Here is a 144,179-nt window from a genome sequence, read left to right on the forward strand (position 1 = left end):
TGGTAAGTACCAAGACCCTCAAAGGCAGAACAAGACCCTTAAAAAAAGCTGTATTGGATTACTTCCAAGCAATTTCTGCTGTGGTTAATCTAAAATAGAATTTAATACAACCAGATATCCATGCAGACCAATCACTAGATGAACTGTCACTTCCTTCCAATATATATTGTTTAATACCTGCAACATACGCTTTTTTGACATGTAGATGTGTCTTATCATCATCTTGTGAGTTCGCAATTCTTAGATAGCTCCCAGAAGATCACACATCATTTAAATTTGTAATGGACCAAGCTATTAAAAATCATTTTGGGTGTATTTATACTTGTAGTTGGGTCCCCTCGGTCCGGACCAAGCAAGGAACTTATACAATGTTATATTTTACTCCTGGTTTGCTTTGAGTTCATACTGACATTTTTGCAATAGACCCAAAAGGGGAAATAGGTGAAGTATGACTCTTCTATGACAGAAGGCTGCACATCACAGTCTGCTTAAGGAATTCAAGTGAATCCAATAACCTAGCAAAAATGAATCTTGTCACTTTTGCTTTGCTTTAGCAAGGATTGATATTTATGGCTTAAACTGAAGGCTGGGTTCTCATAGTTACTGAATTTCAGTAATGGCTGTGAAATAAATGTCAAAAAATCTGTTTAATGAGGTAGTAATCTTTTCAGCCATATTACTTTTTTTTTTTTTACAGCTTTAGCTTTGAGGGCAAATATGCTAATTGTAAACCCTAAGCAATACAGGATTTCTTATTAGAAGAAATTCTTGCTTGTAACATTATAAGGTTTCAAAATGTAGTTGCTTTGATTCCATGTGAAGCTTCCTTTGAGGAATAGTTAAAGTCCCATTTGGACGTGTCTGGCTTACGCAGTCATGGCCATAATCATAGAGCTTTCAAGGTGTTAGCTAAAGGCCAATGCTCTGGGGGTCCGTGCAGAGCTTTAATAGAAAAGGCCAAAAAAAGTCGTTCAATTCATAAAACCCGGAGCCTTTTTTCCCTTTCCCACCAGAGACCGTCAAAGACGTGGCTGTGTAAACGGGCCCACGAGACTTCGTAACAATGGAGCAAAGTGCACTGCCGTATAAAAATGCACTGAGGACATCTAGGTCTAGTACAATTACTCTTACATGAAGGTCATTACATAACACCTCATTCAAAGCGCTACATTTAGAGTTCTTCAGTGCGCTGCTTTCAAAAATGTAATTTTTGTTGATTTGCCTGCTTGTATAGTCATCTGTCTTTAAATGTGTAAAATTATTTCTTAGTAAGTGGAAAGCATTAGCGGTTCTAAAAATATGGTATTTTTTAGGACATACAATGGTTTATAAGTGTGGACGACCATTTAGTGTACACGTTACCATAGAAACAAGCGTCAGGTGAGTTCAGTCAGAATAAGAGAGCAGCAGTGTGTTAGTTGGTGTTTTTAATAAAGGTTTTTTTTTTTTTTTTTTGCTTTAAAATGATGACAGACCCGGGACCCGGGACCGGATTACTTCTCAAAGAAGGGACGCAAGGAGAACATCATGTCTGGCATTATTCCATGGTACATGAGATATGCAGTCCCACCACCAATGACTAGAAATGTCATCCTTGAGGAATTTAGTGGAAGCAAAATTCCTGTACGACACAGCAGTCATTCATGACTTTATGCAACTTGATGAAAAATGGTCTCGTCCCCAGTACATGTCCACTGCCCCCGGTGTGGAATTCTCTGTTTGCTGCAAACGGCAAGGTGCTGGTAAAGGAAGCAGATGCAGAATTCCACACCATGTTTAGTAGATGCATATCCTGAGATCTCCTATTCCAGTATTAACGCATGTTGCTATTGCCTTGCACATGCAGAGAACACATGTAAATGTTCGGATTGAGAATGTAATCGTACACAGGAGTTTACATGGCTATTATTCCTCTATGCATCAGATTTTTAAAGGATGTTGCTATTCACACCGAATGGATTTTGGAATTGTGGCCTGTGTTTTTACTTTTGTGCTGGATAGTCACATAGAGAAACTGGCTAATTGAAGAGGAGCAAGATTAGATTTTCTGATTTAGACTCATTAAAGTAAGTAAGGACTTAAAGAAATTAATTTTTCATGGGATAGGGAGGATGGGAAGGCTGTTATGTGTCAAATGAGGGTTTTCTATACACCTATTTCATGCCTTAAAATTTTTAAATCTGTACAGAAAACAGAAATTCTTAAAAAAAGTAATGTGTGGATGTAGGCCTGTCACGATAGTTGTACTGCTGACTTACTGACTTCAAGAAGAGAGCACATTAATGTGAATTAATGAACACATTTGCTGACTTTTCATTTCATTTGTTTTATTTATTTTGAATATTTAATAATAAAAAATAATGAATTTTTGCATAGATTGTATTTGATACCATTAAGGCCATTTTAAATGCACCTTACCTAATCTCCAATATGTAATTTGTGTTCCTCAGGGGAACTTGGCACTTTCTTTCTTTTTTTTTTTTTACATTTCATTTACTATTCATTCTGTCCCAAGGTTCATCATTTTTGGCATCAGATTGCCACCAATCTCAAGGCCCTAATAGACCATATCCTTCCATGCTCAGCACCTGTTTTTTATTGTAAATGACTTCTCCTCACTTACATTCTCAGTCCAGCAAGATGACTCTTGCTCTGTACTTTCACAGCTGCAAAAAGACAAAGTTGGTCAGTGGATTCCTCCTCACTGCATCTCAAGACAGCAATGGATTTTATTGATGCTTAGTATCATTCTGTTGGAAAATTCAGTTGCTCGTATGCATGGTGCTCAGTTGAGAACTGTTTCTATGCATGCTAATATAAATATCAACCAATAAAACAACTGTTCACAACAAAATATATTTACTTTTTTGTATTTTCCAACATCTAAACATTTGTAATAACGAAATGTTTATTGTTCGTTAATTCTATAATGATTGCATTATTATGCTGTTGTATTATCCCTGTATCAGTGGCATAAATTGTCTTAAAATGACAATAATATTATCCATCTCAATTATTTTTGGGACAATATATAGTCCAAAAACTAGTTACTGTGACAGGCCTATGTGGATGAGGTGGAAGGTTTACTAAAACTGAAGAAGTGCAAAAAAAAAAAAAATGGCATGAAAACTGATTTTTCAAAACTAATGGCACTTATTTGGTTCCACATTCTCTTAGAAATGCCCAGGTGGTCTCCACACCCACCATCTCCCAAGCGCTACAGCCAAGGATAGCTAGGAGAATGCTGTTGAAGCTGCCTTACTAACATCAGATTAAAGGTCTAAAACCTCCCATTGCATATACTACATAGGATGTTCAGGATTTTGTACATAGCAGCAGTTGAAACCAGAAGAGAAACTCTGGACATAACACTTTATAACCCTCTGCATATATCAGTTAGATCTCTTACAGAGTTTAAATACTCTGAATGGGGATATTTTAACCCTCACCCAGCTGATTATATCTTGCTGATGAGAATTCCAAGAAAAACTCTTAACTTGAGAGTAGCTGCCTTCACTTAGGACAGTACATTTAATTAACTAAACCAGCTCCTGCCTGTTAATACTATTAACAGGCCCTACTGGCCCTATTTTAGTGACAGCAATGAGAAAAGTATGCATAATGTGTAACGTAACGTGCAATAAACCAATCAGCGTGTCACTTGCCATTCCCTTTAAGAGCCAGGTGCGGACTGACTTTGCGGATTGCTATTTCCATGGCACAAAGCAATTGACAATTTTAATAATTGCGCAAAGCAATTATTGACAATTCACTGCCAAGATAGCAATGAATGTCTGACTGTTAACATCTGTCTAGGTTGTTTTCAGTCAGTGGCCCACTTGTGTTTTCCGTTGCCATGATAGCAATACGGCAGAAATGTACCTGAACACACCTCATTTTGACACTACCGCGCCCATCGGCCTAGATATATTCACAAGCACCATCACTATTTAAACATCGCAGGTGGAAGGCATGAAAAAAGACGGGGGGTAAGATAGCAACAAGCATCGCGACGCGCCTTGCGCAGGGTATAAGACAGGGCCCTATCAGTGTTGGGAACATTTTGAGCAGCTCTAAAATCGATACTACACACATCTAGAGTAGCTAACACTGGAAATTCTGCACTGGATTTTCGCTGTAAATGAAGGATGAAGACTTTACACTTTTGCTGTTAAACACTCAACCAAACTCAATAAGACATTTATGACCAACTACAGTGTTGTCTGCCTACAAACATACTCTGTTGACAGAGGTTTTATCAAACAATTGCAGTAGGAAATGTCACCACCTCTGGGGTCAGGTCATCAATCTGTTGGCACTTCATTACAAAGCTGTCTGACAAAGCTATGGCCGGTGTCATCCTGTCTTAAATCCTCCACAATGTGTCAATTACAGCCGTCCTGGCAGCAACTAATCGGTTTAACCTGTGGCCGACTGTCAACACATAGGATTCTGTCGCACGTCGTATCACCGAACTCACAGTTAGATCCAGCAGAATGCTTTTCTCATTGTTCTGCCCTGAGATTATGAGACGAGGTACAGATTCGTCAGGCTTCCATATCTCATCAAAGCTAATTAATTACACATCCAGGAGAACATGCAGTCATTGCCCTTTAAAAGGCAATTGTGGTGTTCAAACCCACAGGAAATAGACAGGGAGGAGGACATTTCCTAGCACAGAGCTCATAAAGGAAGATGATTTGATGGCTCTTATTAAGAGACTGTGTATGCATGTTCAAGACCACCCAGAGAATGGTTCTGTCAAATATTTGATTTCATTACAGAATGTGTAATGGGCTTTTGGCTGGCTTTACAGAGCATCTGGCCTGTATTTTACATCGGTGTTCAGAGGGTGGTGGGATGATTGATGTGAGCCGGTCGCTGGCATACCTATGGCCTGTACGACAGCACCATTGTATATCATTGTACGCTTTTATAGTGTTATGTTTTTGGTGTTTTTCTATATAAGCATATTTATATCTGAGGCCTTGTATTAATGTCTCTCCGCAACTGCAATTTAGCTCTTTAATAAGCCATTATATAGAACCATTATTCCCAGCACAGGTGCTATGAATCTGTGGAGAGATGTTTATAGGATCACCTGGAGAACTTCCACAACTTCCACCACTTCCACAAGCAGAAATAAGAATAAAAAACAAATGGAAAATTGGATTCATTCAAAATGCGGAAAGGTTTACCACTTTTTTTTACTGTACCTATTATGATGTATTATTGCTAATACACCCTTTACAAAATGGGGTACATGAAATTATAGAACTAATTATTATGTAATATTATAAAGGTAAAGATGAATTCATTCATGCACATCATGAGTCATCCTGAATATGCTTAATGTACCCATGTGCTTGTAGGCCTTAATATAGGCACAGCATACTAATCAAATGTAATAAACAGGGTACTCACCAGTTTACACAAATTATTGGTACAGTTTCTGTCATAATAATCCACATCCGAAATTGAGCTATTTTTCACATTTAGACCTTCAAAGTCAAGTCAACTAATTGCAAATCTCTAAAGCCATGAGATTTATCTCTATTATTTTATTAAAAAGGCCAATGTAATTTACAGCATATAAATGGAAAATGAATCCACCCACTATGCTAATTTGTCTTTGGGCAAGGATCAGTACTGCCTATTAGTCACCACACTACACACCACCTGCTAACATTTTCCTTATGACTGATTGCTTAGCAAACTGGCTACTTATGTAGGGGTCTGGCATGATCAGCTTGTGGCTAGCACGGCTGAGGAAGATGAGGGGCAGGAGTGCAGCAGATTTCTGCAGCACAGAAACAAGAGCTAGAAATAATGTAATGCATAATGTGATGCAACGGTTAGAACTTACAGGCATTTAATGTCCGTCCTTATTGTCCTTTAGCTTGTGAGTGTGGTTGAATTTTTAAATGTCTGTTAAAAAGATGTATGTAAACACATGTATACTCAATAGTCTGGTTGACATAGAGCTTGTGTAAAGGTGTATGTAAACACATGTATACTCAATAGTCTGGCTGACTTTTTTCACATTGAAAAAAGTGAAACGACCATGTCATGTGTTTAAAGTGTGTTATCAAATTTGAGGAATTTTTTTTGGCCCAAACAGCTGAAAAAAAAAAACCTCTTAATTTGTTACTCCTAAGTACAGTTTTATATAGCTTTTCTTAATTTATATGTATGATTTAGTATTAAATCAGCCATCATCTGATTTAATATCAATTAAATTATGTATTTACCTAAAGACAAAAATATAATTTAAAGTAAAAAGAGAATTTATTATAAAGAATATAAACTTAATTTTCATTAACATTTTTATTTACAACCTAAATTTGTACTTCATAGCTTTTCCCTGTTTCGGGCCATCAGCTGCTCTCATTTTTAGATCTTTAGACTGTTGCTAAGAGGAGCACTATTTTGATGAGTGTGTCCTCCGATACATAAAGCCAGCCACCGCCTCATTTCGAACTGTTGCCGCTGCGGCATTGCCATGCAGCCGACACGCTCAGAGAAATGTGCCGGGTCCCAAGCTCTACCACACCAGCTAACAGACGACTGTGCCAGCCAACACTGCTTAAGAGTGATGAGGGGACAGAGAGCGCCATCTACCCACCCAGAGAGAGCACAGACAGTTGTGCTCTCTAGGAATCTGGATGCTGATGGCAAAGTAATTTGCTTTTTTTTTTTGGTTCAGTTTTTCTTTGCCTTTCTCTCTTAAATATCCTTGACGGTGAATGCTCTGCTTTTTCGAACCTCGTTAACATCGTTTAACAAAAAAAGGCACAGGCGAATGTGATTTTAGAAGTATTAAAATTCAAATCTTCATTATTACATAACTTAATATGGTGCTCCTTTATTACAGCACACATGAGACATGATTAACTTATTCATATAGATGATGACTCATGATGCATTACATGCATTAATTAATACCTCTCCCATGACATGTAATGCACCCTTATTGTAAAATGCTACCAGATTATTAACTACAACCTCTCAAGAAAATGGCTTTTAGTGGACTCCCATAAAGTGTGATGAGGTGGAATGGATCTGAGAGGCATTTGAGGCGATATGAACCCGTTATTTATCCTAACCACATCTCCCACCACATCACACATCGCAGTGATACAGCACCTCACAAGATTAGTCTAGTTTCACTATTGAGGCCTGTTGCAATCCAGTGGCATTTTTGCAAGCAGTGGTTTCTGGTCCCAAAATGCAACCATCAACTGTAATTTTCCAATTTCAATCCTAGGAGATGGATTTTTGCCTTGGCAACCTGGTTTTGAATCATGGCCTTGTGCACGTCCCTTAGGTATTTTCAGATGTGTAGCGTTTTCTTCCATGGCTATTGTCTGATTTTTGAAGGTCAACAGCTTTTTGTCTTCTTTGTGTGTTCATTGTCCTTCACCATGGTGATAGACATGTACAGATGCCTGGGCTGGTAAAATTACTGTTACAGTCTCCTCAAATAGTCGTAAAATAGTCATAAAGTCACGGGTGAGCTCAAGTCCATAAAAATGATTGAATATAAATGAGATGTTGAATTGTTAGCCGTGCCAGTAACTGTGTGCATATGTTTAAAGAAGAACAATGCTTAACTCATGGTCCACACTATAGGGTACCATAGGCAATTTTTTACAGACAATATTGATTTTTGCTCTGATCTAAAATGATTATCTTGGATAATATGTTCCTAACAGCTCAGATTTAATCACAGTCCAGTTGTGGCCATTTAGATTTCATATTGATCATTTATGACTCAACACCTTGTTGTGTTTGGTAAACGCCAACTGGCTCACATGAAACACAATGTTGACGTCACGCACAAAAGGCCGATAACTGCTAAGAGCTGAGCTGAATGCAGAGCCAGGCTGAATGGAAAGCTGAGCTTAATGGAAGGATACAATTACTGACACTGACTTTTGAGTATAATCTGAAAGTGTGAAGTGTTTTGCTCTGGGCAAATCTTGTACTTTTGGGCCTTTGATGACTGAAGGACGAGCAAGGATCAAAAAATCTGTGAGAAATACGTCATTATGCAAAGGGTGTCTCAAATTTTCAACATCACTGAGAATTATTATTATAAATCCTGTAGTTTGAGCCAGGTATAAGCTGTCACTTTAAAAATGTTAAAAGAGTGGTTCAGTGTCAAATTGCATTTACCGCAGATGCAGCCCAACACATTTCATAACTGCCTTTTGCTTCCTTCTCAATGGAAGCAAAATAGCCCAGTTCACACCAACAATGGGAGCATGTGTTTTACTGGAAATGTAGAAATCGATAGTCAGAAATGAATGCACTTATCCATAGCATGAAAGCTTAATAGCTGCATAATTTTTGAATTACACTATTTTAGCGATATAGGGCGTGTCAGTGTGTCTTAGCAATCGTAACCATGAGAAAAGACTTGAAACACACAAAAGGCATATACTAAGTCTCTTAACTAATCATGGGTCTGTTTTGGGCATAACGTGCAATAAACCAATCAGTGTGTCACTTGCCATTCCCTTTAAAAGCCAGGTGCGGTCTGACTTTGGCGGATTGCTATTTCAAGCGAGTGTGTACACGTGTTCAGCGCATGCCTGTGTTGAAAATGCACTGCCAAGATAGCAACGAAAGTCTGACTGTTGACGTCTGCCTAGGTTGTTTTCAGTAAGTGGCGATCCTGTGTTTTCCGTTGCCAAGATAGCAATACGAGATCACCACGTCCATTCGAGTAGAAATATTCTCAAGCACCTATTTAAACTATTTTGCTATTTGCTATTTAAATTACGTGGATGGAAGGCGTGAAAAGAGACTGCTGGTGTGAGCAGGCAGCGTGTACTGTCAGCCACCAGCAGGGGGCCTGGCCAGCAAAGTATGGAAGCTGGTGGAGCTGGAGCAAAGAACTTCAAGCCCCAGAATCCCCAGCGGTAATCAACGCTGACCAGACCCACCTGTGTGGCATGGTATAAATACACCCAGCCAAACACAATTCCCAGTCGCACCTTTGTAGAGGGGCGAACGGTAACAGTGGGTTTAAGTTATGAGCATTGAAGAAAAGCTGAAGTTTAAAAAGAGAGAAGAGTTCATGTTGTGAACAGTGAGGAAAAGCTGAAGTTAAAAGGGAAGAGTTCATGTTGTGAACAGTGAAGAAAAGCTGAAGTTTAAAAAGAGAGAAGAGTTCATGTGAACAGTGAGGAAAAGCTGAAGTTAAAAGGGAAGAGTTCATGTTGTGAACAGTGAAGAAAAGCTGAAGTTTAAAAAGAGAGAAGAGTTCATGTTGTGAACAGTGAGGAAAAGCTGAAGTTTAAAAAGAGAGAAGAGTTCATGTTGTGAACAGTGAAGAAAAGCTGAAGTTAAAAGGGAACAGTTCATGTTGTGAACAGTGAAGAAAAGCTGAAGTTTAAAAAGGGAACAGTTCATGTTGTGAACAGTGAAGAAAAGCTGAAGTTTAAAAAGAGAGAAGAGTTCATGTTGTGAACAGTGGCTGGATGAATTGAGTTGTTGTCTTTTGTTTGAGTAAACACCACTTCCTTTGTTTGTTTTCCCGCCCTTTTTCTATGTTGCTTATAAACAGTGTTTATATTGCCACCTCTCACAGCTGTGGTGGTGCAGTGGAAGTTTAACGAAGTTTAACTGCACTTGAGTCCAAACCCCACGCCACACCATAACAGTTGGTTGGGTGTAAGATGGGGCCCATCACACCAGAGTGAACTTGAACATCCCATTCCCAATGCTTTCATCTTCTATTCACACACAAGCCACCCTGGTAATAACCTGCCTATTGTACTGGATAAGTCTTATGGTGGGAAATTGCTGAATCAACTTCAGTGGGATTTTGACTCTGTGAAGAAGTCTCCTTTATGGCTAACAGTATTCCTAATCATGTGTGAATGCCATCACATTCAAGAGGGGGGAGAAGCTGAAAAACAGCTGATTGGAGGAGATGCACTGGTTTAAATACACTGGTTCATTTAGCAAAAGATTGTGTTTCAGATGAGTATTTGCCAAATATCAGTATCATATTGTAAATAACACTTTTTTTTTTTTTTGTAACCAAAATATCACTGCTAACACACAAATGTTGCCTCAAAAATGACAGCTGTAAAGGAGAAGAAAGAAAAATCAATGGAAGTAAAAAAAAAAAAAAATTTATGTAATAGTTTTATTTCATAGTTTATAATTATTTTATATATAATTTTAATTTATATTGGGCCATTTATCAAGACATTTGACACAACTGCCAGATTCACAGCAAAAAACAAAAAGATGTTTTTACACAGTGATGAGAGAATCTACTTTTTTTTTTGACTCACCTTCAGCATAAATAATCACGGAGGATTATTATAAATTCTGTAGTTTGAGCCAGGTATAAGCTGTCACTTTTAATAATATTAATATGACTAATCTTAGCAAAATATCTACTGTGTCTTTTTAAAACGTTCATATTTTGTCAAGATCATCAACAGTGTTTGTTTTTATAAATTCTGCAGCTGTTTGGTCTGTATGCTAGTTTAGCTAATGTGAGCAAACTTCCAAGGTAAATCAATGCACAGATAGGCTTGCCAGTAAAAACAGCAACATGATACAGTCACAAGTGTCTTCCATTCTTGGGTATATACCTTCTTATATGTATATGTGTGTATGTATATATGTGTATGTATATGTATGTATGTATGTATAGCTCCAGTAAAAAACAAAAGAATCCCACTTTGGCAACCAAATGTTAACAGCACTTCCCTACAGTGCCTTTTTTAAATGATTATAACTATATTAATCTTAATGTTGCCAGTGGGTCAGTTCTTTCTTTTTAGTCCTTTTAAGCATGAGACTTTTTAGAGTTGTCAGTATTTTTGAATAAAAATGTGCAGAATAACAAGTGTCTGATTTACAGCGTTATTTATTTAATAAAATAAAACGGACTGAATAGTCCACCAGGTGACCTGAAGGTTGCACTGCCTCAGGCTACAACCCTGTGACACGTTCACTCTGTAGAGAGTGTATTCAACAGACCCATTTACTTGACATCAGCATAGAGACAGAATCTCTACACTCTTAAAAATAAAGATGTTACAAAACATGGTTCCATAAAACCATGAGCTTTAAAACATTGTTTTAGAGATGAAGGACCTTTAAATTGGACCAAAAGTGGAACCCAAAGTTCCAAGAGAAGTACTGCCAATAGAATAGGACTCTCCAGAGCAGATAAACATAAACTTATTGGCACCATGCCTAATGCCAGGTGTGGGCTAGATGGGTGTTTTCTGGAATGATGGTTGGTGCTCCATCCAATAATTTTGGAATGACATGGAAATTGAGGATGCTATCAAATCCTCACAGCAATCTGCACTCCAAAATCTAGAGGAAAGCCTTCTTCCCTGAACAGTAGAGATAGTTACTCCAACAAAAGCAGGATCAGCTTGTTTTAATACCATTGATTTCGGAAGAAGCAATGAATGAGCAGGTGTCCAAATACTTTTGTAAATATTTATGGATCGATTTATTTATTTTTATTTTTATTTTTTTTTTTTAAATGTGATCTGCAATCTTTCATTTCTTCATCATTTGCATGTTTGGTAGTTCTCAGGCAGCTTCACAGCTTTGGCCTTTGCCACATTTCACATCCACTGTAAGAAAATGTCAGAGATTTCCCCTCAAACCTTGTTCCGTACTGCTTGTGCATTAAAAGCTTGATTGTGAAACAAGACCATGTTCGGTGTGCTCACGAAAACAAATCATTCTAAGGGGCTTTCATCACTCAAAGCCAATTTCTGTATCTCATGAGCACAGGCATCCCCAGAGAATTCGATGCAAACATGTATTTTGCTCTGTAAGTGGAACATGCCTTGATGCCCCTGTCATTCTGTAAACTCTGAGTCTGAGATTTATTCACCTGTCATTGTTCAGTGACTCCTGGTTCACTTTACTCATGGTAACATGTTCCTACATACATTTTTTATATATAGGACCCTTGTCAAGGAGCCTTGTGTGGGGGGTGGATGGGCTAGTTGTATCGATTGGGTAAGTGCATTGCATTGATTACCACTATGTGGACTTGCCTTAAAGAGAGATGTCCCTGACCTCAACCTGTCTTTAGACCCCATGTTATGGTAAGCTGCATAGAAGTCTACATATGACTTTGGAATATCTTTGGAGAGATGGTGACAGCAGAAGTCTCGTTGAATGACTTGGGGGAGAGAAGGCCATATAGTAAATTGTAGATAATTACATAAACATGATGACTTGCAGTATAGAACACTGAGGAGGGCTAACTGTTAGCATCAGTTGGATGGACCTGCTTGCACTAGTTTTTAATAGATGACTAGAGATGGAGGAATAAAAAGTGGAAAGGAGGGTAAACAAGAGCCATTGTTTTCTCATTTCTAATGCAGAACACTACCATGCAAAATAATAGGGCCTCCTTCTTTTTTTTTTTTTTTGTTTTGTTTTCTCCAATTAAAACACAAAGATTGTCATGTACTTGACACTTGTATAAAAATAGTGTCCGGCTGAAGAGCCTAATGCTAATTATCAAGACCTCAGCCTTGGTAAATGGACCTTTTCAGAGTTTGTGAAGTTCTTAAGAAACAAGTCCGCAAGTAAATGAATGGATGAAATAATGAACGAGTGAATAAACAAACAGAGTTGACCCCACCTAATCAAAGCTCTTTAGAAGCTAATTACCCCCATAATAATTGCATTTATTGTTAATTAGAAGCTAATCCCTCTTTTTTATTAACTGATGACCTTCACTGAGCGCTTTCCAGATCAGTTTGTGTTTGGAAATAAGTCATTAAAGTGTGAAATATCCAACACATGGAAGCAAAGTTTTTTTTTCAGTTATGGCTGACTGGAATACTACACTTAAAAAAATAAATAAATAAATGTTATAATAAATAAAAGTTTTTTGTGGTGTGGATCTTGACTTTGATAAAAATAGAACATTTATGCAATGATGAGGCTAACTGCCCTTTAAAAGGTTCTCCATATGTATGTTTACAGTTGGACATCGATTCCTTATGCACATGAAGGCATTATTGGGCTTTTAGTGTGTTCTTTGAGCTGTTTCTGGACCCTTCTCTGGGGCAGCATAAGTTACTACAGATGTACATTCCATCTTTGATAGAACATTAAACAAACAAGAATTTGCTACACAGGTTTCTGCATAAGTTGGGGGTGATTATGAAATCTACACAGGTCAAATTTATATATACAGCACACTTAATATTTGGCTAAATGTCTTGATGACCAGACTTTGATGGGTCTTTGTTGCAATCTACAAGCTTCCAGCAGTATTCTGGCTGGATGTTTGACCATTCTTCTTGTCAGAATTGGTCCGGTTAAATGATTTGGTTTTCTGGAGAAGACCTGACATATTTTCAAGAGGTTTGGAAGAAGCACCTGCTAGCCGTCTCCATCAATATCCATAGCATCAGGTAATGGGGGGGGGGGGGGGGGGGGGACTAACTAGTGGGTGGGAATTTTAAAGGGTGTCTTAGGGAACCAAAAGTGGCATCTCTCCAATGAACCCTTATTGGCTGGGATAGTAATGGGGACAGGCATGTGTCCTCGGTGGTTAGGATGTTTGGGACATTTGAGGTTTGAGATCAAGTTTTTTTTGTTGTTTATCCATTTTACACCTGATTTAGTGTTTGAAAGTTAAGCCTAAACTAATTAAACTCACCAGCAAAACCATCTTCTGTCATTTTTAAACAATATCAGTGTTGAGAATGTTTAGAGCTCTTTAGAGTGAAGATCACTTTCACATATCATAGGTTTTTTTTTGTACTGCTGATTTGTGTTTTGTGTACATTTTATTTAAGCATTTTTAGATGCTGGTCAATCGTTTTCGTGCATTTGATAAACAATCTCCTGTTCTCTCATTTGTATGGGGCACAGTTTGACTAATGCTTGCATGTAGATGCAGCAGTACATTTAGACCAGGTGTGGTGGTGAGAAAGCAAGTCTTAATAAGCTTATTTAAAGCTCTAATAATTTGTACATATAAAGTATGTGTACCATACAATCAGTGCTACATCCTGGGATTTTTTTTTTATATCCCAAAAAATAAGACCCGGTCTGGAAAAATAGTACATATTGCTACCCTATTTATTTATTATTGACACCTTGTGTTCTTTAATTTTTTTTTTTTTTTTTTTGTGATCAGTAAATGTCTTATCTTCTGACCACAGATCTAACATCTCCAGACAGACTGTATATCTGTCTCTGTTAAGCATGAGTGGATTGCTTTCCCCTTTCCCCTAAAGCAAAACTAGAAGAACCAGCGTTTAAGAATCTGATAAGCAAGTTCATCCTCCACTGAAATGACCCTGAGTTGGACGAGCTGTTATTGAAACAACTTCCTGTCAACCAAGCTTAACCGATAAGCCATCCTGGAGACAGCATTCACAGTGACACAACTTGCTGAGTTAACGCCGGTGGCTAAATATGTCACTGGCCTCAACTTTTAGGTCAATTTTAACACTATGAAGTGGCATTGAAGAGACATTTTTAGAGTTGTCCAAGATTAGCTTTTTATTTTTAGGATTCATGACATTGTTTTAATGCTACATTATTTCACATTACAAAAAACTGGTCAGTTGAAACTTGACACTTGTGTCAGGGCAGTCAAGGACGCGACGGAGCTCAGCGATATTACCCCCGACGGTTCCTTTATGAAAGCAGACATTGAGGTTATCAATTTTTCCGTTCCGTGTCTGATGAGAACACCTTGAACACATTCTCGGTTCGCGCTTCATTTTGCCTTTTATCTATTGTTGTTGTGCTTTTATCATTGGGGGCCTGCGACACTATCGAAGCCGTACAGCTCAGCAGATTCAACAATGAACCTGAGAAGCAAGGCCCATTTGTCACTTGACCCGCCGTGTTGCTGGATAATAGAGCCATTGAGGCGGTGCACTGGCAATATCGCCGCGTTTCAGAGAGCCAAACAGTGACGCAGCAATTGAGTGATGACAAGCATAATGGTAGAGGCTTGTAGTAAATTTCAAGCCACACGCCATTGTGACTTTGGTGCTGTTCTGCTGAGGTCTGATGTTGAATCTGCAGTGCAGTGTCAGTAGATCTGCTGAAATGGTAGCCTTTTCTCACAATGGTCAAGGCAGTACAGTACATATGCAGGAACATGGGCACCAATTCTGGCCACTTCCCAACTGTAGTTTTGAGGAAATAGCTCCTTAATTCCAGCACAAATGCATTTTCCCCAAGATTTATTTTCTTTAAATAGCACAGACACAGCACAAATCCTGAGAGTACGGGTCAATAAGCACATTAATATTCACAATTTCATGCATTAGAAATAAAGTGAGGACTGCTCCTCTCTTCTCACCAGCACACCTCACAGCAGGAATACCTGAGGTGCACCGAATCTCTGAGAATGAAATCCCTGACAATGTCAGACCATGCTGGATTAAGCAAATACATCTGTGCGCCAGTCCCTTCGGTCCCTCCAGCTCTCCTGTCTGACATAAGCATGCGCTAAAGTGCGTTCAAACTCAAATAAAGAACTGTGCTCGCATCCTGAATTAGACCATGGAACTGTATTGGCCTGATAATTAAGTGTTTGTTAGTGGATGAAATGTTACTCGTGCCCCAAGCAGATGGACAGGCTAATTGCTTGAGTGCATCACAGTCTGGACGCTCTCGCTCTTTTAGCCCCCTTTTGTCAAAGAGAGCTCTGGGAATACTTTCCACATTTCAAGCGGCCGTGGTTTAATTGTGGGCTTGACATCCACACTTAGCGTGGAGCTCTATACAGAGGTATGTGTATGTGTGTGACAGAAAGAATGATGTTTCATGCTGTAAAGCCAGGCATACACTGTACACTTTTAGAAGTATTGTTCTTCGGTGACAACTCACACTGCCCATCTGAACTATCCATTGTGTGTGTATGGCCAAAGCCTATGATTTATGTGCTCACACTGTACAATGTGACTGACATATTGCAATGTGGGCACTCTTACCGTACGTGAAACACAACCACTATGGACAGTTATGCCCAGGGACAATGTCTGTAAAGCTGTTTCTTTCAAAACAATAAATGGAAACCCTTGGGTCTTTTTTGTAGAAGTAGTAAACACAGCCTCTGTAGATAATCAGATATACAGCCCAATATTTTATACAGTCAGAATTATCAATATAGCCTGTGCCAAAGTTTGGAGACAGTACAGTGTCAGAAATCACAGCTTGAAATCTTTCGGAGCAGTTCAAAGTTTTTCAGGTCTTGTATACTGTAATGGCTCCTCAATCCCAACACAAAGCTCAAAAAAGACATGGCAGTGAAACTGCCGATTACTGTCTAAACTAATGTGTTTCCATGACCTATTTGAATCCCTGGTGTGTATAAATATAAAGCCAGATACATTATACAGTCCGTCTGCCTTTCACTGAACTCTTTCATTGAATTGTTAGGCAACATGATGCACTAAGATTGGCCAGTTATCTCAACAACTGCATTGGTATCATTCTTAAGAAAAACCATAGGCTTGACCAACTTAAATGTTCTTTTTCAAACAAAACTGAATATTCTACTCAGGTTACAAACTTTACATTTTCACAATAACAAAACTTATGTTCAACAATTGATCTTTTTCTAATGTCTACTTGCGACATTAACTATATGTCCAAAAATTGACAGCATAGCAAGTAATAACATAAGACTGAGCAACACTGAAACGAACCATTTACTCCTGCAGCATTCAACTCAATGGACGAGCAAACACCCATCACACAAGACACAACTGCATGGCTATAGGATAAGAAGGTAGCCTTTGGGAAATGGCTACATGCCAACAGTGAGTGAAAGGGTGCAGAGACACACCCAATATGCAAATAGATGATGTCAGGAGCCGATTGGAAAGTTTCAGAAACTACAGAAGTAGTTTAAACTCAAATTAATTATGTTCGTATTATCATATTCTCACACATTCCTGAACTATTGTGAGTTAGGTGAACATTTGTGGTCACTTTGTACATTCTACTGGCCTCCTTAGTTGAGTCAACTTTTATAATAATTCAGTTTAGACTGTTATAAAAGTTATAAAAACGGTATGTAGTTTTTAGAGTCTTTAGAGTACAGTGACCCTTATTTGCAATTGCAGTTCTGATATATTCTTGGTTTGAATTGCATGCACATTTTGCTTAAGTGCCTCTTTAGGTAATCAATGATTCTGAGGTACTATATGGATTTATATAGTTATAGCTTATATAGTTAAAAATATTAGATAAAATGATTTATCTGACAGCTTCTAACTGTCTTTTGATTTGCTGCGAGACAATGTTGGAAAAAAAGTATAGAAAACGTCAGTGCTGTGATCTAATAGGTGGACAATTTAAATAACTCCTCAGACGTAGCTTAGCTCTGTCCTAGGGTTGATTGTAGGTCCTTAGAAGGTTTAATAAGCATCAAAATATGTAAATGAATGAAAATGAGACTATCTAGGCCAACATGGGTCAATTTTACAATTTTATAGACCCTTCTTTTTCAAAACAACCGTGCCAGGTTGAGGGGATTTAGCAAGACGAGTGTATTTTGCAGCATCTCCAGAGAAGTTGGGATTAAGTGACTTGCTCAAGGCAACAATAGCAGTAGAAAAAAGAGAGAAGAACACTTGTACCCAGAGCTCCACTGGCACTAGGTCAGCATCCCCAGTGCCCTCTCAAGGATCAAACCAGCAGCCCTCCAGCTCCAATTCCTGGTGTGAAGCCGTAACACACTTAGCTAATGCCTGAAGCAGAGTAGACTCATGCTGGCAGTTTGACTATTATGTCTAAGCTTCCTTCTAAATGCAACAATTACTGAGAACAAAAGTAGGCCTTATTTATTACATCTTATAAGCAGACAAAGAACTGTGTTTATCAAGCCGTTTAGTGTCTTATCTTCTGTAAAACACCTACACTTTAAGCCCACCGTTCTAAACAATCCAAATAAAATCCTTTTACTGAAGCTTCTGTTTTTTATAACGTTCATAATAACAATGCAGATATTAACATCTGTTTTTCTAACCTCAGAATCAGATCAGATTTGTATCAGATTCTAAAACTTGTTGTGAATATCAGCCCAGCCCATCTCTTCCTGTCGTCTCGTTCACATGTTCTCCATCTGTTTACCAAAGATAAAAGAACAAGCTATTGATGGAATGCCTCAGGGTTAACAATCTCCTCTCCCTGGAACACAAAGATTGGTCCTATCATACTAAATGATCCAGAAAGGCTGCCTGAACATTTGTCAATCCTCAGAACAGATATTCTATGGTATCTTGTTTGAAAATACTGATTAAATCATCTCACAGCAAATAACCTCTAACAGACCATGGTTTTCTCTTATTTTTATTTCCCCTTTTTTATTTTTCCCTTCATATTTGAAATGACAAGTTATCCCTGATTCAGGCAAGTGTGAGAGGCTGTCAAAGGCCACAAATCAACAGCATACAGTGTGGAATTAATTTAACGTCCAGTGGACATAAGCCCCTGTCCGAGATTAGCCAGTCACAAGGTTCGTGTTTCTAATTTACGATTAGTAGGTAGGTCAAAGTTCCATGGGACCGTGCCCCGGCCTATTTAATAAGAAATCTTATCTTGTAAAGTAGAACAGAGCATGCCCTGAAGGCTACCCCACTGCTGACTTTAAAAACCCAAGTGGTGCAACTTAATATATGCCAGCTCCACCCTCCCTCCACCCCCTCCTTTATCAAATAATTCTCTGTTGGCCGCATGCAGTATTTGACTAAAGCTACTGGGTGTAGTGCACTGTATTAAGCAGGGTCTTCACAAGGGAGTCAGGATAAATTTAGCTTAAATTTCATTCATTTTAAATGCAAACCGCAGTACATATTTGTTCACTTTTATTTTAATATGTAATCTATATAATGAATATGATATTTATTTACTTTTTTAATTCCTCTTAATGTTATGACCATGACTCATGACCAAGCCATCTCTATAATATGTCATTATTATTATTATTATTATTATTTTGTACATGTAGCATAAGTACAAGTGTTGGTTTTGTGGTGTTTTTCTATGAGCATTTCATTACATCAAATAAGGCTATCAGTGACCTCTACACTTGTAGGTCAGCTCAAAGATGACAAAGAATTCATTTATTTAGTGATTTAGTATATTATTGAATTATTATATTATTTATTCAAGTTGTTTTTTGAAGTATAAATAGTATGCATGTGATTTTGGATGGAAAAATGCTTTAACAAGCCTATTTACAACCCTGTTATTTGGCCTCACAATGGATCATGCTGATTTTTCTTTTACCACATGTTTTTAACATAGTTTTAACACTGTAACAAAAAAACAATGTAATAATTCCATAAGTCTTACCAGTGTTGCTTTCCTCTCATTTTTGCTTCCTTTAAATTGGCCTTTAAATCTAGTCTTACCGCTAAATCTAGTCTTAGCTCCAGTTTGGTGCAACAGAAGAAGTCCAGTTTGTTTTTGAGGGAGCTGACATGGTAAAAGTAATTCAGCAATTCAGTAATTTTGTTAGCTTTAAGTCTAGCACAGTTCCCAGTTGCGAGGCCTGCTTCACATAGCAGTTCCTGTGTTTCCATAACTACTACAGTCTGGAGGTGATATGCTGTTCTATCAACAGTAGTATCAACAACACCAGGCTGTCTAGGGCCTTTACTAGTAGCCTGGGTATATAGTATATACATTTTATGGGCATAAATTTGAATGAGTGATGATCGTTCTGAAACAGTTCTGGGGTTTTGGGAATTTTCCAGCCCTGATTTGGTTCTGCCAGATTATGTTCTGGATGTTTACAGTCTGCATTTCATTCACTGAACTTTCAATATTCAACTATGCCAAGAACAAAAATACAGTTTGACATTTCGTCTGACGGAGCTCATCAGAACCAACTTGAGTCACTTTGCTTACAAATCTGACTGTTGGAATGAAGTATTTCAGTTATCACTGTGCCAAGTTCAATTAAGATCTCCTCGTTTGTCCGGCTAGATCTCACACTGAGGGCCATAAAAAGCCTATGAAACATGACAATGAGGGAAGCTTTAAATTGATAGAATATAATTAACTGAAATGTCTTGCAATCTAAGCCTGTGATTAAATCAAAGGGTCAGCGGGAAGTAATTCTAACGTCAATAACTTGGAGGTAATAAAAAATGAATGCGAACGACACAAATTTCTCATTATAAAGCATGAAATTGGCAATGCATTATTCAAATGAAGAGATTAGCTGGAAATGAATTAGGGCATGCAAGCTACATCTGTATGCCAATATACATTTGACATGCTGTGACAGACCATTGGGTTCTATTCCTTAGAGTGTCCTTCTCCTGGCTTAAAACCCTTGTAAAAGTTCACAGGGGCCCATTCACCGCATTTATGAGGCGGAATAAATTGCAGCTCGGAAGAGGCTGTATTTAAAGCTGTAAATACGTCAGCTTTAATATTAGGACTAATGACTACTGTCTACTTGGATATATGCCAATGCAGTATTATAATGCAGTATAATATGGACATATGCACATTACTACATGAAACGGAAAGGATGCATTTATTGAGTGTTTGTTGTTAGATATACAAATAGTAAATATGTTACTTTGGTTGGGGCAAAAAAGCTCAGATGCAGTTTAACAAGCATTTTTGCAACTTGCGACCAGTTAGCTTTTAGCCTTGCACCTGCTCACTTTCCAAGGTCTGCCTTCTCATTTCTAATCAAAAAGAAAAAATAAGCCAGTGTTTTCCTTTCTGAAGTGTGTTTAGCTCCTGTTTGGTTCAGCTGAGGTAATCCAGTCTGTTTTCGAGGGAGCAGACAATGGAGAGAAGAGATGAAAAAATGCTAAGGTTAGCTTTTAGCCTAGGGCGATTCTCTGTTTGCCCACCTTGGCTTTCACTTTGTTACCTGCCGAGTATGAGCTCCCCTTCTGAGGAACACTGACACCGGAAAAGCTACATAGCAATTCATATTTCCATAACTTGCTGTCTGGAGGTGATGAGTTGATCTCCTCCAGTATCAGAAACACCCTGTTCTCCCAATGTTGCCATTTCACCGACTTTGACTAGGGCTTTTAGTAATGGGCTGGGTGTATGTAAATTTTGGGGCATACTGTAAATTACATGAGTAAGGTGGACCCCATTAACCCCTTAAAAAGCCTATGGACTGCCAGAGGGCAGTTTGTACAGAAGTCTCTGTAGTTTTTGAGTAATGCACCTTAGTGCATAATAAGCCCTTCTGCATTAATGTCATTAATAAAAACTATATACATATATAATTTATTTTATACTGGATATACTGAAAGATACTGAATATTTTTCTACAGTAACACATCAGAGCACCTGCCAAAGTGGCAGGTGTCAGTCAGGAATAAAAACCATCTCTTGTTAAGCTAAAAATGAGCATTAGAACATGTTATGATTTAGCATATGCTACAGACTACTACTTATTTAGCAGAGCTGTTGACAGCAACAGATGGAACTCCACCCCAGGGTAACATGTGGCGTAGCTCAAAAAAGCTCATTTAAATACCAGTGCTCTGTGCAGAATTAATTCAAGCAAGTGAAGTGGATACACTTAAAGTTCTCGCTCACAACACCAGCACAGGTATACCAAGAAAAAAGGAGAGAAAAACTTGAGATATTAATAACTTGACAAACTACACTCTTAAAAATAAAGATGCCAAAGGGTCCTTTTTTGTAGTACCACAGAAGAACCAATAATTGGGTTTTAAGGGAAGTTTTAGTGGCTGCTTTGAGCTACAGTACTGTGTACTCAGAGACCATCCTTTTTTATTATTGTTTCAGTCTCAAGGGCCATAAACTAGTTATCTAATTTCCTTTTAGGAGATATTTTTGAGAAGATTAGATGTAGAATAGATGGCAGGGGTTTCCAAAACTGGAAAAGAGATGCACCACCAGAGTGACCACCAAAACTTGTACCAAGAAAAGCAAGAAGCTCTTACTGCGAAAAAGAAAAACAGAATATTTGATGAAACTGCTGAAGCTGCTGGTGGTCTTACAGCAGTCAAGGCCTCAACATCATTCAATGTGTTTGGGTAAGTTGTGTAATCAGTAAATATAAATTCTGCGCTGCTCAAAATCCAAATGTAACAAAACATTTAAATAACTATTTTTAACACATTGGCTGAGCCAAAAGCCTTAACAATGTACTTTAGGTTTCTTGAACCTATTTAAGGATTTATCTCATAAAACAAAGACAATAAGCTTGATGAACGATTTCCAAGGATTCATCTGACAACTAAACATCCTAAGTTAAATCGATTGTTTATACGTTTCTAAAGGCAAATTCTAAAAACCAATGTCAGCGCATGGGAAATTGCCTGGCAGTATGCCCACACTGTAAGCCATAATAAGTTAAGTTTACTTAAATTATTTGAGGTATTTACTTTTTCTTTAATTAATTAAGCTCTTAAAACTTATGTATTTCCAGCCATTTGTAATACATACAATACATAACATAACATATAACTTAAAATCTGCTGTAAAATTGAAGCGCAGGTGAGTTCACTTAACTTAAGCATAAGATGTAGAAAAATTGAGTTGAATATATAAAGGAACTAAACATTGCATATTAGAAAAACTGTCCTAATGCCTTACCTGAGTGATTTCAGTTAACCCCTTAACACAGAAAGGCTCATTACACACTAAGGTGTATTACTCTAGTAACTACAGGTACTCCTGTACAAACTGGTGGGGCTATTCATTTGCATCAGAAGTTTGTAATAACACTGTCAGCACATCAGCAGGACTTACATGCTTTAAGAAATGAAATCAACAAAAGCTTAGATTCATATAACACACAAAACTGACCCTGTAACCCTGTAGCATCACAGGATCAACACGGAGTTACTCATCACCAATACTGTAAGAGCAGGTTGCCTGGGGAAAATGACAACACATTGACAGTGAGTGTCAGTGACTGGAGGACACAGCCAGTATGCAAATAGATTGTGCCAGAAGACAATGGGAAAACAAACCCTACAGGTCAGTGTATATTTTTAAAGCATTACATTGTCATGTGCCAATCACTATGCAGTTGCCAATGGAAACCATACTAGGCTTGAGTATTATAAGCTGATTCAACTCAGATATCGCAGTTGAATGTACAAAATGACCACAGATGTTTACCTAACTCAAAATAGTTGAGTAATGTGCTGAAATACCGGTTGTAAAGCAACAGGCTTTATTTTATTAAGTTATTTGGGTTGAAACAACTTGTGGGTTTACAGCTCTGTATAACGGCAACTACATACATCTACTGAGGTAAAGAAATCTGAATTACTCTGCATGAACAAGCAAAAACATGTCAGGCCAACGGATTCTCTGTACTACCTAAACAAACAATGTTGTGTTACACAGCATGGCTGGTTGATTTAAGCTTTTGCACATGCGTACTAAGGCACATGGAACACTACAGGGCTTCTCAGTTTTGTACCCCAGGGGCTTTAAACAGTGGGCCCACATGCAGTTCCTGTTTTTTTGTTTGTTTGTTTTTTCTCCATTGGCTCCTGGCATCCTCTGTTTGCATACTGGCTGGTGCCCTCCCCCTTCACTCACATTCAGTGTGTAGTCGTTCCCCCCAGGCTAGCTTCTTTATGGTTGTTGCTGTCTGTATGATTGTTTGGCTTCCCTGTTGACAATTATTCTGTCAGATATGGAAGTATTCATGTTTGCCCTTATACTAATCATGCTGTTAATGTTTTGGGCAGATGATTAATGTTAGTCAATTAAGGAACTTAAAGTTTTAAGTTAAGGGAGCTTCTCTGGGTTTATAGGGAGACTGGAATAAGAAAATATATTTTATCAGCATATTGCTTTTGAGATTTCTTTATGAATTTTGTAATGAATCTTCTTGTTTTAAGATGAGCAACCAATTTAAGTTGGCTGAACAAAGTGAATTTAGTAAGGGCAATAAAAAAGAACATGAAAATAATTATTACAACATGTTGTAACATTCTCATGTTAGCTTACACTAAATATTTCTTTTAGAATTGACAATAACTTATTGGCGGAAGTTGAATAACAGGAAAATATTTGGAGAAAATATATACCCTTTTTGTGCAATAAATTATTCTGACAGTGTGTGTAATAAAAAAAAAAGACAATAACCTGTACTTAATGTCTATTTCTATGACTAACACTGTATGTTATGGAGGGTCTTAAAAGTTCAAAGAACCTCCAGGAAGCATAAATCCACATCAAGACCAACCTTTACTTTTCCAAGTGCACACAGCACAAAGCAACAACTCACAAAAGCTAGTATACCCTATCTCGCATTACCATGACTCAAGAGGGCAAGACCTATTGCAGCTTGCTTCGGTACGAGTGGGCAACAAAGACAACAAAATGGGCCATGAAGACGAGCCGCTCACAAACAGATACATAAATTAGCTCAAGAAAATGCAATTCAATTTCCAGAGGCTAGTCAATGCACCGTCTTTTCCCTTACCCTGCTTAATTAAAAAGCAGTCAGCTGGAGAGCAGCCGTGGAGGCAGAACAGCCCCCCCCCCTTTTCATCATCTCCGTGGTGAGCAGTGGCAAAAACTCCACCGAGAACGTGGGCCCGGCTAACAAGGCTGAAGGAAGCTTCTCTTCCACATCTCCGCTCCCTGTCTCTCCAAACGCAGGGCTTAAGCCCCTAATAAGACGACTGCGAGCGAACCAAAGGCAAAAGTGCTGCTCAGGCAGGCCGACGTCTGTTCTGGCCACTAAGCTTGCCTCCTTTCATCCGTTGTGGCTGAGCATGTGTAAACAAATGGGTGTCAGACACAACTTCAGCAGCAGAGTCAGAAAAACTAAATCCCTCGCGACTCTCAGTCCCTAATGACTCAGTATTATTCTGCCACTCGTTTGCTTTTCTGTTGTTTTTTTGTTTTTTTAAGAATTCTAGCTGGAGCACTTGAGCACTGAAACCATTTAAACATGGAAAAATATATTTTTCTGCCTTATATGGGATTATTTTTATTTTATTTTTAATTTTTTAACACAGAATGGTGGCACAGCATAAAGTACAAAAGCTATATATATATATATATATATATATATATATATATATATATATATATATATATATATATACTCCTTGTAAAACAACAAAATCCAATTAAAGCTGATGAATGATTACTGGAAAAGCATGTTTGCTGTGCCAACCCTGGCTAGGAGGTTGGAAATACCCCACCCAGCTACAGACATCATATGGAAATGGAAGTATTTTGGGCTAAATCTAATGCACTGTATTTAGCCCAAAAAGATTGTTCTGTGTTAAGTCCGTCTAATGTAATCCGAATTTTGCCCAAAGTGGACAGTGGACAGTATTTTTTTGGATCACATATAGCCTTAATATAGCCCTGAAAATAATTTGATAAAAATGTGTATTCTTTCAGAACATAATCACTGCTGTTCAAAAACTTTAATACAATGTCATCTTCACACGGATTCCATCAAAAACACATTTTATATTAAATTACTTTGCATTTTTAAGTAGTTTTCTTTGTAAAATCTACAGACATTTTTGTGAATTAAATTTATTTGTTATTTTTTTACAACGGAAATACTATATTTTTTATAGAGTACTTCTCTGCTTTCACAAATTAGACTTGATTTATAGGCTAGTGTATGCATCTAATGTGGACATCTTTTGTATCTAGGTATCCATGCTGACTTTTTATTTGTCAGTATTCAAGCTTACACTATGTGTCCAAATGTTTGGGGACATTTGGCTGTCTTGTAATGAATGCATTCAGCTACTTTAAGTTGCACCCATTGCTGACATTGACGTGCAAATGCCCACACAGACAGCTTGTCTAGTCCCTGTACAGCAGTATTGCCGGTCGGACGAAGCTGATAAAAAATGAATCTATTGGCACCATGCCTAATGCCAGGTGTTCTGTGGAATGATGGATGGTGCTCTATCCAATACATTTGGGGTAAGTAAGGGATGAGGTGGGGTGGTGATCTCTTGTTGCTGGGTACATTGAAATCCTCTCAGCAATGATCCAAAATCAAGTAGAAAGGAGGACAGGAGGGGCAGTTACTCCAACAAAAAACTGGCAAATATTTTACACCAGATTTTGGATAAAACGATGACAATGAATTGGTCCGGTGTCCCTAGACTTTTTACCATGTAGCTGAAATCATAATCATAATTCTTTTATTTCATAAAAGCCACTACAAATCTTGATAAACGGGCCATTTGAAATGGTTCAGAAGCTAAGAATGATTTGTGCATCTCCTGAAAAAGTTGCAGTTTCACAGATACAAGTTTTTGTTTTTATCAAGGATGATGTAATTAATAGTTCATCCAAGAAACAATCTCATCTAGACGTCATTCGCTGGGCATTCACAAAAGAGATGGCAATAGGCCTAGACAAAACTATTCTGTTTCTCTGAGGACATCATCACACCATGGCCAGCAGGTGTTCCAAACCTCTGAAGATCTGCCAAACAAGGGTGTTAGACCTGACTGTGTGAACGGCATGGTCCCAAGGTGCCCAGCTGAGAAACCATTCTCCTAAAACATGGCTCTGGGCCTGATAGTTGCTGTGGTGGACTTGCTGTAGTGCAATTTCTGCTGGCCTCTCCAGCAGGGGGAGGGCCACAGCCTATGGGATCGGAGTTGTCAGACCGACCCAGTCAGACTGTTTATATGCAGGCTGGGGTTCAACTTGAAGCTGTCTGCTAAAATAGAAGAGGGCCATGGGGCCAGGGCGGAGGAGCTGCTGCAAGGTAATGAGAGCCCCACAGGTTCAATCCTGCAGGTCAGAAGGGGGTTAGCCAGGGATGGCTGTAATTACATGGAGTTGCTGCTAGAAGTCTACACACACAGCAATGGGATAGCCTTTGTGTCAGGTGACTCACAAAGGGGGCTCACAAAGCATGGAAATAGTACCCAATTATTTCCTTTATTTCCATTAACAGTAATGGCTTGTTAAAGCACTGATTGAAATGAATACCCATGTGCTAATGTCCAAAACCCTTTGACACAGGTTCATGCTATGCATTACTATGCAGTGATGAAAATAACATCTTTTTGAATGATTAGAAAGAGTTATCCACTTAAATTTAGGGCTTGTCATTAATGTTTCAGGTGTCATTATATACTGTTGTATATATGTTATTGTATTTTGCTTATATCATTATTCTTAATGTTTTTCACCAAGTAACTAAATTGAATTACTCAGTAAGTAAGGTCCCGCTCACAAGATACAGTAAAAAAACTGCCTTAACAAGTACAAGTTATTGATTTTTAAGCTTTGGGAAAGAGCCACAACTACAGTTCATATGATAATAAACATTTCTGCATTTACTGCATCCACTCATCAACCTTATTACACCCTCCAGTGCTAAATGATCATCAGTGCTAAAAAGGAACAATTGTTTTGTAGTTATTATATTTTAGTTTTACAAAAATAGAACAAAAGCATAACTTATATTGTGTTGTGTACTTAACTGTCCTAAAATTAAACTATATTAATATAGTAAATGTATTTAAATCCATATTTTACATAAACCTAAAGTGTAATCAAAGCAGATTTAATTAGTATAACAATTGCATTACTATTATACACTGACAGTATTAGTAATGTACTAAAACTTACAATAAATATATTTGCATTAAGATGATTCCAGATTTAGTTTTGGCTAGAACAAGTTAATAGAACTGAGTGACCATATAACATCACACCTACCAACAATTGCAAAGCCCAGAACTGGAAAACCAATTCAAGGGCTAGATTTGAAGACCTCAGTCAGACTTGATGCTTAATGGTCAATACAGCAGTCAGCCAACATGAGGCCACACATAGCAACAGAAAACGTGCCAAGTTGCTTTTACTGTCTTCAATACTGAAGCCAGACAGTCTCATCACAATGTAGGTTTAACTTGAACACATAGGGGACGGTAGCCTGGGGGGAATGGCTACATACATAACTCATAGTAATGGATTTATAAAAAATATGCTAGATGTTTTTACATATTTTAAATAAGTACATACATTTGCTAGTATATTTACAACACACACAGAGGTAACTATTGTATATTCTCTTTTAATGCATTCAATCTCAGTCAGAAGAGTCTTTACTTAAATATTTATGAAAAGGCAGCTGGGTCATATAGGAATATATGGGGGAAAATCCATCAGAATCCTAGTAAATGTCTAGTTGTAAAGCTCGTAAGCACTAATGCAACATTATAAAGATAATGAATTCTAAAGGTTGCAATGAAATGCCAACTATATACTGCATTCAAATACCAAGACATCTTGTTTTATCTTTTAGAGGATGTCATTTAAGGTAGTATTAACTTCCACAGAACTTTGTGTTTCAGAAAAGGAGCTCTGAGTGAAATTTCAGTCTTGAAAGCATAGCATGTTACCAATAATCAGGTCATTTTGACATCAGAAGAAGTATTTAAGAAACATTTTGCATGTTAAAATAATTACACGTTGGCTAATAAGGAAAGAACCTACAAAGGTTCTTCTTTAAGAAATACATTTCGAGGAATCCTGCAATGGTGTTACTAGAGAACTACTGAGCCGAACACAGTTTGTTAGGCCTCTCCGTTCAGTGCCCTAGGTCACAATTCAATCAAACCATTCAGACGAAACAAAACAAGCAGGGCAGGAGGAACATTCCCGACTGAGATGGTTACCCAACTTGATTGACTGCCTGAGGAGACATATGACTAAACTTGTCAATATGTAGCCAGATCCTGATTGATGGGTAAGCATATGGGAGTGGTGAGAGAGTCCATGGTTAGCGTGCTTGTTTGCACTGGGCTGTCAGTGGATCAGTGGACGGCTATAGATAGAGGACTTGCTCTGGTGCTGTAAGATACAAGGAGGTTCCTTTTTCCAAGAAATCAGGATTTTTAAATTATTTATTTTGCTAGTAAATAAAAAAGCCTATATGTGTGGTGAAAATATAAATATGTATACTTCTTACTCCCTTGGAGAAGATTCAAGTGCTTGTGCCAGACTTAATGTTACCTAGCCTATAATAACACAGACTCCACTGTGGGAACAGTCCTTTTAGATTTCTTCAGAACCAATGACCTTTCATGCCAAGTTCACAGTTTTCAGTAACGTCTTTCTCAAGTTTTGACAGATTTCCTGCTCACTGTATTTCATGCTCTCCGTGTTAACATTGACCTTTCAGTTTTGGGTCAAAATGTGTTCTTACGTATGTTCTTATAATGCAGTCAGACACTTGAAAACAAAGAATTTGAAACATGGCATTACATACAACAATCAGCCATAGAATTAAAACCACTGACAGGTGATGTGAATAACATTGGTCATCTCATTACAATGACTTCTATCAAGGGGTGGGATATATGTATTAGACAGTTCTTGAAGGTAATGTGTTGAAAACTGGACCAATGGACAGGTTTCAAGTATGTAGTATGTGGTATGTAGTGATACATAGTAGTACCTGTAGTAACTACCAAAGTTGCTCCAAGGAAGGAGAACTGGTGAATCTGTAGTCCATCTACAGGACTTCTAAAGGATCTGGTACTAACAAACTCCAACACTTGGGGCCAGATATCTTATACACACCAATCAGCCATAAAATTAAACCAACTGCCTAATATTGTCTAGGTCCCTCTTGGCTGCCAAACCAATGCTAATCTGTCAAGACATCTTTAGAGGTCTTGTGAAGTCCATGTCTCGATGGGTCATAGCTGGTCTGGCAGGACAAGGGGGACTTTAGAATATTAGGCAGGTGCCTTTACTGTTGTGGCTGATTGGTGTATTGGTATAAAAGTGAAGATATATCCAAAATTAAAGTAACAAAAATTATCAAAATACCACCAACACTGTCCCTATCAGCTTAACCGCCCTTGCAGCTTTGATTTGAAAGTCGAACTTCACTTTTGAAAACATTCACAGGTGTTTCTGTCCAGCCTTCCATTGTGAAGAAAACTCAAGGCTGCATGTCTGAAAAGATAAAAGATGTATAACTTACCAAAGAAGCCCTTAGTGAGAAAGTGAAGTCGCTAAAGCTGGCATTTTCAGAACAATGGCCTGGCCACCCCAGAGTCCAGACCTCAACATAATTAGTGTTTGGGATTGGTTAGATTGTGAGCAGTAGAAAATGCAACCAGCTCTGGAGAAGCATACCAATAATTACCAATAAAAAAAAAAAAAAAATTAGCTATAATTAGTGAAACAGGTTAACATGTCAAATATCTGACACACTATATGGGCAAAATTGTTGGGACACCTTCTCATTCACAAATTCTTCCAAAATCAAGGGTATTAAAAAAATGACCCTCCATCTGTTGGGGTAACTGTGTCTACTGTCCAGGAAGGCTTTCTACAATGAGATTGCATTCAGCAACAAAAGCATTAGTGAGGTCAGGAAACTGGATGATTTTCATGCCACCTCATCCCTAACTCCCAAACTCATCCCAAAAGTACTGGATCGAGCACCATCCATCATTCCAGAGAACACATTTTTTCCACTGCTCCACAGCTCTAGTCCACGCTTGGCATTACACATGGTGCCCATAGCTTCATGTTTATCTGCTCCAGAGAGTCCTATTATGTTGCTTCTGTTACTTCTATACAGGGACTGGATAAGGTGTGTGCATTTTCACATCTGTGTCAGCAATAGGTACAACTTAAAATAGCTGAATGCATTCATTAGTAGGGGTGTCCACAAACATTTGGACACACAGTGTGTTATATTTAGCTGTTGAGGCTTCATTGTTATTGTTTGCCAAATGTAGGCTTTCTGCTGTTTATCCGGATACTGGATGTACCTTGTACTTTTATATTGGTTTTAACTGGAAAAGAAAAGAATTGAAGGGTGGTCTCTGATTTTTGCACAGTATGGTGATAGCTGTAGTGTCCAATATAGAAGCCCATTTAAATAAAACTTATCAAAGCCTATTAAATTACATTTTAATCACTCACATATTCATACAGTAATATGACTATGCAATATACTGTATAATTTAACTATAGAGTTGCTTCAGGGGGGGCTGTCATTGTGCTGTGCGCTCAGATATATTGTTTACAATGCTTTTAATATAGATTTCCTTACCTGTCTCCAAACCTCTCTGAAGAGTTCTGTTTGACAGGACATCATTAAACGTCCTGGAACAGAACCTCGCTGCCCTTTTTGAACAAGAGAGAGAGAGAGAGAGAGAGAGAATTAAAACAGTTTCATTAGTATGTTTATAGTCCTTGACAACAAAGCTCAAATCAACAACCCAAAATACATCGACTTAGATATTTTGGGCGAGGCCTGGTTTATTAGCATAACAAAGACGACGGCTGTGGCATTGCAGGCTGTGGGGATTGCTTGCGGGAACATAGCCAAACTGTTTTCTGTGGGGAAATTAGCTGCTCTCAGACCTGTTTTTAAGGGGAGGGAACAACAGTCAAAGTCCTGAAGACCGTGGTGTCTCTGAGGGTCAAATCCATTATTAAATCTCTTTTGCCTTAGGGTGTTCTTCACTTTCAGACTCGTCAAGAAATCAAGATGTACTTGCTTATGCTAATATGAAAAGATCAGTTTCTTTGTAATATAATCTTTTGGCACCGTGGCACAGTAGTTAAGGAATCCATGGACCTCACCAAACCAAGCACTGCTGGTGAATGGACATTTCCTAAGGAACTTTAATGACTTTAATGAATAGGTGCGCAAGATCCCTTTTCTTAAATTGTCTCAATTTAAGGTTTGGAATATTATCGCTGTCATACATCATATCATGAAGAGTGGAGCTAGAGAATAATGAGGTATCACTTTACTTGGATGGTCCATTGTAGATGCCTCATAGACGCTCACCTGATATTCAACTTACATTCAACTGAATGCAACTGAACTGAACTAAGATGAATGTAAAAGATTGTCTATTGAACGAAAGCCTGTACCTAACCCTAGCCTTAAACTTAACCTTTTAGGGTTAGATTTAAGGTTTATGTTAAGGTTAGGAGTTAGGGTTGATTCAGTGGTGAGGTTAGGGTTAGGTTTAGATTTAAGGTTTAGATTAAGGTTAGGATTTAGGGTTGATTCAGTGGTGGGGTTAGGGTTAAATTTAAGATTTGATTAGAGTTAGGATTTATGGTTGACTCAAGGGTAAGGTTAAGGTTAGATTTAAGGTTTATGTTAATGTTAGGATTAAGGGTTGATTCAATGGTAAGGTTAGGGTTAGGTTTAGGGTTAGATTATGGTTAGGATTTAGGGTTGATTCAGTGGTAAGGTTGGGGTTAGATTTAAGGTTTATGTTAAGGTTAGGATTAAGGGTTGATGCAGTGGTGAGGTTAGGGTTAGGTTTAGGATTAGATTTAAGGTTTATGTTAAGGTTAGGATTAAGGGTTGATGCAGTGGTGAGGTTAGGGTTAGGTTTAGGGTTAGATTATGGCTAGGATTTAGGGTTGATTCAGTGGTAAGGTTGGGATTAGATTTAAGATTTGATTAGGGTTAGGATTTATGGTTGACTCAAGGGTAAGGTTAAGGTTAGATTTAAGGTTTATGTTAAGGTTAGGATTTAGGGTTGATTCAGTGGTGAGGTTAGGGTTAGGGTTAGATTTAAGGTTTATGTTAAGGTTAGGATTAAGGGTTGATTCAAGGGTAAGGTTACGGTTAGATTTGTGGGCGTGGTCCCCTTAAGCTTAAATCCAGTTCCTCCATCCCCAAATCCCATTCTATTGGCAATGATTTTGAGATTATACAAGCTGTGCGTACATTTGTAGCTAAATTCAAGAATAAGAAGGAATGTCCACAAAGTCTTGGACATGTACTTTTGGACGAAGCCAGTTGAATGGGTTATGTAGGCTTCATGTAGCCTAATGAGTTCTGCCCTTCAGCAAAGTGGAACTGCATGTTTTGTTTTTGTTTTGTTTTGTTTTTTCCCTATTGCAATAATGTTAGTGTTTCTTAAGATGTTGGTGGTACTCTGTTTACTGCTGTGCTATTTCTACATGACTATTCAATAATGAAGCTAATGCATATTGAACCAACACTCAGAGCTCATCTGGGTGCCAACATAAACATGTTAAGTCAAGGAAAATAAAATAAAAATTGGTAAATCAGACCTATTGGTTCTAATAAAAGAAACAAATGTACTGTTTGTGTTTAGTGACCATGTGTAAGGAACTGTTAACTGTTACCATCATGGTAAATCTAGCGGTGTGTTTTACGAATCTGGTCAATGAGGGTTTATCATGACAGCACTGCTTTCAATTACAGTACCTGTTATTTTGACAGTTACTACAAGTTGAACAAATTTAATACTTACATTACATACTTCTGCTTTTTATAAAGTTGGAGCATCCCAACTTTTTTGAAAAACAGTGTACAAGACCTTAGACATCCATTGTTGGAGAAGTTGTGGATGAAAACGATGGCGCACCACCGAGATGCAAGTAGCTGGGTATGATGCTACGAACAGCGTCTTGTTGAAAGTGAAATGTGAGTGTTCAAAGTGTTTATTAGCCCACAGCAACAGGGTTCTACTGGTAGTTATCCACGATCTGGTGGGAATAGCGGAGGAGGAGGGGGGGGGGCGATCAATGTCATCACTATGTGAACACCCTGGTTGCATTTCTCACTGCCCCCACTGGCAAGACAGAAGCTAGATGTGTCACAAGCTGACTGATTCCTTGGGTTTGTGGCTTGTGCTGTGATGTGAAATTGTGTGCTTGTAAGTATGCATGCAGGTTCTTTTTAAAAACAGAAGTGCCCTCTCTTTCTGAGGAAGAGCACTCTCCATCAAAAGCACTACATTTTACATTCCCACATAAACCTTCCAACCTCTTTATTCTCTAGAATACAGCAGACTGGTTTTGCTACTGTGTTTTTTTGAGACTAATATATTGTACGTAAGTGACCTCTGTTCTGATTGATTGCCCCGTTTCCCTTCATCCACCTTATTCCGCCACGCCCACTTTCAAGAGTTTGTTTCTTCCATCTTTGTCTTATAGTTTCTGGTCATTTGGTATCAGGTTGGCATGGTCGTATCATGCTTACAGTGAGTGTAGTCTAAAGAAGGCTACCCCTACCTCTACCTCTAAGCTAACCTCCGTTTATGGTTGAAGGCTAACTTTAAATGTACATTTTGTGAAGGAGAAGCTCTGTTATGAAGCTCAGGAGAAGTGAACATGTCTGGTGCTTGTAAGGCTGTCAGGTAAGATGTTAGCTTGAGAATTAACCTAGAGTTCTCAGAGCTAGCTGAGAGCTTCACATGCACCCAAAATGTTTGCTTCATCTGAGCTTTATAACTGACCAATTTCTCTAGAAAAGGTTGTTCTGGGGTTGGTTCACCTCCACAATCGGCCTCCAGCCATGGACATAGGTCCTCTTCTTTTGGTGGTGCTCTACAACAATCTTTTTGTGTTGTGTTCATAACGGTTGTCTTCTTCCAGTTATTGCGAATAACTAAATCTGAATGAGCAGATTCTACTACGTACTTACTGTATGTTTATTAGCACTGAGGCTGTAATCGATCTAGATCTAACACAAAGTAAACAAAGATGGACGTCTGCCTTTGTTTAATATAAAAAATAAGGTGGATAGCTTTACCGTGAATAGGCAGAGCTGAACTGCTATAAGCTATACAGTAGGCCTATGTAATTGGACTGTATGCGATGTATGTTTTTTGTGATGTCATAAACTTAATTAATTCAGAACAGGCTTTGTTCTGTAGCATTGTTTTTATGTGGAGAGATACAAGCAAAAAAAAGTTTTGGTTTTTAATGGTTTTCCAATAATAGCCATTAATTGTAGTCCTCAAAACCTTTTTCCATTAGTTCTATACTTTTGAAAATAAAGGTACTATGAAGAGTTCTTCGGGGGATTTCTTCGAGGGAAAAGAAACACTTTTGGTTCAATAAGGAATCATATTTGGAACAGAGATCAAGAATTGTGACCTTTGAATTTTTGATCTCTTGATCTCCAAACATGGTTTCAACCACAGAAGAACCAAAAGTGGAAACAAAATAACCCTTGGTAGCACCTTTATTTTTTAAGAGTGTGTTTGATGACTCTGCTCTCATGGATTTAATAAGATACTGTTTTTGAGCATAGATTTATATACGTGTAATCGCCTTGGGGGAATATTTATTTTTAAACGACAGCTAAGTGGATTTAAATATGGCTCATATCGCTTACTTTCAAGAAAAAGGCATCCATTTCCACCGTTTCACAGGGGAAATAACGTCTGCAGATGAATTGGTGGTGCAGAGCCCTGGAAGCCGCATCAGTGGATTATCAAATACAACCCCTGAGTTCCTGCTATCAACCATTGTGGGCAATTACATTACTGTAGCCCTAATGCGATTTTAATATGACGGATATCAGTTAGCGGCCCAATCAATTAGAACCTGAGAGGGGACACATCTGCAGAGCAGTTCCGGCTCTGATTAGCACCAGGAGCTGGGATGCGAGGGAGCCTCAGCCCCTGTGGACCAAACTTCAGCCGGTGGAGTGGTGCGGCTGTAGACTATAGACTCAGCACTGGCAACGGCGGACAGCTCCTGCCCCTGACTGGCCAAATTGCTTTTGAGATGTGGCCTCTTTAGTGAAGGGCAGCCGATGCACGGACATCTATCACTCTGTTCCACTCAAGCAGTTGAGGCTTAGAGAATAACCAGACTGAGAAATGGAGATAGAGAGTAAAGGGGACAAAAAAATCCTCACCTCAAACGGAAAAGTAAAGCTGTGTCTTGAGAGTGAAAGCGAGCGAGATACTGACAGTCGAGACTGTAGAACGACTCGAAAATAAATGCATGGACACCCGATATGATAAATGATGCGGTGGCGAGTGATAGGTCGCTGGGTGAGCAGTGTCTCAGGGGAAAGCCTTTCACAGCAACATGACTAGTGAGCAGTCTAATTTAGCCCTGCTACTGCGAAGCTACCGGGTTTCTGGGCTCTGGTGACGGGAGTTCTCCATGAATGCAAATAAAGGGCCACTGCATAGGCTAAACTTGACATACTTGATTGCGCTATTATATACTGTATTTTTTCCTTTCTTCTCCCCCTCACACGCACTATCCTTCAGCTGCAGAATACATTATTGGCATTGCCTGTTGCCATGACAACACAATCTCCTTTATACTTAATGTTCTGGCAAGGCTGCAGAGCCAGTTTGATGATGTTAGTAATTAAAACTCCTCTTTGTGTGAAATGGTGTCGCATGAAAGAGGCACATTTTCGAAGACGACAAGGTAAACAGCTTATGTAACGCCCCGCTCTTCGGACATAGTACCAACGTCTGCATGTTGCAAATGCATTGCAGGCGTTCCAGCGCATTTCCCTCTTTGGTCTTCCCTCATACTGCCCAGCAAGAGTAAAGCAATTGGCACACATGTTAATACAACAATACTGCACTGTAATGTCTTGAAAGCAGAGGGTCTCAGTTGAGGAGGGACTCACTTTGTGTCAGGTGGCAATGTGCTGAGCACAATCTGTTTTGGTGTCTGCTACTAATGGTAAAGAGTCTAAGGCAGGGTGATGTGGATTGTGGAGGCAGCAGGAAACTATTCTTAAATGTATAAATGGCAAGGATGGGGGTTTTTGTTGGGGTGAAAATGGCTTGATGTGGTTTCACATGACTATTTACCACCCTGTTATTTTCCCTTAGAATGAATGATGGTAATTTTCCTTTAATGGTAAAAAAATAATAAGCTCAGCATTTTTTGGGGGGGTTGGTTGGTTTACAGCACCACAAGTGGAGTCATGACATAACTGAAGTTTTGGAGAAGGACCACCCTCAAGCCCCTTATACATACACACCCACTTCTCAGTTCAACTCTGTATCAAACGAACTTCCAACCCGTCTTCTCCCAGTCATTACACCAATGGGGAGGGGCCCGACTTCATTGCACAGAACACAGGAAAAGCCAAAAAGCTGGATTCCAAGCTGGAGTCTGCTCTTGCGTTCCATCTCCGGGTGTGGTTCACACTAGTAAATGGCTCACAGAAGCCCTGTAGAATAGCAAAGCATAAAATACCAAAGCATAGCTTTGTTTTTAGCGCTGTAACAAGAACATTGTAACCATGTTCTGTAAGTTGTCCCCAATCAGATAGCTGGCTGGCGTGTTTTCTAGCCCAGTGCCGTACCCGCAGACATCCCTGAGTTTGGCTTCCTCGCTCTATACTTTTGAGTTCCCCTTTGGATGTGTGGTTAGCTCTAGTCTGAGGTAGTCATGTTCGTTTTTGAGGGAGAGATGGGAAAATGCGGTCGGATAGTGTTTAGATTTTGCTTACAAACTCACTGAGTTTAAGTTACCTATAATTTTGTTTTGGATTTCCATACATTTCCTACATAGACGTGAGTGGAAAGAGGCACATCCTTGGCTGGACAGCATCAGTGGAAATGATTACAAGGCAAATTGTAAAATCGACATAGCTTGTTTTAGTAGGCTATTGAGGTTTAATTGATTGTTTAGTATGTTGAGTTTTTGCAGTGGAATGAATGATCATTTATTTAATTTATTTTATCAGTAGTATTAGCCAATATAATATTATATATGGTGGTTTAAAGACAAATTTTACTAATGGAATAATATTTTATAAATAACTGTGTTTATTCCAAACACAAAATTTATACCAAATTGCCCCTCAGTCTCAGTGAATGGCTGTGTGTGTGTGTTACCCTGTGCTAGACTGGCATCCTGTCCAGGGAGTATTTCTGTATTGTGCCCAATAATTATAGGTAGGCTCTGGACCCACCATGACCCTGACCTAGAAGAAGTAGCTATGCTGGATAAATGAACAAATATTTGAACATGTTTAACTGCATTTCTTGACCCTGTTACCAGGAGGTTGCAGGTCCAATCTCAGATGATGCCATAAGTGCCAACTGTCCTCACTCTCACTGGGTGTCGATTAAATTATGATGACCATCACTCAGCATGATGCTCGCACGGGCCTCTTTTAGCTGATGTGGGAGAATTGGCCATTAGTATTCTCCTCCAAGTGTGTTCAGCTGGTTAATGATTGCAGCTGTTTCATTCTCAACAGTTTGAAAGGATGCAGTGACTAGCTTTGACATGTCTGGGAGGAAGCACATGTTGGTCTAGCTAGAGGGTGTGAATTGGTTGTATGAGACTTCAACCAATGAATAACTGGGCACTTGTTGTGTGGTGCTTTGTTTTGCTACTGGTGCTGACCATCGACTGGCCTTTTATTATTTTCAGTACTGTAACCCATGTACAGAGTTCACATACAGTATACTCAGTTCACATACAGTTTATCTCCCTAAGATTAAAGGACTTAAAGGAAGCATCAAAAATAAAAACAACAGTCATTTTCTTGCAGTGCGATGCAGTCCCTCCTTACAGGATTTGGTGTTGAGGCAGGCTGGGCAAACCAATTTGATGGGAGACAGCTACAGCAATGCAGCGCGATGTGATAACAACCTAAAGCAATATTCCTCTGTCTAGCACTCTCTCCATAATTTAAGCAATGGCAAGGTGAGCACAATGGCAAGGTGTTGAACACAGGTTATTTGCTCGTTTTGTTTGTTTTGCTTTTTGCATTTCCCTCTTGGACTGATTCAGAGCACAAGAAGGCCTTTAGCTGCTGTTTGCCTAATGCTTTGAAGAGAAAAAGAATGTCACCATGAAAGCACTAGTGTTTCGGCCCATTAAGAACTTTCCTCCCTTTTGTAGTAACAAGGAAAAGGCGGCTTTTGGAGTCTGTGGCTCCATATTGGACGATTAGTTATGCCCTGGCTGTTGCCAAGCTGTCACTGCAACGTCGAGCTGAACAGAGGAGAAAGTGAAGACGGGGAAAAAGAAAGAGGTTCACATACATCCCTTTTTTTTGTTCTCTTCTCAAGCCTCAGAAATCACAAGCCTCAGAGTGAGCGTGTGCAGATGAGAGATGTTATAATGCTAATTGTAGCTAACATGCACCCAGTCTTTTAAAATAGAGCAAAGGAAGCAGGTGGTGACCATGGAAACAAGTCAAGTTGAAGAAATCTGGAGGGTCTCAGTACTTGGTGTCTCTTGAAGCTGGGGACATTTTTATTTTATTTTTTTTTGTAGTCCCCCCTTCGTCTGTCAGAACACAAAAACATCATAAAACACCATAAAACCAGAACAACGGAGAACATTAGAAGCATCGCAAGTGTAATCTATAATCTGCAATGCATCCTAAGCACATTAAGCTTATTCGTCTCTCCAGAATGAAAGGAAGGAGACGGATATCATGGAGCGGAGAGGAATGAGTGTCGATTCGCCTGCTTAACCGTACCCGCAAGCTCTGTTCGAACAATAACATTAACACAGACAAAAGCCCGGCGTCAGGAGCTGCCTACTGAGCAAGCAGATTTAAAATTATGACTAAGCTGTAATGGTGGGATGCCCCGAGCTGTAAATTCCCTGCTCCAGAACTGCTTGCCTTTCATTTCCTTGTTATTTAGTGTCGTAAAAGGGATAAAGCAGTTGATATGAAAGCATGATACAGGGCACTGTGCACCTAAATCACTAAATGACTTGTGGATGCATGGAGGCTGAAGTGGGAGCCAGATTGATCTCACTGCAGTGTGGGGACTTAGCTATTTGAAAAGCAACACTGACCCCTTGTGTTGCACATGCTGCATCTTCGTAGCAGAAGCCTGTCTGATGAAATATGGGCTGTGTGGGTTTTTTTTTTTACAGGTCACTGCTGCAGCTTTGGTTGATGCAGCAGTTTGTCTTGTTTGGCTATTGCGAAGTGCACCATCATAAAGAGGCTGGAGAGATTAGAACTGCTGTTACTGTAATGCTAATGCAATGGAAAGATGCTAGATACAATTGCTGTTGGAGGCCATGAATTCCTGCTGGACGTTAACAGTGCTCCATATGATTAAACAGATGGCCAATGAAATTTACAGAGTACTGTATAATCGGAAAGTATTCATAACAAAAGATTCTGTGTTTTATGCCAAGCCTACCAACACATGTAGGGGTAGTTAGTTACATGCATAATTTCAACCCTAATTATTAGTTAGGTGTCCTCAGGGATTGCACCAGTTCCTGTCCATTCTAGAGTTTTGGAAGTGCCTATTTTGGTATTTATGCAGCTTCAAATTGGGAATTGGGATTGAGGTCAGGTGACCTGCTGGTCAGCCAATGTTCTTTTATTGGACACTTTGAATTTGAAATGCTTATTTAACCTGCAGCTGTTTGTAGAGAAGTGGGCTAAAGAGGTGGCTCGGAGTGGCTCAGCTGTATTATGCGCTGTCACTATGGCCTGGGGGTCACCAATTTCAAATCCATGCCACTTTTCCATCAGCAGCCACAGTCTGAGATAGCACGATACTCTTTGCTTTCTCAGGGTGGATAGATGATGCTCTCTAAGCAATGTTGGCCGGCACAGGTGTCTGTTAGCTGGTGTGGTGTAGCTGGGGACCACATCACCAGCAGTATAAAAAAAAGAGGCGGTGGCTGGCTTTGCATGAATGGGAGGGGACATGTGCTAAATCCTTACCCTCCTAGTTTTGGGAGCATTCCTAGTGCTAGGGGGAGGTATGAACGAGTTGGTAAACTGGCAGTTTCAAACTAGGAAACAAAGGGAAGTAGCTAAAATTGGACTTAAAAGTGGGCTAACATGGACATGAACTCTCAAGAGTCTGAACAGGGAGATCCTAACCTGTCAGGATTGACTAACACCTAAAGAAGAAATCATAAATGTGATTCCTGAGAGCTTTCTAACTTAGAACAGTACTGTCCAAATAGTTTTCCCAGCTAATCAAATGAATCCTTACTCAAACATGGGAGAAAACTGAACTGTCATATTGTATTTGTAAGACAACTGTACACAGGACTGATTTGCACAGCTAAATGATTCTGTTGCTGAGAATTCAGCGTCTGTACCCATTCCTTTCATACGATCTCACAGCCTTGTTTCACTTTGAAACACGATTGCCATTTGTAGATGGCAGCTGAGCCTTTAAAGCAACTGTCACCAAGAGACAGCTGGCATAGATGCAAATCAATCAGCATGTTTTTAGAGTATGGAGGGGTTTTGTGGAGCAGAAAACAGGTGGTAAAAGTACATCAAAAACCACTTTTGCAAAATGCCACCAGCTCCCCAAGGCAGTTGTCTGTCACCACTTACTCCCAGTACGCAGCTGATTGTGTATCTCGCCGTGAGCTTGTGAAATTAATCATGTCTGCAGATGATACAACCCTGGCAGGGCCAATAACAATGAAGTGATGAATCTTTTTTTTTTTTTTTTTTTTTTTTTTTTTTTACAACAATGAGGTCAGTTCTGGCACAGACGCAACAATTCCCAGCTCAATATCAGCTAAACTGAAGAGATAGTCTTCGATATTAGACAGGAGAAAACTGAATTACCACCGCTAGATTAACAGCCAGGTGTTGGGCAGGGTAGATAGCTTTAAAGTGACCTAACAGGAATTGCTGAAGCAGCACTGCAGCCACTTACAGACTAGTGCCAGATTTACCAACAGATAATGTGGCAAATGCATCCCCTCTGCATTGTAACTGGATACTCCATTATTAGTCGAATGCCTCTGGTGTTCCAGCTTTTAAAACTGGCTTGCCAAGTTCGTCAACACAACAACCTGCTTCTACCTGGAAAGGGAAACCTCAGCCCATTGGGAAAAGTAAGCTCCAACTGGGATTTACTTGGCGGAACGTTCCGAGTACCTAAGGAATCCCTGGTCCATTTTGACCGGCCAGTAATTGAGAGCCTTTTAACCTTCTCTGTGATTGCTTGGGAACATAACTTCTCATCTGGGATCATTGGTCTGCACAGCTTCTAAAATAATGGTTGTGTTGCTTCTACATTTGCCGAGTGCTTAAATCGAACCTCTTTTTTTGCCAGCTTGCTGTTGCTGGAGCCACTTCCTTTGGGAAGGAGGTTAAAATCAAATCTTGACCTGGGCAGTTCTGGGTGAGCACCTATCCTGAGGCTGTTCTATATTAAAACCTTCACTGAGGTTAAACAACAGTTTGGCCCATTTTGCGCTTTTCTGGCATTTCTGCAGCATCTACACCATTTGCAACTGAAAAAGTGTCTTGTAGGTTCTGTTCTGTAGATAAGTATCTTCAGCTAAACAACAAAGACTTATTTCCCCTATTTCAGTTATAACCCAGGTTCTTTGATGTTTAGTCTAGACAATGCAGTACAATCTCATTTTGCAAAATGGTGAATTTCCATACAGTACCACATTAATCAAAGCTGATTCATATTTTTATCAGAACCCAAATACAACACGAGAACTTTCTGTCCAAGCCTGACCTGCACTAAGAAATCTACTGTTCTCTGGAGCTTATATTAATTATATTAGTTATGGAAAGTTTAGGTTATGGATAAGGTTAAGAATTAGATTAAGTTTAGTGCTGTACTTTTCCAATCCAATACTTTTGGGTGGTGATCATCTAAGATCCTGACTTCACTAATGCTCTTGTCACTGAATGCAATCAAAATCTAGTACAAAGCTGTGTCTGGACAGTAGAGGCAGTTACTCCAGCAAAAGCAGACTCTGTGTCCCAATACTTTTGTCCATGTAGCGTAAGTACCAGAGGCAGATTATATCTGCCCAATATCATGTATTTTTCTGTATACCGAGTATATAATTACAATATTATTAATATTGTGGCATGTTGGATCACTGACCTCTGGTGACCTTTAATGGGAATTCACAATATATATTTATTAATTAAAAAAATTGCAATATCAGTCTTTTCCAATATTGTACAGCTCTAATTATGTTTCATGTTACATATTGAACATTTTAGGCCAAATAAATTAAATATGAACCTCCTTGTGGGCCTCCTGGACAGTCCTGCTAAATTCTGCCCATGCGAATGGGCTACTCTAGTTAAGCTACTCTATTTAAAATAAGGAGCATTTTATAAATTAAGGAGCAATATATTATCAAATCTGTTCAAAGTTGAAGTGGACTGTGAGAACAAGACATCTGAACCCCAAAGTATTTGTAAAATGACATTCGGACCTGACCGCACCTGTCGCAGATGGGTTTAAGCTCTACCATGCATGTATGCCTCAACTAGGCCTCTCCTAATTCAATATATTCAAATGAGGCCTTACGGATGTTCTAGCCACCATTGCTCCAGGTCTAAGGCTGCTCAGATCCACTAGATGGTGATAAAGTAGTTGATATGTTGCTGGCCACGTGCTGGAGGTGTACGAGCGAGACTAAGCGAGTACCACAGCTCCTGTTACAGCCCTGCACCTGCTGCAGGAGAGTATATTTAGCTTCCAGACTCCGAGGCTCGAACACCGCGTCAGCACACAGCGCTGTAAATGGGTTACGAGCCTTCCACCACGAAGAGCTGTGGGACAGAGCTATTGAAATAATAACAGATTTACTAGATCACTGTAGGCCATTAGACACTGAGAAAGGCCTCGATGCTTATGACTTTACTGTAAGTCTAGTGCAGCATATTTTATGTGTCACTTTGTAACAGAAGGACGAGAGATAACTCATGGCTAAGCATGCAGGGGAGATGATGATGAGGAGGAGCAAATTGCACTGTGGGATGCTGGCTTTATTTTAACACACTCAACAGATCATTTCATTGCTCTCCTCCGTTACTCCCATCATCCAGGGGCGTGCATATTATAGTCATATGAGGATGAGCTATTTGCGCTCCGCCTACCTATGAATCTACACAGCAACTGTTTATTTTAGGTTGGACAAGCTTTATAGAATTTTATCATATTGAGATATTTGATGCCTACATAAAAGATTTGTGTACTGTTGTGCATTTGAGGGATAAGACTTATGTTAAAGGAAAATTACACCTAATTTTTTTAATTTTCTAAAAAAAAATTCTAGAATACTTGAGATGTAAACCAAGTGATTCACTGTAAACAAGTATAGTTTATACAAGCTTGACGTGCTTCTGCATATTCCTGTCATTTGGTGAGAATTCCAGACGCATAGTCTGCTGTTTTTCCACACAAAACCTCTCTGTTTTCACACCACGTTCAAAACGTCTTCCTTCATTCTGCAGCTAAGAAATCTGATGACCAGCGTATGCCCCGTTGGAAAGCTGTGGGTTCAGGGTGCGGTGAGCTCGTTCTACCTGAATGTCCGTGGTGGGTGGTATTTCAAGGTTTTCTCTAAGCAAGTTTTCAACAAAAGCAATCGTGGATCCAGCCTCCTCCTCAGATCCTTCTGGAACCCTGTACACCCTCACAGTCTTGAACGGATCTCATGGTCCATTAGCTTACCTTAGCTTACCCTAGCTGTATCTGAAAGTTTAGCAACTTCGCCAGAACATTTTCTGTGCCCTGTATTATTATGTTTTGCTCTGTATAAGTTGTGTGTCTGCAACATCCAGCCTAGAAATAACTTTTGAGATATTTCCTAAAGGGGTTTGGAGTTGGCTTCTGCAGTCTGGTCAGAAATCCTGTATCAACTCCATATTCCCTGTTTCTACTGTTTCTTGTGCTCGACCACCATCTGGGCCTAAAGCGCTGGCTGGAGTCAGATTTGTTGCCACGCTTTTCTGGTTGCTGGGTTGTGTTTCTGCCCTTAAACTTGGTCGCCATACCTACCCCTTCTTCCATGTGGAAATTCTGTCCAGTTTTTGGTAATATCTTCGAGGTTCTGGGGCATTGAAGTAGACACACTAATGCTTTTGCTGGCTGGTGATGTAGCCAGAACCCCTCAGAATATATATATAAATGATAAATGATGTCAAAACAAATGGGTTACTCTAAAGTAAAGCAAGGAAAACTATAGCATCAAATCTGTTGATGTTGATAATGATAAAGTGTTAAATTCCAAAAAAGGTTTCCAGTGTACACACATTATTAATGCATTATTATATTCAGACGTCTCATATGGAAGCACACAGCAAACCATTAGACTGAATGAGCTTTTGGCCAATGTTTGCTAAAGCTTTTCCAAGCATTTATGAAAGAAAGCATTTGTAGGAGAAGCATGAACAGATAGACCAGTGTTATTTTTATGGATTTTACTTCTTTTTACCATTTTAAAATACCTCCTTCCCTAAAAATGGTTTAAAAAGGCTTCTCATTACAGTGACTCTCACTAAAGTTCCTCCTTCTTCCTTCTTCCCAGATAAAAACACAAAGATCCCCAAAAAGCCAGACTGTTGAATCTTTTCATATTTACTTGAGAATTGCTCACGTCCTTGACACAGAGTCATGGTGCGTGTTCCATTTACTTGCTCTTCCCAACAGAACATGATGGATTTCACACACTGGAGCACTGAAGGGTCCCCGAGTGGGACTTGGCCCTTGCTGGATTTGCCTTTGAATGGTAAGGAGGGGGGCTGCCTGGCAGGGCCATAAAGGGCCTCGTTATTGGGGGTGCGAGGGCAGAGGCGGGTCGGGGGAGTACCTGCGATAGTGCCAGACAGAGTGGGGATTGTGAGTGCCGCAGGGGCCAGCTGGGGAGGGACAGAAGGCGCTCAGTGGTGGGCAGGAAGTGGCAGTGAGGGGGCTGTCACAATGCCACACTCAGCGCAGCTCGCAGCCAAAAAACTGCAAGGTCATCATGGCTGCCCGCTCTTAAAGGCGAGTTCTGCTTATTTTTCAAAAGTGTGATGAATGCACTTTGTACGAGATTAGAGGGCAAAAGCCCCGGAACACAGTGCAGAGTTTCAGCAAGGTCGAAGGATGAGGGGGAAACTTTGCACTGAAAGTTATTAAAGCGTTTCCAGGCTGCCATATTTTACACGACACGGCACAACCGCTCCTTTGACATTTATGGAGTGGCATATAATGGATCACTGCATAGATTACCACACTCAGAGCCAGAATAGGGAAGATGTTTGATAGCGGCTTCTGCCATCTTTCAAGGCATGGCCCGTAAGAGCCACGAGCTGGGAGGAGACTAATGATGAAATGTTACTTATTAAATGTTAGCACTAGACGGTCAGCATTTGTCTAGGCTACTGATGTAGATGAATGAGTCGTTCTTCAGTTAACCTTTATTCCAGGCTTAGAGTTGACTCAAACACTCATCAAATGCACACAGTGTGCTGTGTGGATTTGCCTTCCTTAGTGCCATTTACTTTGTGCATGTGCAGGCCTGCATATTCATAAGCACTACATGCAGGAACAACATGTGTGGTTTTAGTAGAATCACCAGTTTACAGCATTTTTTTATTTAGTTAAATCAATTTGAAATCCAAAAGTTCACATTTTTACGTTCTGCATCTCAGTTAAGTCACCAGTAACCTCATCTGTAAATGAGCTGCAGCTGAAATTGATTAAACATTATGTAAGATGTTTAGTCTGTGGCTCCTCCCCCTCAATTAGTTTCCATCTGCAGCTTAGAACCCCCCCATCCCATGACGTCCCAGGCGTGGCGCTTGTGACACTGAGCCCTTGCTGGGATCTGAACTTCTGATCTCCTCACACCATTGGGCCATTCTACAGCTGTGAAATTACATTACATAAAAACCACAATTATATATGTCCAAATGTTTGTGGACACTACTTCCTTCTAATGCTTCTACTTTAAGTGGCAGCAAACAATGTATGTGTAACACAAGTATGTAAATGAGCACTTGCAGCTTGTCTATAGATAGAACAGGACTGTCAGGGGCAGATAAACAGGAAGCTTTTGGTCCCATGCCTAATGTCAGGCGTGGACTAGAGGGGTATAAAGCCCCCCAGCATTAAGCTGTAGAGCAATGGAACTGTATACTCTGAAATAATAAAAGGTGCTCCAGCCAGTACTTTTGGGATGAGTTGGGGAGTTGGGATGAGAGAGGGTCATCCACGATCCTGACCCTGATCCTGATCAAGTAGAAAGCCTTCTTGCCTGGAGTAGAGTAGAAGAAGTAAAATCCATAAAAACAAACATTGGTCTATTTCTTTATGCTTCTCATACAAGTGCTGATCAAAAGACTGAGAATTGAAAGGCCTCCCTCCATGTGAGGGTGGGGGTCCGAATCTGCAGATGGGAATAAACAGTAAACAAGTTGAGGGGGAGGAGCCACAGCTTCAATCAATTTTAGCTACAGCTCATTTAGTAATGTTAACTGTATTGAACGCCTGAACTTTGCTTAGCAAACTTTTGAATAACCTGTTTTTTTAAGAATGCCCTGTTTAATGTGCACTAATATGATTTGGAACATGACCACGCTCTTGATGCTTGTCTTGCATGCATTTTGAAGGATGCCTAATCAAGCTGAGTTGTACTTAAAACTCAAAGTGTTCTTGCATAGAAAAATCCATGCAGTTCTTTCAGAGGACACTCAATAAAATTTCAAAGATCAGACATGTAGTGCTCCCAAGTCTCAAAAACCATGACGTCACCTTTTGAAAGCCCTTTATATGACCCAGAAGACGAGGAGGAGGAGGCTTGATGGAACCATTACTGATAATGAATTCCCTGGACCGAACTGCAGAGATGCGCTCTGATCTCAGACAATGTGATGTCCCTTTCACATCATTCCAGAGGTGTAAAATTCCCTGTTTTATAGTGCACTCAAATGCACTTACCTTAGTGCAGCTTAAGAAGCCCACAAGCGAGAAGACTGACTATGGGATGCATTTGTTCTGAGGAGATCACTGTTGAAGGGATGCTTCCTCCAAACCCATATCCTCCGGTGAGACTCTTTCCTTGCACCCCATGGGGCCTGAAGACCCCCACACCCATCTGCATCTGTCAGGTTGGAGGCTCTGGCACAGGCCGCTGAACAGCCATCATGCTCCCAACGGGGATTTGCTCTTTTATGTGAGACCTCTCCTCAAGTGATGGGGAAAGCTTCTTATTTTTCTTTTCCACAAAGCTGCTTTTAATGTGCACTATACAGTGTGCCCTCGGCACACAATGAATAATTCAGTTAGTCATGACCCTCAGTCTCTTAGTGTGTAGTGGATGGGGCTATGTGTATATGTTAATAGTACAAGAAATGTATGTTTGAGAATCATAATTCTAATATAGGGAAATAAGCTGTTCTTTATGTAATCTTTATTCCAGGCTTAAGCTGATTTAAATTCTCATCATGAGCACACAGCATGCAACGTAGATATGCCCCTATGTGTCATTTACTTTGTGTGGGCTTGCATATTCATAGTCTCCTTGCGTGTAACACATTATGGACAGTATGTACAATATTAGGAGGATACTATAAGGTCTCTATTCTTGATCAGTCCAATAGTGGTGGAATAATAATAATAATAATAATAATAATAATAATAATAAATATTATTCTGCACATGGCATTACACAGCTATACTGTATTACTCTGCACGTGGCATTACCCCCTATACTGTATTAATCTGCATGTGGCATTACACCGCTATACTGTATTACTCTGTACGTGGCATTCCACAGCTATACTGTTTTCCTCTGCACATGGCATTACCCCCCTATACTGTTTTCCTCTGCACATGGCATTACCCCCCTATACTGTATTACTCTGTACATGGCATTACACAGCTATACTGTATTACTCTGCACATGGCATTACACCGCTATACTGTATTACTCTGTACATGGCATTACACAGCTATACTGTATTACTCTGCACATGGCATTACACCGCTATACTGTATTCTTCTGTACATGGCATTACCCCCCTATACTGTATTAATCTGCACATGGCATTACACTGCTATACTGTATTACTTTGTACATGGCATTACCCCCATATACTGTATTAATCTGCATGTGGCATTACCCCCCTATACTGTATTACTCTGCATGTGGCATTACCCCCCTATACTGTATTACTCTGCATGTGGCATTAACCCCTATACTGTATTACTCTGCATGTGGCATTACACCGCTATACTATATTCCTCTGAACATGTCATTACACAGCTATACTGTATTATTCTGCACATGTCATTACACCGCTATACTGTATTACTCTGTACGTGGCATTACACAGCTATACTGTATTACTCTGTACGTGGCATTACACCGCTATAGTGTATTACTCTGCAAGTGGCATTACACAGCTATACTGTATTACTCTGCACATGGCATTACACCGCTATAGTGTATTACTCTGCACGTGGCATTACACCGCTATACTGTATTACTCTGCACGTGGCATTACACCGCTATACTGTATTACTCTGCACGTGGCATTACACCGCTATACTGTATTACTCTGCACGTGGCATTACACAGCTATACTGTATTACTCTGTACGTGGCATTACACCGCTATAGTGTATTACTCTGTACGTGGCATTACACCGCTATACTGTATTACTCTGCAAGTGGCATTACACCGCTATACTGTATTACTCTGCACGTGGCATTACACCGCTATACTGTATTACTCTGCACGTGGCATTACACCGCTATACTGTATTACTCTGTACGTGGCATTACACAGCTATAGTGTATTACTCTGCACGTGGCATTACACCCCTATACTGTATTAACTTGCATTGGGCATTACACCGCTATACTGTATTACTCTGTACATGGCATTACACCGCTATACTGTATTCCTGTAATTCCTATACTGTATTTCAAACCACCCACTAGAGATCGAGACAGTGTTTTTGAGGCAAACAGCGACTGAAACACACGGTCAATAGGAAACTATTTCCAGTTATTATTCTTATCCTGCTTATTCCTGGGGTTGGAGGAGTTTGCTGTTGCCCAGCTTGGTCTTGATTAGTCAGGTGCTATTTTCAACTTCTGACTTTGAGTTTGATTGCTAATTGGTGTCCTTGCTGCGTGATCAAGAAGTGGCCGTCAAGCAGCCGTGTAGACCTGCAGGGCTGACTAATCTCCCCAGAGACTCATTTCCCTCACAAGAGGCAACACAGTATGACAGAACATCTAGTGTATGAAACCCAAAGAAAAATAACGCTGCCTGTATTGGCTTACGATGATGCACAGACCTGAGCTTGCAGAGGAGGACACTGAGAAGCTGCTGACAGTTGAAAGAAGCAGACAAAGCAGACAGATCATGCATTTGTTTATAGAGGATAAGAGGCTCACCGTACTCTGGCTCGCCGATACCTTCTCCCGCAAAATTCCGCCATTAGCTTGCAGTCCTTGTCCCTCTCTCCAGCACCCTTGACTTTTCCTCCCTCTGCTAAGGAGAGCTGGGCAAGATGCTGGCACTTTGATTGACAAGCCCAGATAATGAAACTGACAAATGCTATCTGTGTATATCTATTGAGGATAATGTGGGGAGGAGAGCACGGTGTGACTCACTTTTGGATTGTTTACCTTCTTCATTTCCATTATCCAAGTGTGACTATGCATACACACACTCAGGATCAAAGGCTCCTCAACAGTTTTTGCACACACACACTGCACTTTCATCCAAAAGTGGATCTTCTGTGGCTTCACTCCAAGGCACCAAAACAAGAGTGTAGTGTAAGTAAAAAGGCAAGATTTGGCCTGATGTCATTAACATTAACAAAGACTGTTAATCCATTTCCCTTGAAGGTGCTGTGTAAGTGTACTTTCCTAGGCCTACACCCCCTCCCCCCGAAACTGACATACACTCAGCCCCCTAGCTAACGCCCTCAAGTCAAAGCTTGAGAAAAAAACAGTAAAGTGAGATGGCTACTTCAAGAGAACATGGTGTTGTTCATACTTGGTCCAGACTTGTTTTTTTATCAGAATACTTGTTGCTACCTGAACCAGGCCTTGAGACCACAGCTTCTCCTATGCCAGGGTCCAAGGTGGTGGAGTTAAAGCATGGCATGCAATGAAGTGAAAGCTGATGTAAGCAAACATGGATCAGCGCTAGTTTAAAAGCTAATGCTATGCAACCAGCTTATACCATCTCTTTTCCCTAATGTTCACTCCCTTGAACAAACTAGACTACCTCAGCTGGCTATTAAACTATGACTTAAGCACCGGCACATTTCTTTTTGGTACGACTCAAGAAAGCCAACCTGGGGAAAATGAGTTGGGGCAAGGCTAAAAGCTAACCAGCTACAGTCTCTTCAGTTTGCTAACACCACATCATGCTAAGAGGACACAATGAGAGGACATTGCGTTATATCCCATGTGTCAAAAGCAAGGCCTCATCAGGCCCACTGCACAGTCTAATCCAGGAGAGTTGTTTTGATTTCGTATTAATATTAGCCTGTCACAATACACTGCATTACATTTTCCCAGTATGGAAAAAAGTTTTTTGGATGCTGCTGTGCATCGCATTTAGTCCCAGAGCAACGTATCAGAGCTCCACTGGAGGGTATTAATTGCTTCCCCATCCCTAAATCTCTAAATAAAAACTGTAAAACGAATAGGGCTTTAGGTGCATTTAGAAGACTTATCTCCTGAGGACATTTAGAGAGGTTTAACAGTTGTCTATAGCTCTGAGGCTCAGAGTGGCCCCATAGTGGCTCAGCAACCAAATGTGCTACCACTAAAGCCCAGGGGGCATGTTGCTTTGCCATCAGTGGCCAGAGTCTTAGAGAGCACAACTAGTCATGCTCTCTCCTGCTGGGTAGATCTTCCCTCATGTCCCCTTAGGGGACCAGGCACTATCCTCAGAGTGTGTCGGCGGCCTGGCAATGCCGCATCAGTGGCAGTTAGAAAAGAGATGATGGCTGGCTTCACATGCAAATAAATAAACAAACAAACAAAATGTTACCTGTATCTAATATTAATAAGTATTAATATAATATTTCAAGGTCTACTATATCTTGTTCTTGCAGTTTTTGGCATTGGTCCCTGGTTTTGTTGAGATTTCTTAATATAGCCGTTTAAGGGGTTAGGTTTGACACCCAAGCCCTTTGTAGAGGTTAAGATTAACAATGGCCTTTTTTACAGCCGTGTGTACAAATGAATTAAACTCAATAAAGACGGCCCATGAAAAAAATGCATTGTTGACAGATTTATCTTAATAACCCTCTAAAGCAAATTATAACAGCATAGTATATGATTATACCACTGGCTCAGGAGTTTGCTTTAATTGATTTGAACCCCTTCCAAGAGAAGACAGATTAGGAATGTAAGCCATGTCTTTTGTTGGCAGCTTTTTCAGGTGCATCAGGTTGTATCTCAGAGGGAGGGCTTGTCAGTGTGTACACACAGATAAGCTAGGAAGGGGGGAAAAAAGCTTTGCTAAATTTGCTTACACATGTCTATAATCTGGGGGTTCACTTCCCCAGTGAGTTGCAGCACTGACTGATGTGATAAACAATACAACAAAATGAAGCTTATCGCAGGGACATGGAGAGGAAATGGAAGTGTAAACAAGTACTTTCCCCACCCCTTTAATTTAGCAGAGTGCATGTTGGAGACTACTTTAGCACAGCAGAAGTTCATTTGAGGTTTGTGTGAAGCAGTGTTTGATTACCCAGTTAATTTTTCCCTTTGGTTGATCTGTCATCTGGTTTCGGAGTGTTCCCAATAAATCGACATCGAGACAGCCTTGTTCCTGATCTAGAACCCTGATTACCCTTCTTAAGAGAAGAGGGTTAGAACGATAAAATGAAAATTAAAATTTGAAATGAGCAGATCTGCAATGACATGTTCTGTACCGAAGATTTCACAGAAGATTTGAGTCACAGTCCTATAATTTCGGTGTATACACTCACTAAATTTATAGGGAGATCTGCACACTTACTCATTAATGCAATTATCTAACCAGTCAGTCATGATCTCAGTGATTTTGAGTGTGGTATAAATGCTGATGCCAGAATGCTGAGCTCATTTAAGTATTCCTAGAACTGCTGATCTCCTGGGATTTTCAGCACAACCGTCTCTAGAGATCACTTAGAATGGCCAAAGTAGATTAAGCTGCTGGTTTGAGCTACACTAACTCAAATAACCAGTCTGTATAATGGTGGTGAGCAGAAAAGCATCTTAGGTGGATGGGCTACAGCAGCAGAAGATCGTGTCAGGTTCCACTTCTGTCAACCAAGAACAGAAAGCTGAGGCTGCCGTGGCTCAGCACAGGCTCACCAAAACTGGATGCCACCGCCTATTTGAGTATAGAACATTAAAGTCGTGTGCCATTCTGTAGTCCTCAGTATGCCCATATTTTGCACACTGGGTTTAAGCTTGATTTTCATTGGGAGTAATGTATGAAAAATCACCTCTATCATGTTTTATGGTAAATTCCCTATATGTTACATCACTGGATCCTCTGAGTTATAAGCCCATGTTAAAGAGCCAATATATGAATATTGCTACATGTAAGCTAATGCTTCAACACACTGATTTGATGTCATTAGACTGGCAGACTTCTAAAAAAACACACACAAACACACATACAAACTAGGACGCTTTGCAAGTGTAGTCGAGTGGTATTAGCAAGTTCAGTTTGAATTGTTTACCATGTTACCATGTCCATTCATATGATCAGCTACCTTGGTCACACTGATAGAGCAGCGAATCCATCAAATCCTGCGCTGATCGAGAGCTAAGCTGCTCAAGCAGCTTGCTTACTAGCATAGGGTATGTTTTTACCTGGGTGGATAGCTTTTCAACCACCTTGACCATCAAGGACCAGCTTAGATCATTTCCTTTGATCATTTCCTGACATCTAACTGATGCACAGTAGCATTAGCTTGCATTATGCAATATTAGTATCACAAGGATCTCGTAATTCAGAGGATCCATTGATATTGATATTGATATCCATTGATAAGGAAAAAAAAATACACAGAACAAAAGATTTACAAGGTTCTAGACATATTTATTTACCTCGGGATGTGATGAAGGCAATTTTTTGAAAACCCCATCAGTTCTGACATTGATAATCCATCTGACCCAGGGTGCTGGATATGAACATAACAACGTGGTGTTGGCTTCAAAATGACCTGACTTCAGGGGTCTATTATTGCTGACCATGTGCATCCTTTCATGCCCATAATTTGACCCATCTTCTAACGGCTACTTCCAACATGATTGATGAGTGCACCACAACACAAAGCACAAATCGCCACAAACTGGTTTCATGGACATGGCAATGAGTTTACTGGATCCTCTGAATTACAAGGCCATTAAAGAGTCAAAATATGAATACTGCACTGCACTGGCGACTGGCAGACTGGCAGACTTCTATGACAGACCATATTCAATATTATGTTCCTAATAAATTGCTTTAATAAATTCTACACTTTGGCCTATCTGGTCATGACTTAAGTTTTGAAGGTACATAACCTTCTTGAATTTTCCAAGACACTGCAAAATGCTTGGTGATTTGAACAGATTTACACAAACACCTTTTCCAAGGAACACTTTAGGTAAATTGCTGCCGTTTGAAAGGTCAGAATGTTGCCTGTTTCTTCAAGTGTGTTTTTGTTCAATAGCTTAACAAGTGGCACATACTCACAATGCATTTCCTGAGACACTTAGACGGGAAAGTAGGAGAAAAACATGATCAAAGCATTGAAAATAAAAGGGGAAGAACTTTGTTCTGTTATTCGAGGCAGACGCCTGTCCCCAGAGCTTTCTTGACTAACTCTGCCACTGAGACAAATCAGATGTACGGTACATGAGATAATGTAAGCAAACCACTGTACCCATTTGTCATTTTAGTCGGGTGTTTTAGGGTCACAGGCATGCTGCTTGCCATCGGCAGCTGGAGACTGAGAGAGCACAATTGGCCTTGTGCTTTCAGGGGTGGGTTGATGGTGGGTAAGATGTTTAGTCTGTGGCTCCTCTCCCTCAGTTTACTTACTATTTATTCCTATTCTGCTGCCTAAGACTCTTCCTATCACATGGGGGGAAACCTTCCTATAGAGGGTATGCATTGACATCACATCCCGCTGGAACATGTCCCCTTTAGTCGGACTGAGTGGCAAAACATTCACATTCAGGGAAAAACAGGCAAACTGGGAATGACACAAGCGATGATCTGCTCAAGTTAAAGGCAGTTTACCATCCAAATGATCAAAGAACCAATGTTTCATAGACATTGATGTGTAGCCAGAGGGTCCAGCTAACTGAGGCTCAAATCACACCTGTTTAGAGGATTCAGCCTCATATCTGAGAGCACAAAGTCGAGTAAATGGTCTTTGAAGTGTTTTCTACTGTTTTCAGGCGCAATTAGGTGACTGTAGTTTGTGTGGTTTGTTTGCTTTTTCTTTTTAATCAAACTTAGCATGTCGCTAAATATGCAGCAGTAAAGTAGTTAGTTTCTCTTCTCTTTAGATTTCATCAGAGCTCTGAATTCCTGCTGAGTGTTTATACAGTCGGTTGCACAACAGCTCTTTTCCAGAATTCACACTGAATGCAACCACTGCCAATCAGTCTGTTTTGTTTTTTTTTGTCTCAGTGGGCATGGCCACAGTGACTCCCACCACCTGTGACGTCACATGTGTACCCTCTATTCTCAGACACTTGATCCTGGAGGGCTGTGGTGTTGATAAGATTCAAGCTTATGATCTCCTGTCTCTTGACAAGCAGACAGTTGGGCCACCACTCTATCTAGAGCTGTGAAGCCATGTAGAGTTCCAAAAAAAAGCTACATTTACTCAGAATTGAGTCATTTCACAGCTGTAGAGTGGCCCTACGATCTAACCGTCTGCTCACAAGTGTGAGGAGATCATAAGTTCAAATCCCACATATATGGAATAGTGGGTAAGCCATAGTCAGTCCAGTCCGCTTAGTGTAGAATCAAAGAAAGAAATAATGTAATATAAAAAATCATATAGTTCTGCATATAATAATAAAAAAACAAAACATTTCACTGTTAGTTCTTATTAGGAAGTCATAAATCATAAAACCGATTAATTAGAAATTAAAATCTTCCTCTGCTCAAATTCAGCAGCCAATTGTTTGACCATCTGGGTGGAGGACTGGGCATAAGAAAGCTCTTCAGAGGCTGTTTGGCTCTTATGACTGGACAGCACCACAGCTGGGTTAATATTGGTCAGAGCAACAGGCAGCCAGGTTCAGTCTCATATCATTTCTGTCACATAAGACATTGGCCTTTGTTACACAATACGCTTTGACCATGGCTCAGAAACGGGCTTCCGGCTTTTTTTTTTTTTTTGTCCTTAAGGTAAAAAAGGGAAAATCAGTGATTGTTGAAGAGGGCTAGTGAGGATCGCAGTGTTTTCCAAGGCTGAGCTTCCCTTTCTACATGACACCTATTTAAGAACACAGACACACTACTGTCTTCTACAATAAAAGTAATGATGAAGTAAAATTAATAAATGAATTGGTCATAACAGTTGGATCAAGAAATGATATATTGTAAGACCATGAGGTGTAAACATGGAAGGGTTTTACAATAAAAGCAGAAAGCTGGTAGTGGTTGTTTTTTTTTCTGGCAGTTGGTGAAAAAAAAAAAAAAAAAGAGAAACCCACACACACTACAGCACATCTAATATTATGTAACACAGCAGCACAGATAGCACAGCTCTGCTGTTTTTTATTATAATAAAGTATTTATAGCACCTTTTGCTGGAGTCAAGGTTATAGGGGAACTTTAGATGCTTAAGGAAGACGCATTATCTAATAATGTCCTTGCTGAGTCAGCTATGAAAGAGTTTGTTTCTTTCCAGTGTTCCATTGCAGATAAAAGGCCCCTCAAAAGAAAAAAAACACAAAAAAACCCAAGTCAAAGTAATTAAAATGGAAAGCAAAGCCGTCTCTGCCATAAACGTATTGTTCTTTTTTATTTTATTTTATTTTTGTCTTCGCTGGCACGAGATCAAAGTGCAGTCCTTGCAAAGAGTTTCTGCTGAGAGTGACTCTTAAGGACAAACACGACTATATAACTAAACACTTTATGATGACAAGCAAAGATGCAGCGAAAAAATGAATGTTGTGTTTGTTAAAAATAAACAATACTAAATATTATATTCAAATAATGACAGAAATGTATTTGAATAACATCAAATAAAAAATATATATGCCTGTGAATATGGCTACACAGATGCTACACACCTTCGGGGCCCCAGATTCTAGTAGACCAAGACGCTGTCACTATGATTAGAGGATTAGAGGCTGGTTCGAATCCTGATCATGCTGCTAGCCATCAGCAGCCGGGCCCTGAGAGAGCACAATTGGTCTAGCTCTCTCCGGGGTGGGTAGATGGCGCTTTCTCCCCACGCCAATTTCCCAGTGCCTCCCAATGTCAGTAGAACCAGTGGTTAAATTTACATATTTCAAGCAAAGTTGTCTTATTCAGCTCTTGGTAGCTGAATGGGTCACAAGACCTTTGAGTATGTGACCCATATACATCATTAGAGCCTTAATATCTTAGGTGTTACTCTACTTAGCCTGTAATACCGCTATTGTTTCATGGATAGGGGAAAAAAAACTGTTCATAATCATTAATTAATTTATATATAAGACAGATTTGAAACCAAGACATGCAGAAGGAAGATCAGCTAAAGGAAAGCACCTGTTTTATTTCACCACCTTGTTATTTATGGAGGTAGATTAATACAGTTTTCTGTTATTGATTTAGTTTTTTTTTTTTTTTCTAGATTTAGACATTTTATAAAAATATTATTTGTACATGGCATACTGCTGTTTGTCAGCCTGTAATAGAAATTGTATCTGGAAACATAAAAAGTAAGTAAAGTAATACTACACAGTATCAATTTGACTGTGCACTTATTAAGTATTGGATATGCATTATGCTTAACCTAGTCTATTTAAAAGTCAGAAATTAGTTTCGACTTTAAATTAGACTTTAATTAGAAAATGAATGTGTTTGTGATCATATCAGTTATACCCAGTGGAACCAGAAGGTCTGCTTCCGCAAATCTAATGAGGTTGAGATTAGGTTATTGACTTGGTCCATCAAAGATGTTCCAATATTTGGCCCTAAAATACTCCAGCATTGACTTGGATGTATGTTGGGCTCATTGTCTGGCTGCAAAGTGAAGCGCTACTCAATACATTTTGGAAAATTTGGGTGAATTTGTTAGATATAGATAGATGCTAAAGTTTGTATCCATTGTAAATACCATTTTCTGGAGTCAAACCAAATCATATTGAACAGACAGTTAGTTGTAAAGATTGTGAGAAGTTCCACAGTCATCAGAACACAAGCAAAACCATCTGGAGTTTACTAAATATCATTGGAGCCTTGCATATGTACTGGAAATCATACAGGCTTGACAATACTCACATTCAAAAGACTTCAGGTTACAGTGTACAAAGCAGCTACTGGGTTCAAACCATTGAGACAACAGACAAAAATGGAGATACCTGGTTTTCATTAGACAGCTGTGATATACAGATATATAAATACTGCATTTTATACAGATACAGAAACTACAGAGCAATAAGTGTACAAACCTAGGTCATGGTTGGCTCTTCTAGCAGTAAAATGATGGCAAAGCTCCATGCTTTTCAGTTGGTTAGATGACCACTAAAATCCTAGTCGCTAGATCTAAACCTATATGGAGATATTTTGAATGACGTGAAATGGTCTCAATGGTTTTGATATAAACATTTGAACCATGTCACTTATATCTGCAAAATGACAAATTTACAGCAGAAGGAGAAAAAACATCATTGTTTTCTATGGGAATTAATATGAAACATTTTATTCAATTGTATTCCAATTTTATTCAAATTTTGGAGAATTTCTATGAGTCCATTCATTATAACATTTTAATATAATGTAAATAACCACTGCCTCATTTTGTCAACAAAGTGAAAAACAGCAAAATAGGGATAAAAGCTTTTTTGCGGGACAGCTGATATATATATATGATATAAGTGATTGATATTGGAATGATCATTACCATTATATTTATATATATATATATATATATATATATATATATATATATATATATAATGATAATGATCATTCCAATTTCAATCACTTACATTCAGGGTGGCCAGTAATGCTGCATTGTGGTATCTATGAAGAAGGAGACACATTTGCCCTGATAAAAAGAAATGTAATAAAATAAATGAAGCAGAGCTGACATGATATCTGCTTTGCTTCAGAAAATCTCTTTCCCTTGAGAGTCTTAAATGGCCACATTTCCAGTGGCTAATGCTGAGTCGCTCTTTACTCTACCAACTCTTCCCAAGAGACTTCAAAGATATAGCAGCGAGTGCGTGAGCAAGAGAGCTAGAGAAAGAGAGAGCAAGTAAGAAACAGTAAAATATGGGTATGTAGGCACACACACACACACACACACTGCACCTTTCTAAACAACATGACCATCTGAGAGCACCCAGAAATGACTAATTCAATGGCACTTCCTTCAGTCATAACATGCTGCTATGAATGTCATTTAAGCAAACTCACCTTCTGGAATTATGGAGGTCATAAGGAAGATTTTGGAACCCACTTTTCCTGTTTGATAAAGCATAAACTTCATACAAATCTGAATCTGAACTTGTACACTGTGTAAAAAACATTATTACTGACTCTGTTCTAATTCCAATTCCATCCACCTGGGGGCGGTCTGACATTACCAGTTGTGAGGAGAAAGCCTTTCACAAAAAAAAAAAAACAGGATGGAACTAAAAGAAGGCAAAAAAAAACAGGTCACCACCCAACCAGGCGTAATCACAGTCTGCTTTTTCAGCTTCAGCATGCCTGACATGTTCTGATGGAGAGACGGGCCAAAATTCATTTGGTGGGCTTAGAGGGATGAGCCAGCACTCATCACTTCAGGCTTAGATGAGCTCATATTCTGTTTAGCTTCATAGCAGTTAGCCTACCCTTCTCTAATCCTGCAGGGATTTCTAAATGCCTTTAAAATATTTGGAAGTATTAAGAATAACATGTACATTGTAAAGAAGGATGTTGGGAATATGATTGATGTACGGTACCTTATTAAATATAACTTTAGTGGCATTTAAAAATGGAAGTAATATATTACAGGACGTTATGTAGCTTGATTGTCTGGCAGTATAATGCCCTCAGGTTTTCATTTTTCAATTAATTATATCTTGGAGAACATTTGTGTGTGCGTGCCATTCATTTACCAGTCTTATTATCAGTGTATTATTATTATTATTATTATTATTATTATTATTATTAAGGCTCAGCAATAAAATAATGAATTCAATAAATATAGATTTATGGAATAAATATAACCTCAGTAATGATAAGACTAACCACGTGTGCTATCTTTAGCTTTGCATTTGGTCCCAATTGTCTGAAGACATGTGTAATACTACTGGACCTAAGGCTTGAGGTTACACATAGGGCCTAGCTCATCCTCTTCACCCCTATTCTAGTCACCCGCTACGTTGCAAGCTATTCATATTGGTCATCAGGTGGCACTCATCTGATGTACCCTCACCCCTATTCTAGTCACCCGCTATGTTGAAAGCTATTCATATTGGTCATCAGGTGGCACTCAGCTGATGTACTCTCACCCCTATTCTAGTCACCCGCTACATTGCAAGCTCTTCACAGGGGTCATCAGGTAGGCACTCAATGATGTACCCTCACCCCTATTCTAGTCACCCTCTACGTTGCAAGCTCTTCACAGGGATCATCAGGTAGGCACTCATCTGATGCACCCTCACCCCTATTCTAGTCACCCGCTACGTTGCAAGCTCTTCACAGGGGTCATCAGGCATGCACTCAGCTTTCAGAATTAATTAATTAACCTCTGGAAGGCTCAACAGTGAGGTTTGATGATTTTTTTTCTTTATCATTTTCCATTTGGAAGGCCAATATTTACTCAATCCCTATACATGTGAACTCTCCCTAGCACTAGTAAAGCCCCCAACACTAGGAGGGTAAAGATTAGCACGTCTCAAGAAAAAAGAATCGGTGAGAATCAATTGATTTAAATATAATGAGTGTGAGGCAGTCATCAAAGCCACAGAAAGATGATTACAAAAACAACATTTGAGCAAGCACATATTCCTGTTTTTATAGTTGCACATTGTATTATATGATATTTTATAGATACATTTATCCTGGATAATTAAAACTGAAATTAAAATGAAAACTGGATAACTGCATTGGAAAGATAAAGCAGTCTAATATGTGAAAGCAAATGTTATATTGAATGATCCTGGTCTAAAATCATTAGACATAAAAAGAAGGCTCCTTGTTATTTGGGACTGTTGAGACATTCTGCCTGCTGGGTTGCCATGGCTTTCATATCATTATCGTTTCTCAGAGCTTCCTCATGCTTTTGTTCTTCCATCCTTCCTTTTTCTGGGCTGCTAGACTGGAGGACACGTTGATGAGCCTGGCGCACAGATTACATCTAGCCTAGCATCTTCACAGGCCTCTAACAAAGCATACCTGTAGGTAATACTGTGAGAAGCAATTAGGGAACCTTATGGGATTGTGGCTGCACTCAGCAAGAGGGCCCGCCACCCTTTGTTCTAGGAGGGGAATGATCTTGCTTTGCCTGGTAGGAAAAGATTAGGTAGACCCCCAGATTTTCACTCACTCAGCTGGGCTCCTGTGGAGGTCTACGCCACCACAAAGGAAGCCCACTTAAAGGCAAGCAGAATTTGTCAGAACTCTCAGGGGACTGTTGTGTGGCTCACTTAGATCATTAAGCCTCATAACAGCTAACTAGGGTCATGGAAACATTCAGAAGCATTAGGCTGAGTTTTGTTTTGTCTGGCTGAAAGGCCCCATAGAGGATTCCAATGGGAACCGCAAATTAAACCAACTCGTTAAAGGCTGAGCTTTTGACACTTTTCCCACATCTTCACCACACCAGCCCTGGCTTTTAAGGATGTGCCATCCATCTCTGAAGCAATGTCTGAGACGAATTAGCAGTCAAGTGAAACAGAGATGTGAGAAGCAGCTGACAAGGCAGGCTGGTCGCCAACAAACCGCAAAGCTTAAAAAGAAAAGCGGTTGCTATGCCATTCAAAGAACTGCGATATTACATTTCATAGAGAGGATGTCTCAGGCCACTAATGAAATCTGGGAGGGAATACTATCCACATTTATTGATCAATGGGAGCTTTCATATTTCATGGATGACTGTGAGATCAGTCCGTAGACAATGGGCAATACACAACATATGTGGCGCTACTGTACATTTTGGTGTCATGACTAAAGTCAAACTATACACTGACACCTTTGCTGGGAAAATTCAATATCAAGCACAAGTTGAGATGAAAATTATTACAGTGAGTGAAAAATCTAATGTATAACCTGAACAACAGCATGGTCAGCATGCTACTCTTCTATTTTGATCCTCGCCCAAAGACAAGCACAAGCCATACATCCATAAACACAGTTGTGGGAGTGAAGGAGTGAAACACTATTAGCCTCAAATACTGTTGTCCCCTCTTTCAAAAGCAAAACTCATGAGTAAAACTATGCTTGGAAATGTGCCAATTCCAAAACCTCAGAACTGTTACATGGCAGACTTGACTCTTAAATTTTAATCACGGCCCAAAAATTCACATACACCACGCCTACTAGCAAAAGTGTCTAAATGCAAAGGCTACTTTGAGGCTAAAAAGGCTATAAAGCTCTAGACAACCAAGTAAGCACTGCTTGGAGGCAAAATGCGCATTGTGGGGAACCTGATGAAGCTAGCACGACAGCCACTTTTTAGATAGCTTACCATGCACTGTGCAGACTGGACACTGAGAGGACCCAGAGAGGACAGAGCAACACGACTCCGGAACAGTTACAAAAAGTTTCAGCTATGCTTGGCTATACTAAGGCCAATACTAGGCTATATAAGGCCTATACTAGGCTAGGCTAGGCTGTGCTACTGTGGGCCATCACGTGATGTAAACCAGCCATTAAAAACAAAGCTTGTCTATTGGTGCTCAAATCAGCCGTAAAATGAAAGGCCAGCGTCAAGGTTTTGAATCTGATGCGGGAACGCAGCAGTGGAGAGACATGGCTGAACTTAGAAACGCTGAAGACGACCCATGCCGCTGCATTCTGGATAAGTTGCAGGGGCCTGATGCGCAGTGCGCAGGTGGACACCAGCCAGAAGCGCTATTGCGCTCTCAGTGAATGAATAAGTGTTAAAAGGTCCTTGAGGAACATTTGGAGGTGTGGAGGAACCCCCAAGGAAGCTTTTTCTTCTGAAAACCTTGTCTTGAAGGCTCCTCAAAGCATCCTAAGAGGTTCATCCACAGTTTCAAACTTAAGAACCTCCAAAAATATTCTCAAGAATTGTATACTTTTAACAGAGTGGAGGTAGAAACACACAGCGTTTTTTAGGGGGAATGAAAATAATTTCTAAGCTGTGATATGATCTAAAATATGAAAGTCCTAATACTGCATTCACATGCTATAAGAATTATAATAAATACGAGTTCCCGACTTGGAAGTTGCACATGTTAACCCCCTCAAGTCGTAATTTCTAGTGAGAAATTCTGAGATAGTTCTGATAGACCTTTTAAGTTCCTGAATTGAGGTGACATTCAACAAGAAGACAGGATCAGTAATAGATGGTACATAATTATGTATTTTCAAAAGTGCAGCTGCTGCTGTTAGTGGTTGTTAATGTTTTTTAATCTGTAATCTATGTGCATTTAACCTGCAATAGAACAGTGCTATTGATCGTTCTATCTGTAGCAAATTGACCACTCAGCTAGCGCAGTGCAGGTTATCACCGTTACATTAGCTGCCATTTTTCATGTCGCTTCGACAACAAAGCACTTGAACGAGGTGTGCTCGTAATTCTGACTTCACAAGTGGGAAGTAGGCTCTTCTGACTAACACCTGAACGTAGCAGGAGAAGATTTTAAAGGAGCAACCCATGGTGCTGCACCTGGTCTGGCCTAAAAAGAAGCAGAATTTGAAGCTTATCAATTTTGACACTCAATCAGGCCCTGACGGTTGACCCTATAAGGTTTCCCCCCCCCATGTTTGATCTTCACACTGTTTGACTGGAAACAGAAGCACAATGCAACCGGGCCTATATTGCAGTGTGTACTTGGTTTTGCAATATGAAGAGCATTTGGTCTTCAGCTTGGCTGAAAATTGAACACCATCTCTGTTTTATCTTATGGTAATATCATGAAATTTGCATTTCCGTTCTGAGACATCACAAGAATATATCACAGGTATTTAATAAGCTGTATATTTAAACATGATTGATGCTGAGTATGGTAACTCTACACAAAGAAAGGAGTGTGTTTGCATATGCGATAATGAAATTCCTCAGTCACTCAATTACGAATCAATCTGATGTGGGAGTCATCATTCTTAGATGTAGCATCTTTCTTGACCGATGCCTCCTTTGATTGTTGTTTACCAGTGACTCAGCACTTTTTTTTTTTACGGCTACACCGCAAGTCACACTGCATTTTGCTGACTCAGCATTCTCATATTCCCATATTTGCCTGTCGTCCCCCGAGATGAATTTTACATTGCGATAGGCAGCCAGGAACTCTTAGCATTTCTTGGCATTTTCCCCTTCTAATTTCCAATTTAAAACTTGGGGACTGCGTCCTTGACCACTGCCAAGTGTTCCTCCATTACACCCCCCCCCCCCCCCAGTTCATTAAATTGACTTCATTAGCCATCTCTCCAGGACTGCAGGGAAGGTTGCTGTTGATGGGCCTCACATGAGCCGCAGCTGAGTATACCTCCAGAGCCACTGTAGGCCACTGCAATTAATAAAGCCTGCTTTCTCTTTCACGGCACATCCCTCTCATCGAGGTTGGGCTTAATAATGTGCCCGCGCCGCTCTGAGATAACCTCTTTTCTCACCCACACTTAATTTTCAATCAAAGTTCCGTCAGAAGCCATTTCCAGTCACACTTAACTGCATTAATTTATTTCAGGCGAATTAAAGGGGGGTAATGGGCACATTTATCAGATTCCAAAGAGCCCTACCCCGAAGTGGGGATTCAGTCCAATGAGTCAGTCACACCACAACAGCGAAAGGAGCTCTGCCAGCACGTGCATGTGTGTGTGTGTGTGTGTGTGTGTAGGGGGGGGGTGTTGGTTTGTGGTGTTAATCAACGGTTAACACTGTGTGACGCTCCTAATAATCCAATGAACGATTGCTGTAAACTGGGACAAGCTAGAAGGAGGCACATGCATAAACATTGGCTAAAAGGCCGGGCCGGAGTCAGGTGAAGGTGCAGAATATCTAGAGCATGGAGAATGGACTGGTTATGATCCATTAGCTGGAAAGAAAACTGGTCCTTGGCAGGTTGAATAAGGAAGCAAAGCATAGCTATGATTCTGTGACTTGGCTTGAAACAGGCTGCCTCACAGAGACGAAATTACAAGGATCACTATCACTTTGGGTGGTTCTGCTAAAAGCATTTTGAGAACATTGCCAAAAATGCAGCAAAAACACACAAGAGTATCCAAGATTACATAAGCATTCTGAGGAGGGGTGTTAAAATCACCTTGAGAAGCACCGTAATTCTTTCAAGGTCCCAAAATATGAGGATATTTTGATATTATTAGGAAATAAAGGATGCTAAATTGGTTCCATTGGATAAATGCCATTGTATAATGAACCTTTAGTGGATGGCTCACTAAAGCACTGGTGCTCAAACCAACCCTGGGATTAAGATGAAGCATCCTTCATCGCCATTGCACAGCAGTACAATAGAGTTCAACCTCTGCATTTAACCCATACGTGGCAGCAAACACACACACACACTGGTGATCACACTGGTAGACCAACAAGAACACATCTGGGGAGCAATTATGGGTTAGGTGCCTTTTCTCAAGGGCATCTCAGCCGTGGATGATAGTCATAGGGATGAAACCTGTGGTCTTCTAGCCCCAAGTCCTCTTCTCTAACTTGTAGACCGCAGCCGCACCTCCCCCTCAAATGATCCAGACTCTATAACACAAATGAGATGCGAGACTGTGGCGAGCCTCCACACACACAAAAGGCTCTTTGAGAGATGCCATAGACGAACCACTTCACCATGTCTGTAAAATTAAAGATATGTGTGTGAAGAATCTGTAAACTGCCGAAGAACCAGATCAGGTTCTTTAAGCCTTCAAGGGTTCTAGCTTTATTCTCCATGGTTTTGGGTCTGTAGGCCACTCGCTAGCTAGCTTTGCTTAAGTAGCTCGGCTACAGCTCCGCCAAGTATCAGACACCCCTGTGCAGCCTAGTGCAGCACACTGGGCTACAGACACAAGTGTTGACTGATGTTAGGAGTAACAGAAAGGACAAGTGAGAGACTGGTTCTGCATGTGTTTGGACTCATAGCCAGCTATCTAGGCTTAGATAAGTTAACTTAGATAAGCTAGCAGACTAAACACCACAGCACAGACTGTGTTCTAGCTAACTGAGGCTTAAATTACACCCCTTCAGAGGATAACACCTCATGTCTGAGAGCACAAAGTCGAGTGAATGGTCTTAGGAGTGTTTTTAACTGTTTCCAGGCACGAGAAAGACAAATTCCTTGTATGGGTAACATACTTGGTGAAATAAAGAGATTCTGATTCTGATTCTGATTCTGAGAAGTAGACTGGTTTGTCCTTGTTCTGTCGCTAAACCTAAAACTATGGTGGGCTTGATTTTTTTTTACCTCCTGTTTTCAGAACATAACATCACCAATCAGTGAGCACCCACAGCATCCCAGGGGCTACATCTCTGTTACAAACATGATTCTTCATGGAACCAAAAGTGGTTCTTTTATAGCATCTTTCAACCTTTTGTAGACCAAATAAAGGAGCTGTATGCTTCTTCCCCTGTAGGAATCTTAATCTATAGCTGCAGGTCTGTGTTCTTTGGAGCTCCACATTTACTTCAGCATTCACTTTTTCCCATCGCCACCACAGTGATGAGTGAGTGGGTTTAGCTGAGAGCGGAGGCTTTGCAGACAAGCCTCAGCAAACTGTGGCAGAATGTTATGTTTTCTTTCCCACATTTTGTGTTTTTTTTTTTTTGTCCATTTTTTTTTTTCCTTCGAAGAGAAAGAGGCACAGCTGAGCTCCGGCTTCCCACTGAATTAATAAGGCCTTCAGCGGCAGAGGCAGCCAGGACACAAGCGAACGGAAGGACCTGTAGCCGTGGGATTCCTATTCAATAGCCGTTATTGCAGACATACACTTCTCTCTGTGGCACCGTCATTATTCCGGGGGAAATTACCGGATCCTCTGGGTATACTTAAGCTTTTGTACACTGCTGCCTGCTGTCTCCTCTTTCCTTCTGACGCACTGGTGTATTTGTAAACTTGTGATGTCTGGACATAGTGTTTGCACTGGACAACAAAAAGAGTGATGCATTGAATTGAGTTGAACCACACATACGCTGATTTTTTTCCTGGGCATTAAAAGACGACATTGTGTTGATGCAATGTGGTTCATTCATGTGAAAGTGATGTGCAAAGGCACTCGAATCCAGTACATTCAATGCTCTGCTTTCCTAAGTAAAGGCTGGAGTGAAAAAAAAGTCCTTTGGACTGCTTGATTGCAACGTTTACATCAATCCCACATGAAAAAAAATACATTGCATCGGCATGACTATTGCGCAAAGTACTGTGCCATCCACTGTTGGTTCCCCATTTGAGTCTGGGTTCCTCGCAAGAGTTCTTCCTTTTGATGGGAAGGAGTTTGTTTTCTTGACACTCAAAACTGGCCTGAAAAAAAAAAAAAACACTGGAAAAGCACTATATGGGCTCTGAGAGGTCCAGCAGACTAAAGCGCTGCCACTATCACCCAGGGATTGCTGGTTTAAAGCCTTGCTGCCTGCCATCAGCAGTTGGAGCCAGAGAGAGCACAAATGGTCTTACTCTCTCCGGGTGGGCAGATGGTGCTTTCTCTGTTATTTTGCCTGGTGACGCTGCATCAGCGGCAGTCCAGGAAGAGGCGATGGCTGGTTGTGCATGTTTAATATCTAAGCCATAATACAGCTCAGAAATACGGTTCAGACATATCCCGAATCTGAGAGAGGCCGCCTTTTCCATTGCATCGAAATGCCAAATGCCAGAATGTATGTGACATCCCAAACCAATGGACACTTGTCGTCTGCCTCTTGCCATGTCTAACTGGTGGATTTGTGTGTCCATCTATGGTTTTGTGTGAAACTGACTTGCCATTTATAAAGGGCTTAAAATACACAGAGCTCAAACAAGCAGTTCAGCTACATACTGCCGATACAAGAGGCCACCATGCTTTGATTGTGTTTTAGGGATGCGTTGTATGTTGTGGAAAGATGGTCAAATCCCATGGGTTGGACCGTAGAAACCAAGCATCAGCAACAATAAATCCCAGAACACCCAATGGTGGGACTGTACTTGCAAAAGCACAGGGAGTTCTACACTTTACTTTCTTTTGTTGTCCCTTTTAAAAGGCTTTTAAATCCGCACTTGCTATCCCACAGTCACACAGTGAAGCAATCTGTGACACCTCCAGTTGGTCAATTACCTAATCAGCATCAGTTTAAACTGCAGATTCCAAGTGAGAAATTCTGAATTCTACCCTTTTTACTCCCTCCCAAAAACATCCATCCTCTCTGAGCTTCGTAACAGAACCTATGATCTGCACATGCTGGGCACTGGCCCTCATCAAATAGCTGTGACCACGCAGTGAAAATAGCCAATCAGAGAGTGCTGGTGTGGAGTGCCAGGCTAATTAGAAAGCAGCATGCCAGAAAGAGGAGATATCAAGCCCATGACCTCTAAGCTGCTGACTGGAGGAGCATGAAGGTCACCCGTCCCCAGCTCAGCTGTGAGGACATATGACTGTTTTTAGCATCCAGCCTTAAAATTAATTAGCTCCTTGAGAAAACAAACGTGGTTGGAGTCCAAGTACAGAGGCAGTTTCTTTGTAGATGATTTCTCTATTACTGCATATATTTAAACCACAAATTTATTTCTTTTTTATTTGGTTGTTTGGATGTCTTGATTATATTATTATATGTGTTTAGTTATTTGTAGCATTTTATGTGGATTTCCCCAGTTAATACCGTTACCAACACTCTCATTTTTTTTAAAACAACATCATGTAGCAATATGACTATAAAACAGCTTCCGAATCATGTTGATGCTACACTGACTGTAATAGTGGAAAAGGGAGAATAGCATCTCTGTCCTTGCCACTCCAGGTCGGACCTCTTGCAAGAATCAAAGCATAACCCATATTCATATTAATGTAAAATCCTGTAAATTCCACCTCAGTCCACAAACATCTTTACCTTCCACTTGTGAACAAGTGTACTGCTCAAAGCTCAAAGCATTTTTGTAGTTCTATCAGTGGTGTAAAAGTGACACTACCCAACTCTAGGGAGAGCAAAACATACCTCAAAACATCTTGCAGAATCCTAACTTACCTTCAACGCTCAACAAAAAAAACCTTTTCAATGTAAAATAAATAAATAAATTAATTAATTAATTAAAATATCATTTTGAAGCATTGCTATTGGTCCTTTGTAGGGGTGCATTAGACCCAATTTACTGAGGCATGTGGCCCTGTAAAATGTTGCTGTGCCCCACTAAAAATACAGTGTTAAAAAGTTAATTTTGTCCTGGATTGCTGAGGACAACTACAGGACACGTCCTGCAGATTAGACCACTAAAATAAAGGCATTCATTAAACTAGGCATCGGTTATGTTAGCATAGGCTTTATTTATGCTAGCTATTAAATGGGGCATTGATGACTCAAGCTTGCATGTTGTAACATAAATGAGTGTGGAGATATAGCTAATATAACAGCAAACTTTCAAATAAACTAATAAAATCAAATAAAACTATTTAAATAAATCTATTAAAGCCTGTTTTACCTAGCTAACATGAACTGCAAAGAAAAATTACAATGTCACATATTTTACTCTACAAAGGAATGATTTATGTGTGTGACAATAATGATAATAATAATAATAATAATAATAATAATAATAATAACTAGTAATATTATTAGGCAACCAGAGGGGTACAGCTTTGCCCCTCTAAATTCTGTGTGTGCCCTAGTACAAGCAGTCAAGAAATGCTCCTGGTTGATTCACCATGAAATTTTGGCACTCTTTAAAAAAAGAAAAGAAAAATAATAATAAAAAAGAAGCAAAAACAGCCAAACTGTAGAGACAAGGTTTTTGCATGACAGTGACTATATGTTCTATAGGTTAGTGACTATAGGTTCTTCTCCTTATTCCTAGACATAATACTCACACTAAACCTAACTTTTACCTTCAACTCAAGACCTGAACCTGTTGTCCTGGTCCTATTGATACAGTAATTATATTTAAATGTATTTTACTAATTTGGCTACTACTTGGACTTGGACATCACAGAGAACTCTTGACCCAAAGCACGAGCTAAGGATGCAGACAGAATCAAAAAAAGAACGAAATTGGAGTTAGCCGTCCTGATGTAATTCAGAAGGCATCCATCCTTCCTTCAAAACAGTGGGATCTTTCTTCTACTGGCCATTATTTCCAATGTGGGAAAAGTCTAGGGGAAAATGGAGAGTAAGGGAGGGGTGAGGGGAAGAGAGGAAGAGCAGCCTGCACTTTACTTTCTGGTGACATAATGGCGCAAAACAACAAAAAAAATACACTAGCTTGAAGCTAAGGAGCACAGAAGTAGCCCTAATGCAGCGACAGTCAAGCCTGCTAGCCGAGTCTGTTTGTGAAACCCTAATTAACTTCTTGGAACTTCTTCAGCACTGATGTGAGTTCACTCAACTTGACAAGCAGCAAGCCGTGACTGGGGTAACTACAGTTAATGGCCAAACCATTGAGGAGGAGAGCAGTGTACCCTCATACACAATGAAGATGCCAAACAGGGGTCCTTGGAGTGATGCCATAGAAAAACTACCATTGCTTCCCTAGGACTTTTCAATGAATACTTCTTTAACCCTTTTAGACTCCAACAGAACTCCTGATCACTGGATTTCTGATGGTTTTCAATGTGAGAAGGTTATTGATCACTGTTTCAAACCAAACTTTTGTTTTCATTAAGCCAACTAACAATTAGTTGATTTGATTTGCAAGGTGAGTCCCATATCTTCCATTTGAACACAAACTGAAATAATATACAGCAAAGCCTAGCAGTCCCATGACCGAAGAAAAGATGAAAACGGCAGTACTCATAATCCTGAAAACTGGACTCAACTACAATTGTACAATTATGACTTCCCAATTTTTTATGAGGCTGAAGTATGATGATGTTGCTGTTGCGCAAAAACACTGTTTCTCCAGCATGCCAACTTTTTAACTTTCAAAGGCAGTCAATGTAAAAGGGTTTTAGTCCAAGTTATTTTGGAGCATTTATATTGGTCCATTCATAATTAAACTTTGACAGAATGAAACAAATGTCTGATTCAAATTATGTTAAAACCTGAAAAACATCAAAGATGTAGAAAGTGATATTAGGCTAGCTAATCACTCGTGTACTGCTTGGTCAAAAGGCGATCCGCACCGAGAGCCCTACGAGCTTCAAGTGCGGCTCAGCTCGACCTGCCATCCCTCAAAATCCACGGAAGACAAGCATCCAGGCTTTTTTCTGTCCTGGCACCGAAGTGGTGGAATGAGCTTCCCCTGGGTGTCTGAACAGCAGAGTCGCTCGCTGTCTTCAAACCCAGACTGAAGACCCACCTCTTCTGAGAGTACTTGGGCGAATAGCAGAGTACTATGGTCACCTTATTGACTTCTGCTTAGTAATATCTAAAGCTTAGATGTATCTTTGAACTACTAGTCTATTCTAACTAGCCATGGTCTTTCTTGGGTAAATAGCAAAGCACTTTTGTAAGTCACTCTGGATAAGAGTGTCTGCTAAATGCCATAAATGCACACCTGTACAGATGTTCTCTCTTTCTGTAAATATTCAGGTCATCTGTAACTTTCTATATATAATATTTTTCAACTAAATCTGTTTCACATCTCTCAGCTTCTTCAGCTCTTTGTTACCTTTAGTACTTTTTACTTTTTAAAATGTATCCCCTATCCTATTTATTGTTTAGTGTAATTTTCCTTTAGTTTAAGACTGTAAAGAATCTGTAGTCTGTGTTTTTGTTACTTGTCATATGTGTTGCTCTCACCAAGACAAATTCCTTGTATGTGTAACATACTTGGTAAAATAAAGAAATTCTGATTCTGATTCTGATGTAAATGTAAATGTACAGGCTCTGTTAGAACCACCTCTATAAACTGATACAAACTAATTTGCTTAGACATTGATTCTGAATGAGATTTGCTTACCAACTGAAGTTCTTTCACTTGAAGTGAAATGCATTTTCAGATATGCGTTTGGTAAACTGGTTAAACTATTATGAAAACACTTTACTACAGAAAGAATTTAACAGATTTGCAACTTGACAATCTTATCCTCATTGGGGCATCCATAATAAAAATGTTTAATGTATATTTTGGAATATATATATATATATATATATAGTACAAACAACATTAATTAAATATATATTTATTACTTTTATTTTATATACTTCATTTTATACATAAATTATTACTACTGTGTTTTCAGCCAGAATTCACTTCAGGACAATAAGGCTGTCCGTGGCAGTCACAGCGAGTGGTCAGCAGAGGTTTCTATTTCTGTATAATATATTTCTATATAATATTTCTATATAATATTATCTTCTGTCAATTAAACAAGCTCTATTGTTTCTAATGTTGTGACTGGTTTGATGTGTAATGGTGCAAATTTTTTATCAGGCTTATATTATGTGATTTTTAAACCTTCTTCAAAACTATCTTCCTATCAAAGATGGAAAACACAATCAGCATGACAAGAGGATAAAAATATTGTAGTTATTGAATGAGAGTGCCAGCGTCATCATAGCTGTTGATGATATTGGTAACGAAACTGATGAAACATTTAATTAATAGGTTCACACATAGATGTGTAATGCAGAACATTCTATATGCTACAAATAAAATAAAAAAAATATGGAACACTTTACTGGGATGGTCCATTGCAGATGCCTCGTAGATGCTCACTTGACATTCAACTAACCTTCAACTGAATATGAATTAAATGCTACTGAATGTAAATGACTTAACCCTACTCCTAACCCAAACCCTAACGCTAACCTTACCCCTTTTAGGGTTAGGTTTGGGGTTAGATTTAAGGTTTAGATTCTGGTTAGGGTTAGGATTTAGGTTTGATTCAAGGGTAAGGGTAAGGTTAGTGTTAGGGTTAGGCGCAGGGTTTACAATCAACAGACAGTCATTCATCTTACAGTTCAGTTGGATTTAATACATTTTCAGTTGAACATACACTAGGGCATCCATAATGGACCATCCAAGTAAAGTGCTACCAAAAAAAAATGCAAGGGCACACAACAGCAGTTCCATTTTCAGCATCTATCAGACACTTTTGTCCATACTGACTCACAGAAGTGCTTAGTTTTCCACTCAGAAAATATCCCTAACTAGAGTAAGCTATAATCTGTAGATACTGCTATGCTTGTTTTCTGCCAAAAACCAAAGACAGTATGGATACGCAGATACAGAATATACACACTACTCAACAGCTAGATACACACTGTACACTAAACTATTCCTAAATGTCAAATAAATCAAAGTAAGACATTTAAGTACAACCACAAGCCTTTCAAAAGTGCAAGATTAGTGCTAAAAAGTGCTCTTGAAAGAGATGCTCTTCAGTCAATATTTGAAGACGAGAAGCAGCTCTGATGTTCAGAAACCCAGGGGAGGTTCTACCACTTTAGTGCCAAGACCTAGAAATGTGTAGATGCTTGTCTTCCATGGATTTGAAGGTTGGTGGGTCAGGCCAAGCCATATTTGAAGCGTGAAGGGCTTTTGGTACAGACCGGCTTTTGACCATTGCCATGAAGTAGAAAGGGGTCGGCCCATTTTTGGCTTTGTAGGCCAGTGTCAGGGTTTTGAATCTAGAAGCCAGTAAAGAGAAGTGACGTGACTGAACGTAGAAAGGTTGAAGACTTGTAATGTTGAGATTGGATCAGATGCATGGGCATGATAGCATGCATAAGAAGACCAACCAGGATGGACTTAGTATCAAATGGTATTAATATGCATGTATATAAAAATCCAAGGTTTTAACTCTACTTTTTATCAATCTGAGCCAAGAATCGTTTAGGAACTTTTACTTTCAATGTGAAGTTGCTAGGGATGTCCCAAACAAGGTTTTTTATACCACCTGATCCAATCCTTTCTTAATGCTGACTATCGGCCGATAGTAAACAGCAGTAAAAATTTAAAACTGATCTAGTTTGTTTGGAGCCACACGATTGTGTTCAATATCTTACAGTCCAGTCTGACTGACCTACCTGACCATTCAGCTCCCAGCTCCTCTACAACTCTGCAGTCCGATCACTGATAGTGTGTGTGCATTAGCATTAGCCTCCTCCTCGGTTCTGAATGTGCCGTTCAGAGCTGGATTAGAACCAAAGAAAGGAGCGTTGCTCTCACTGGTAGAACAGAGCATTTCCACCATAGTTTGGTTTCTAACCAGACTGAATTCAAGAGTAAAGATGTGATGGGCATAATGTTAGATCTTCCCAAAGGGAGATAATGGAATACAATATCTTTGTCTTTGCAGAACTACAATATATATTATATTAATGTAATTACTGCACTGCAATCTCTTTTTCTAGTACTTCTTATTTATATAATTTGGCTATATTATGTATATTATAGCTGTATTTATTAATATAGCTGTATTAATAGTCAGTTTTACTGTTTCCTATTTGCCACTTCTTACTACTATTTGAAGTGCCTTTATTATGCTGCTCTCTTGTTTGATTTTGCTGCTGTAAAAACTGACTTTCCCCATGGGATAAATAATGTGATCTATCTATATATCTATCTATCTAGCCACCGGCAGCCGAGGCCCCCAGGGAGCACAATTGGCCTTGCTCTCTCCAGGGGCCTCAGTGGCCGGTGGCTAGCAGCATGACTGGCATTCGAACCAGCAATCTTCTGATTAGCAGACTAAGACACTGTCACTATGACCAGAGGATCGCTGGTTCGAATCCCAGTCATGCTGCTAGCCACTGGCAGCTAAGGCCTCTGGAGAGCACAATTGGCCTTGGTCTCTCCAGGGGCTTCGGTTGCTGGTGTCTAGCAGCATGACTGGGATTCGAACCAGCAATCCACTGGTCATAGTGACAGCGTCTTAGTCTGCTGGTAGATGATGCTCTCTCCCCACATCACTTTGCTGCATCACTGGCCTTTGCTGGCATCTGTGAGATGGTGCGTTGGCAGTTCGGTAAATTAGCAGCTTGACTGCGCACACGTCGGAGGTGCTCCGTCCTAGTGTCGAGGCCATTGCATGCAATGGGGAGGGAGAGTATGTACGTATGTATGGGTTGGGTAATTGGCAGTCCAAATTAGGGAGAAAATGGGGAAAACATCTGATAAAATAAAAAAATAAATAAACAAACAAAGAAAAGAATGACTGGATTGGCCCCCGATCCCAAGTCACTGAATCGGACCAGGACATCCCCAGTAATTGCATAAAAGACTTAGCAAGGGCACACTGCTGAATTGCTGGCCCTCAAATTGCATGCACTGGAATTTTGTGGAACCGTCAAATGGATGAAAAAGATGGATGATAGTATAAACGTCAAGCACTGTGTAGATGTCTCCCCCACACCCTTGCTAAAAAAAAAAGATTTTTCTGTTTTAGCATACTCGATACGCTCGTTCTCGTACGCACTGAATGATCTCTTTCACCATTACGTTTGACAGTGATAGTGTCTTGCCCTGAGAACACCCTACCATCACTCCCCTGCACCCCCACCCGCCCTAAGGTTCCCACTGAGCAGTCTGCGTGTTACTCCTCTCTTTCTTGAGCGCTCGCACTGAGAAAACTCTGGGAAGATCACAGCCCCTGCCAGTGCCAGAGACAGCTCAGAGCGTTTGTTGTTTCCCCATTACATAAGCGCCTGCATCCTAATTGCCTGACACTTGCACAAGATGAAAGTTTCATTATACAAGCATGGCGGTCAAAGCTGCGGCATTGATGAAAAAAGAGAAAGGATGGTAGTGGTGTGTGTGTGTTGGGAAGGGGGGGGGCTTGGTTGTAGATCAGAAATGGTGCTAGACACTGTCAGACTTCATTCAAACATTCCACAGACAAGTAATTACAGAAAATGTCTACAATTCCAGGGAGCCAGCTCGGTACAGGCGGTGTATGCAAGACGTTCTAAGATCAGAAGGCGCACAACACCAAGATCTGATGAGGAACATCTCAAATCACCTGTAAACCTGAAGATTAGAGGATATGTCAGGAGCTGTATATTCAGTGCTAAGCGAACGTAAGGCATTGCTTTGCACACTCGACAGCGACTCGTTTTTACTGTGGCATTCCCTTTCCTTTGCTTACAGTCTTGAAAGGAAAAATGCCAGAAAGGGTCCCATGAAAGAGCAACCTTTGGCTTGCTGGAGAACATCTCAATTAAATGGTTTTAATAGAGGTTTTTGAAAAAGTTGTCATTGAAAGGTTCCTTAAAGAGCCAAACAAGGAGCAACCTCTCCTGACCGAAAAGTTAAACTGATTGGCAATCATCTTTCAGCTCGATTGGCTGAGGGTGGGTCTGGATGCTACCTGACCTTTCCAGGCAATGCATGGGGCTTCTGCATCTCTTTCAAGAAGGAAAGTTCTTTTTTACTTCTTGGAATCAATCACATTTAAAATGCTGTGGATCTCCAAGCATGAGCTGAGAAAGCCTGTGAATTCTCCTCTAATGCTAAAAACTCCATCCCTTTGGCCACAATTCCCTTTAGCTTTTTTTGTGAGTTTGAGTCAAAAACGGTTATAAAACACCCCCAAAAAATAGACTGACGGAGCACATAGTTCAACACTTGTCTACAGCCATGTGCAAGCTCTGTAGTTCTATTAAGTGGTTGAAGAAGAATCTGCAATCCTTAACTCACAAATAAGCTCTGATCAGCTCTCTGGATTAGAGAAATATTAGCTGATCACTGATATAATATTCCTGGCTGAAAACCAGTCGATACCGAAACATTGCCAATCATCTATAAACATTGGTGGAGAATCGTGAGCTTGGCTTTCCGTGGTAAGTAAAAACGCATTCACTAATGGACAAAACTCCAGTGTAAATTCAGCTGTTGAATCAGCACTGAAAACACATACATCACTGCCAAAAAAGACTGGTCTGGCATTACTAGGTCTCTAAAGTTTAACCTTTTGTATCTTATGCATGTTAAAGAATGCATTTATTTAACATTTTATGTTGTTTTGATGTATAAATACTAAGTATATGAGATTGTTTGGGGTTACAAGTAATGTTACAAGTCTATTTACCCACCCTGTTATTTGGCCTAAATAATTAAAACACAATATCACTTTTATAGGTAGACAATAACTGGAATAAAAATGAAAACCCACAAACCCAGGCCTCTGGAGCTGTGCAGTAGAGGTTGCATGACTAGTAATTTTTACTAGTTAAATAACTCCAAAGAAAAAGAAAAAACTGAAAGATTTAATAAAGCAGTAAATATTCTCTCAGCTTCAAAATACTCTACTAATTTATAAAAAAACATTGAACCATTGAATCCATGTAGAAGAGCTAGTGGCAACACTGCTGTGAGATTAGCTGACTGCTGGACGCTGTATCGTCTTATCCTTACTTTCTGTGGCTAAGCGAGAGTGCAGGTGTGTTTCTGTCTAATATTTTAGTACGAATAGAATTAATCATAGTAACCTGTAAGCTAAATCTTATATAGCCTCACAGACACAATGAAACCTTCTCGAATATGTAATTTTGACATTTTTTAGCTTCTTACACAATCTAAAAAAAACAGCAGCCCTTTACACTGTCCTGCTAGGAAAACCAGCATACACCAGTGAAACAGACCAGCACCAGACCAGCATAAACCAATTTAGATGATGGAATTCATGCTGGTCTAAGCTGTTTAAGCGTTGATCATGATGAATGGACCAGTATAAATCATCCATTGGCACACCTGCCAACAAATGCTACGCCTGACGTTGATTCCTGTGAAACTGCACAGAGAAATGCAGTAGTCTAGAAAGCACAATTTGGAGCGCTTGCATTTTTCCCTGTGCAAAAATAAACCAAACCTTAGGAAAATGCTCTGAGTTCACAAACGTCTTAACCGATTCGGACCAAAGCAAACAAGCTATAGGTGTGAAAATGCCTATAAAAAAACAACTCACTAATAATATAGTCGTCAAGACAGGGAGAGGCCATGCAAGAGAAAAGACTAGTCCCTGGCATCTAGCCACAGCATTTGGGGTAAACAGCCATCCCAGAGGGGACCCGTTGCCTCCCTTGACTCACATCTGTAGACAATGGGTACATTCACACATATAGGGGGAACTCTTAGCTAATGCTCGGGAGCAGCTCTCTGAGAGGCCAATCAATGGCGCTTTTTATTAGCCAGGCCGGGTGCATGCCAGAACCCCTCCACTCCAGTAACCAACGCTTAGGAATCCGAAGGCCGGGAATCCAGGCGAACCATGTGAAGATGACCTTGGCAGTTCCCAAATTTCCCTGCAAACAAACTCCCTGCTTGCGCCGTGGAGCTTTTGCCTGCAGTTCTCACAATGCAACACGCGGTTCGCAATGGCTAAGGCCAAGCTGCGAGGAGGGAGTCTCATTAATAAAGCGATGTGTACACACACGCCGGCATACACACTCCAAACTCCATTCTGTCCACAATGCAGATACTTGTACAATTTGAGGGCTCACCCAGAAGCCCATTTTAATGCAGGAATTCACTTAGATTTGTCACAGATTGTCAAAGCTTAAAGACATGTTGAAATCAATTTCTAATCCTGCTCTATCCCCAAGATGAAGGGGGTGATTGAATTCTGAGTACCATTGCATCCAATTGACGATGCAGTAACACGCTCACAAGGTCAAAAAGCCTCCTTTCACTCTCTCTCTCTCTCTCTCTCTCTCTCTCTCTCTCTCTCTCTCTCTCACTCACACACACACACACACACACACACACACACACACACACAAAACTCCTGAGCTAGAGCTGTGCATTTACAAGCACATAAGGCTGGTAGAAATGATACTTTCTTTTCACATAAATCACCTTGAGACTTCTCTAATATGCATGTGGTTGAGGTTTCTCACAGTGGAAGTGCCTAGTAGACTGAAAATGACAACAATTGATATTTTACTCAAGAGTAGTATTTTCCCAATTACCGTCCAGCTGTGAATTAGCACTGAACTCACGTACATCACTACCATTGTATCTATACTTTTTTACGGTTGTAAATGAGAGTTGAAAAGATGCCCAAACTGAGCAAAAAATTACTGTTCTGGCATTATTAGGTCATTAACTTGTCACATCTTGCAGCTTATGTATGTTAGGAATTCAGGTATTGAATATTTGAAGTTGTTTTTGATGGACAAATAGTAAGTATGTGACTTTGGTTGAGGTGCAATGTTACAAGGCTATTAACCACCCTGATATTTTGCTTAAAAAACCAAACATAATTTCCCATGATTTATGGATATGATTTATGGACATTCAGGTATAGAATGAAGACCCACAAGCCCAGGCTTCTGGAGCTGTGCAGTGCAGGTTGCACGACTAGTGATTTTTTACTAGTTGACTTGTTATTCAAAAAATTAGTCGACAAATCATCATTTCCAAAGCAAAAGTACTAAGAATCTGACAACAGCAAAGAATACAGCAAATCGTATTTAAGATAACAGCTGAACACGGCATCTACCTTAAACTTCCACCTTCAGTGCTTCTTAGGCTATGCTTTTATTAGATCTGTGGTGAGTGACCTTTCATCTCTAGGGAAATATTCACTGTTAGAGCACTGTACTGCAGAGTGATGATATTCCAAAGGGTAGCATTGGATGGGTTGTTTAGCTTGGCTCAAAAAAAGTGAATTACATCTCTGAACCTTTCTCTAGGAACTAGGATTGTGATATATTGTGAATATCTTTAACCATAAAGCTGTCCATAAAGAATCCAAATTCTTGATATATCATCTTAATGTGATGCTTGCCTGCCTATTTCTAGCATGTACCGCCATGCTACTACGAGTGTTCTGCTGTTGAGTTCTGCTACCCATAGATATGCGCTGCTTATGCCGAGTTCGCACTATGCAATTGTAGCCCTGAAATTTATGCTCGCCAACAGGTTTTGGAAATCAAAAGGAGGTGAATTGGTGTTCGCTCTAGGCTCAAAAATCATCTCAAGATCGCTGTGTGTGTGTGTGAATAGTTCAAAGATACCACCTGACCAGTTCATCGATTGCTCGCAGAGTTAACAAAAATATCTAGCATGCTAAATATTTGGATCTGTTGGTGAGCCGAAATCCTGTAGTGTAAAAAGTGTGACGACCAGGTTATGACTGGCAGTGAGTGTGGCGTCGTGCTCTAGCCAATGAGAACGCAAGGAGAGAGGAAAGCCAAGGAAGAATCAAAAGAACTCTTACCATAATAAGAGACCATAATACCTCTTTCTTGTGCACGGTATCGCGTCATACTCTGTCACTTTTCGGGTGTGTATTCATGACGAAACGAGAGCAGACAGACAAGACTGCAATTTTTTTCCTGGAATGCTCATGTAATGTGTGACCTGCTGTCATTGAACAGTTGTGTAGTGTGCAAACCACAGCGACTTAAACGATCGAGTTGTGTAGTTCAAACAGTACAGTGACCTGACGACTCTACAAATTCTCTACAATAGTGTGTCAAAGCCATTAGCTGTTCTGCTAACACATGGGCCCAATAGCTGTTAGCACTGCTTCCTTTTGAGATGGCCAAACATTGCAGAAATATTTGTACTGTATTTAATTTATATCTTTACAAACTGTGCAGCTGAGTCAACAGGTCCTCAGTGCAGTGACTAGTGGATGTCCTAGTTGACTAATCAACTAGCTAATTAGTCAATGAAACCCATACAATGCAGGACACACACTAACTGCTTAGACACAACTTAAACTGTTCTTCATATTCCATACAGTTACTGATCATCCTCAGTCCATTGAGTGGCTCCTTGGGCATAGGCACTGACTTATTGATCACAAGGTTATGGGTTCAATATCTGCGTCCGATAAATTTCCCCTTTTGGGCCCTTGAGCAAGGCTTTTGACCTCTCTGCTCTAAGTGCAGCATAGCATGGCTGACCCTGTGATCTGACCCTAGCTTTCTAAACTGTTTTACAAGACCAATAAAAATATAAGCATATCAATGGTTCTGAATCGTCATGGGTTTATACAGAAGAACTTAACCAAATAACCTTTAAACAACCTCCTTAAGTGTACATCTTTCGGTTTACTTATTTTTGGCATTTATTGGCATGTAATTCAAACACCTACATGCACACAGCTAACTTTTTTTTTTTTCATGTCTATGCTCTCAGCGAGTCTGATGTCTGAAATGACAACAGTTTGCTAATGAACAGTGATGCCTCAGTCCTTGCACTGCAGCGAGGTTAACAACAGCCTCTGGGTCTCTGCTTTAGAGTGACGACAATAGGTGAGCAGCACTGGCTTATCTGCAAACCTCCCACAGCCCTGCTAACCTCTAAAGTACAGTAAGTGGCCCTTTAATGGCGATGTCAAGAGACCCATTAGTGCACAGGCAGCATTGAAGGGATGTTTGAGTGTGTATGATTAAAATACAGAGTGCTACATCAACTGTACATCAAAAACCCAGAAGCCTGCTCTTCCTATATTGCCATTTATCATCAAACTCTGAGCTCATTCAAGTCATTGAGACTCTGCTAATATTAACCAGTGATGGTTTATCAAAGGTGAAAGCTACATGGCACCAGGGTTCTGAGTGTTTGGTTTACCTTGATATGGTACAAACCATCCATATATGGTGTCCAGAATGGCTGATTTGCTGAAGAGCTCTCAGATGATTACAAATATTTGAGGAACATGTTTGCTCCTGATGACAGTTAAGAAAATTGCGAATTGGCACCCATTTCACAGAATGACTCAAGTGTCTGCTTGCTCATATTTTGAGAACTAGGCATTCAGGGCTCTCCTGCAAGTGTGTTCAGATGTTCTTCGAAGTAGACACCCAACACTTAGAGGAAAGAAATACTGACAGTAAAGACCATTCATGATCTAGCCATTATCTTCAAGATTGATGGCAGATATCCTCTCTCTCCTCATTAATAAAAGGGATGACAATTCTGAGCTAGCCATTTACAGAGCGCAATCAAGTGGAGTGAAATATGATTGTTTCTGACCATGGTTGTCATGCAGTCATGATTAATACGAGTCAATTAGTGCATATTCATCCTTCATAATGTTTGACGTAGAAAGACAAATGTTTTGTTAGGGTGTGTCTGAATCTGTCATTTCTGACATATGTCATGAAGGGAGGGTTGGTTCCATTCTGCTGGGAAAGAGACTGAGGCAGTAAGAGCTCCACTGCCAGAAAATGTATGCTAATCTTTGTATTGAAATGCATTTCCAATGTGACCTTGTCTCCTATAATGTGGTAAGATTAAAATGTTACCTCTTGCTTTCTGTCAAATGCAGCCTCAAGAGTTAAATGTGTTTACCATTGCTTGCAATGTGCAGTATTCGGTTATAACTGGGTTTAAATGATGGGCTGGTGTTCGCAAGTTCGAATCCCAAGCCATGCCACATTGCCATTGGCAGCCAGAGTCAGAGAGAGCACAATTGACTGTGCTTTGTCCTGGTGGGTAGATGGCGCTCTTTTCCCTTATCACTCTTAAAGCAACATTGGCTGGCAATGGCATCTGTTAACTGGTGTAGTGGAGCTGGGGAACCGACGCTTTCCTTCGAGCATTTTGGCTGCCTGGGGTATGCCGCATTGGGGTAGGGAACAGATGGGTTAACTGACAGTACCAAACTGAGAGTAAAACAGAAAAAATCCACAATCAAATTAAAAATAAATACATAAATAACTGGATTTAAACGTTATATGACATCTGTCTGTGTTTCATTATATTCTGAAATATTTCTCAAGATATTCATAACAGTATCATATTTTGGCAAAAACCTGAGAATAGTTGGAATTGGTTTACACAGATGTTGTAGATGTTGCTTGAATTCTCACACAGTCACATGACTGTTGTTTCTCCCAGTCATAAACAGGGCATTGAGCAGTTTTTGGAAAAGTATCCATACACATTACATACAGAAGTGATCTACATCAGGTACACCCACTGCAACTTGTAAAATCTTCGTAGAAAAGGACTGCCAACCGACAGTGATGCTCTGGAGAACTCGCCCAATGGGCTGTGAAGCAGTGGAACTGCATGCTGTGGACTGATTGGACCTCATCCAGTGCCTTTGAGATTAGTGGAGTGCCACCAGTAATCCAGAGCTAATTGTCCAACATAAGCACTTGACCTTACTAATGCTCTTGTGGCTGAAATCAATCACATTACAACAGTGTTCCAACATCTAGTGTAAAGTCTTACCAGAAGAGTAGAGGCTGCCAATGCAGCAAAGGTAGAACAACACTTCTACTAATAGCCTTGATTGAGTAATAGCATTGAGTGAACTGGTGTCTACAAACCTTTGGACATTCAGTACTCTTATATGACAGTTAGAAACTTGTAACTGTTCCATTACTGTTCTTCAACTGCTTTTTCCTCAGCTCTGTTGGTCTGTTGTTTTTTTGTGCATCGTCTTCCTGGATTCAGCCTCCAAAAGTGAAGCAAACAGGGCTCTCTGGCTAGCTCCTGAAATATGGCAAGACTCATCCAACAAGGGATTTGTTAGAGCTGAACTGCAACATTCATGAGCTTAAAGTTCTATCATTATTAACATTTGTGTCAGATCTGAGACTCTAAACTCTGAACTCTGTAATGTTGATCTCAGTTGGGTGCCACTGTGGCAAGACATCCCCAAATCAACGATGCAAAAGAGATTTTTTCCCCCTTTGAGAGGCTTCATTATCACAAAACACTGGTTGGTTCTGAAGGGTGGTTCTGAAGAGAAGACTTGACCTCTTACTCAGCCAAAGCCTTTTAAAGCTGTAGCAGATACAGCTAGCCAGATATAAAATGACTGGGCATCTCAAACTTCCTGCTGGAGTTTTGCTGATTTTTACAAAAACGTCCATTGCACACAAAAAGATTAGGGATCATCCACGACACGACTGAACACGGCCTTCGTGTTACATAGGAGATGCAGATTCGCTCCAGCATTTGCGCTGCTGACCCAAAACAAAAGGAACATGAAATCCCCTTTAGGTGAGGTTGTGGGTGCTGCAGAGGGAGCTGGAAAGGAGTAGCTCAGTACATACTGATGGCTACCCTTCGTACGAGGCAGATGTTGGTTTCCTGTATGAATTTCTGTTACACCTTAAAAAGTACTGCAGTATCAGACATGTAGCTACTAGCACCAGAATGCAGCTGCTGCATCATTTAAGGTGAAATTTAGAATTAAAATTGGGAGCTGCCTAAATGCTCCAGCTAATGCTCTTTAAAATCAAAAATCAATTAACACCGACATTCAGGACCACTAATCAATCTTGTTAACTTCTGTTAAAACATTTTTTAAATGAATTCTGTGTGTACTTTCCCCTGGGTCTGAGTCTGCGACATGGAAGCAATATGGAGGATAACTCCAACACCAAGCCAAACTGGAGCAGCTTATACTGATGTTCATTGATTTTAATCAGTGTGAAATGTTTAATTAATAATGCTACTGATTTGGGGTCGTATCGCCCAGAACTACATCAGTGTTTGTGTTGGTAATATAAGCTGTATGATTAAACTTGTCTACCTGAATTAACACTGTCCCATCTCCTTTCCTATGCTGTGATATTTGGAATCGAGACTCAAAACCAAGTGTGGAATCAATTCTTTGAATCCAATCAATCGGATCAATCAGATTTTACTCCAAAAGGTCTAAAATTGTCCTACTTTGTGTTCTCACCTCAGATCTTGTCGAACAATTATTTGCTAAGGATACCAGTACCTCATGTAAGACGCAGAACCCACTCTTCTCTCTCGCTGTCCCCACTCACTCTTTCACATCCTTTATGTTTGACTGACAGCTGTAATTAATTTTTTTACCTGCTAAAACATACTTAAAAAATGTATCCATTGAATGATGAATTATTCAATATTGCAAAATTTGTTGAAGTACACTGGATATACCCATATATGCCCATGCTTTTCAGTGATAAATGCAATGTATGATTATTTAATGAAGAAGGTATAGAAGTATAGTGAATTTGAATTATATCAGCATGATTACATAATTAAATAAGCCATATTCTGTGAAATATTGAGGTTATAGTTGGAGCGAGAGTCATATCTCATTTTCTAATGACATTATACATTTTTTTAATACACTGAGATACAGTGAGCTTGGAATATTGCTTAGAATTTTTGGAAAGGTTTTTTGTCATTGCCAGTCTAAAAGCAAGATTATATATAAAATGCTTAAAAAAGTAAATAAAATAATGTCATTAAAATGTTATATATTTACACAAAGGCCTATATATATATATATATATATATATATATATATATATATATATAGTAGTGGTGGCAATCTATTAAATTGTTTAATCATGTTGATCACATGTTGAATAATATTCTGTGATAAATTATGAATAATCACAAGTTAAAATGCTAGCTAGCAAATCTTTGAACTTTGGGGGGAGGGAGAACAAAAATGTGTGCCTAATAAATTGTCTAGAGGAATGCAGGTTTTTTTTTCTTATAATATCCAAGTGTAGTTTTGAGAACTTTAGCCTTGAACACGGCGAAGCTCGGACACAAGCTTTAATACAGAAAATGCTTCACCAACTTTTTAAGAGATGAATGGATGATCAGCCATTGAGCTGGATTAAGCTACAGCTAAGAGATGAGCAGCAGTCTATGTGTGAGAGAGAGAGAGATGAGGGAGGGGTACGAGATTGAGAGTTAGTTATGAGATTTAGTCCATATTTTTGCATAAATAAAATGTAATCTACCCTCTGAGATCAACAGTAGCAGCACTACTGTACTGTGTTTACATCACTAAATTAAGCTGTTAATACGTCACTAGGCTCTGTAAAGAGAGTGAACTATGGGAGGAAGTTGGAGCCAAACTTGGTTATATGATTCATTTAAATATATACATATGCGTAGATAAGAGCAGTCACCAGCAAGTTGATTGATTAAACGTAAGATAAATTCCTGTGTAAACTGTAGAATTTATTGAGTTAAAATATAACAAGTTAAATTGTGGGTGAAATATGCAAATAAGAAACAACAGGGGGAAAGCTTTCTTCTATTTTTTATAAACAGCATTTGTCAGTTATTTGCATATCTTCACATTTGTGCTCCTTTATTTATTCAACCGATCATCCAAATTTAGACCCATCTAAGCTTGATCCCTGCAAAATGTTTAAATTCAACAGGGCTGCTGAATCTAAACATCACTACAATAGGCTGAAGGGTCTCTACTAGCAGTCTGCCGAACTAGTACTATGCTGCTATCAAAAGAAATTCAAGATGAGATGAGAAAAAAAATAGCCTGGAAAAGGTTGCAAACCCATTTCTAAGGCTCTGGGACTCCTCCTGTGACCCACAGTAAGAGCCATTATCTCTAAATGGAGAAAACCTGGAACAGTGGGGCTTCTTCCCAGCAGTGGAAAATTCCTCCAAGAGTGCAGCGATGACTCACCCAGGAACTCATAACAGAACCAAGATGAACATCTAAGGAATAGAGTGGGGTACGGTTAACATTTCCACCAACATTGTTACCAGAACTGGTACATGGAATTCGGTTCTAGTACCTGATAGTACTTTTTCTTGTACATTACTCTCTCTGTAATAACACAAAAAATGTCATCTTGGTTGTATAAAAAAGTCCATCAATGGCAAATAAACATTTAGTTCTTTACTAATTACACATCAGAATGATGTTACTTCAGATGTTTAGATGGCCATGTAAATTTTGAAATGTTGAAGATGACCCATGCCATTGCATTCTAGATCAATTGCTGGGGCCTGATGGTCTGTAAAGGAAGACCACACACACACACTACTGTCCAGCACATACAATTACATCACCAAAAGCTACAATTTATAGCCATCTAATGCTGCATAAATATCAGTCAACCTTGGTGGGAAGGTTGTTTGTAGCTAAAATCCAAACCTGAATATATTTGGGGTCCTTAAGAAATCGCATGCTTAATGCCTCATTCATCAACTACCACTCCACTCCTCGCTATATATATTGAATGTTGTTCATCTTGATGAAGCAGTATTGACTCCATTACAGTCAGATACTGGTGTGGTCTAATGTACCAAGTGGTAATCAATTACAAAGGCCTAGCAGGTTTGATACACTTTAAAGGAGCAGCTAATGAGATTTTTTTTTTACCCCCAAGTGCTCTAATTACTGTTCCTTTTCCTCATGTTAAATATATTCTTGTTCAAGATAATTGAAAACAGTTTTTGTGTTTTGATGTGATCAATCTGGATAAAACACGTCATTTTCCAGTTTTGTGATTATTATGTTATCACATTAAATCCCACTAAGCATTTGTTTTCTAAGGATTAGGTTAGCGAATTAAAAAGCTACTTATCTGGGCAGTAAGTGTTTATTTGCTCAGTAAAACACTAATATTAGAATAAATACAAATAACCTTCATTCAAAAGTTGTGTTTTCTTTTTTTTTACATCACTGTTCATTAAAACAAAGCTCTCCTCATGGGAGTCACAAAATGTTAGATCAGAGAAGTTCTACTGAGGTTGTGTGACGGGGTGGTTATATTATCCGAGGCAAAGCAAAACTTTTCTGTGCTGTTTTGGCAAATAATGAGGGAAATATCACTTGAGGGTATTTTGATCACAACGTTTAAACGAGCACACAGAGTTTAATTAGCATATTGGACACATTTCTTTCTCTCTTAAACAAGCTTGCAGAGCTTAAAATGAGCCAGTGTGTGACTGGTATGACTGGCAAATGTAGGCTGATTAACTCAGGTGATGCTGTGTTTCGGCAGTGTTGTAGAGACACACACTGTGAGCTGAAAAAGCAGAAGGAAGCTGGTTAGATGGTGGAACTGGTGGAACTAAGGCTTATTGCTGTGTCACACTCAAAGCTGAACATTCTGCACCAAGCATTCTAATCCCCACCAGTGGGACTGTACCAACCAGGGACCAGCCACAGCAAATCCCACTGGTAGGACCGTACTTGCTACAGGATTAAGATGCTTGCTGGGATGTGCAAGAATTACAGTACTGTTTACTGTTTGCTAAATCTCAATATTGCCAGGTAGACACTCTACACCGTTGAGTATAAGACCCTTAAGGAACTGGAGGTTCTTCAGTTCTTAAATCTCATACTTTTAACAGTGTATCAGTCTGATCTTTGAGTGTATTTGTACCAAGTCTTGTGCACTTTTTTTTTAAGATGAATGGTATGGAATTTTATTTTTTAGGGCATTTAGATCCATGTAGCAAAGATTGACAACTTAGATTATGGTGAATTATTTCTGACCCTGATGAGGAAAATTCCCTGCCATATGTGTATTTAAATTTTTCATTCAGATCACTTTGTAATAAATAAAACTTTGTAATAAAATAGCTTGTTGTTGTTGTTTTGCTAATTGATACCTGTAGACAAAATGAGGCACCTGCAGGCACCTTTGTTCATTACATTTACATTTCCAGCATATGGCAGACACCCTTATTCAGAGCGACTTACAAATATGCTTCACTATTTACTCAAGGATAACCTCAGCTAGTTTGAATAGACTACAAATTCAAAGATACCTCTGAACTACTAAAGACAAGTCAATAACGAGACCATAGTACTCTACTATACACCCAAGTATTCTCGGAAGAGGTGGGTCTTCAGTCTGCGTTTGAAGACAGCGAGCGACTCTGCTGTTCGGACACCCAGGGGAAGCTTGTTCCACCACTTCGGTGCCAGGACAGAAAAAAGTCTGGACGCTTGTCTTCCGTGGACTTTGAGGGATGCCAGGTCGAGCCGAGCCGTACTTGAAGCTGGAAGGGCTCTTGGTACAGATCGGCTTTTGACCATTGCCATCAAGTATGGAGGGGCTGGTCTGTTCTTGGCTTTGTAGGCCAGCGTCAAGGTTTTGAGTCTGATGCAGGGAAACAACAGGAAGTCAGTGAAGAGAACGCAGCAGTGGAGTGACATGGCTGAATTTTGGATAAGTTGCAGGGGCCTGATGGTGCGCAAAGGGAGACCAGCCAGAAGAGAGTTGCAGTAGTCAAGTCTTGAAGTGACGAGAGACTGAACGAGCACCTGGGTGGCCTCTCCAGAGAGGAAGGGTCGAATGTTCATAACCTGGCTGTTACAATAGTTCACTTTATCAGTCATTAGTCTGTATTGAGTTCTGTAGTCTGTATTGCCCCTGTGTAATGATTTCATTGCTAACTAAATAATATACTTTGACAATTGGAACAGCTTTGTCTGCCATTAAAGAAATAATTATAATGGTTACATTTTGTGGATATCAATCCTCTGTAGAAATATTCCAGTTTTACTAGGCACAATTATGAGGTCAAAAACCTAATGCACTACATGTCAAGGCATGTCAAACTACCTCCAATGTGGCTGACAGGCCTCAGATTCCAGTTGGCTGACCAAACACACATTTCTTAAGGACATTTTAACTTTAGTTGAACCTCTGGATACACTTTGTTCCTATGCTGTGGATTTCTGCACAGTTGATCTGGGATTGCAGGTCCGCTGTCCAAGGGCAATTGCAGCCAATTAGTGGTTTGTTTTTCATGGTTAGATTGATTCTGTCATTCATTTGAAAACCATGACCATTCCCAAGCTAAGGCCATTAATATGGAGTTGCTCCTCTTCGGCGGCTAGAACAGCCTCTACTCTTCTGGGAAGCATGTCTATGGGAATTTGTGCCCTTTCAGTCATTTGTGGCAGCAGGCACTGATGTTGGACAAGAAGGCCTGGCCCCCACTCGACATTCTAATTTATCCCAGAGGTGTTCAGTGGGGTTGAGGTCAAGGCTCTATGTGGATCACAGGAGTTCATCCACACCTGTCCCAGCCCATCAGAGCATGTCTTTTTGAATGTCCAGGGATCCACTACTGCCGGCAGTTATACATGCCCATGCCATTACACTGCCTTCACCATGTTTGACAGATGACAGGGATTTTGAACCCCATGAAAGAATATTACACTGGGCCCCACAAGTCAAACAATTCTGCCAAAATGCTAGATTTTTTGTCAGTGACAGGTCCTTAGAATCATCCTAACTCCCACCATGTGGTATCCCTGGGGATGCTTCAGATAATTAGCATTTCCTTCCAACTCTTCTCTTATTTTCCAGCAAATTCTTTAGTCTAACCTTTTCGTTTACCATCTGAAGGTAAACATTCTGAACTTACAGTTTATGAAGGGTCTCCTGAATGTAGACTTTGACAGTGATATGACTACCCCCTTCAGATTTCCTGACCTGGCTAGATGTTGTGAAGGGGATTTCTTTACCAAAAAAAGAGCACTCTGTGATCATTTACTTTAGTGGCTCTCCAGGCTTTTTTTTTTATTTTATTTCATTTTTTTGCTGAGCTCACCTGTACATTCCTTCTTTTTTTAAAAGAATGTACAGAACTGTTGATTTGGTCATGCCTAAATGCCTTTCTATCTCTCTGGTAGGTTTGGTTTGTTTTGATTTTTCAGCCTTGCAAGCCTTACAATGTCCTCCTTCACTTGCATTGACACTAATGAGAATTTGCAGTCCAATTAGTTTTGAGCCTGTGAACATAGATGCGATTCCTAAATGGTTAATGCCATATTTTTGCTCCCTGAATTAAAGCTGAATATCTGCACTTTAATCATATATTGATTGCTTCATTAAAATGAATAAAAAGTGTCCAAATACTTATGGGCCTGATTATTTATACATACTATGTGTGTGTAGATACACAGTATATGTACACTGTAGACATTATATTTTTTTATATTGTGCACTATTAGTGTAGGCAGTTATCAAAGAGTTTGCAAACATCAAGATGGGATAGTGAGGCGTGGGCAGCAGTGGGTTGCACTTCAGAGGATCATCATGCTGGGAGTACAAAGAGTTCTAGGAAGCAAAGCCCTACAATTGTGTAACAGCTATGTTTGAGGTTTGGAGATTTGCTGTAAAAAAAAAAAAGAAAAAAAATGCAGCGTTGTAATGAAATTTTAATCAAGCTGGCAGTGACTGTGGTTGAAAAGGTAATGAAGTGTGTGCCATGTCGCCACATGTGAGAACTGGGTGTCATCCCACATGAGAAATGCTGCGCTGGAACACATGATGAAACCCTGAGCCCATCCAAACCAGTTGCGTTTCCAGAGGAAGGATCGCAAGATCAAAAGCATCAAGAGGCAAAGAGAAACTCCAATTAGGGGCAAATGTATGCAATTTGATAATTCACAATTTCCATTGAGACAGTGATAAAATAGACTTCTAAGCACTCTAGTTCCTACTTGTTTATGCATGAAAGGAGGGCTTGAATAATGTGGAAGAACTTTAGATGGAAAAGTGGGGGGGTCCCTGGCATGGACATGTTATAGGGATGACAACTCCAACCCTGGCTGGGAGTCAACTGGTGACGTAGAAATCAGCTTAATTAACACATGGGATGAAAACCTTAGTCGGGTCATGGAAGGTTTTTACAGTGGAATCAATATTATGAAGTGTATTGGATATAACCCCCAACTATAAGACTCAGTCAAACATAAGACAACAGTCAAGCCCAAAAATAATTAAAGACATTGAGTCTCAGTAGTTATAGGGAGCTATAGGGCATACACATAGTCAGCCTTCAATAACTGACTGATTCCAGTCAAGGTAAATGTACATATTTCTAACCAGAAATGTCTTTTCAATGAAGAATACTGTTCTTTTTGGAAATACAGTGAAGTTACAGAAAGCTCTCTTTCTTCTAAAAAAAACTTTTCTTAAAGGTTCTTCAAGGCACCTTAAGTCTTAAATCTCATACTTTTAACAGTGTATCAGTCTGATCTTTGAGTGTATTTGTACCAAGTCTTGTGCAGTTTTTTTTTTTTTTATTTTTACGATGAATGATATGGAATTTTATTTTTTAGGGCATTTAGATCCATGTAGCAAAGATTGACAACTTAGATTATGGTGAATTATTTCTGACCCTGATAAGGTAAATTCCCTGCCATATGTGTATTTATATTTTTCATTCAGATCACTTTGTAATAAATAAAACTTTGTAATAAAATAGCTTGTTGTCGTTGTTTTGCTAATTGATACCTGTAGGCAAAATGAGGCACCTGCAGGCACCTTTGTTCATTACATTTACATTTCCAGCATATGGCAGACACCCTTATTCAGAGCGACTTATATATGCTTCGCTATTTACTCAAGGATAACCTCAGCTAGTTTGAATAGACTACAAATTCAAAGATACCTCTGAACTACTAAAGACAAGTCAATAACGAGACCATAGTACTCTACTATACAGTGAGGTTATAGAAATACAATGAGGTTACAAAAAGCTCTCTTTCTCTGTCTCAGCCTCTCTCTTTCTCTGTCTTTCTCTCAAAAATCATATTTATAACCTCTCCGGTTTTCCCCCACTAGCTCTGAAATGGGTGGGTTGTTACATTCAATACACATCACAATCAGGCCTACAGCTGGCTATAACCTCAAGTTCAGGAAAACAGTATTTCCTAGTCTCACAGCACCAACAGACTGGGGTAATCCCTTTCCATTTAGCAAAGAATCCTGGAGATGACTGGAATCAAAGCACATAGATAGATCAACTTCACATTTTGATCTGTCGCCAACCCTAATTTCAGGTTTTTTACGATTAGCAATTTGGCACCATGGCTTGTTAGCATCCATGGTTGTTTTGTGCTTTTGGCTAATTTTATGTGGACTTAAGGGAGTTACCTTCTGAAAACATCATCCTGGTTTAATATGGCTGATAGTAAATGAGTACAAATTCACTGTGGAAAAAAAGTGTCTTACTTTTGGTGCTAACATGGCTAGCATTGTCACCACTGTCAAGACACTCGTCTAATAAAATGACAACCCATTTCAACCAGGTGAAAAAAGATGGCTGAAGTTTTATCTCCCTTTGATGAAAAGTACTCTCTTTGGGCATGCACTGTAAAAAACAACATACAAAGATAAAAAAAAGATAAAAAGACCAAAAACTAAATAAAAATACCCAACTTTAAATTCAGTGAAGTTGTTAAGTGTATTGTTTTTCCACAGAATTTCAGAATATTTTACTTTAATTTTATGGTTTTTGTTTGGCAGCCACTGACCATTTTGTACAGTGTCTAAATAAATGTTTAATTGAACTTTACTACACAATTACAAATAAAAAAGCTTCAATTGTAAATATGGACAAATAACTTATATATACTATTATCTGTATGTTTAATAGAAATAAATGTAATTTGTCATTTTTGTTTTTGACATAATACTTAAAGTACTTAAATAGTGGGGTTGTTAAATTACATTTGATTTTATATTTAAAAATGTTAAGACTTGAACACTGCTTTTTTTTTTTTTTTTTTTTTTTCAGCGTGGCTCAAAGCACAAATTCCAGTCTCCGGAATGAAATGCCATCAAGAAATGCCAGTTCTAGCATAATACTGCTTCAAAGAAACCTCCTCAATATTTAGGTTCTATAAGAATTCCTCTAGGCCTCTGCATCCAAATCTGTTATGAGACATTCTTGTCAATTAGTTTTCTGACCATTAAGTCACTTTTTGCTGTTCCCACAGCAAGACAGCAGTCAGACCTAATTGCTAGAACTAAAGCTGCATGAGATTTCTTTCTTATTTCTTACATGAAAGCCCCAAAACAATCAATATGTGTTGATAGAGATGTGAACTGAATGATTTTCTTGTCTGGCTCATGATGAGATCACACGCAGCAATGATTAGCGCATTGTAGTTTGCCCACCAATTAGTAACAAACGTGCAAACATCATGCTGTACGCGATGCGGACAACACATCATTAGTGGGTCTGTTAGCTCCCTGGCAGGATAAGCTAACCATGTTACAGAAAGAGGCATGGCAAAGCAATTCAGTGCCTATCATTTAAACCCAGCTCTTGAGACACAATGGGGATTATGCCTTGGCACGTCTTGATTGCATTGTCCGTTAAACTACAGGGCACACACAGTCGCCTCCTTCTCTCTATATATCAGCGGGATGTCAGGGGCCCTCTGGAGAGTGTTTCATTACAGATAACAGTGGTGGAGCTCCATGGTGTCAAAGGAGCCACCTGCCACCACGGGCATGAAAGAGAGCTGGAAGTGTTTACCACATGCTTTAAACTCAGCATCTGTATGAGAAGAGGTGATACGGTGAAGCTGTGAGCATGAGGAACACCACAATGTAAGGCTAACCAGAGCCATAGCATTAGCTCTAATGTGTGCAGCCTTTCAAATCTACAATCTGTGCTCCTTAATTTTTTTCCATGACCATTGTATTTTAAGATTATTGATGAAATTTCCAGTTGGGAACGACTGTGATGTGCCACTGGTCCCAAATACAGTTTTTTTTTTTTTTTTTTTAAACTGTGTAGTTACACACTGACAAGCTAATTTATACCAATGTAATGACTGGTGATGTAGTCACTGTTACAGAGGCATTACAGTCATGCAACGTATGTAAATCTAAACTCTTATCTACTTTAGCTTTGACTACTTTAGTAATTATGCAATTCTTTCTTATGCAAGTACCCATGTATACAAAGATTAAGGTCATAAGTATTTGCACTGTATCCATGCATTAAACAGCAACTTGTCCTCCCCAATGAAAAAGTGAAACGACCAAGTCATTCATTTAAAGTGTATTTTTACATTGTTCTAATTGAAAAACATGATTTATGGACCTTTTTTTGTTCAATTGTCCAAATGCAAAAAACTTAAAAGCAAAGTTTTAATGTCACCTGATGTCCCATCAGACAGTCCTCTTTGAGTTTTGCTGTCTGCTATTACCTCACTCCCAAAGTGAAATTCATCTGTTGTAGACAAGACGTCTTTAATTAAGTCTGGTACATAAAACTGAATATATCTCACAGGTTACCAACGTATTTTGAGTTTGGTTAGCATTTGGTATCATTTTCCAGATTGAAAAGAAATTTTTGAGTTGAATCAACTTAAAATTAGCCATCAATATACTTGGTTGTAAAAGTACAAAATAGTGTCTGTACTATTTTAAGCTGTAACAAAGTGAATGAAGTTTTATAATAAAATATATTGAATGATATATTTGACTGTGGACAACACAATATTTTGGTTGATTTAATGATATGAAAATGTATGATATCAAATTAATCATTTATTGATAAATGAGAAAAAGAGAAAATGTAATATATTTAGTTGAATGACTAACTAGTAACTAACTATATTTAGTATTTGTTTTGTTGCTCCAATCTTTTTTTCACTGCTGGGTAATCTAGCAGTATCTACACAAAGGTTTATGATGCAGGTCAGTAATTCTATGAAATAGTGCCATTTCTATGTCCATATTTCTATGTTTTAACACAAAATCCTAAACATGAAAGATATGCTGATACCCCCCCCCCAAAAAAAAAAATACAATAAAGAACAATTATTTTTCTATTCATACATATTCACAATAAAATATGACTGAATGGTAAATTTCCTTTGCCCACAGTTCTTCGTGTGATTCCTGATCATTTTCTTTGCATTAATTGTAACAGACCTCAGTATATTTTCACCTAAATGAAGCTTTCAGAGTCTGCTTTAAGTTTCCCATACATTTTCCATGAACATGTTATGCAAATCACATTGAATAAACCAATCGCAGGCTGTGTCCATAGAGTCTTCTAGCTAGCATGTGCATGACAGGGTAAACAAATCCTTCATGTAACACGAGCAGCTGTGAATTTTCTCCACAATTGCATCAGATTTTTCACCAAAGCCTGGCAAACATCATCTCTGCAGGAAGTATGCCTAGGCCTGTTGGACCTGTCGGACCTTATGTTCGACACTGATGGTGCTGCCATGTGATGTAAGGAGTTATGATGTTGAGACAACTCTCTACAACTCTCTGACAACTAGGCTGCTAACAGGCTAACACTCCAATAATACAAATGTAAAAGTCAGGCCTCAGGTTCATGCCTTTACAGGTAGAGTTGCTGTGGAAGTGTGTGTTACTAAGTACAGGATGTATTACTTGCCTGGTACAGGTTTCAAATGTCTGCTTAAACTACAGCAGACATTTATTGCATTAGTATTGCATTAGCATGAAGCCAATAATGTGTTAGCAAAAATGAACTATACCTGCACTTAAAAAAAAAAATAAATAATAATAAAACAAACTTTTTTTCACAATAGATTCGACAGTATTTTCTCTGTAATATTTCTCTAAAAAATATTTTTTCTCTAGAAATCCATGTAAAATGACAGGAATGCAATGTTTATAGAAATGTTATATGCTTTTACAAGAAAATTATGTACATTAATGATCTGTTTTAACAGCTTTTAGATGGCAATTTGAACAAAACTAACTGTAAAATAAAAAGCTTTCTTTATTAATAAGATTAATACAATTTTCTGTCATTTTACATGAAATTACTTTTGTTTTGCTGATATGTGACTATCAAATACAGTCTATAACTACAAGAAAATATGCAACTAAATACAGTCATATTTTGTGTTTTTAAAGTATTGTGACGTAGGAGTGTTCCCATGATGCTTTGGGATTTCTGTTTAATTAGAAGAAGACTTTCAGCATAATAATTTTTTAATTTTTTTTATGATCTAAGAGATGTTTTGGTATGGTTGGCTGTGTGTTTTGGGTAATTTTAAGTAATCACCATCACAATGGCAACTAGGCTGAAGTATAGCCTTGTTTTTTTGGGGGGACTGTTTTATTTTGTAATTCTCAAGGTAAACCTCTGCTCTTATTTGGAAAGAGTTGTGCTTATACTTTTGTGGTTTTGGCTGTTTGTGATTTTGGTTGTAAGAAGCGTTAGCAACCTGCATCAATATGCGTTGTCTTTTCCTGCAGTTTTTAAATGGACTTTTAAGCTACATGTGGAGAAATTAAATGCCAGAAAATGGCCACCCCTATTGCCAGATTATTACCTCTTTTACAGACATTTTCTGGCGCCCCTGCTGTCAGAAAATTGCGTTTTTTTTAAGGGGGCAGGGAAGCTCTACTATTGCAGGATATACCATCAATAAAAATGTTTTTTTATTTTTTTTTCTGCAAAGTGAGTAAATGGTGAGGCTATAGAACATGGTAGATATACACAACCTAACACAACGCAGCTGGTAGCAAGCATTAACGAGGCAAGCAGTACCGTTAACGCCGGCTCCTGCAGCCTGCAACCTGAGCGCAACAGCTCCAGAGGCTCGCAATCAGTGTGGTTTGATACGGCATGTGGTCTGGCTTTATGGAAAAAAATCAACAAGCAAACTCCAAAATCTTTACTGAGTGAGGGGCCATTGCAATCCACAACAGAAGTGTGCTGTCACTGATGGATGTCGAATTGTAAGACATATGAACTTTGATGATGTTGTGACCGAATTTGCTAAAAGGAAGGCCAGGAAAAAGCTGATTGTCTAAAGGTGAGCTATTTGGTCAGCTGTTATGTGACTAGCTAGTTGATTATTTGGTACAAAGCCTTACTGTAAGAATCGAGACTCACTACACATTTATTCAGCTTTTTTTGATGATCCAGGCCTGCCTATTGTCTGTTTACGCTTTGCCAGACGTTCTGTTCACAAGTCACACAAAGCCTTATGGAGCACTGGAATAAGGTGGATACTTCTGTCGTATTCTGTGATTTGTAAGTTTTGAAAGAAAACAACTGCTCAGATGCAACTTTATCTGAAGGCTCATTAGGCTCCAAGGCTGCTTGTCCGTGTCCTTCTGGGTCTGTTTACATGGATTTTGTTTCAATACGCCAGCTTAATCAGTGTTTCTGTCTGACAGCTTCAAGGCCACTGTCACTAATCACTGTTACAGTCATTTTTCAGCGTCCGCAGCTGCAGCTGCTTCGCAAAAAGTGATGGTTTCGCAGTCATGTTTCTTCTGTCTTAATGCCGTCTCCAAACAAAGCCCCAAATGAACTATTCCAAATCAACAGATTAGCATAAATGCAGCAATTAAAGGAGCGCTTCAGTATATTTGCCTTAAAGGAGCCATATCCTATATTTTCCCCCTCTATTGGTGGTGTTTATGTGGGTTTACATGTCACAAGGTCATCAGGTTTACATGGCCTTTTTTTTGGGACTGTCTTTTTTCCACAAGAATCAAACAGGTTGCCTGTTAACTGGGCCTTTAAGGCCTTTTTCCTGCCAGAGCTTTTTTCCAGACCCAGGTCCACTGGCTCCGTAAGTTCGGTTCATTTGGTCAAGTGTGACAGCTGTTTTCGAAACCAGAAGCGGTCCAGTGAACAGATCTTTGGTCTTCCTGAAATCGATGGTCTGATGTTTGCTTCAAGTGAACACTGGTGAGGTCCGCTGCAGGTGGGGAAGCTACCTGCTACTGGTGCTGTATGTGGGGGTTGCATGACTGTTTTTTTTTTTTTTAATGTAACTGCTTCGATTTAACACTTGCATGGCTAAAAATCTTCTCCTATGAGAACAGGTCCTAGTTTGCAGGTGTTCCTGCATGGTAAAATGCCATGACTCCAGGAAGCACTATTTGCATCAATGGAAAATAAGGGAAAGCAATAAACAGATGTCCTACTATTTAGCAAACATGCTTGCAGAAATGCAACATTCAAAATTCGCAAACAATCAATAAATTCTTCTGTTTGAAAGCAAACCCTTCCCCAAACAAACAAAGCCCAAAATCGGCCCTGGGTGCAGGCTGTAGGACAAGTGTAAAAACTGATATGCTAACTAATTTCTGATCTGAATAACTTTAATATTAAAAGGAAATTAAAGCCTTGATCAATTTCTAAGCATTGACAAAAAACTAATTTGACGTTTAAACCAATTTCATATATTAAGAACTAAACAGTTGCTATAATATTTATTTAATAACCACATGTTTTGGTCACCTATATAGCAGTGCGATATACCCTCACTCTCAATCAGACTGACTCTCAAGCATTCGTCCAAAATAAACGGCTCGATAATGTCTGAGTTCACACTTTGTTGGGCTCTTTTGCTATGGGGTAGAATGTTCTGGAATAGACCCAAATCTGGGGGTTGAATGACTTCCCCATTATGCATTGTGGAGATGTTGTCGACAGCTCTGCTGGAACCTGTCTGGTCCCTGGCGGTAAACTTGTCCTTCAGTCCCATTTGGCAACAGCTTCCCAGCTGCTTTTCCTGTGATTAAAGTGTCTGTCACTACAGTCACAGCACCGGGCCACGGAGAGCAACCTGTACAGGAACATTAGCGCTGGAGTCTCTGAACCAAAAGTGAAAGCAGAGGGCAGAGAAAGTACGGCATAGAACTAAACAGAATTCCACACGCTTGCATAAAGCCAGCATAACGACTTTTACGGGGGAAAGCTTTCAATTGCACGTTGAGGGTAATCCTCATAGTAGGAGCCCATTTAAAATCAAAGCACTCTCCTAAAGAGGCCGGAGGTGGTGCCACGCTGTGCCACCCTGCACTGAAGTCCCAGCTTTTCAAATGGCTTCCATGGCATCAATGCAATCAACTGGAACTGTTATGAAAGTGCTGACGGTAAGATGTTCAAGGCTTTCCAAAAACTGTCCAACATAATGAGAAAGCCTGAAGTAGATGTCTATGCATTTGCCTTGTTGACTGAATGGCAGCATTATTCATAAAGGCAGAAATGGTGACTGGTCAGGATAATTGTAAGTTCCCAATCACTGTCTTTTTTGTCTCTTTTCCTACATTTAGTGAACTGCTCCCTGTGGCAGTTATTGACACCCTGCTAAGTTGCTTTTGAAAGGGCCATTGTAGACTAATCCACATTTGTCTTTGAGAAATGAGAGGACTTCATTGTCCAGAGAAAAAAGCAAGCTTCTTAATGATGCTGTAGCAACAGGAGTAGAAGTAGGAGTAATGGACAAAGTCTGAAGATGAATTTAAGACATGATAACCCCTGAAAAGACTGACACCTGTAAAGTACAGTACTGTATAGTAATTCAGCCATGTAACTTCAGATGACAGTGAATATGTCAAATATGCAGGTTTATGACAGTGGCCTTTATTTATGAAATGTGCATACTATTAAAACCGATCTCAAAGCCAGGGCGTTGAAATGCCACCACTGGTTGTATTATTCATCAACTGTTCTTTGGAGTATATAAAGTATGTACAATCCAACTCACGTCTGGTTGCAGGGTACATTTAAATATACAACCAGAAAGGCTTGGTTTGAACAGCCTTGAATTGAAAAGCCTGAAAAAAATGCTTGATTTGCATTTAAAAGTGCCAAAGACTGCATTTCTGAAGTATTTTAAGTTGTACTTTGGTGTATAAATAGCATGTGACGTTGGTTGGGACAAAAAAATAAGGGCTGACATCATTTAACAAACCTATTTACCACTATTTGTTTTGTCTGAGAATGAAACACACTGATTTCCCTCTTGTAGATGGCCCATGAAAACATAAGCTCTACCTTTATTAGATGCTTTGTGGCACTGGCGAAAGCTTGTGGAACCTACAATCCAGTACTTTCCATTCTGATGTGTGTTTAGCAGATTTGGGGCCTAAACTTTCATTCTCCACCCTGGGGTAAACACTAGAAGTGTCCAGCTTGGGTGTACAGTCTTCTCCCCAAAAGTCTGGTTGTCAAGTATAGCCCCGCCTTGCACGCTCTGGCTTCGCCTTCTTCTTAGTATTTCCACCTGTTCCACCACGCTCTGTCGTAGTCATTGCAGCTTTTTATCCGTCCATCTCTATGTATATTTAGTCCAGTGGCCTGTGGTGTTTTTTTATGTTTCACTATTATATTGATCTGTTTGTCCCTTATTAAATATTTTTTGGTGGACGTCGCTCTGCTTAGTAGTTTAGTTTCATGTATAATAAAGCTTGTTTTTGTGTTCACTCACGGTTGTTTTCATTCTGGTTTGGTTTTGGTTTTGGATTTCAATAAAGCCTTTCGTACCCACGTGCATCCAGCCTTTCTGTAAAATGTAAAACCAGTGCCGCCGCAACATTTTCATTCCAAACAAGCTGGAGGTCACCTGATTCCTCTTGTTCAATCAGTCAGTCACAATCTCCAAACCCTGTGGTTGATTAAACCCCTTCATCTACACTAGCCTGTTATGGGTAAGATTTGATAACCTGGCATAGAATGTGTATTCAGGCAAGGTACGTCAACCTATTCTCCACCTGTCACAAACAAAGACAGTAAGTGGCAATTGCAATAGCCAATGAGTCACACTCACAAGCAAAGAAAATGAAAACTTGCTCTCACAGCCTGATGGTTTTTCTTTGACATTTGTAGGGTATCTGGTAATTGTATGAATTGACAGTTTGACATTCAAAATACTCACACCCATGTACATGTCTCCACACCTTGGGGTACAACCTGGTGTGATCAGACTGATAAGGGATATTGACTACAGAGTCTCTGGACGACTTCTGGGACTTCTACACAACAAGCCTTCAACACTGAGGACAAACCAGCAACCATAACATACAATATAAAGGTACACCCAAGAAAAGGTAGCATGAGAGGAATGACTACACACCAACACTGAGTGAAGCAAGTGGGGACACAGCCAGTATGCAAATACATGACACCAGGAGCCAAGTGTAGTGTATTTTTCACACAAAATAATTTAAATAATATAATTTATTATAAATATATTTATAATTCTATAAATAATACAATGTAAGAAAAGTATTTAACATTGGAATAAGGCATTTTGTTCAGAAAAGAGATGTAAAATTAAGCGTTTTGGCTGATACATGTATTTCTGATGTTCCATGCTGTAGAAACTGTATTCAACCATATTCAGTTCACATAGGGTCTTTTACTGCCATGCTTTGCCAGTTTTTTTGCAGTGTAACACTGATCAAGGACTAGTTTAAAATGTCTTGACCAGACATTTGTCCATTAAATACTAAATAATATCCATAGAAATATGTGTTTTTATTCAGTTATGCAGAATTTCCAACACAGTGCCTTGTTGGAAAATTAGGAATGCTAAATTTGTGAGCTAACAGTGATGCCTAAGCTCCGAACATTCATGAATTCACTTGACACACTTTTGTTGATGTTTGCGAGTTGACACACTAGGAAAAAGTGGGTTTGGGCATAATTAGCTGAAGCTGTTGCTCTAATTACGTATGCTTTCCTCGCGCATTATGATTTCAGAGATTTACCGCCCAGCAGAGTTCAGTTCCCTCCCTAAGCTAACACACCTTATCCAGCTATTCAACAATCCCACCAGTATCTGCACATTGTGTGTGTGTTGTTTGGAAGTCTGCCGGGTGGGAGATCTCCAGGAGCACAGCTTTACACCCTTGTTGCACACCTACTGTGAATATTGCCTGAAGACCCAGAATGACTAAATAAGGTGTGACCTACTTTTTGTATTGTGTCAAATAGCGAACATATCAACAAATGTGTCAAGTGGATGCATCAATTTTCTGTGCTCTAACATCACCGATAGCAAACAGAATTGAACATTTCTGATTTCCAATCTTCGGCATAGCTTGGCAAGGTCTGGCTAGGGGACTGGAGATGCTTATGTGGAAATATAGAGATTGTAACAGCATGTAATGAAGTATCAATCCACTGTCTAGGTCTAGAAATTGCATGCCTGGAAAAAAGATTTCAAGGCCAGATTTGAAGGCCACCCTTAACAAGAAAGCCATGCAGTTACTACTCAACACTACTCATAAGAAAACATAGGGGAATGTAGCAAAAGAGAGACATGCCTACACACCTAGTATGCAAATAGGTGGTGCCTGGAGTCAATGAGAAAGTTGTGAGTTTTACTTAAATAGGCTGTATGTTACTGACACAGCTGACTCAGTTACTGATCATACTGATCATACTGATCATGTGAAATGATCTTAAATATTCACCCAAGTCAAAACAGTTGAGTAATAGGTGCCACATTTATCCAGTTTTACTGGACAGACTTCATTTTTGGGGGTAAAAACAACTTTTGGGTTTACAGTATACTTACATAATGTAATATTTGTGTGACTAATGTTCAGTAGTGAACACTAGTGATCGAGAGTGCTAAAATGGAATTGTACTTGTATTTGTTCAATAATAGTACAAAGTGTTAAACGTGTGTTAAATGTACTTAACTGTGCTGAAACTAAACTTTTTAAGTGGGCTTAAATCTTAAAGTGAAGTTTTACAACTGCATTACTATAGTATGCTAAGAAATGTTCAACAGTATTCGGACAACATAAAGCTACACACTCAACAGCAGAGAAAGCCATAACTTGTTCTTTCAACACTAAGAGCTACAACATTATACAGGTCATGAGGGATCACATAGGGGAAGGTAGCCTGAGGGGAATGACTACACATTGATGGTTAGAGAAGGGGAAAAGTACACTTGCACTATCGCACAATGCTAACAGTGTTGGGAGGGTGATAGCTAGCGTGTCCTTCTTCTAAATAACCTGAACCCAGCCACCACATCTGGCTAGCATTATACTGACAACCGCACTGGTTTTTGCACTAGCTAGCATCACCCTAGCTAGTCATCCTACCCTACTCTGGGCCATTCTACCTTATATACTCTCTGGGACCCCTTGCACAGATGGCTGTAGCATCACTGGAAATTGAACGTGATATGTCCCAATGATAGGGTCAATGCATAGATGGCTGCACCTCTCAGGAGCTCATGTGTCAACATAGAAGTTTAGCAACCCAGGAAAAATAATGCATGATTCTCTGTTGAATAATGACAATAATCAATGTCAGCAATAATTTCAGTAACAGCAAAAACTGAAAATAACAATGCTAATAGTAGTTTTGCATTTAGCAATCCCAGCCACCAACTGGCTGTTGAACCAAAGCTGAAATCATGTACATGACTGCTCTTACATCGAACAGTAATCAAGCAGTTGAATGGTTCAGTCCTGAAAACGAAGCTGACTCAGCCCAACCATTCTTAAAAAAAAAAAACAGCTGAGAAAAACTGACTGATTTCAGATGAAATATAAAGCATCTTCCAAAATTAAATTTCTTATGCGTCACTATGACAGTTTAACAGCATTTAACCCTCTCCCTCTGTTCATACACCCTATTGTGTGTGGAGCTGCCTCCCTTTCCCGACCACTTTCAGTGGAGATTGATGACAACAGAACGTTAGTGTGCTCACTTTAAAACTAATCACCAGCTGTCAATCCTCCGCTGGAGCCCAGAGCCCCTGCTAGCCTCCGGTGGTAAATAACTCATTCTCTCTCCCTCCGTTTTTCCCTTGGCCAATTTAATCCTCCCACTGTTGCTTGTGTTAGGTCGGCATTCACTAGTAAATTGATACCTCCTTTTTCCTCCTCTCTCTAGCTCTCCCTCTGTCTCTCTCTCTCTCTCTGATTATGGAGTAGTCAGCTGCCGGAGGGTGAGTTCAGGGCAGCAATAAGCAGCAGATAAATATTCCGTTTTTTTGTTGAGTGAGAAGGGTTACTAGGTGGTGGCCTAGTCAGGGAAGTGTGCTGAATGTAAAACCTCTGACTAAATCCGTTTTATTACAAAGGGAAAATAAAGAGCTGTTTATTGTCGGTGTATTCACATACATTGGTATTTATGACATTTCCCATATGGAAATTTGCCATAAATACATATATAACATTAACTATCTTCAAAGTGGCATCTGTCAATAGGTTGGCATACAGTAGGCAACAAGCAAAAAGTCAATTTCCATTACATGAAGCAAAAATGGGGACGTCAGAGCATCACAGCCACTCTGGCTCAATGACTGGGTCAGAGCATCTCCAAAACATCATTGTGGGGTCTTTTTTTTTTTTTTTTGGTATGCAGCGGTCAGTACCAGCCCAGTGGTTAATACTGCACTTTTATTAACAAGCATATTAACATTCAACATGTTCACAAAAGGTGATGGTTTAACTGAGAAACAGCACGGGAGTGGCATAAGTGGCTAGCATAACTAGCCCTTACAGCCATCAACACCAAGGCCAAGCAGCAACACTAAAGCACACAAAAATGGTTAGTGCAAGAGGGAAACCAACACCCAGCATGCAAATAGGTGGCGCCAGGTGCCAATTGGAAATGTGGGAGGAGCCTAAACTAATTAAAGTCATCATTAACATCTGCTTCTGTCATTTTATGACACTGTCAACTCTGGAATCGACACACTTCACACCTCTAGAGTGGCTAACCCTGGAGATTCAACACTGGTGTTTTGAACCTCAGAGCTTACAGGACTGCTGCTAACGTTTTGGTGCCAGACACTGCAGGATACCTTCAGAGGTCTTGTGGAGTTCATACTTTGAATGATGAGACCCATTCAATATTCCAGCTAATCAGAATATATTAGAATATATGAAATTTCTTCACGTCCATGGGCTATTTTCCAATATGAGGTTAAGTTATGCTAGGTTTAGGGGGAAAAAAGCTCTCACAAGTTCTCCCCAAAGATCTTCCCAATGGTCAGTCCATGCCTCACTTTATGAGTAGCAATGGTATATGTGACTATACATGTGTATAATCTGTGGTAGGCAGAGTGAACTACAGTGATACAGTAACACACAAGCATCCCTAAGATTCTTTCAAGCTTCTTTCTGGTCAGGGTCACGGTGAGCCAACCTGATATCATTGGGTGCAAAGCATTTATACCCCCCCGGGACAGAACACCTACTCCTATCCCCACTATTCTTTATTCATGCAGCATTCTTTATTCCAGGCCAATATTAACAGAAATGTCTGTTGTGGGTCTGGTGCTGGCGCTGATGGTCGCTTGGTAAACATGTTTGATATGTTAATGGAGATTGATTTTACAAGGCTAAATGTCTTGCACATGCCTCATGGCGATATGCACAAAATGTGCATATGTGTGTGTAAGGATTGAGAGAGGGGACGCAGCAGGAGGTTTAATGAATGTCTAAGGGAGGTTTGGGAGCTGTAAAAAGCTCAGGAACACTGGAAGAAAGGGGGGCTGTTTGATTTTTGGCTTTGTAGTAAAGCATAAAGGGTTTGGATCTGATGCTGGAAGCTACAGGAAACCTGTTGGTTGGTTGGTTGATTGATTGGTTGGTGAAATTCCCATTTGGGGGATTGCAATGAAACTGCAGTGAAACTGCAATGTGTATTATGGACCTGACTGTACTGTATGGTAGTTTGGTGTTGACCAAGCAGTGCATTATTGTGTGCTAAACTGCGTTCAAATGCGTTCTTATTGTGCAATGGGTTTGTTGTTAGGTGCCTGCAGCAGTTCAATGACTAAACACATCAATAAGTAGCACAAAGTATAAATCAGATATTTTCCAGCACCATTCATTTCTTGACTCGTTTTCTAGTGGGATATGAGGTAATAAGCTAAAAGATATGCTAAAGCTAAAGAATATTTAATAATACATCATAAGCACCAGGAAGCCTTTTAGTGAGAGTTACTGCAGACAGGACAGGACGTGCAATTCCGAGCAGATCAGTCCAAAAGACCAGATCAAGGTGAGAGAAGAGAGAGAATAAGTGATAGGAGAGATAAAAAGAAGAGTAGTGCTTTACATGAAGGGTTTCAAATGAAATTCTAATTATGCTGTTATTAAATCATTGATTACCAATTTTTGACAGACTAGTTAATTGTTCATTAAACTTTAGCTATTACTTAGAAACTGATTGCAAACTTGGCAATTAGTAATTGAGTTCAGGGTTAACTGAGTTTAGCTTAAAGAGAAGCTCAATAGTTTATAACAATTTGAACGAACTTTTAGTTTGAACTAACTACAGGTTATTATACTGCTAATGAAGAAGTGGAACGAGAGTGAAAATGTAACAATTAATCAGTAGATTAGTTAAGTTAAGTTAGTGTTTGTTAAGATCTGCCCACTAATCGTAGAGATTCTTAGGATATCCCAAGACAACTACACAGGGTCGTCCAAGAATATTTTATTGTTTATTATTATTTATATGTCCAAGATAAGTTATTTGGAATTAACACACACTTAGTTTCACTATCTAAACACACACACACACTCCAAGTTTCATTAACTTGCCTTACTATAGACTTCTCAGAATGATTGTTTACATATTGAAACTAAATGTATGTTAACTCCAAATAACACATTTACTTAAGCTGGACTAACTATAGCATCATATGTCCTGCCACTTACAATGTGGAAATATAGGCTGGGGTAATGATTACACACTGATGGAGAGTGAGTGAGGGAGGAAGATACACCCAGTATGCAAATAGATGGTGCCTGGAGCCAATGAGAAAGGTGTGAATTTTCTAAATAGAGTTGCACTGCCCAAAAATAAGGTCACTATATTTAATTGAAACAAGTTTGACAATGTTAGAGTTAACTAATTTGTAGTGTAGCTACATAAGCTAAGTTGGCTACATAATTTAGGAAGATAACTTATTCCCCAACTTACAAACCAAACCAAAAGTAGCAACTTTTGAAGGCAACTTTCCAGGATTTAATCTCCACATGCATTTGCTTTATTCAACCCTTTTCTACTTTTCTATTATTCAAGTCTTTTCTACTTCTCTTGTTTCTTTCTTCTTTAGCAGCGCAAACTATTGTAGGTTCCCGGTACCATAAAGTCCAAATGAATTGATTGTACAGGGCTTCTACAGTACTGTGGCCTCCACAGATGTTTATTTTTATTGTGAGATCATTTGATTTATTAACTGCTACCATATGTAAGGATTTCTTTACCAGTAAATCAACAGAAATATTTCTAAAATAAATCACCTACTTCAGCTTTAATGAGTGAATGCGTTATGAACTAATGACAGCCTGAACTATTATTGAGTAAATGCTAAGAAAGCTAATCAATAGCTTTTAACAATATAATGAATAAGTATATAGCAACCCGTAAGGAATAACAGCAAAATACTTTATCCATTTTCTATCTCAACTGAAGAACTATCCCCAGCACTATGTGGAAGCAGCATTCGCCCTGAAAAATGAATCTTTGTGACTAAAATCTTGAGTCTTTTTTTTTTCTTCAGCCCATTTACACTCTTTATGTATTACAAGCCTCCAAACCTTCCTCTTTTGCCCTCAAAACTGTATCCCCAGAATTGTAATGCGTTTTGATTTCAGGTCATGAAGTATTAAAGATGTTTTCAGAGCACGTCGAGCATGCTGGTGTTTATGACGTAAAGAAACCCTACGATAACCAGCAAGAATTCTGCCCTGCTGTTAACCTTTACATAATGTAGATTAACTTTGTTGAAGAAAGCGGTTACATAACACAGCCTTAACTGATTGATCCAGAGCTGTATGCTGCAATTGTGATTCTCCTTCTATAAACCCCTCCAGCATAGACACCCCCCCCCTTCCCCTTTCACAATCAACCAAATGATGGCAACAAAGCAACCGTTCTCATTTATTTATAATCTGTTTCATCATGGTGGACAAAGACAGCGGGTCGAAATATAAAGGTGAAATGATGGGAGAATCATTTTTCTGTCTTTCAAATGTCAATCATTTTGGACCCATGAGCATGCAGAGTTAAGAATTCAGTAGGATTTGACCTAGGCTGTTGTTTATTTACTGTTTTGAGAAACAATGACGTTGTGGCTTTTGGCTATTTGTCCTGTGAGACACATGGGTACATGCTTCAGGCCTTATCTGGGATAAAGTTTTCAGCTTGGTAAAATTAATTGGTTGATATTGCACTGTCAAGGGTCCTTTGAGCGATGTCAAAGAAGATCCACTTTTGATTCCATAGAGAACCAAAGTGTGAAGAAGCTTTACCATCAACAACACAAGGTTCTTCATACTCACAAAAACCTTCTTTAGAGTATGAGATTTTATTCAATGGCTGGGCAAGAACACCAGACTACCATCAGCAGCCGGAATCTGAAAGAGCACAATTGGCTCTTGGTGATGTTGGTTAGCACAGATGTCAGTTAGCTGTTGTGTTGGAGCAGAGAAGAGGTGATGGCTGGCCATTGCTAGGGATATGGGTAGTTCACATGAATGGGGATTGGGTAATTGGCTTTTCAAACTGGGTAGAAAATAAAATAAATTAAAAATTAAAATTTGTAAATATAAATGAACATAAACAGGTGGAAAATTCTCCTATATGGACAAAAGTATTGGGACACCTGCTCATTCATTTTTTTCCTCCAAAAATCAAGAATATTTAAAATGTTGATCCTGCTTTTGTTGGAGTAACTGTCTCGACTGTCCAGGGAAGGCCTTCTGCTAGATTTTTTGAGCATCGTCGTAAGCATTTGATTCCATTTAGAGACAAGAGCATTAGTAAGGTCAAAATGTTCACCACTCCATCTCATTCCCACCTCTTCAACTCAACCCAGAAGTATTGGGTGGAGAACCATCCATCATTCCAGACAACTCAGTTCAACTGCTCCACAGCTCAATGCTGGGATGCTTGATAGCCCTCTAGCCTCTGGGTGCATATTTATCTGCTCCGGTTCTATTGGCAATACTTCTCTGCAAGTACTAGACAAGCTGTGTGCGTGTAAATTTGCACATCTGTGTCAGCAATGGGTGCAACTTAAAATAAATGAAAGCATTTGTTAGAGGGGGTGTCCACAAACATTTGGAGACATGAACCATCATACCCACCACAAACGCTAACTTTTTAAACTCTAATTGCACCCAGCAGGTCTGCTGCTCTGTATTGACAAGCTTTCACACCTATCACAACCAGGGCCCAAGCCAGCCAGGCCAGGCTGCTGATCCAGAGGGTCAGGACAAGATGCCAAATGCAGCTGGAGGCTCCTGGAGAACATCCAGGAGGCAGTCTTGTTTGATCCGCTGACCTTCAGGGAGCCTAGGGCGGGTTCCTGTGCCAGCTGAGTCCCCAAATGGCAACATGTAATCCATTGGAGCTTGAAGCTGTACAGTGCTTGGCCAACAGTAAGGTCTGTCTGCGGGCAAGCGTTGCGCTGAATACTCCAATATTACTCCTGACACAATGACTAAATAAGTCAAAGATCTCCATTCACTTTGGTTTGGAGGCTTCATGCATTCAGACATGGTCGTAGTGATCATTTAAGGACAGCTCAGTGCTATTAGGACACAAATTAACATTGATTTTGGAAAGCAAATATTGCTCAGCTAAATCCCTGAATACCTTGAGGGAGAGGAAGCAGGAAAGCAATGAATGTTGGAGAAGTCCTAGCTTCACCTCAACCCTCACCCGCAGAGCATGATTAAAGCATCTGTCAGCAGCCACACATTTAGGGCTGGTTTTCCAGAAAGGGATTAAGTCTACATTTTACTTTTAATGGAGAATGGCCATTCCAAATGCTCTGTAGTTCAAAACTAGGCCTAATCCCTGTCTGGGACATGGCCTAAAGGCTCTCACATGGTCTTAAACCTTCTTTAACCTTGCCAGCTCTTTATAGCTAAGCAGTCTCCACTATAACACTATAGCCTGGGGGTCACAAGTTGAAATTTCAAGCCATGCCGCTTTGCCATCAGTGACTGCAGTCAGAGTGAGCACAATTGGCCGTGCACTCTCTAGGTGGGTAGATGGTGGGTGCTCTTTCCCCTCATTGCTCTTATTAGTGTTTGTTAGCTGGTGCGGTGGACCTGGAGACCTGGAGCAGTTGAGTGACTGAGGTGGTGACTGCGTTCATGTGTATCTGAGGAGCCTGTGCTAAGACCCCCCCCCCCCCCCCCCCCAGTGTTAGGAGCATTGCTATTGGTAGGGGGAGCTACGAACGGGTGGATTAATTTGCAGCATCAAATTGTAGGGAGTAGGGGAAAAATTCAATAAACAATAAACAAGCTCACATGGAAAACAAATACATAACAACAAACCTTAAGATTCTGGTGTTATGTGGCATCTCAGCATGTGTTTGGGAAATGACTAACAAAAGTTTATTATTAAAACTGTGACAATGGTAAATGATGCATCCAGGGAAATTAGCACCCAGGGGATCCTCTGTGTTCTTGTAGCAGGCTGCCAATAGTAAATTATAAGTTTCCGGGTTAAGAAAGAGAGTCATTAGCATATCAAAGGCCTTTTTTTGCACCTTTTTTTTGCATCATTCAGGTTCCTATGGAACACAAACAGGGAGAAGACAGGCTCAGGGCAACTTTGCGCTCCGGATCGCACAGCTGGATAATTGTGGCAAGCGTTGTGGTGAAAAAGCGGGACAGAACCCAGAATAACCGGGAGCTCATTCGGGTCTATTAACATCTACCCTGCTTTTTGTGTTTTGTCTGTGCTAAGCAGAGTAGCATAGCAAAGGGCAAATGATTGGGTTACATACAGTACATGCAGCCACGAGGGAAAGATATGGCAACTTTGAACAGGATTAAAGAAACAGAGACAGGTGCAATGCTAGGGAGAGAGAGAGAGAGAGAGAGAGAGAGAGAGAGAGATAAAAAAGACAAGGACATTCAGTAGGAGACACAGAGAGTGGGACGGAGAGAGGAAAACGATTTGCTGATTTTTTCTCACCCCAGCCCCCAGGTGGGCACACTGGTTTTGATGATGACTGACATGTTCTTTGCAGCCGCTTCGTTTCACAGTTCCAGCTCTCCCAACTTTCCGAACAGAACAAACACGAACAGGACGCGTGGATGTCCCCGCAAGGTCAAAGTCATCAGCAATGTGGCCATCAGCGATGCTGCAGGGTGTGGAGGCTGGCTTTGGGTCAATAAGCTTTTTATGATTCATTAACGCTGATATACTGTACTGTATACCAAACAAACCATTAGCCTTACACCTCATAAGCCACTTGAGTAATATCTGTTCAATAAACTGCAATAAAAGGCATCAAGCATCGGGTACTGAGTGGTTTTAGTACACAGAGGCACTAAATGCACCCATGCCACTGATGTGCAAAATTCACTAGCGGCTTTTGGAAATGACAAAACATCCAAAGACAACAATTTAATTCCATTATAAAAAATCCAACCTAAATGAGCGGCGATTTTAGAAGTTGGTCTAACAGTTAGAGGATCAACACTATTCTCAGATGAAGTAGTGTGATTATATTTAGACTCGTTAGATAAGTCCAAATGTGGTCAATTATTTCTTACTGGGTTTAATAAGGGGTGAGTTATTATTAACAATAACCATAACATCAATACATGACACATGATTATTGTTAATACAACTCACCTGTTTTTTATGTTTTTACTGAAGTCAGAATGACTTAAAGGAGGCCTAGGATAAAAAATAACTAATTAAAAATAAATAATTATAATAATAAATATTCAAATAATAAATATAAAAATAATATTAATAAAATGATTAACAATAACCATGACATCAATACATGACACATGATTATTGTTATTACAACTCACCTATTTTTTTTATGTTTTTACTGTCAGAATGGTTTAAAGGTGGCCTAGGATAAAAAAAACTAAAAACAAATAATAATAATAATAATAATAATATTAAAATAATATTAATAAAATGATTAATAAAATAAAAAAGCAAAATTAAGGTCAAATACTCAAACTCTAAATTAACATTTTTTAAATATGGAATCATTATAATATTTTAATAAAGTGACACTGACAGAACAACCCTGTGGTAATATAAGAGTGAACGTTATCACACAAACCAGCACAGACATACACTCTTTAACACAGAAAGCCAGTAACCCGCTCTCACAGCCATCACCACTAGGTCCAGGCAACTTACCAAAGACCCCCAAGAGGCGGTAGCTCTGGGGAAATGACAACACATTGATGGTGAGCGTCACTGACTGGAGGACATGCCCTATAAGCAAATACATGGTGCCAGGAACCAATTACAAGTATATCATTTTTACTGAGAGGCTGTACTGCACAACCCATCCCTACAGGTCAGTGTAGCTTATTAAAGCAGCTGTTGCACAGCTGACTCACACAGCTGACTCACACGGCTGACTCGGTAACATACAACTTCAGAAATGATCAAATCCAGCCTTCCAAGTGGTCCACTTTTACAATTGATTTCTGGCACCAACTATTTGAATCTTAGGTCCTCCTCCCTTCCTCATCATCAGTGGTGGGGTAGCAGGGGGGGGGTTAGGTTGCCAGTATTTAAAATACAATTTAGTCATTTTAGTTTTTCTAAGACAAGCATGACATCACCACTAGAAAATCAGGTTTGCAAACCTGTGACAGTGTCTACAGAAAGATACACTCAGCAAGCTAAGGCTAGGGCAGTGAATAGGTTTCGGTGCTAGGCTAAAAGCTAACTCTAGACAACCAACTTATATTATTTCTTCTCTCCAGCATCCGCTCTCTTGAAAACAAACTGGACTGGACTACCTCAGACTAGAGCTGACAGAAGAGAAACTTGCAGGCACCACACCGAACATGGAAGCCGAGCTTGGGGATGTGAGCAGAATATAAAACTTATAGAACTTTGGTACGTTTTTTTTATTATTATTATTAAATTACAAAAACAAAATCACGCAATTGTTGTTACTGTGTAAAAAAACGGAATTCTGCCATGTGGATCCTGTGAGCCGTTGCAGTGCCGTAAACCAAACAAAAGAAGCAAAGCTTAACGTCTTTCTTTTCCACAGGACAAAAATAAATGAAAAATGATTTGGTTTCATTCTGAGGTAAAGTAACAGGGTGGTAAATAGGCTTGCAAAATTGTGTCTAAACATTTTTCACTCCAACCAAATTATATACTTACTATTTCTGTTTCCATCCCTCCAACTGAACAGAAAAATATTGACTCTATGAGTTTTAGTAATATTTTATAACCAAATAATCATTTGAGGGCTTATATAGATGAGTAAAAATGATTGTTTGCAACTCCCTCAAGGGCTTGTGTGTTGGATTTTACTGAACGACTCAAAAAGCACAACCATCAGGCTCCATCCGCAAAGTGCACAGAGAGGCAGGGGAAACAGCCGTCCTAAGCCTACTGGGCATTTTCAATACTGCCAGCAGTGCTCAGCTGACACTCAAATTCATATTATTCACCCATGGTGCCGGGCGGCGGATTATTAAAGGTCATAAAACTGCCGGGATCTGTCATCGCTGTCAGCACCTCTTTGTATTTTCCTCCACACTGAGGTCATTGCAGACCAATCCCTTGCATTTCTCACCACCTCTCTCCCTCGCAGACAAACTGCAGGTACCTTCAAACGATCAGGAGCGAATCAATACCTGTCAGTGGGGCCTGCTTCCTGCCGCTCTTTGTTCATCACAGGCGTTCCTCTCCCCCTGCTGAGGAGACGAGGCAGATAAAAGTGCAGCGGATCAGAAAGCAGAGGTGCCTCATCGCACAATTTCTTTAAGCACACGTGCAAACGCCGCCTGGGCGACGCTATAATAATTGACCCGTTCTGCGGCAGCAAACAGTAATGAGTGCAAGAGTGGGTGCGGCGGAAAGTGGCCTTTAAGATCAAAGGTCACACTCATTAAGTAAGTAGCACATGAGCTAGGCTCACATTTGTTTAGAAAAGTAATCCCCCATTGAACCTTCAAAGCTTATGTTGATGCTTGGGTTCAAACTGAGAAGAAGGATAAAGGAAGGCAAGTGTCTTTTACTTCAGTTTCTCAGAGATCTTTTGTGAGAAGGTGGAGAAACACGACGTTCAGAACAATGTAATAATCATTTACAGACTTTTATATATATATATATTCTATTTATTCTATTCTATTCGATTCTTTATAACAATAAGATATGACAACATATAGAACATGTGAGGTAATGCAATACAGTTTTTTCGGGAGCCCCAAGTGCTGTCCAAGGTGCTGTCATGATCAGAGCATGAACGTTGAATCCCAGTCATGCTGCTAGCCATCAGCAGCTGAGGCCCTGAGAAAGCACAATTGGCTTTGCTCTCTCCTGGGTGGATAGATGGCGCTCTTTCCCTACATCGTATGTGATAGGAGAAGAATATGTAAATTTTCTGTATTTTGTATATATGTATATTGTGTAAATAGTATTGTGTATTGTCTGTAAATTATTCTAACATTGTCTGTATGCCGCTATAATACGAGTGAGACTGGATCTAATGGCTAAAGTCATTTTAAATATGGAATCATTATAATATTTTAATAAAGTGACACTGACAGAACAACCCTGTGGTAATATAAGAGTGAACATTATCACACAAACCAGCACAGACATATACTCTTTAACACAGAAAGCCAGTAACCCGCTCTCACAGCCATCACCATTAGGTCCAGGCAACTTACCAAAGACCCCCAAAAGGTGGTAGCTCTGGGGAAATGACAACACATTGACAGTGAGCGTCACTGACTGGAGGACATGCCCTATAAGCAAATACATGGTGCCAGGAACCAATTACAAGTATATTATTTTTACTGAGAGGCTGTACTGCACAACCCATCCCTACAGGTCAGTGTAGCTTATTAAAGCAGCTGTTGCACAGCTGACTTACACAGCTGACTCACACGGCTGACTCGGTAACATACAACTTCAGAAATGATCAAATCCAGCCTTCCAAGGGGTCCACCTTTACAATTGGTTTCTGGCACCAACCATCTTTCCCTACATCGTATGGGATAGGAGGAGAATATGTCTATTTTCTGTATTTTTTATATATGTATATTGTGTAAAAAGTATTGTGTATTGTCTGTAAATAATTCTAACATTGTCTGTATGTCGCTATAATACGAGTGAGACTGGATCTAATGGCTGGATCCAAATTCCTTGTGTGTGTCAACATACTTGGACAAAACTACAATTATGAATAATGTTAAAATCTCAGACAGTATATGTCTGAATATGTAAAATGATAAGAAGATGGGCCATATTTATAAAACCTGCCAGTAACTATGGCATGCAAACTGTACAGTACATTATTTAATCCTTGTTCATAAAGCTACAGAGGTGGTTCACAGTGTTCAACATAATGTTAATAGTTTGGGATTGGTCTGTTAATGACTTTATGCATAATAATGACACTTCCTGTTTGGGTCCCAAAATCAGGGATTCTTAAGAAAGAAAATTGCAATTAAACAAATAAACTACTGAAAAAAAAACCTTTAAAAGAAGTTAAATCATTGTGATAAATGTAACAATAAATTTAAACTACTGTAAAAAAAAAAAAAAAAGTGAAAGCATAGACACCGGATATACAGGCCTTTTAGACACAACACTTTACAGCCATTGCACAGCCATAAAATGGATTTCAACCACCACATTTAACCCAACCCAGGATTAGGTAATAAGTTGAGGTTAAAGGTATCATACCCTTAACTTCATCATGTAGTTTTTCTGAACCATTGTCCAATCCCTTTTTATCCCTTAGAATTAAACAGGGCCTGATCTTAGTGTTTAGGTCGTCTTAACTGGTAAAGAGAGAGTTGGAAGTGATGCTCAGTCAACAATTTAAAAGCCACATTTGAGCTGAGATGCTTTTGGGAAACCCAGCTCAGGCTGTTTTTATTACTTCACATTTAACACTTTTACTGTATATGTAAATTACCACCGGCTGCTCTGTGTTGGGGCTCATTCAGAAAGCAATCCAGGCTGAAGCACCCCTTTTAACTTCAGCATGAACTGGCAGAGCAATTCATGCTGTAGACTGAATAGGTGGACATATGGGTAATGCTTTCTTTTACAGTCCCTTCAGTTCTAGATATTAACCAAGTAAGTGTGAGGTACAAATTCCAAAGTACTGGGTAATTATTTTGGGTAACATAATGTGACAGTCTGACTAAATTACACTGAAATGCCCCGCAGGGTACTAGTCATCAAACTGACAAAGGAGACACTAAATCTTACTGCAACAGCCCAGTACAACAACTCATAGGATGCCCTTCTTTGTTTGTAATGCTGGTAGAAACAAGGATGCAGGATGTACGTATGTACAAGCTAGTACAGAAAAAAGGCTAAAAACACTAACTTTACATTATATTGACAAAAGTATTGAGACACTTTCTTGTTTCTTCTGAAATCAGTGGTATTAAAAATGAGTTTATCCTGCTTTTGTTGTAGTAACTGTCTCTACTGTTGAGGAAAAAAGGCTTTCAACTAGATTTTGGAGGAGCATTGCTATGAGGATTTGATTGCATTCAGCAACAACAGCGTTAATAATGTCAGAATGTTGGATGATCACCACCCCACCTTATCCAAAACTCAGTATCCCAAAAGTATTGAACACAGTTCCACTGCTCCACAGCTCAATGATGGGGGGCTTTATATCCCTCTAGCCCATGCCTGGTATTAGGCATAGGTTCACATTTATCTGCTCCAGAGAGTCCTATTTCTTGGGCAATAATTATCTACAGGGAATAGACAAGCTGGGTGTGTGCATTTGCACATCTGTGTCAGCAGTGGGTGCAACTTAAAGTACCTGAATGCATTCATTAGAAGGGGTGTGGCCACAAACATTTGCACATATAGTCAGACAATGGACTGAAACAAGAAACACCTGGGTCTAATGATGAAGGGACATGGCCACTAATGACAGGAAGGCTGGACAAGGGAGGAGCTACAAACCAAAGCAACTCAAAAATGCCTAAACAAAGACTTTTACTGTAGCTTTTAGCATTTACCTTCCTGCTTAAACAGAAATCTATTTCAGTGTTATTATGAAATGGATGTTAACAGCAGCAATGTCAATGATATGTCATACAATATATGACACTGATATCTTATACAATATAAAAATATACAACCGACCATTCTGGTCAAAGAATAACAAAATAAATTGCAAAAATAAATATTTTTGAATGTATTGTTTTTGTGATGTTGCTGAAACAATATATCTGTTGCTTTTGTTCTGTACATTATAGTGTAACTTATTTATGCTGTCACATTATGTTACCTAAAATAATTACCCAGTACTTTGGAATTTGTACCTCACACTTACTTGGTTAATATCTAGAACTGAAGGGACTGTAAAAGAAAGCATTACCCATATGTCCACCTATTCAGTCTACAGCATGAATTGCTCTGCCAGTTCATGCTGAAGTTAAAAGGGGTGCTTCAGCCTGGATTGCTTTCTGAATGAGCCCCAATACAGAGCAGCCGGTGGTAATTTACATATACAGTAAAAGTGTTAAATGTGAAGTAATAAAAACAGCATGAGCTGGATTTCCCAAAAGCATCTCAGCTCAAATATGGCTCCTAAAAGGTCTTTTCATATTTAGGATAATTTTTTTTTACCCATTATACCCACGTACCCCCCCACCCCTTTGTGTTCTTTTGGGGGCTCCATATCTTAAATATTACAGTTTTGTTGAATACCCTTAAAGACCCTTTTGTTGAATAAATATGACAATAACAATGAGATGTTATGCATTCAGACAATCATTTGTGATCGGATCACCCGAGAAGTGTGTTAATACCAGATGTAAATGAGGCCCTATTTAAAAAAAAAAAAAGCCACAATATGAGTGTGAGAAAAGGTTCATCGACATTCAACTAAAAGGTTAAATGGCTATATTTAAATATGTCTATTAAATACCTGTACCAGTAAATTTCTCTACTTTGCACCATTTCACATCAAACACCCCTAAAACCTCTCTTTGTTTCCATCCCTTTAATTTGAACTTAGCAGATGCTTCTTGGAACGTCACTTACAGTCTATGTAAGCAGCAACGGTAATGAGCCATAAAAATACACAGTGTTCTTTCTGTGATCTGGATTCTCTACCCAGACTTTTCTTATTTTACCTCCTTCTTTAAATTCTGCTTTAAAACCCAGCAAAACATCCCTTTTCCTGCATTTTTAAACCTTCAGCATAATTAGTTGTTGTTGTAGCAACTAATGATAGACCGGACTGACTGTTTTACCAATAGGTACACTGAAAGTTTTGGACAGGTTGACATTTTGGCTGCTGCAATATGAAAACACTAGCGCGTGTGTTGCATACTAAGAAGGGGGGGCGAAGGAGAAGTAGCCAAAGAAACAAAACAAGTGTGTTTCTCAATTAGCAAAGTTCTCTAAATGCCCTTTTCCAGAAGAGAGACCTATGGACAAGATTACAAATTTGGCTGGAGAGGTGCCAAAAATTCTCATAAAAGAAAAGTACAAAAGATCAGTAGAGCGTCCGACGGTCAAGATCTTCCAACACTTGCCCAAGATGACCCTGTCCTCCTCCGTCCTCACCATCACCTCACCACTAAGCTCTGCTAGCAAGAGCAGCATGACAGCGTCCAGAGGCTGTCTCCTGATGTCTTTCAAGCCGCATCAAACATCTCCATTGTTTCAGAAACAGCGCTGATTGAAGTTTGAGTTCCTGTGACAGCTGCTGGTTCCTGGGCCTGCTGACAGGGTGGGGGGAGGGGGGTAATATGGGGTGGATTTCAGATTTTATCCAATGCAGCGAGAGCGAAGGTGAGAGCGGTTAGATGCTTTTTTTCTTGCAGTAACGCTGGATAAATCCTGATTTGGAAAGGAACAGGACTCTGCCAGAGAGCTAATCCCATTGAAACGCAGCAGGCAAAAAAAAAAAAAAAGACAGCCTGGATCCGAGCGGCCTGCAGGCCTACAGGGGCAGGACGGGCAAAAGCAGAGCGGGTGCATCCAAAGCTATCTTTAAAGGGAGTCTGCAGACGCAAGATAATCGTTTTTGTTTGTCAGTCATTTCTTAATAAATCTGCCTTCCTTTTGCCTAATCCGTCTACACACAGTGGAAAAAAGTGTACCTTAAGAAGCCACGCATGGATTTTGAAGAGCAGAGCCCAAGGGTGCGTTCACTCCAATTAAAAGAGAGTGGAGAGAACAGAAGGTTTGCTGAGTTTGATTTTGGTACAAGCTACTCCCATTAAACTTTTACTTTCTAATACTGGAGTGGAAAAAATAAAGAATTGTTCTTTGCTCTTTGTTCAAAGTGTATGTTAATTCTGTTTACTGTAATTGGATTTCAATAGCTTCTCCCTCCACAGTTGCCTCGAGGCCTGCAAAAATGGAAGCGCCATTTCCACTTCCTGCAATGTGGAGCGCTCCGGCATGAGGCGCACCAAACATGTTAGCGCCTCCTTCTCAAGAGCATGACGAGAGGCCCCACCTGGAACAAAACGCGAAAGCTGCATGGGTTTTTAATGAGACGATTAATGTGTGGAAGTATCTGTCTGGTTAGCCGAAGGCTCCGTCTATATATTTACCCCGGTTGCATATTCGCTTCGTTAAGCCCACTACAAATCCCTTAACTGTTTTGTATTCTACGGTGTGCGGTTGGCATCCTTCATAATCGATCATCATCACTCCTCTCCTGCACGTCACATCCAGCTATGAAGTGAAAACAGAGCCTAACTGCCTAATTAGCCTAGTTCAAAATATAAGGCACACTATTTCAGGCAAGAACATTAAAAAAGGTCTTATTAATGAACGATCCACCTTACAAGACTCCGCGGAGAGTCTTAATTTGTGCCGCTGCTTTTGTGTATTTGAACATCAAGTGATTTGAAGCTTGTCTTTGAGACAGCAGTCTTAACTCTTTCGCTTCAACTCGACTAACAGACCAACAGACAACACTAATTAGCTTCGAGAAACATCCATTCATGTTATCAGATCAAGGAGTTTTGACTCAGGTAAGCATGGTCGTGTCCAAGCAGTGTTATTGGATTTGTTGATTTAGTTATTCTGCTAATATTCTGCAGCTTTCAGTTTAGTCTTCTGCCATGTTGGATTTCCAATAGAGAATCCATATCCTGAAGTCCTACTAAAGCCTCAAAGGCCATATGTGTTCTATAAACTTAACTCTCTGTGGACTCCATTAAAAAATCAATTGATGTGTTTTAAAGTTTGATTAGATCCACAAAACGGTTTTCAACCCACAAGTCCAATTCCAGCCCTTATTCCCTAGGCGTAATCATTTCAGATCCACTTAAGGAATTCACGTGGTGGGCTCAACAAACTGGCAGATATCCCAAAGTAATTAGTGAGGAATGGGATTGTACAATAAACCCCTCAGACGGCAGGGCTCCTGAGGGACACGACGCTGTCATCAGGAACTGATCCACAGGCAGCTGTAGCAGGCAGGTCTCAAACCCACAGGTACAGATCAAGCTTCAATTTCATGCCCAGTATCAAAAACGTAACCCAGTGCTGTGGTGATAGCAGCTTTCTCATTTAGCAAGAGAATGGCAAGGGTATCCTGAAATTTACTGATGCATCTCAGCCTGGGTGGATTTAAGGGGTGGGTTTCAGATTTTAGATTTTAATCCAACAACACCATGTAAACAACCATGTGAAATACTATAGCAACCACCTAGCAATGCCCTAGCAAGCACTAGGCAACATCACTGCAACATCGCCAACCTGAAATATCACAGCAATCACCTCGTCACACTGTAGCATCTAGCACCCACTTAGCAACACCATAGCAAGCACCTAGGATGCCATAGCAACCATCTAGCAACCACCCAGCAACACCATAGCAGCCACTTAGTGCCACCATCAGAAAACTATGTGATACCATAGCAACCACTTAGCAACCATTTAGCAACCACTTAATAACACCATAGCAACCACCTGAGGTACAATTAGAACCACATAGCATAACAGTCTAAAAACTGCCTGGCAGTGAGATGCACCATTATGCTAGCCCAGCAGGTGGTGCTAAAACCTCACAAGAGTTAATGTCAAATTCTTTAAGAGCTAGTGTAAAGGCCAAAATAGACCTAAATACAAGGCAAAGCTGAAGCACATTTTCTACAACAACAAAAATCTTCTCACTATGTTTAAACAGAAACATGTCTCCATCACCAGATCTCAAAGAAAATAAAAAAAGAATACATATCTGTGCATAAGGTAGATTTATTTCATTGCTGTGGCTACGCCGCTGTCTCTGATTCATTCACAGTTTTTGTTGCTTTATGGCGTTCAGTCACAGTGTCATTTTTGAAAAGCATTCTCAAAAATCTCCTAACCTGACCTAAAATGTTGAGCTTAAGGCCAAAATGCAGGGAAGAACAATTTTATTTTATATACTGATACATTTGGTCATGGCCCGAAATGGTCCTTGGAAATAGAAAAAAAAAATTGCTTTGGTCTCTGAAGCTTACCTTTTTAAAGGTGCAGATCTGAATGTACATGAATTTCTTTGCAATTGAAATTCCTTTTGGTCCTTTCACTTTTTCTGGGCCCGTCTGGTGCAGTGGAGATGAATTAATGCTTTGCTGCTGTTCTATGAAGCAGACAATGTTGATACAAGCCGCTGACAAGCGGGGAAAGATGCACATGTTCTGTTTCGCCCAGGCGAATGCAGGTCTGAGAGTCTACACAGTTTACTGGACTAAACAAACGTCTAGCTGCTAATTCACAGAGACAGAGACATTGGCTCTGTGCCCTTCAAAGCTCTGTTCAGAGAGTGTAGTGTGTTCTGTGCCATTGTATCCTATGCCAGGTATGTGGATCTTTAGGGATGTAGTTGTTTGAGTTTTTGGAGATAAGCATATACGTAAGCTCTGCTCAGCATGAGTCTAACCCTGCTGGTGAATAAGTAAAGCGAGATATTGTCCCACACCATACTAAGTCATGGCCATGCCACAAGCTGGGCTCTCTGTATGTCAGTTTCACAGCATAGCCAATTAAAATAATGAGGGCAAGGGTTCCGAGTGGCTCAGCGGTCTAAAGTGCTACCACTGTAACCCAGGGGTCACATGGTCAAATCGCGGGCCATGTTGCTTTGCCATCAGCGCCCAAAACCTGAGAGAGCACAATTGTTTGTGCTCTCTCCGGGTGGGTAGATGGCTCTTAAAGCAGTGTTGTCCAGCACAAGTGTCTGTTAGGTGATGCGGTGGAGCTGGGGACCCGACGCTTTCCTCCAAGCATGTCGGCTGCCCGATGGTTTAAAAAGAGGCGATGGTTGGCTTCACATGTATCAGAGGAGGCATGTGTTAAGTCCTCGCCCTCTAAGTCTGGGGAGCATTACTAGAACTAGGGGGAACGTGTGGGTTAATTGGTAGTACCAAATTGGCCAAAAAAAGGGGGAAAAAGAGGGCAGGCAAACACTTATTTGGCTGTTTAGTATGGTTTGGTCTTACTTACATTTATGCTAAAAATAAAAGTAAGTCTCTGCAAGAAATATGAAGCACTTCACTGAAAAGTAAAGAGGAAGTTCCCCAAAAATGTCAATGATACCCCAGAACTGCTGGAAACTTGGAAACACATGGATGCAGGAATCAGGAAAGATAAACAACCCATTCTCCCACCAGTTGCAGCAGCATCAAGTTCAATATGGCTTCAAATAACCAGCTTTTCATTATAGAGAAAGCTTCAGTCTCAAGGACAGAATGAAGTGTTCTGTGCAGTTAATGCTGTGTTTAAGAGAAGGAAGCACTTTAGCCTTTATGTAGTTTAGATAGCAAGTGTGCTAGCTAGAGTGATAGCTTAAACGCACACCCCAAAGACTCAGGAGGTATCTGTCATTATATAAAAAGGCATGTGGCTTCCTCTGTGTGAAAAAAAAGCACCGTAATTGCTCATTCAGAGGGCATCTCAAATCAGTAGCATATTATTACTGATATTGACAGATAAGGGTAGATCAAATGGCAAGAATGGCCAGGCTTTGCATCAGTTTTAAAGGGTTTACTGCTTTGTGGATGTTCTTTTTACACTTATGTATTTAAAAGTGTTATTGAATTTAATATTTATTAATGATATAAATCTCCAGATGTTCATTGTGTTGAAATGCTGATGCTCAACTTAACTAAGACTCCTGAGACTTTTGCTTGGTGTGCATTTTGAATTTGGGATTAGTAGGACCTTAGGAACGTAGTCTCTCTACAGGAAATCATTTTTGCAAAAAAACAATGTCCTCATATGAGGACAACAGGTCTATCTTACTGTGTGATAAAATAAAGAAATTATTGGCTAACAAAGTACAAAGTTATTTCAAACTGTAAACATAAGGATACAAAAACAAAAGTATGCAAACAATGTAAATGTCAGCCCCCAGGTTTTTGTTTATGTATTTGGTTCACTTGTATCGGTTCATGATTCAGTTTGTTTGGTTCATGTGTTTCACCTGGGACTGGGAGTACTTAAAGAGCCTCACACTCCATGATTCAATGATGAGAATTGTATCGTTTGGAACCTTGAGGTTGCTCGAGAGGTTCCCCGTACGACTAGAGGTGTGTTGCGGTCAGCTTCGGCTCGGTACCTGCGTTCAGGAGCAGGTCACCCTGCTAACCATGTTGTCAGCGAGGCTCGCTCGCTCACTTTCAGGATTCACTGGCTACCCACGTCCAGCAAGGCGACCCACGCTCGCAGCAGCATGCTGCCGTTTTGTCTAACTGCTGGTTCCCCAGCTCTCCTTGTCTATGTATTGAGTGCTGCTTTAGAGCCAGCTCAGCTCCCAACTTCCCCCTAGTCCCAGCCCTTTGTGTTGTCACCTTTCGTTTCGGTTTTGTTCACGTTTTTCCCCTCTCATTGCTGCTCATGTTTTTCGTACTCTTGGTGTTTTATGTTCGTTGGTTTGAATAAATCCCCTTGCATTGGATTCAAGCTCTGCAAGTGTTCATCCCTTCGTGTCTGGCCTAGCAGACACGAAAACTATTTATTTCAAACCCTAAACATGGCTGACAAATACATGTTATCAGAGTAAAAAATGCAATATTTGCCTCTGAAATGCATCAAAACAGAGGTATAAAGTATGATAAAGTTTATCATTACATTAAAGCACAATTTACCTGGTCCATTTTTCTGTCTCGACTGGCTGTAGAAACTTTTGACTGGGATTACTGCCATCTTGTTTTCAATCAATTGAGTGTAATGTTGTTATGTGACCAATAAATGGGCAGTGTCTTCATATGAGGCCAAAGGATTTTAAAAAAAAAGTTTAATATCATGGTCCCTCTGAAATGTAAAATGAGGTCTCCATATGAGGATGCAGGGTCTTAAGAGGTTATGTATTTAACATAAATGTAACTAAATACTGTAGATATTAAATTCTATCTAATTTTTCTTAACTGTAAACCTTGCCTCAACTCTAACCCTAAAAGTATTGGGACACATGGTCATTCAGTGTGTTATTCTAAAATCAAGAGTATTATAAAAGCCTTAAAATGAGCATAGAGCATTTTAGGCCTTAAATGATTTTTTTAATTATGTATGAAAAACTTTTTGACGGAATAGAATTTTTACACCAGAAATGGAACTTGAAAGTGAAACAAGAAAGAAACTCTTGCAGTGGAAACTTTCTAATTCCTAATGTATACACCAGCAGTGAAGTGCATTTGCCACCCCTTTATACATCTCTACGTATGAACATAAATCCCACTGATTTCAAGAGAGCACTCCAACCCCGTCACCACAAAGATATCTCTGTTGGTGCATTTGTGTGGGAGTTGGAATGAGGCTGCTGATGTTTCGCTCTTCATGCCTGTTTTAAAGCCTTCCTAATGTGTTTTGCTAAACCCGAATCCTCACTGTGTGCCATTTTTTTTCATTTTTTATTTTCTTCTTCTTCCCAAAGCTGTGCTTCTAGTGCATTCTGTAAATGGGCAATGTCCGTTTGTTTACTCCCTCTGAAGTGTTTGATAAAGTCAATCCAAAGCGTAAAGAACTTTAAAGCATCCTTTCCAACGTTCTGCATTCGTCTGAATGCAACGTGCTGCGTTGCTAAATTCCCCCGTCTTTCACGGTTTATCTAAAATCGAAACGTGTCTACATATGTTTGCGGCAGCATTTCGTATTTATGTATCGACGGGATTTGTGATCCCTCCAGAAATGCCATGCCGCTTCAACAAAGCTCTCCCTCATTCTTTTCTGAGCATTTATGATATGACTATTCATCCTAAGCCCATCTCCCCTAAATCCCCCAAAATTGGGTGTAATTATTCTCACAGAAAAGAAGCGCCCGTTTTTTTCCTTTTTTCTTTTTCTGGAAATGCCACTTTTGAGTGTCCGTCCTCTTTCAAGACCAGCCTCCTTTCATCTGAGAGAAGACTTTTCTCTTTACCAGTGTGGGAAAGGAAGAAGCACCATTGAGTCCAGGCTCCTTTTTACAAGCCTCTCAGCCTGGCCTAGGCCTTTTGAATAGGGGGCCACCTCAACTCAACTGCCTTTGCCTTTTCAAAGCTTCGTCTTTGTGCTGAAACCGAGAGACTGACTATGATTAACTTTTGGTGACGATTCGTACATGTCTTCCCTCCTGCCCTGCACACATGATGTGATTTTCTGTCGTGAAAAGTAGCTTAACGTTTGAACTGTGCTGGAAAACCAGTTTCAATGTGTGTGAGGCATGAATGGTGACCGCAACTAGCAGTTTGTCCTACCGCTTCCCTGAGCAGAGAGCCGATTTGACCATAAAAAAGTCTAAAGGTTAACAGACTTTTTAGATGGTTTTATATAGCACTCACTTGTCCCAGTTGGGAGAGTAAGTGCACTGGGACTTACTGTGAATTACTCCTTTTGGCTACAGCTCAAAATGTTTACCAGCCCACAGTTTTGGCTAGCAACAGTGTCAAAAGACAGTGTGTCCCCCAAAAGGTTACACCTCTGAAAACTACAAATGGTGATTAGCCTTCAGGTGAGTAGTTTTCCGTAGAAAGAAATGGGGCAAAAATGTTTTCTTCATTAGTCCTAATTTAGCTAGCAAGCTGTGGCATCATGCTACACTGTTAGCACCTTTTTGCACACCTGTGTCTTAAATTAACTTAAATTAGCTGAATTAATTCATTAGTAGAGGTGTCCACAAACATTTGGACATGTAGTGTATATATGTAAATATGTAATCATCTTTGTATAGATATACATATATACCTGTGCTGTAGTAACAGCTTCAATTCTTCTGCGAAGGCCTTTTACTAGAAGATGGAACATTGCTGTGAGGATTTGATTGCATTCAGCCACAAAAGCATAGTGAGGTCAGATACTTATTTAGGATGTTTAGTTCTGAGTCACAAAAGCCACCCCAACTTATCCCAAACGTGTTGGATGGAGCTCCAACATCACTCCAGAGAATGCAGTTCCACTTCTCCACAGCCTAATGCTGGGTAAGATGACTTCAGGCCCAGGGATGGATGTTTTTTCCTTCTGTAAAGTTCTGTAAACTGATTTTCTGCTGTATATTGTTAAATATATGTCTGAAATATAGGTTTCATATTTGAATATGAACAATTTGGCAAATTGTTGGCATATTGGGTTCCACACAACCTTGATGCCCAAACGTCCAGGCTTGTGATGTGTTTGTCAGCAAGTTACAGGGTAAAGTGTATCCATTATCCTAGTCCGTATGAACCAAAATATGGGTCAAGTGCACAACCTAGCTTTCCAGTTTAAACAACCAACCTATTTTTCTGGCTTACAGTAAGGCAAAGTGTATTCTGCCCAGCTGTGTGGTTGAAAGCCTCCCAAATTGGGTTGTATCCAACCCCATGCTTCTTAGAGTGTTACAAAGGGAGGCAATGTTGATTTCACATGACAATGTTGTCTCCCATGTTATCAGCACAAGACACGAATGTAAAGTAATGTAAGCCTGAAAGCCTTGAAAGAATTTATGTAACGAGCACTAAATCATTAAACCACCTCTGCTTTTCCCTGGCTCTCTTATAATAAGAATGTCTCTGGAGTTATTATTCACAGAGATGGTACAATGAGAACTGTGCTTCATTTGTGAATGTATGCATTTGTTCATTTTTTATTTATACAAGTATTTCGTATTCTGTATCTATATGGTAATGAGGAACTGCAAAAGAAACTAGGCAGAATTCAGACTCATGAGAACTGGAGAGAAGAATAGAAATATGGAGCCTGTTGGAGAATGATGCTTTGAGAATAAATATAAAGTGTGAATACACTTTGCCACAGATGTCTTAGAAGAACCACCTTTTGGGCCCTGAGAGCAGTGGTCCCCAACTCCGGTCCTGGAGGCTCACTGCCCTGCATATTTTGGTGTTTCTACTGCAGTGATCTACTTCAACTCAGTAAGTGATTGTTAATGAGTCATTTAGTTGGGTCAGGTGTGTTGGAAGCAGGGAAAACACAGTGGGCCTCTAGGGCCAAAGTTGAGGACCGCTGCCCTATAAAACCTTTCAGTGGATGATATTTTAGTAGTCATTTTTGTGAACGCTGTTTTGCATGTTTATTTAGATGTGTTAAGAAAGTTTTAAGGCTTAAAGAACTTACCTGCTGGTGACATCCCACATAAGTAAAACATTAACTAAGGAACATGCAGGAACAAGACAATAACATTGTGGCCACAACTTAGTAAGTTGTGGGCTTGAGATAATTAAGCTGTGGTCATGACTTAGTAAGTTGTGGGAATGAGATAATGAAACCATGGCCAGGTATATAAGGTATTAGAATTAGATAGTTAAGTTGTTGCCATGTCTTATTAAGGTATGGGAATAAGTAAGTTTGTTTGTGTTGCACTTGTGTCTTGTATGCACTGTCTATGTTGCACCATGGTCCTGGAGGAACGTTGTTTCGTTTCACTGTGTACTCTGTATGTAGTTGAAATGACAATAAACCCACTTGACTTGACTTGACTTGAAGTAAATTAGGTCATGACCATGACTTAGTAAGGCATGGGAATGAGATCCTAAGTTGTGGCCACAACTTAGTAAGATAAGATCTTGTTCTCATGTCTTACTAAGCCATGGCTTTTTACAGAAAAAAAACACTAAAAAACTGGAAAACAAGCTTTACATAAAACACCAAATGTCACTTTAATGTATAAAATGTCTGTTTTAATCTAGAATGGCCAAGGTGCATTAGCATTATTTTGTGCTAACATAGTAATTATACAGTTATACATACAGGGCAGAAAATAGTAGAAAAGGTGTTACAAAGGTGGATTTTGTGACTAGCTATAACAGTTAACAGTTAATAATAACAGGCGTTATTATTATTATTATTATTATTATTATTATTATTATTATCATTATCATTACTAACATAATGATCCCAGCATATGTCCTCATATGTGGACATTACATTTCTGCTTCTCTGCACCATGATGCTTAATTTTTTAATGATACTTTGGCCTCATACGGAGGCATTGGCCATATCTCTATTTTGCTGCAATGCTATATTTTCTAATTCTGTATTCTGAAAACATTTTGCAACTTTGCAATTATCATATTTGCACTATTGTATAGCCATGTTTAAGGGGCTTGAAATAAACAGTTTATATTTTTTGGACTTTTGATTTTGTATCTTTATGTTTACTATTTGAAATAAACAGTTTTGTACTTTGTTAGCCAATCGTCTCTATTTTATCACACAGTAAGACAGACCTGTTGTCCTCATTTTTTTTGCAAAAATGCTTTCCTGTACAAATACTAAGTTTAGCTTTTATACTTTTATACCTACTAATCCCAAATAGCTAGGAGAAATTCAAATTGTACACCAAGTAAATGTCCAGGTCTCTGGAGGTTAATAGTAGCAGTAGTAGTAATAATAATAATAATAATAATAATAATAGTAGTAGTAGTAGTATTTAAGGTGTCCTGTACTTGAAGTTTGGACGACACAACCAAAACCATTTCCAATAATATTATCCAGTAGGCCACTACATTTTTCTCCTCTTATTTTACTGTCAACCCTGATGATGACTCTCAGTGTCATTTATTAGGAAGGCTCGTCATTTCACAACACATCAGAACTGCAAAACGAAGCCATAGAGCCTCACATGGAGACGGCTGACCGCCTGCCACATTTGCCATTCTGCCCTCATAACCAGCTGCTGTCTGCTGAGGATGAGGAATGTGCCTGCTGATGGACGAGAAACTTTTTGGAGCTTTTCATTAAATAGGTTTGACTGGGCCTGTCATTATCACTCAAGCATGGAGTGGCGCGGCCTGCCCCACAGGAGCAGGCGCTGGCGCAGTGGCTTTCACTTTAAAATTAATAAGACGACCTACACTAGAACTCCACACAACTCATCTCCCATCATAACTGATCATCAGAGAAGCTTTCTCCCGCAGGTATGGCATCTAATGAAGAAATCAGGAGCGGCTCCCGGAGGAGGCTCTATATTCCAAAGGACATGTCTAGTGATGTCCACTATAGTGGTGCTTCGGTCAAAAATCATATTTACACTAGTGTCCTCCTTACCTTGAATAGAGTCAGTCAGGCAGTCTGATTTGAAGTCTGCTGTTTTGGTTACAGGGGCTAACCAGCACGTGCAATCTGCCAGTTAGCAATTAGCGGTTTGTTCAAACTGCATCCCTAATTCATCACACCTGCATCAAACAGTTGTTAAGTTATCTCAAACAGACTAGCTGAACAAAGTGTACGCATTGGAACTATGAGGCTAATGTAGCGATCATCACTTACTGTGTGAAAAGCCCTAAACTAAGACACTGTAGGCTCTTTGCTAATACATATTTTAACATGCCGTCTATCAAACAACAAGGTTAAGATCAGCAAGATAACCAAGATTTTCTGCTGATTATCTAGCTAGCTGAAAGCCTCACATGCAACCGACACTTCTGTCACACCAAAGCTTTATAATTGAGTCATTTCTCTGGGTAAGGATGTTTGGGTGTTGGTTTCCCCTCAACAAAATGGAATTCAACCATAGACACAGAACCTCTTCTTTGGAAGGTAGTGGATGTAAGTGATATGGTGCTCCACAGCACTCTGACCTTTCTGTGGCGTGTTCGTAACACTGACGTTCGAGCAAATTCTCCTCTCTTCCAATATTGTGACAGTTTTACTATTCATTTTGTTTATACTATATATATATATATATATAAATTTGTCCTAATTATCTCAGAATCTCAGAATTTCACATAGTCAATCAAGATTCATTGTTTTTTCAATCTGTGAGAAATAATATATATATATGAGAGAGAGAGAGAAAGAGAGAGAGAAAGAGAGTTGCTGTGTGTATACATATAGTTGCTGTGAAAAACATGTATCTCCAAAATGGTGACTTTGGTGAGTTTTTTAGTTTAGTTTTTTAGCCAGTTTTGAGCATTTCTATTGGTCTGTTCATCCTGAATTACTTACACCATGTACAGGGTTTGAACCATTATGAAAACTAAAAATGGAAGATACATGGTTTTCACTGGACAGCAGCAATGTGGTTCACATTATAACACCCTTAATTAAACCTTTCTTCATTAAATAAAATAATAAAGAAGGAAATTGAAGAAGTTTAAGAAGTTTTGAAGTGGGAAAGTGTACAGAAGTGAAAGTCATACACTTTATTTGGCGTTTAGCATTGTTTGATACCTTTTTTGCCAAATTTGGTCCTTTTTTTAGCCAAATCATGATGATGCAAACAAGAAATTAGACTCAAGTCATCACAGTTCATTACGCTCAATGTTAGTCGGGATCAGAAATGTTCTTAAACGCGCTGGAGTGTTTCGTGTAGCACAGGGCTCGCCTTCAGCAGCAAATCAGGCATTATTGTGCTCGTTTTTGCTTGGCCTCTGCTGAAAACTCACGGAAATTTAAAGTAATCGCTTTACACTTAAGTGGAGCACAATTCCATTATGTTATTTACATTGGCCTACTAAGCAATCCAATCTCGAGAAGCCTTATTAGAACCAAACGTCATGTCAAATTAGAAACGTAATCATAATAAATCAACTTTTCTCTTGGATCAGTAATCTTTTCTGGGTCGGATCAATGTACTTTTAAACTGTGTCGACTGTGCAGAGGTGACAGGACCCAAATTCAATTCGACTGCGACGGATATTACTATGGGAGTTCCGCACACTTTTAATTCAAACTTGATCCCAATCTTAATATAACAGATAATGAAGGCAGTAATTCAATCTGTCCCCAGTGCTCTACAGTTAGCGAGTAATTAACCCCTGACCATCTAACCAGAAATACTTGGCTCCGGTCCACAGATCATTTGACCTTGCTAAATGAATTATACCCAATGCAGATTAGTGTTGATTACAGGAGACTTATTTAAGGAGAGCGCCATCATGCTCATATTAGGTCACATTAGTTGAAAAAAAAAGGAGGAAGTTGACAAAGATAGCTCCAAAAGCCCTGCAATGAGGTCAAAAAACACATGTCCCACAGCCAGCGGTAACATCAATCCCTGCCAGAAGAAGAATACTACTGATCTGTAGCTTCAGAGAGAAAAAACGAGGTCAGGATTTGAAACATTTAAACGCCACATGGAGTAAAACGAATGAGGGGAAAAAAGGAAGAAAAAGGAGGAGATGAGGGAAAGTAGTTCAAAGTGGCTCTTTCGCCTGGAGAAAAAGCTCAAGGAAAACTTTGCTGTTGCAGCCAGCGCCGACCACACATGAATACATGCGAGGAACACAATAGCTTCATGCACTCAGGGCAGAACGGTGTGTGTATAAGTGTGTGTGTGTGCACGTGTGTATAAGTATGTGGGTGAGTGAGCGAGCAAGCATGTTTGTATGTGTATATGTGTTGATACACATATGAGGCTGTAATAGACAGAACAGCATGACATGGGCAAAATATCATATAGTTATTCTATTTATGCTGTTTATTAAAAATGCTGTTGATGACTACAACTATACTGAATAAATAATGAAATACACATGAACATACATATAATACAATATTATATTATTATATGTACATATCTTTAATGATATACATTGTGATTTATAAAATTAACAATAAACATATTAAACATGTAAAAATGGCCAAAATAGGCTTAGAGAAACTTTTATTGTTAATGTACATTTTACAGTACAATAACACACCATAGCTGTGCTACACTGTCCATGGATAAGCATAAAGGGTTAAAGGGTTAAAGCTTTAAGGGCCCAACAGTGGCAGCTAATTTTTTGTCTGGTGGAACCATATCAGCAAGTAAAGAACAGGTAAAGGCAGAACTAATAGAATAAAATCTGTGTGTTTGATTGTGAGGGATAATAACAGGGTTGTAAATAGGCTTGTAAAATCGCATCTAAGCATTTTTGCCTCCTACCAAAGTCACATACTTAGTATTTATACATACAATCAACTTCAAATATCCACTAAATGCAGTATTTGGCACCTTTAAAGCTGCATCCTTGGCATCCATTCTCACGGTCAGTCTAATATTATATACATACTTAATCACAAATACAATCAAAACCATAACATGATCAAACCAAACCTTCCCATGTTGAAACATAATGAATGCCTGAACAGTGATTTCAGTGTCTGAATACTGGCACCTTAGATTAACTAAGTACAAGAGTATATTAATCCCTTGTTGCTGTATGGAAACACGATGCTGTGGAGTGTCTGTCACTGTGATTCAGTTGCATTTTACATTTGTTGCTCCACTGAGTGCTACATTTTGTGAGTGCATGCGAATGCAAAAAAAGAATTTATGAGTACAATATGTTAAAAGAGATGCACAAGCCTGAATCTGTGGGTCATGAAAGCTCCCCCCAGCCTGAAAAAAGACTTCAGGCAGCAGCAGCTTATTGCTTCTGTCAAGAACTGTGCTTGTAAAGCCGTCTAGTCCATGAGACACCTTTTTCCCCTTTTTTAACGGGTGACAATCTCATCCCCCCACTAGCATTGGAATGAGGCTCGCTGGTCAAGAGCACAGGTCAGCCCCCTGCCTTTTCTCCACCGCTAAATAAATGCCCCTGTCACACGCCCTCCTCAGCACTACGAAACAAGAGAGCGTGATAGAGGGCACAGCACCGAGCTTAGATCACTCGCTTTACAATACCAGCTGGCACCTAATCACAAGCCGAGCCTTAAAGAAGAGCGCTCCTAAAGTGAGCTGGGAAAGTCCACCGGAGAATAGTGGGTAAAAAAGGGTCAGGCAAAGACCACCACAGGAAAAGAGGGGCGTGTTGTATTGTAAATGTCTATATTAATAATGGAATAGTGTGTGTGTATGTGTATATATATATATATATATATATATATATATATATATATATATATATATATATTTATACAGGTGCTAGTCACAAAATTAGAATATCATGAAAAAGTTTATTTCAGTAATTCCATTCTCAGAAAATTAGAATATACTTAAGACCAATACAAAAAAGAATTTTTAGAACATGAAAAGTATTAGCAATGTGGCGTGGCATGGAGCTTGTGACACTGCTCAGCTTATATGAGAGCCCAGGTTGCTCTGATAGTGGCTCTCAGATCTTCTGCATTGTTGGGTCTGGCATATCACATATTCCTCTTCACAATACCCCATAGATTTTCTATGGGGTTAGGGTCAGGCGAGTTTGCTGGCCAATTAAGAACAGGAATATCATGGTCCTTAAACCAGGTACTGGTAGCTTTGGCACTGTGTGCGGGTGCCAAGTGCTGTTGGAAAATGAAATCTGCCTCTCCATAAAGTTGGTCAGCAGCAGGACGCATGAAGTGCTCTAAAACTTCCTGGTAGATGGCTGCATTGACCTTGGACCTCAAAAAACACAGTGGACCAACACCAGCAGATGACATGGCACCCAAAACACACCAAACACATCACATTCCCCAGTATAGACACCAGTGCATTTGACTGCCTGTGTATTTTAGAAGTTGGCTTTTGATTAGTATGGTCCCACCTGTAGGATTCGGGTGTTTAGTCTAAAACATCATTGAGCTGACAAAACATGACAAAACATGACAAAACATGACAAAAAATACAACAAATACAAAATTATTGATCTGCAGATTAGTCTTTCCATGGCATACAGCATGCCAGCAAATACAAGGCAACGCATTCCTTGAGGAAAACTCCAACAGACTTAAAACTGGACTTGGTCACCCTCTAAAAGGACAACGGCCTTAAGCCTACTGGCACAGATACCCTTGAATGGTTCAAAACCAAGGACCTAAATGGCTCAGTCAAAGCCTAGACCAGACCTTAATCTGATTGAGACTGTGTGGTAAGACCATCTGTTCATCCAATATGACTGAATTTGAGCAATTATGCCAAGAAGACTGGCCAAAAATATGAGGATCCAGATGTGCAGTGATGATAAAGACATCCCAGATGACTTGCAGCTGTGACTGCAGCCAAAAGATAGTTCTACCTTGGGTCGTATTTTTAAAATACAGAAAGGGGGGTTGAACATGTTCAAGCCAGGTTGAACATCTACAACGCGTTGTTAGTAGAATGTTAAAATAATATAGCAGCAGCAGTGCAGTAGCATTGTGGGTCTATTAAGCCACAGTGATTCTGTGCTGAGCTTAGAGGAAAAGGCTGTGCATGTTACAGAGCAGTTGGGGAAGGCATTTTAATCACAAAGGCCATGTTTGCTGATGAGTCCTGTCTATGTCCAGGATTGCCTTTTCCACTTTTCTAGCTAATCCTGCAATGTTTCTATTGCATATATGTATCAACATTTGTTTTGAAAAGGAGTGTGCAGCATGTCATGTCACTCATGACCAAAAAAAAAAACAAAAAAACCCATCAAAAGCAGTTTCAGCCTCAAATGTCAGTGAGCATCTAATGCTTTTTGTTATTTTGGAGTGTACAGCTAGGATGCTTAAGCATATCATGGTGTTATTAACCCAGAATACTGCTGTTAGTCACGTTTTCCCATGACTGAGTTAAAAAAGTAAAAAAAAAAAGAAAAGAAGAAGAGGCTATTCTTATTCCCAGCTCGTCCAGTTTTCAAGCTTGCGCAGAGCCACTTCGCATCACTGAAGGCGCCCTTTTGCATCCGCTACTGAGGCACACGGCAATCCCTAAGACTTCAAGGTAAATCCTTCTGAGTCTTCCTCAACGCCGACGAGAAACTAGATAAGAACTTGATCTTGGGTACATCTGTTGAATGTTAGGTGCTTGCAAAAGACACTTTTATTTTACTTCACTCAGCTTTTTACTTGATTTACTTTAGTCAGCAACGTGTCGTTCAAAGCCAAGCTTACTGCATTACTGCAGCACAAGTTATACCTCCCAGTTAAGTCGCTACCGTAATGCACTCAGTAATCCTACTGCTATCAATAGACACACAACAAAATGTGAACACAGGGGATAGAAGTTCAGTTACACTGCACTGTAACAGGGTGGTATGATGGCGCAGCAGGTAGAGAGTACGCTGCACAGCTCCAGTGGCCTGGGGTTGTGGGTCTAATCCCCCCCTGTATCCATGTGGGTTTTTTGGGGGGGACTCTGGATTTCTCCCACATCCCAAAAACATGCATTGTAGGTGAACTGGCCATTGCTAAATTTCCCACCAGGGGAGGAATGGGTGTTTGTATGTGGTGTACCTTGTGATGGACTGGTGTCCTGTCCAGGGGGTATTACGGCCTTGAGCCCAGTGTTTCCGACTAGGCTCCGGACCCACTGCGACTATGACCAGGAAGTGACATAAGTAAAAAGCTTTAAGATAAAAGAATAAGCGTTTATTCTTTTTTTAACATGTTTTTATATTTACCATTTTTTTCTGTATATTGCTTTACTTTTATTTTGTTTTATTACGGTAATTGTCAATATTGGAACTATTACAAACTGTGTTGTATTACTATATCAATTGACCTTTCAAGATTGGTAACAGAATTAGCAATAGAACATTTTGTGGACAAGAACTCCCCATTGGTCATTTTGGCAGTAAGCTGTAGATTTCTACACAACGGTTATTAGTAACTGTAAAGACCCACTGATTAAAAAAAAAGCTGAGACAATCATCTTTCTTTATGAAGGTGTGGAATGCTGCAGCCTCCATAACCAAAGCATGCCCTGTTTACTTTTCCTGCCCAACATGAGCCAAGATGACAGGTGTAGAGTGCTGGAAGGTGGAAGAATTTCGACAAGCATTTCCGTGTAGGAAGGTGTGGTGCAACAGGCAGTCCTTGTGTGGTGAATCCTCTTCAGATTGATTAGTGCCAACTCTCATTAGCATCACTTGAGCTAAAATCCATCAGCCTTCCCCCTGCTTCCCCTCACATGCTGACTCGAGCCGCCTATGCTGATGTTCTTAGCTACTGAGAAGCAGAGACCTTTGTTGCCGGTGCTTCTCTTCACACACTCGACATGGTACAAATCGGATTGTTGCTTCAGTCATCAATTCAGCACCGGCCTATTCATCTCTGAATTCTCTCCTTCTCCCCAACCCTTTTTGGTTGACCTCTTAATATTGCTCAGATGCCGTCGCATCACCACAGGATTTACTATGATCAAACACTGATGATGTGCTTTGCGGCTTTGCTGGCACTGACATAATTCTTTAGCCGCACAATTTAGGCGAGTGCTGACACTCTAAGAAGGCAAGGTACTTGCTGACGGTATTGCATGGTGGCAAACACCCAGAAAGAGACCCTATATGAAAGCCCTTTTGTTGAAACTGTTAAAGATTAATAAGGAAAGGCACATGCAGGTACAGGTAACAGGTACACTGCCTCAGCTGCACCAGCAAAAAAGTTGCCATGTTCTTTTCGTGTGGTTGGAGTGAAAAGCAAGAACATCGAGTTGTGTTTTGTAACTTTTGAGACTGTAATCCTCAGATTCCACCACTACAGTTTTATTTTAAGTTTGAAGGTGTCGTTGAATTCGTTTACTGAGTGTTTTACTGATTTTTTGACATATAAATAGTAAGTATGTGACTTTGGTTGGGGTTTTCCTTTCATGGTGTGCCTGAGAGAAAAAATATAGGCTGGTTTACGTCACTGCAACAGCTCACATGAGTAGTATAGTGTAGTATAGCATAGCATACCATAGCATATCTTAGTATTTCACAGTCCTGCAGTTCTGCCAGATTGTCTTTTAAAGGAGGACACAACAGTATTTGAGGTTCATGCATGCTTCTTCCATATATCAAACTTTCATTATTCAGCTATGCCAAGGTGAAAGCAATTTTCCATTTTATGGCACCCTCAAATGCAGCTTTCTTCTGAGTGGAGTTAGATGTACTAAAATAATTCTTACAAGTACAAGAACCTTGTGAGGTTTGATAAATAATACATTTTGTAACAAGTATTTGATGGATATTTGTTTATTTACTTTTTTTATTATATAAATTATACCTGATTTTTCACCCATTCCCCCCCATAATTTGGACCGTGAATTACCAATTGTGCTCCTTTTGGGGCCTCGGCTGCCGATGGCAAGCAGCATGGCTGGGATTTGAACCAGCGATCCTCTGATCATGGTGTGACCACTCAGGGCTTCCATTTTTTTTAAGAAACTCCACATACTGTGAAGGTTTGGTGCAGTATCAGTGTAAAATAACTACCCCTATACTCTTGAATTTGCACCACCCTAAATATTAATGCCCAGCAAAATCAAATGACATCTTTTTATAGATATATAATAAGTTCACTTTGTGGTCAGATCAACAATAAATACATTCAGAATGTGCTTGAAACCTTCCCTGTCCACCTTGATGGTGAGTGAAGGTATGGATTTAGTATTTAGAAGGCAACAAGATGTTTCTACAGTCCCCCTTCAACAGCCTCTCCACCAGTGACAGCTAATTATGAATAATAAAGTAGGTCTGTAAATGATTGCCTTTTGAGTCATTAGTGCACTTCAAGCAGAAAGTAGGTCGTATTCATTTGAATGTACCCATCGGTCCAGCCCTGGCTCTGAACGAGCTGAAGACTCATTAGGAAGAGGGTTCTGAAGGAATGGCAACTTTAGCACACCCTTCACCACATGTGAAGCTAATGTAAGCTCATGTAGACAAAGATAGCCCTAAAGGGACCAGCATGGCCTAATCATCAGCCAGATACTTAAAAGATTCTGTTTTAATGGATGATGGAATCAGTTTACTGTGAAGTTGCATCAGAAGTTGCATAATACAACATGCAGGAACGTACAAGAGTACTGTAAGGTGAGTTTTTTCTGGATAATACGTGTGAGATATTAATCTTAACTTACTGTACATAATGAAATATTAAAAATAATAAATAATGTCCACTTTGTGTTACATTGCTTGAGTCCATTGTTTAAGTGTAAGTTTAAGTATGTTTCTTAATTTAACAAATGTTAGATTGTAGAATAAAACAAATCATTTAAAAACAAAGTTTTTAACATCTCAACCTAAGAAAGCCATTAGCAGATTGCCATATTATTCCAATCTAAAATAAAATGTATTATTAAAATGTATTATTATATAAATTTATTTTTATAATTTTCCATTTAGTAATTAAAAAACTGTCAGTTTTTTAATCAAAAGCTGTTGCTTTTATTTCCTATTAGCCTTTAGCCATTTTTTTAATCCATGGAATAGCTAATAAACCTGCCTAGATACCAATAAAATCTCGAACACTTTTATTGTAAAGAAAATAAGCTAAAAAAAAAAAAATAAGAAAAAATTGTAGCTTACAATCAACTCAATATATATTACATGTCACTGAACTATAGTAGAATGTAAATTATTCTCTACTGAATGTAACCCTACAATTAACCCTAACCCTAAGCTTTACCTTACTTTTTTAGGGTTATGTTTGGGGTTAGATTTAAGGTTAGGGTCAGGAGTACGGTTACATTTAATAGACTATTTACATTCAACTTAAGCATGCAGTTGCATTAAAGACATATTCAGTGAAATGTTAGTTGAATGTTATTTGAGCATCTACGAGGCATCTGTAATTGAGCATCCAAGTAATGTGTTGCCAAATATCTTTAAAAATATATCTCAAATATATCTTACAAAATTGTAAAAATCATTCTTGGCCAAATTACGCAGACAGCCAAGTGCTTTCAGTGTCCGGTGTCTTTGGTGTGATTGGCTATTCAGGGGAACTGTGGAGGTCAAGCTGAGATCTGGAAGACCAAGAAAAACTCTTTTGAGAAGTTTGGGAACTGTTTGAAAGACAGACATATCAACAATTCTACTGCCAGGAATCTACATGAAAGTTTAGGCTATTTGAGATGATCTTCATGAAAGAATCATAAGAAGGAAACCTTACATGCAACTGAACATCACCTTGTACAGTTAACCTCTTCCTTATGTCTGGTGTATCTTTACAGTACATGGATGTCATTCTTAAGGGAGGAGTTTCTGCTCCCTCCATTTCACTTGTGTTTCAGTGAATTCCCCCTCCAGTAGCATTACTCTTACTAAACTAAAAAGAAGTCACTGCAGGTTACTTGATCTATTGATGCTCATACAATGTCAGAATGCCAGTGCCTGAAGTGATTGCAGGTTGTTGCAGGCAGTGTGTGTAACGGAAATCTAAAGCTCTCTATATTTGTCTCATCACAGTCTACTTATTATGTACATATATTCTGAGCTTTAAATCCTTAAATCTTTCTTTTGAGGGAATTTGTAATGCGCTGAGATTACTGCATATTCCATTCACCTTCCTGATTTATTACTTTGGCTCTGCCGTGAAGGCCAAGTTTTGAGATTGCAAGTTTTTTCCAATTAGGAATTGTATTCATCAGTTTAAAAATGCAGTCAAGTCAAGTCAAGAGGTTTTAATTGTCATTCCTTCTGAGTACAAGTACACAGCGGAGCGAAATTACATCCCTCAGGAACAGAAACAATACAGTACAAATACATAAATGTGCAAATATGGAATAAGATCAATACAGTAGGTCTTAATTGACCTATTGCAAATCCTTTACAGTGGGTTTGCGATATAGCTGTTTATACCAATAATGATTTATATGATCCATTAATCAAAACAAGCCAGGATCAAACCCATTTTTCTTATGGTGGCAGGTTTTTGGAGTAGAAAGGCCTCTTTCTGACACATATCCAGTCCTGCATATTTATTTGTAACCTTTATAAAGATGAAGTTTCCATATCTAAAAATCAATTTTCATTTTCATCAAAATTCATAAAGTCTGATATTGGTAAACCTGCAAAAACTTGGGTCAACAGAAATCCAACTGATCCAAATATTAGTGAATTTTTTTTAAAGATTATTTTTAAGATACTCCACATAATGTGAAGGTTTGGTGCAGTATCAGTGTAAAATAACCACCCCTATACTCTTGAATTTTTATCACCCTAAATCTTCTTAATGCCCAGCAAATCAAATGACATATCTTTATAGATATATAATGAATTAACTAGAAAGGCCTTAAGTGAAATTAACATTTTTAGGTTTTATTACTTCACTACTACTGTTTTATGACTGCTAAAAGGGATATTTTAAATCCTGTTGTAAGTCTAGCTAATGAAAATTGGTTATTTTATGGTATCACTCCAATAACCAAGAATCCATGTAAAATCAATAAATAGGAATAGGAATAAAGGTATATAGTCAAAGTCAAATGTGGAAAACAGCTCCCATTTGGTGGACAATGCCCTCCTTTTTGTAGCATGACGAGTAGCAAGTTATAGTAGTGAAACCGCATACAAAAGTCTGAAAACTGCAATAGTGGAATTACCTTCAGAAAGCATTAGGGTCTTAAAGCAAGTTATGTCAACCAGAGAAACCCAGAAAAGCTGTTTTCCACATTTGTTCAGCCATAACCTGGCATTCCCATTACCTACAGTGGGCAAAACCAACAAAGCAATCGGATATTTGCTGAGTTTTGTATTTGTATTATTTTCATCAATTAGAATTTTATGCCTGAAGCCCCTCCTTCTAATCTAACGTCCTATAAACTCCTATCCACAGCAACAGTTTTCATATCCCACCACCCCGTCACATCCCTATAACTAAGTCATTTCTCTCAGTTCTAGCTCCACTTATCTGAGGGGGAGTCTGGCCTTCTCCAGCTCAAATGTCTCTGAGTTAACATGATCATATGCTGACTGCTTGGTTTCATCTTGCAAATGTACACTAATGATCACCATAAGCTCTGCTCGAAATATCCTGCTAGCACAAAACAACAGCCATGGAAAGCTGTTTTCTACTTCCTTGTGATTTCTCTGCTAGTTTATAAGCACTTTGTAAGAACAGAAAAAAATCCAAGCTGAGTGAAATGCACTTTGATTGCTCTGGCTGATACGTTGAGATCTGACTCTAAGAGATCTGTTTTTTTTTGTTTTTTTTTCTTTCTGGTTGCTGCAGCTGATCCCTAAAGCCACTGAAGCTTAAGGTCCCTTTTGTAGACAGAACAGGGAACAATGAGGGAGACAGAATTGCTGCAGCATGCAGACTGACGACAGCAGACTACGAGCCAAAGCTGCATCTGAACTGAGGCACATCAAATTCAATGGGTTGTCTTTCCCCCTTATGCAGTGTAGCAGTGCTAATGCCACCCCTGGAATAGAATCATATATATGTGTAATCATGAAAATGAATGAAATTATACAATTAAATGTATACATTTGATTACATTTATCCAGAATTCCTGCTAATATCCTACATTAAATGTTTTCACTAGAAGTAACATTTTGTGAAAGTGTTATTTTATTGTTATTATTTTAATGTAGGATCAGTATTATAGTATACTCTGTAGAAAACAGTCTTGGGCAACGTGGACCCTTTCAAAAACAGGGTCTTGACCTTTTCCTCTGATCATGCTAACAGATATCTAATCTGAAATGTTTGACAGATTCTATTATTTTAGACCACACTGATCAGCAAACATATTACCATCATAACTAAACAGGTCAAGCCTATAAATAAAAGAACCTAAGAAGTCATGTAGTGATTCCATGAAACGAGTGGGCAACTGAGGGTCCAACACAGTTTGGTGTCTTTTCTGGTGATACAAGATCTAAACCTAGCAATTAACTGATCAGTTGAATCAGGTGGGCTTGAGCAGGAAAATCTCCAAACTGTGCAGGAATCTGGCCTTCCAAGACTTCCAGCACTTACGCTGCATTTATCAAATTCTATGGGTGGTCTCTTCCTTTTGTGCAGTGTAACAGTGTTATTGCCAGCCCCTAAAGTTTAATCATTTAAATGTATGACCAAGACAATTAATTATATTTCTTTATTTTCACCCAGAATTCCTGTTAATTTTGCACACTTTCAGTGACCAAGGCCTCAATGATCCGCAAACGAATTGCTGGCAATATTTGCAACTTAAATTCCCAGGCGGACACGCAGGATACACAAGTCAAATTTAAATAAATGAAGGAACCAAAGAAGTGGTTCCATTAAACGGGTTTGCAACTGAGGACTAGAGTCCAGCACAGTTTGGTGTCTTTCCTGCTCCATCTGAACCTAACAATTAACTAAACAGTTGAATCAGGTATGCTTCAGCAGGAAGATCTCCAGACTGTGCAGGAATCTGGCACTACATTGAAATCTCCACACTTTTGGTTCTCCAAACCTTTCAACCTTCCCTGCATCTTTAAATAAATGGTCTTGGAATATGAAGATCTTCAGACTTCTTGGAGAATATCAATGTTCAAAACGTTCTACACTAAATAAACAGAATTCCCTTTCTTCACAGTTTATTAGAGTGTGCTTTTGGCTGATGCAGTGCAGTAATATACACCGTATTGAATTCCATTCATCTAGCACATCTGATTCTCTTCAAGAAGCCCTCTGGGCAAATAATTAACAAGCTCTTTATGTGCTCGGTCATGTGTGTTAAGCCCTATTCGGACTGGATTAGTTTATCAGAGAGAACATCTGTAATAAAATTTTTACACGTCTCCTCACAGTAATAAAACTCGCACATCCAGGCGGCTACGAATTACCACCGACCTGGGAGCTGTATTGTCTCTCCAAATCCAGATGTTTGCATCACATGATGACAGGATCATGAAAAGCTAAAACTTTATATTTTTAGAGATGTTAAAGCATTTTCTTCTGGCTGATGTTCTGCAAGCATAGTCAAGTCAAGACAAGTCAAGTCAAATTTATTTGTATAGCTTTTTACAACTGTTGTCGTCACAAAGCAGCTTTACACAATTAGTAATTAGTAAAAGACAAAGACAAAAAAGAAATAACGTAAGAAGACATGAAAGGTCAAAGACCCCCAGTGAGCAGCCAACAGTGACAGTGGCAAGGAAAAACTCCCTCAGATCTGGAGGAAGAAACCTTGGAAGGAACCAAGACTCACAAGGGGGACCCGACCCAACCCATCCTCCTCTGATCAGAACTATTTAAACATTATTGATAAAAATTACCAAACCATCTATACTGTTGAACTGCTCTGATCATAATCATAATATAATAATCATGGTGTAGATAGTTGGTTGATAGTGGTGATATTAATAGTGGCAGATAGTTACGAGTTCATTTAGGTTTTAACATGGTCATTAGACAGGTAGCAGTGGTAGGAGGGTGTGCCGCTGGTCTGGCATGGGTGGTGGTGGGAGTGGGGCCTGCTGGTCGGACTGGTAGGTGGCAGCTGGTCTTACGCAGGTAGAGGGGACCTCAGTAGGCAATCTTCCAGCAGGTCGGGCTGGGTGGCCATTTATTCTGAGAAGGTAAAGAGAAGTTAGTTCTGAGAGGATTTTAAGGAGAGCAGAGAAATGAAGGAGACCACATTCTACCACCCACAAATAAAAAAAATAAAGGTGCTACAAAAGGTTCTTTGAGCAATGCCATTAAAGAGCCATTTTTGCTTCCATAAAGAACCTTGACTTTTAAATTGATGAAGAAGCTTTACATTAAAAGCTGGTTTTGGGGGTCGTTTAAAGTTTTTTCATTCTCACACATCTCACACCTTTTTTAAGAGTGTAGATCAAGTGAATGATTGATAGGTTTTTCCAAGACATCCATTGTTTATATGTTTAATATGAATACACATGCTAGGAGAATAGATTCAGCGAGTAGCAGAGATCAATAACCCTATTCTCCAACGTGAGGGAACATCTGTCTGGAAAATCAAGAAGATGTCTGTCTGAACTTGACTTAAAGTTATCAGAGCTTCTTCAGTTTGGTGCAAATACAGTAGCTGCACTCTTACAATTCAAAGTGCTTCAAGTCATTTTCAAG

Source organism: Salminus brasiliensis, chromosome 19 (genome assembly GCF_030463535.1).
Source record: "Salminus brasiliensis chromosome 19, fSalBra1.hap2, whole genome shotgun sequence".
In the NCBI taxonomy this organism is placed as follows: domain Eukaryota; kingdom Metazoa; phylum Chordata; class Actinopteri; order Characiformes; family Bryconidae; genus Salminus; species Salminus brasiliensis.